This window comes from Muntiacus reevesi, chromosome 1, assembly GCF_963930625.1.
Source record: "Muntiacus reevesi chromosome 1, mMunRee1.1, whole genome shotgun sequence".
Classification (NCBI taxonomy): domain Eukaryota; kingdom Metazoa; phylum Chordata; class Mammalia; order Artiodactyla; family Cervidae; genus Muntiacus; species Muntiacus reevesi.
Genome location: NC_089249.1, coordinates 189,958,267 through 190,080,162, shown reverse-complemented (window position 1 = coordinate 190,080,162; position 121,896 = coordinate 189,958,267). Strand labels below are relative to the sequence as shown.

At 52.6% G+C, this 121,896-nt stretch overlaps 2 protein-coding genes and 1 long non-coding RNA gene across 10 annotated transcripts; 1 reads left to right on the top strand and 2 right to left on the bottom strand.

The window, feature by feature from the left end:
* Positions 1 to 440: 440 nt before the first annotated feature.
* Positions 441 to 12,169, bottom strand: ASF1B (anti-silencing function 1B histone chaperone). Its single transcript, XM_065932046.1, has 4 exons — positions 11,947 to 12,169; positions 5,024 to 5,139; positions 2,551 to 2,727; positions 441 to 1,634 (listed from the first exon to the last, which is right to left on the bottom strand). Exons 1-4 carry the CDS (start codon positions 12,053 to 12,055, stop codon positions 1,428 to 1,430), a joined length of 609 nt encoding a protein of 202 aa, XP_065788118.1. The 5' UTR covers positions 12,056 to 12,169; the 3' UTR covers positions 441 to 1,427.
* Positions 12,170 to 12,648: 479 nt separating this feature from the next.
* On the top strand, positions 12,649 to 25,280 carry LOC136165861 (uncharacterized). Of its 2 annotated transcripts, none has more exons than XR_010662836.1 (3): positions 12,649 to 12,765; positions 24,731 to 24,836; positions 24,932 to 25,280. It is a non-coding gene; the product is annotated as an uncharacterized lncRNA (long non-coding RNA). The 2 variants fall into 2 exon arrangements; XR_010662831.1 differs by having other exon boundaries at positions 24,915 to 25,280.
* Positions 25,281 to 28,216: 2,936 nt separating this feature from the next.
* Positions 28,217 to 75,918, bottom strand: ADGRL1 (adhesion G protein-coupled receptor L1). 7 transcript variants are annotated; one of them, XM_065917600.1, is made up of 23 exons: positions 75,851 to 75,918; positions 74,949 to 75,081; positions 57,450 to 57,614; positions 52,802 to 53,015; positions 47,855 to 47,964; positions 39,813 to 40,613; positions 38,481 to 38,795; positions 37,643 to 37,746; positions 37,192 to 37,377; positions 36,834 to 36,872; positions 36,505 to 36,688; positions 36,214 to 36,336; positions 35,508 to 35,722; positions 35,039 to 35,209; positions 34,407 to 34,616; positions 34,072 to 34,292; positions 33,761 to 33,827; positions 33,184 to 33,275; positions 32,399 to 32,567; positions 30,764 to 31,133; positions 30,554 to 30,682; positions 30,377 to 30,394; positions 28,217 to 29,931 (listed from the first exon to the last, which is right to left on the bottom strand). In XM_065917600.1, the coding sequence occupies exons 3-23, from the start codon at positions 57,517 to 57,519 to the stop codon at positions 29,189 to 29,191; spliced, it is 4,551 nt and encodes a 1,516-aa protein (XP_065773672.1). In that variant the 5' UTR covers positions 57,520 to 57,614; positions 74,949 to 75,081; positions 75,851 to 75,918; the 3' UTR covers positions 28,217 to 29,188. The 7 variants fall into 7 exon arrangements, with proteins under 7 accessions (XP_065773672.1, XP_065773673.1, XP_065773674.1 ...); XM_065917601.1 differs by lacking the exon at positions 75,851 to 75,918 and having other exon boundaries at positions 30,764 to 30,860; positions 31,005 to 31,133; positions 74,949 to 75,820; XM_065917602.1 differs by lacking the exons at positions 30,377 to 30,394; positions 75,851 to 75,918 and having other exon boundaries at positions 30,764 to 30,860; positions 31,005 to 31,133; positions 74,949 to 75,818.
* Positions 75,919 to 121,896: the final 45,978 nt, after the last annotated feature.

Below are 121,896 nucleotides of genomic sequence, written 5' to 3'. Positions count from 1 at the left end.
GTCCACCATAGTTTCAGGGAGAGAAGTCTGGGTTTTCCTGTGAATTATGGGGAAATGGCTCACCACTTCACCTGGGGATGTGGAGTTACAAAGTAAGTTTAAGTAAAATTTAATACAAGTATTGATATGTGGGCCCTCAGAGAGCAATGTTAATTTCTTCTGGTGGGTCAAGGTCATGACAAGTCTGAAAAAATCACTGGTTATGCTCTATCTGCAGAACAGCTGGGTTGCTTAAATTTTGACAAAGTCCCTTCCTGGACCTCAGTCTGGAATACAACTATGCCAAGACTATAAAAAGAAGTTGAGTAAGGGAGAAAGGGGCAGTCAACCTACTGGTTGAGGCAAGAGGCAGCTCCCCCCCCCCCCCCCCACAGTGCCCCCATTATGAGGATAGACAGACAAACTGCCTCCACCTACTGGAGACAAAAGCAGAAAGAGTCTAGATGAAGTGCTTTTTATTTTCAGACCAACCAAACATTTACTATAAAAACCTTTAATACACAAACTGCAATCACAACAGCATCCACGTAGCAGCGAGGGAATAGGGGTGAGGGTGAGGAGCATGGCAGGGGAAGGAAGGTTTTCAGGGTCCCTACTGCTTCCCTGGTCTGCACTGTGGCCTGAGAACATGAGGTCTTGGCAGAGTGCAGATCAAGGCAGCCAGAAGCAGAGGGGTCCTGACACCAATACTGAGACAGACCGAGAAGAGCAGGCCCCTCCAACGTGCCACTGTCTCCAAGGGGCAGCCTCCAGGGAGAGCCAGATCCAGTTGGGAGGCAAGAGGAAGGTGGCTGTGACCCAAAGGAGAGTCAACCACCTTAGCATCCTGCTGATCACCTTTTTGGGAATAGAGTTTTCCAGAGGGCTACTGAATTGAAAAGACTTAAAAAATCATTCTGGCAAAAGGACAGAAATTGTGTCCGAGTTTGGGGACTCCAGGCAGCTGGGTGGATCTGCGCAGATGGTTAGGAAGGGAAATGAATGGCAGAGCCTTTGGCCCAACAGGGTCGGAGCCTTGCCAGGCATTGACCAGAAAGCCTCAAGGCAGGCCAGGGAGGTCTGTGGGAAAAGTTTTGGGTCAGTGGCACTCCTGGGATGACGGTGGCACAATGACCCGCAGGTGGAGTTTATAGTGTGTGTAGAAGAGAGAAAGGACACTCCGAAAGAATTAAGAACTGAAGTACCAGCTTCTTTCAGGCCTGGGCAGTAGAGGGGAGATGACCCTCTGGGCCAGGGCTAGGAGAGACCAGAAGCCTCTTCCTTCCTGAGGGCCAAGCGTGACTGGCCTGGATATAGCTGATGGCCCCAAAGTCCTCCATATGCCCTTCCCGATGCTCTCCGGGAGACCTGGCTGCCCCTTCCAGATGTGCCAGGAGAGACTGGCCGTGGTCCCAGCTGGGCCCAAGTAGGGCCTTGGAGTCCCACAGTTAGATGCAGTCCATGGAGTTCTCAGGGAGGAGGCCCGGGATGCAGCCGGGGAGACCCAAGCCCTTGATGGGGGTGCAGCTGAGGGGGAGACTGCAGCCCAGGGCGGAGTCCTGGTTCTCTATGGCCTCCAGCCTGTCCATGTTGTTGTCCCAGTTGATGTGGAAGCGGGTCACCCGGGGGTTTGAGGCCAAGATGTTCCGCTGGAGCTGGGGCACGAAAAGGAACACCAACCCTCCTTAGCATGCCCTCATATTCCTCCCACAAAACCGTGCGCTCTCAGACCCCCGCCCGAAGCCCGGGAGAGCCGACTTTGCTTACTTATTCCATTACCATCAACAATATGTGTACAGCTCCGGGGAATGCCTGTATACCATGACTTAGGGCTGGGGCCTATCTAATCTTAATTTTATCATTATTATTTTCTTCTGAATATATATATTTTATTGACGTATAGGTGACTTACAATGTTTCAGGTGCACAGCAAGGGGATTCAGTTATACACATACATTATTTTTCAGATTATTTTCCATTATAGGTCATTATAAGGTATTGACTATAGTTCCCTGTGCCATATACAGTAAACCTTTGTTGCTTGTAGCATATCTATTTATTTAAAATTGGAAATCTAGTATTCTATTCATACTAAGTCAAACACGTGGAATTAAAAGGTCATAAATTTTTTTAGTTAGCCACAAATTTGTAAGTTTTCTAAAAATATATACATTACATATACTACACACACACACACACAAACATACAAAAGCTTTTCTACTACATTTGATAAAGGCTTGAGAAAGAATATATTATTGTTTTTATTTTGGCCATACTGCTGTGGCATGCAGGATCTTAGTTCCCCAACTAGGGATCGAACCCATGGCCCCTGCATTGGAAGTGCAGTCTTAACCACTGGACCGTCAGGGAAGTCCTGGGGCCTATCTAATCTTGATTCTGTGAGGCAAAGTTCTGAGAAACAAAGACCTTTCTTTCTCTTGTTCCAGCCTGGTGCTGTGAGAGCTGAGCACCACTTAATAAGTGACCTTGGCTCCCAATTCCAAGGACTCAACTACCCCCAGGTGCAAAGGACCACCTGTCTGAAGTAGGAAGTGTGGAGAAGAGCCCTACCTGAGAGAAGTCTGGTTTCAGGGGCGGGTTCTCACGCAGCTCGGGGCTGAGGTACTCATTGTTGACATAGTAGCCGACTCGGATGAACTCCTGTCCATGGTAGGTGCAGGTGATGAGGACCACGGTCACTCCCACGGCATCGGTCTCCGGGATGAGGGATGGGTTGGGGGCATCCGCCTGGGGAAACACATACTGGTCTTAAGTACTGATGGTCTCGTCTTATCTGGTAATATGATTCTCAAGCAATGTGTATTTACACGGCCAAAAGGGTGGTCTCTGCTCTGAGGAGTTTTCAGTTGAGGGGGGAAGACAGAATCCATCATACCAATGCCTGTAAAGTGCCGAATGGGCAGATGCCACCAAGGAGAGGTATACGGCGTTGAGGAGGAATGTAATAAGTGAGGGGGCTGTTGTGTAGTTGCTTAGTTGTGTCTGACTCTTTTGCAACCCCCTGGACTGTTAGCCCGCCTGGCTCCTCTGTCCATGGGATTTCCCAGGCAAGAACGCTGGAGTGGGATGCTGTTTCCTTCTCCAGGGGATCTTCCCAACCCAAGGATTGAACTCACGTCTCCTGCATTGGTAGAGGGATTCTTTACCACTGAGCCACCTGAGAAGCAAGGTGGAGAGTGGTATAAAATGAGGCTGAAGGGGTAAGCAGGTAGGTATCAGTGAGTTAAAGGCTTGGGAAAGGCTGAGGATGTTTAGCAGGAGATGGGTATGGCATTGCTCATTCCATCTGAAAATCTGACTCCGGAGGGCAGTGCAGCTGCAATAGGAAAAGAGCTAAGTGGGAGTCGGGAGACCATGCAGGGGGCTACAGAAGTCATCCTGGAGAGAGGACAGTGGTTTAGACCAGGTCTTAGAGAAGGACAGAAGTGGACAGGTTTCCGGAGGTGTTGCTAAGGACAGGACCGGCTATACAGCTGGTGCAAAAGGAGACTAACACATCAAACCATAGGGCCTCAGGCTCAAGAATTAGTTGTTTCAGCCAGTGATGGCAGAACATCACAGCAAGTGTGGGGCCCGTGTGACCGCACGGTCACATGCCCGGGAAGCCGGCCCTGCTGCGGGGTAGAGTAGATGGGGCTGGCTAGTGGGTGGAGTAGAGGTGGGGAACTAGTTAGGTGATGGGACGAGGTTGCTAAGATTGGGGCAGGAATGGCCTGGATTAGGTAAATGGATTTGAGCCCTGGCTCTTAAACTTTACTGTGCCTAAGAATCATAGGAATCTCCATTTCTGACAACCCCTGTGATGCTGGATTGTTGTTTAGTTTCTAAGTTGTATCCAATTCTTCTGTGACTCTACGGACTGTGGTCTGCCAGGCTGCTCTGTCCATGGGATTTCCCAGGCAAGATTACTGAGTGGGCTGCTGTTTCCTGCTCCAGGGGATCTTTCCCACCCAGGGATCGAACCTGCGTCTCCAGCACTGCAGATGGGTTCTTTACCCCTGAGCCACCGGGGAAGCCCGTGATGCTGGATTGGAGCCACTTACAAGCTACACTGGATCCTCATTATTCACACACTCCATATTTGAAAATTCGACTGTTCGCTCATTTATTTGTAACCCCCAAATCAACATTTGGGGGCTTTCACAGTCATTGAAGGACACGGACAGACAGCGCACAAGTGGGATCTGAGTAGCTCAGTGTGCCTGTTCCTAGTTGAGACAGAGCGAGGCAATCTCAGACTTTTTTGCCATTTCTAGGCCACAGTTTCTGCATTTTTGTTGGTAATTTTGCTGTTTAAAAAGGCCCTAAACATGGTGCTGAGTGAGGGCTGCCATGTTCCTAACAGCAAGAAGGAATGTACCTTATAGAGAAAACACATGTATTAGGTAAGCTTTGCTCAGGCATGAGTTAAGAGTCCTGTGGGCCATGCGTTCACTGTGAATAAATCCAAAATAAGGTGTCTTTAAACAGAAAAACACATAAAACAAGATTATGTATTGACCAATTGACAAAAATGTTGACTTGCAGAAACTTAACACTGTATTTTCTCTAGGGCAGGGATTCCCAACCTCCCGGATCTAATGCCTGATGATATCTGAGGTGGAGCTGATAATAGAAATAAAGGGCACAATAAATGTAATGTGCTTGAATCATCCTGAAACCATCCCCCCACCTCTCTGGGTCCATGGAAAAGTTGTCTTCCCAGAAATCAGTGCCTGGTGCCAAAAAGGTTGGGGACAGCTGCTCCAGGGGTAATGGTTTGGGATTCATTAATTCAGTGTCCACAGTAACTTTACAGAGCAGAACTCCCGTGAGTAACAAGATCAACTGTAAATTGGTGGCTCATCGTAACAGCTATGATGTAATAGAGATGGGAGATGTCTGAACTACCTTTGAGAGGTCAGACAGAGCTTGAGAGCTGAGCCAGGATCTGAACCTGAACTTGGACCAGTGAACCATCTGTGTGCTTGTGTGTCAGAGAGGAGTTTCTAGGTGTCAGGGCCCAAGGCCAAGTCTCTCTTACCTGAAAGACGAACATGTGTCTCCCTGCCGGGACAGGGCCAACCAGTACTGAGTCTAGGATTTGATCAAACTCCTCGCTCTCGGCTGAGCCAACATAAATGATCTTCCACTCCAGGTCTGCAAGGATACGGGGTGTTAGGAATGGAAATCATTTAACAGCAAGAAAGCTGGGGAAGGGCCTTCTTGCGGTAGTTTTGCATCGGTCCTTAATACATTGGTAGATCTTAATTCTCAAAGGACATCTGACATCCACTGGAGGTAACCTGCCAAGGTTTGAATCCCCATTCTTGAGAAATTCTTTAACCTCTCCATACCTCAGTTTCTGCATCTGTAAAATGGGGAAAACCTGGGAGGGTTGCTGTGAATAATAAAATCTATTAAAAAATTTTTTTAAAAAAAATTTTAATAAACAACACCTGACATCCACTGGGTACCCAGTGCCAGGCACTGCATTGCTGGTCACCAGGGCAGGCACGAAGCTCTATTTCCAGTGGGGAAATTTCTCCTGTGGGCCTAGCTTGGCCAGGTGACCTTGACTCTGCACCTCCAGGGCAACGCAGGCCTCTCAGAGCCTGAGGGTGAACCATATAGCAGAGGCTGAATTAAGGGGCATGTGATGGAGGCTCGGAGACATACTGAGGAGGGAAGAGCAGGGAGCTGGGACAGGAGGCAGCATCCTCTTTCACACACAGGGCCTGGTGCCACCGAACTGAGTAGATCCCTCGACAACTGGGGCAGGGCGGCGGGTTGCAATCTGGTCGGAGAGCCAGTCAGCAGGAGGGGGAGATGAGGTCGCTGGGGGAGCCGGCCAGTCCCCAGGTCCTCCAGATCCAACACCAAGTCACACCTGCTCTCGGACCTTCGGGTGACAGTGACTCAGTCCACAAACGTGGCACCCTAAGGCCATCCTGAACCCCAACTCTCTGGCATCCCCTTCCAGCTGGGGGACCCCCATTCCTGGCTCTCTTCTGGCCAGATAAAAGAAAAAGCGCTCCGTGAGACCCCACCCGTCAAACACAGGAAATTCCCAGGGACTGAGGGCTCTGGCAGGAGGGCCAAGTGTATCAGGGGCAAGGTCACGCTAGTACAGGGAAATCTGGCCAGGGACCTGAAACTTATTTTAGGTTCTTTGAAATTACACAACCTACAGGCTCCAGCAGCCGGGGCAGAAATTTCATAAGCTGTGATTTTCACAGGAAGCACACTGTCTTAGAAACTGCCCTGTTCCTTGGTCTAGTGTCCCACCAGAGCACCCAACTTTGGTGCCTTTTAAAGAGAATATTTATTTGCCTGCACCGGGTCTTAGTCATGGCCTGCGAACTCTTCGTTGTGGCATGTGGGATCTAGTTCCCTGACCAGGGATCGAACCTGGGCCCCCTGTATTGGGAGCTCGGAGTCTTGGCTACTGGACCACTAGGGAAGTCCTTCTAATATGACTTGGCCCTTCAGGCAGTGTGGACATCACATACCTCTAAGAGGGCTCATCCTAGGAAATGAATTGGAGTGCATTTTGCCAAAGGAACACATGTCTTCCTGAGACAGTTCCTAGCTGAAACATTATTGTTTCTGCTTTTAAAACACACATAGGTAAATTAGAAACACCTGTCATTTGAATTGACTGTTTACTCTGAGGGAGAGGGCAGCTGAATGAGGGTAGGGCTGAAAATGGATAAGGTCACCCCCATGTCTATAAGTGGTGCTACTGGTAAAGAATCTGTCTGTCAATGCAGGAGACGAAAGAGACCAGGATCTGATCCCCGGGTCGGGAAGATTCCCTGGAGAAGGAAATGACACCCCACTCCAGGATTCTTACCTGAAAATTCCATGGGCAGAAAAGCCTGGAGGGGCCCAGTCCATGAGGCCGCAAAGAGCTGGACATGACTGAGCGATTGCGCACATGTCTACAAGGGCCTGAGAAGTCTTCCCTCCGACTATTATTTCCATTTTCCCTGACGTGTTTGTGAGGAGGAGGGGGAATGGCCTCTCATAATCCTTAGACCCCTGTTCCTTAGTAATCTGATCGTGTCCTAAACCTAATTTAAACCCGTGGCAGTTTCTTTTTTAACTTTTACTTTATTTTTGGCTTTGCCACATAGCATGTGGGATCTTAGTTCCCCAACCAAGGATTGAACCCTGAGCACCCGGTATTGGAAGCTCGGCATCTCAGCCACTGGACCATCAGGAAAGCCCCAGAGCACCCAACTTTGGAGGCACAGCAATGCCGGGCCACGACTATGGAGGTCGGTCACCTGAGCTCCACGCCCTTCCGCGATACACTGGTTTCCTGTCCTTTCACAGCTGACACCCGGCCTTCTACTCAGGGACCCTGGCAGGCCTACAGGATGTGGGTGCCATTTGACTGAACTGGGCTTCAGTGAAACTCCAGTTTCTTATTTGCAGGAAGGAGTTAGTTAAGCTTACTGATTTATTTTTGCTACAAGTAGTGACACAACCGGAAATAACATGTTTTTGGATGAACAGAAAACAAGCTAGCCCTGTTCTCACCTTTCTGACACGGTTCTATCATTTGGTATCTTTCCTTCTGGCCGCCTTCCCCATCATCAGTGGAGTCACATACGTGTGTACTTAACTAATGTGTTGCATATGTGCTCAGTGGCTAAGCTGTGTCCGACCGTGGTGACCCCATGGGCTGTAGCCCTCCAGGCTCCTCTGTCCATGGGATTCTCCAGGCAAGAAAATTGCAGTGGGCTGCCACTTCCTCCTCCGGGAGATCTTCCCAATCAAGGATCAAACCTGAGTCTCCTGCATTGGCAGGAAGATTCTTCACCACTGAGCCACCTGGGAAGCCTAACTAATGTGCTGAAGGTGGATACAAAAGGGAGATTTTAATAGAATAGGCCCTGGTGTATGCGACAGGCACTCAGCTTTCAACATTGTTGGCAACGGAGTTCCCTGGTTGCCTAGTGGTTAGGATTCCTGTCTTCCACTGCTGTGGCCCGGTTGTCAGCGAAATGAGATCCCAAATTTGGCATGGAATGGCAAAAACCCCAAAACACCTGTCGGCAAAACCTAAACAAGACTGTGTGGGTGCAGACTGGAAGAGAGAAACGCAGGTGGTCAGGCAAATGGGTTGAAATGGTTCCCAGTACTCAGGTCAGAAAGAAACCAGAGAATTAACCAAGGAAGACAATACTCACTCAGGAATTAAGGAGCTGAGGGACCTCCCTAGTGGTCCAGTGGCTAACACTCCGAGCTCCCAATGCAGAAGACCCAGGTTCAATCCCTGGTCAGGGAACTAGATCCCACATGCTGCTAATAAGAGTTTGCATGTCACAACTAAAGAGATTCTGCATGCTGTGACTAAGACCCGGGGCAGTCAAATAAATAAATAAATATTAAAAAATAATAAGAGTTAAGGAGTTGATAAAATCACCTATGGAAGACAGAAGATGATTGAAACAAGGACCTACAAATTGGAATTGCCTCTTAAGCAGAGACATCCTGAAGTGACTTCACTTTTTTGAATGAGAGGTGGGGATGTCAATCACAAACAGCACAAATTCATTCCTACTGAATATGAGATAAGGTTGCACACGTATAATGTATGTCTAGCCTTCCAAGTAATTCCAAGGGCAAATGGATTCCATTGTTTTGTCTTTATGCCTTAACTTTATCATCTAACCACTGCACAAAATGCTCCTCCACTATGTATGAAAACAAAATCCAGACCAACGATATGATGAAAAACGTAAAAAAAATTATGGTAGCTGAACCAGCTGGAGAATCTGTTTCCTGCCCCCCCAAAAAACACAAACAGGACTACCCTGGTGGCACAGTAGATAAGAATCCACCTGCAGTGCAGGAGACACGGGTTCCATCCCTGGTCCAGGATGATCCCAACATGTCTCAGAGTAACTAGCTCCCTGCGCCACAACTACTGAGCCCATGTGCCACAGCGACTGAAGTTTGCTCATCCTAGAGCCCATGCTCCACAAGAGAAGCCTCCTGCAATGAGACACCCAAGTACCACAACAAAGAGTAGCCCCTGCTCGCCACAACTAGAGAAAGTCCAAGTGCAGCAATGAAGACCCATCGTAGCCAAACACACACACACAACCCCCCCCAAACAATCAAAAAACAACAAAACAACCCCAACTCCAACAACTTATCTAGTAGGCCTTTCTCTGTTTATCACTTTCCTTTTGTTCATAATATAGATGAACCTTGGCCTGACTACAACATGTTACGTGTGGGTCAGAAAATCTGGCTCTAAGACTTGTTCAGGCAGTATCTCATGAATCTCTCAACTAAACTGGGGGAAAACACACCCAATGTATTGAATATAGACCCAGGCCTTGGATGCATATATTTCTAGATGCTGCTGAGGAGGAGAGACAGAGAGAGTAAAAGGGGTTCAGAGCCCTTGAGAAATGGCTCAGACTGGGGGTTGGGTGTTCAGACCTTCAGTTGCCAGGTAATAAGGCTGACTGAGACTTTCTCCAGAATCTAAGAGACTTCTAAAGCCAGGCCTACTCCATCTGTTTGGGAGGCAGGAGAGAAATCCTCTCTGCTCTGTGGGAAGAGGCAGAGAGCAAGCTGACAGGTCAGAGTGAAGCACAGCCCTACAGGTACAACCAGAGAGTCTAGACTTCCAGTCCACAGTTGGCTTTCCAACTGGAATTCCTCTTAGCAAAAGCTTTACTGTCCAGGTATAATTAATAATAGGACCCCGTTGTCCTCTTCTGTCCTGTTTATGTCCCACTTCTAAAAGAGTGGGTGCATTCTTTTCCAGTTTATAGCAAAGATAAAGAACCGTGGACTCAGAACTCAGAGACAAGACCTAGTGTTAATAATTCTACACACCAGCTGTGTGACCTTGGAAAAGTCATTTTGTTTCCATTAAAAAATAATAACCTTGGGGACAGAAAGAACTGTTTTTAGGGATTTCCCTGGTGGTCCAGTGGTTAAGAATCCACCTGCCAAAAAAGGGGACATGGGTTTGATCCCTGGTCCGGGAAGATCTCACATGCTGTGGAGCAACTACTTCTGGGCGCTACAACTACTGAAGCCTGCTCACCTAGAGCCTGTGCCCCTCAACAAGAGAAGCCACCGCAGCAAGAAGTCCAATGCACCACAACGAAGAGCTGTCACTGCTCACCCCAACTAGAGAAAGCCTGAGCAAAGCACCCAAGATCCAGCTCAGCCAATAATAAATAAATCTTCAATAAAATACAACACAAATAAAAAACAATGACCAGCAGGTTGACTTTAGACTCTCCTGATTCTATAAACAGATTAGTAAAGTAACAGGGCAGGAGCTTTGCAGGAATGAAAGTACTAGATAATGACCATGCAACCATTTTTAAATGCCAGGAGCACAAACAGGCTGATTGAAACCTGATCTCCTGCCATCTGGGAACTATGAATCCCTTCAACTATTAGCTCCTTACATCTCCTGGCTTTAAAATTAAATCTTATTCCACAGGGTCATTCTACACTTTATTTATTTATTTACACCCCGCCTTGTTCCAGAAAGGATTTAACTGGGCATATTCTATAGTTAGTCATAAGTAGAATGACTCCTTGATTTAAAAAGGAGAGAAAGCAGGGACTGATCCAATGGCCCCACCCAAGCACACCAACATCGAGAAACTCTTCAAAGCCATGCTAGTTGGAGAAGCCCATTTGCAGGCAAACCACCCACAACCACCGAGAGGTGCTAGTTAGAACAGCCTGGTCTTCCAGATCGCTACCTCCTTAAAGGCCGTCTCTTCTCTTTTAACCACGGAGTGGAGAAGAGATCTAATGGAAGTACTTCCTCCTGAAAGTGGTGCCAAGACTCGCTGAACGACCTTAGATCTTCCGGTTTTTATAGACCTTTACTTGAAAGGTCTTTTACTCTCTGTGGCTCCCGCCTTCTCATCTGTGAGATGAGAGCCATGTCCGCCTTTTGTCACAGGGATGAATAAGCACATCTGTGAAAGCACCTTGGAAAAGATGCACAAAAGGCTGTGACCTCCCAGATTGAAGCCAAACATCACCATGGCTCGGCCTGGCACACCCACCCCACACCGCGCAAGTCGAGGTCAGGCCATCAGAAGTGTTGCAAGCTTCGCTGCAGTGGGTCAGCAGGAATCCAGCAGGCCAACAGTAGGAACCAGCTAACGTCTGCCTGGCCATGCCACTCCTCAGATCTGAGTGTGTTCATTGAAGCCCACAGTCAGGGAGGAGGAAGGAAGAGGAGCTGGGGAGACCAGATTATCCTTAAACACTGGAGCATGAAGCCAGGTCATGCCTCTCTTGAGGGAGTAGAGGGTTGGGGCCAGATTAAGGGGGGAAGTCAGGTTCTAGGGTATGTGCTTTGAGGTAGAAAACAAGGTGTGTGTGTGTGTGCAGGGGTTGGGGTTAAGTATCAACAGGTAGGAGATATTATGGGGAGACAAATGGGGCGATAAGGATGCGTGAGGTCTTGCCAGAGAGGGAGGATATTCACAGGTAAAATGGGGGAGGAAGCTGCGGTTTTCAAATGGGACATGGCAGGGGGCTAGAACTTAAGATCTCCACAGGAAAAGAGTGAGGTGGGAGTGTCTCACCACAGGGGAGAGGGGATTGGTGGGGGAGGTTGGGTGGCTGGAATGGTAGTCTGCCCATACAGAAATAGAAGATGGGGAGGCTGAGGTCTCTACATAGAAAACAGGTGCTCAGGAGGAACGTCCCAGGCGAAAGAGGGGGATGAAATGGTCTCCACTAGGGGAAAAGAGGAGTAACCATGGGGGTGGGGTGGGATAGGGGTAGTCTCCAAGCGGGGGTTGGGGCTGGTGGGCGGGCTTTGGTTCAAGGGAGATCGCGGTTGGGGGAGGGGGAGAAAGGGGTGTGTTTGGCAGGGTTGGCCTCAGGCTTGTCTGCAAAGGGAGGTCGGGGTTAGCTCAGGGGTGTGGGGCCTCCACAAGGGCCCAATCTCACCGTCTGCCAGGGCCTCATTGCACTCAAAGCTGATCTCGAACCGGAAAGGGCTGTGGAAAGGGCTCGGATTCTCCAGCACCGCCACGTTCAATACTGACACTTTAGCCATCGCCTCGTCGGGTCGCGGCTGAGGCCAGAGCTGGGGCCGAGCCCGCGGCTGGGTCCTGTTGGGTTAGAGGAGAAGCTTAGTCCAAGTCCACTCCCGCCTCCTCTGACCGCGATCTGAAGTGCGTATCTAGTCCGCGCGCCTCCTTCAAATAGCCGGCTCTCACCCTACGGCCAATCACCGTCAACGCTCCAGGAATGCGCGAGCGCTTCCTCAGCCAATCCTGGAGCGCCGGTCGGCGCGCGCCGAGACTCCTGGGACCAATCCGTGGAGCTCCATCTCAGGGATAAGCGAGGGAGGCGGGACCGTCTCTAGGCTTCTTTGGTGTCCGCGGGGAACCAATCCCCAGAGTCTCCGACTCGGATGTCAAGGGCGGGTTGGGCGGGGTCAGAGCGCCGTCCGCGATTAGCCCCGCCTTTCCGGGAGACCCTTCCAGCTGGGGGCAGCGCAGTCAACCGCCGAGTGGTGGCGCACTGCGCTCGCTTAAGCGGGAAGGAAGGGCGGCGCTGGACTTGCAGTGATTGGCAGGCAGAAATGGGGCGGAGATAAGGCAGGCTTTCTGAGAGATGATTGGCTGAATTGGCTGCGGGGGCGGGAGAAGAGAAGACTCGGCCGGGGATTCGTGGAAGTGGAGCGGAAGTCGACCGCTAAAGCTGTTGAGAAGAGTGTGAAGAGAAAGGAGCAGCGTTTGCGGCATCGGCGTCTGTCAGCAGGTGAGCGTTGCCGGAAGTTTCTCTAAGGGGCTCCTGGCCCCGCAGGCCCAGCAGCCTGGGAGTCCGTTGTGAACGTTGTGAACGTTTAACTCACCCTTGAGGGGAGACGGTGCCGCGGTAACGCGGCGCTCTGGGGCCCGGTACCCGGTCGGGCCTGGTTCGAATCAGGTTCTTACTCGAGAGCCTCTGGGGAGGTTTCAGGTGGACGGCCCTAAATGGGATTTGGAATCCGGCCTCTGCCACGCACCACCCGAGGCCTCGTTTTCTTGCTCATTGAACGGGGTCATGAAAATTTACTGGCCTGACTTATGACTACATAATACATCTAGAAACTTCTCTCCACTCCCAGGCGTAGGCGGGACCACCGTCGCCCCCTGTCTGGAAGACTCGAGGGACCTCCGCACTCCCTCGCTCCGCTTCCACCGACGGCAACAAACCTAATCTTATAATTTTCTTTAGTAACCACGTTAAAAAATAAATATATATTTTAATATGTTAAACTTAATGTAGTATAGCCACAATATCATTTCAACATGTGATCGGTATTAAAATAAACACGAACCTGAGGTATCTTTTATCTTGTTACTTAGTATTAACGATTTGAAGACCTGTGTGTTTTACACGTTACACATCTGTGATCTGGACGCTACGTTTTCACCGGAAATAGTTGAGGTTTCATAAAACTTACAGTTGAAAGGGAGATTCACATGCCCAAATGTTTCCCAGCATACGTTAAAATTTCTCATGAACCCAATCTCATGTCAGTGATAAATTGAGATATTAATTGATGAAAGTTAAGCGACGTGGAATGTTCTGTTTCACAGTGGTACTAGCCACATTCAGTTGCTTGTGATCCCCTGTGGCTTCCGATATTGGATAGCCAATACCAACTTCAGCCAAACTGACCTTCTTTTTGTTTCATAAAATCTGACATGACACCCCCCACCTCTTTTCTGGTGCCTCGTTATTCAAGTCTCTCCTCAGATGTCTTCTGGGAGAATCCAAGAGCCCCCTGAACAGCCTTCAAATTCGTAGAACGTAAGCCTGAACAGTACATTTCAAGCCGCTAGCATTTCTTATCCATCCTTTGTAGCCTCATGATGCTCAGAATATTTTCTCTTTTTTTTTTTGTATCGCCATCTCAAATTAAGTAGGATTAAAAAGATTTTTCCCCCCATTGAAACAATTTGGCTGCAGGAAAATTCCCTTTATGATTGGCTCTGGGCTCTTGGCAGTCATTGGGCATCCTTAGGAATTTTTGTGACTTGAGAAGATCAAATTTTCAAATTATTTCCAAATGTAATTCAGTTGCTTATAAATATGAAATTTGATGAAGTTGTTTTGTTTTCTAGATATTAAACAGTTATTAATTACAACTTTGTAGTTTTCTTTCTGCATCGTGGAAGTTTTTTTCCTTTATCCTCAGCCCCAACATTTTCATAGCCCCTGAAAAGTTCATCAGTCACAAGCATTATGTCTCTGTCTATAATGTCTTCTCTCTACAGCTGGCTGAGTAATCTTCAGTTGTAAACCAGATCATGTCATTACTCTGCTTAAAACCTTCAAAGGCTTATCATACTTAGGATGAAACTTAAGATCTTCACTGTGGCTTAGGAGGCCCTGCACAGTGGCCTCAACTGACCTCATCTGCCAGTCTCCCTCTTGTCACCACTCCCAAGCCCTGCTGGCTTTATTTCCTGTCTTTCAAACACACCAAACTATTCCTGCTGCATGGCTTTGCACTTGCTGTTCCCTCTGCCTGGAATGTGTTTCCTTTAGATAATTGGCTGTCTCATTCTCCTCATATATGGTTCACCTCAGGTGTCTCTCCAGGAGAAGCCTTCTTGGACCACCCTAGTTAAACTAGACTTTCATTAATCACGAAAGCCTGCTTATTAGGAGTACTTATCAGAATCTGTAGATATGTTGATTTTTTTTTTTTTTTTTTTTTTTTTGGCTCTGCTGCATGGATTGTGGGATCTCAGTTCCTTGACTGGGGATTGAACCTGGGCCACAGCAGTGAAAGCCCCAAATCCTAACCACTAGACCACCAGGGAACTCTTATCATCCCTCAGTAGATTGAAAGCTGGTTGTGGACAGTGATCCCACCTGTCTCATACAGACCTCTCAGTGTATTTCCAGAGCTTAGCATAGGACCTCACATGTGGGAAGTTTCCAGTAGATTGTTTTTAAAAAAGAATAAATCTATATAAAGGGCTTACATGATACCTGGAGTGTGAAAAGTACTTCATAAACAAGAAACATTAGCAGTGCATAGTCATCATTTTTCTTAATATTTCAGGTGTACTCACTCAAAAAAGAATAAGAAATGCTATAACAAAGTACGTTTTTACTCCTTACCCAGCTTAAGAAGTAAAACATTAGGGATGTAATTGAAAGGCCTTATATATCCCTGCCTCAAACCTGTTCTTCCCTTTTTTCACATGTAACTATAATCTTGGATTTAGTGTTTGTTTATTTTTCTGTACCTGCTTGTACATCTTTAATAGATGTCTTTAAACTATATATAGTATTGTATGTCACGTTCTACAACTTTATAGAAATGATGCTGCTACAAAGTCTGGGGAAAACCAGGCACAAGCTTCCAGAAGGCCTTTCCTGGTGAAGTCACAAGGGACTCCTGAGTTCCTACAGCAGAGTTGTGACAACAACTCTGTGTGAAATGTCTACCAGGAATGCTCAGTACCCAGGGTACTTGGGGCAGGAGGGGGCTAATCAAGTTTCAAACTTCCAGACTCCAGAAGGAAAGCAGTTGTGGACACAAACCGCATTGTACAGTTTAGGCACAACGAACCACTTGTATCATTTAGGGAGTGGTGGGCACTCTCCATTCACTTCACTCACCTCAGTCGTGTCTGACTCTTTGCGATCCTTTGGACTGTAGTCCACCAGGCTCCTCTGTCCACAGGATTCCCCAGGCAAGAATATTAGAGTGGGTTGCCATGCCCTCCTCCAAGGGATCTTCCTGGCCCAGAGATCAAACCTGCGTCTCCTGCATTGGCAGGCAGAGTTCTTTACTACTAGCACCACCTGGGAAGCCCTACAGAAGTGATAGCTGTACACAAAAGAGTTAACTGTATCAGACCTGAGACCGCTGTCCTTAGAAAGGCCTATTTGCAAGGTTGGTCCTGCCTGGTGTATAGGAATTTGGATTTCAGGAGTGTTCCCACCACTCCCTAAATGATACAAGTGGCTCGTGGTGCCTAAACTGTACGAACAATGTGGTTTGTGTCCAACACCTGCTTTCCTTCTGGAGTCTTGAAGTTTGAAACTTGATCTGCCCCAGGTACCCTGGGTACTGGGCTTTCCTGGTAGACATTTCACACGTGTTGTCACAACTCTGCTGTAGGAACTCGGGGAGTCCCTTGTGACTTCACCAGGAAAGGACTTGAACCTGGTTTTCTCCAGACTTTGCCCCATGCACCTTTGCTCTTGGCCGATTTTGCTTTGTGTCCTTTTACAGTAAGAAATCATCGCCTGGGAAATTCCCTGGCAGTCCAGTCATTAGGACTCCGTGGTTCCGTGGCAGAGGGCATGGTTTCAGTCCCTGGTCAGGGAACAAAGATCCCACATGCTGCATGGTGCAGCCAAAAACAAAAACCCAAACAAAATCATACCTTGAGTAGGCTAGATGCTAAATTCTATGAATCCTCCTCATGAATCATAGAAGCTAGGGGCTATCTTAGGGACCCCCAACGCAGTGTCATACCAGACTTAACCCCATCACGGCTGGAATTAAGGGGAGGAAGAGCAAGGGCACAACATTTAAGGAGACACTTACCCTCCAAGTCACACAAGTGTCAAACTGTACTTGCATGACTGAAGGCGAGTGCCTCCTAAAATTTTCACTCTAGACACCTAGCTTGCCTCTGGTGCCAGCCCTGCCTTCTGAAGCTTGCTTTTTTTTAGTCAAGCATAATACTTTTAAGATGTATTTGTGACACATGTATAGCTCCAGTCATTTATTTTCCCTGCTGTATCGCTCTGCTGTGTGATGTGGTAGCCATTAGCCTTGTGTGGCTATTTTTTTTCCAGTTAATCCAAATTAAATGAAAATTTAAATGAAGGGTTACTTCGCCACACTTCGTGTGTTTAATAGACACCATGGCTTGTGGCTGCCACATTAGACAACTCCAATAAAGAATGCTTGCGTGATCACAGAAAGTTGAGACAGAATTTACTTATCCATCCACCTCTTGCTTGTTATTTAAGCTGTTTCCACTTTTCTTTTTTTTTCTTAAATTTAAAAAATTTACTTATGTTTGGCTGTGCTGGGTCACGTTGCTGTGCTTGCTCTTCTCTAGCTGTGACAAGCAGGGGCTACCCTCTAGTTGCAATGCATGGGCTTCTTACTGCGGTGGCGTCTCTTGTTGCAGAGCACAGGCTCTAGGGTTCACAGGCTTCAGTAGTTTTGGCTCCTGGGCTCTAGAGGACAGGCTCAGTATTTGTGGCACGTGGACTTAGTTGCTCCTCGTCATGTGGGATCTTCCTGGACCAGGGATCCTAACCCTTGTCTCCTACATTGGCAGGTGGATTCTTTACCACAGAGCCACCAGGGAAGCCCAGTTTCCAGTCTTCTACTCTTACAAACAGCACTGTAGTGTTCATTGTTGTGCATGGCTCTTGGTGTACACATGCAGGAGTTTCCCTAGAATGCATACTTAGGAGATGATTTGCTGAGTTTGGGGACTATTCACCTTGACTAGATATTGCCAGTGTGTTCTTCAAAATGATGGATCCAGTTCTCACTCCTGCCAACAATGTTGGTGTTACTGTGTCCTTATCACACTTGCTGTTGTCAAACTTTTACATACTTGTCCTTATGATGGGTGTGAATTACTGGTTTCAGTTTGCGTTACCCTGATTAACAAAAGAAATTGAAAATTTTTCAAATTTGTTGACCATTTGCTTTCCATGAATTGCCTGTTCATATCTTTGTCCATTTTCTTGCTGGGTTGTCTTCATTTTACTGAGTGCAGGACTTCTTATAAGTGAGGTGTGCCTTTTTGTTGGTATGGTGTCTTTTTCTATTGTAAACAATGTTTATTTGGCTGCACTGGGTCTTAGTTCTCTCTAGTTGTGGCTCGCAGGCTTAGTTGCTTTGAGGCATGTGGGATATTGGGTCCCCACCTGGGGATCAAACCCAAATCCCCTGCGTTGCAAGGCAGATTCTTAACCCCTGGACTGCCAGAGAAGTTGCTCTATGGTATCTACTGATGTTCAGAATTTATTATTATTAATGTCATCATCATCATCATTATTTTAATGTTATCAGAATTATAAATCTACTTATAATTTGTGTTTTTTGTGTCTTGCTTAAGAAATCTTACTCTGAGGTCAATAAGATGTCTTACTGTATTTCTTCTGGAAGTTCTACTTTTCATATTTAGGTTAAAAAAAACTGGAATTTATTTTTGTTTATGATGTGGGGTAGGTTTAATTTTCAGATGGATAACCAGTTGTTCCAGCTTCAGCTCCATTTATTGAGTAGTCCAGTGGTTCTCAAAATATAGTCCCTTGGGGGATCCCTAAGAACCTTTTAGGGAATCCATGAGATAAACTGTTTTCATAATATTCTAAAGCATTATTTGCCTTTTTCATTTGTGCTGTGTTGTCTGTGCACTGTTGCTACAAAAGCAGCAGTTGGTAAACCTGCGGGCCGCTTCCAGGAATCAGTGCAGTGTCACTGTATTGTGTAGTGGTCATTATTGTACTCCTCACCACCTCACACACACTCAGTGTTGAAACAGTTTCACTGAAGAATGTCCTTGAAGGAGCAGTGAAAGTAGTAATTGTATTAAAGCTTAGCCCTACAGCAGGTCTGCCTAATATTCTGGGTGGTGAAATGGAGCATTTGTATAGAGTACTTCTGTTGCATGCTGGAGAAGGACCGTAAGGAGGTAATGCACTTGTCCAGTTTGAGTGGAGGTGGAACTGCCTTCTTTTTTCATGAACACCATTTTTACTGAATAATCACTAATTATTATTCAGATTAGGATATTGATCATGTATCTTCTCAGAAATGAATGAAGTGAGTTGTCACTAGGAGGAAGATTGATAGTGTGTTGTCAGTGATAATATTTGCGCTTTTAAGCAAAACAGACATTTGGGAAGCTTTTATTTATCACCATGAGCCTGATAACTTATGTATATATATGGCTGCTCTGGGTCTTAGTTGGGGCACATGGGATATTCAGTCATCATTGTGGCATGTCAGATCTTTAGTTGCGGCACGTGGGATCTAGTTCCCTGACCAGAGATTGAACCCAAGCTCTATTTGGAGCATGGAATCTTAGCCACTGGACCACCAGGGAAGTCCCCAACTTTTCAGTATTTGAAGGCTTTCCTGATGAGATCAGTGGTGATACAATTAACATATATTTTAAAAATACTGTATAGTGAAATATAACAACTCAGCATATTAATGTTTTCCTAAAGACCAATGCATGATGTTACACAATCAGTCATAAAAGATCAAAATTTGTAAAAGAGAGCAATGAGTTCCAGTGTAACAGTATGAAAAGTTTATTGATACAGTTTCATACTCTACATTGTAACTAACTTTAATACACCACCACTTGTTGAGTTTCGGTATAGTAACCAAATCGGTATAGTAACCAAGTAAAATATCCCAAATTAGTTGAAGAGGCTATAACACTCCTCCCTTTTCCAATTGTATGTCGTTGTTAGGCTAGCTTTTCTTCATATACTTCAGCCAAAACAGCATACTGCAACAGATTGATTGTGGAGACCTATGTGAGAATCCAGCTCTTTCATTACACTAGAGGGTAGGAGCGTTACAGAAATGAAAAGCAGTGCCATTCTTTTCACTACCTGTGTTTTAAAAATATACAGTTAATTTTTATTAAAATAGGTTATTTTAACATTTAAAAGATTCATTAGCTAATTTAAATATTTTAAATTTTTCTAAGTTTCAATTTTCAATTTAGTAAATATAAATAGATATAATCTCTAGTTCCATAAAGAACAGCTCATTAGGGTCCTCATTAATTTTTTTAAACTAATTTTTTAGAACAGTTTTATGTTCATGACAGATTTTTCACATCCCCTTCCGCCTCACATATGCATAGCATCCCCCACCATTAACATCTACCACCGAAGTGGTAAAATTTGTTACAATTGATGAACCTATACTGACACATCATTATCACCTAAATGTACAACTTACAGAAAGGTTCACTGTTGGTGTACATTCTATGGACTTCAACAAATGTGTGACATATATTCATCATTATAAATCATACAGAGTATCTTTACTGCCCTAAAAATCCTCTGTGCTCCTCCCAGATATCCCCCTCCCTACCATTATTTTTAAAATAAGTTTTTAAAAGAGTGAAGGGAGCTCAAGACCAGAAAATATCAGATCCCCTGGATCAATCCATCCTTTTTCTAGTGATTTGTAATCTCTGCCTAGAGCAAGTTTCCATCTAGCCACAGGTCTCTTCCCTCAGATTTTTTGTCTCTTCTCCTGCCAACACCCCATTGTGCAAAATATTAACACACTTATAACCAGTCTTGGGAAGGCTAGTTCCCCACCTAGTTCATTTGTGTTGGTTATCCTTGGCCTTTGTTCCTACATAGAAAGTAGGACACACAAATACTTTTTCCTGTTGCAAAAGTAATATATGTATAATGCAAACAGTTTTTAAAATACAGAGTTGCAAGAAAGTTAAAGTTACCTCTGTTAATATTCTGATGTTTAGCTTTATATTCTGCATATATTTTTTTACATTTATACACACACATACAGTTTCATATTTGTATATACACACTTTTTGTATATTCATGCCGTCACAACAAAAGTAAAGTCATACTTTTCTTGTTTTTATATATAGGTTTTTACCCTTAGGATTATTATGAATATATTTTCACATCATTTAGTGTTCTTCTACATTATCATTTTGAATGGCCGCATGGTGTTCTGTTTATGGATGTGCATTATTCACATAACAGTTCTCTGTGATGAAATTTTAGATTATCTAGTGTTTCACTCTTAGAAGCCTTGTTGCAGCAAAGCTTCTTGTCGCAGTCTTCATGCACTTCGGCGTTTCCTTAGGATCAGTTCCCAGGAGAGGACTAGTTAGCTTAAAGTGAGGACTTCAGTTGTGAGAAGCTGGGATCACTTGGACAGAGGCAGAGGGTGGTAGAAAACGTGGGGCAGGACAGATAGAAGAGTTGTGATTACAAGAGTTTTCATCAAGGAGAAGCCCAGTGACATAGGAAGGGATATAAGTGGGAGTGGGTCCTGTCATCGCAGCTTGTTGCCGTGACTCAGATGTTTGAAAAGGTGAGCAAGGAGCAGGATAAGCCTGAGGAGTGACTTCCCTGGGGACCCTGCGGTTCAGAACCCATCTGCCAATGTGCAGGACACAGGTTTGGTGTCTGGTCCAGGAAGATTCCATATGCCACAGGGCAGCTAAGCCCAGGCACTGCAACTACTGAAGCCCATGTGCTCTAGAGCCCATGCTCTGCAATAGAAGAAGCCACGAGAAATCCTATGTACCGCAACTAGAGCGTAGCCCCCGCTCACTGCAACTAGAGAAGGCCCATGTGCAATAACGAAAACCCAGTGCAGCCAAAAATAAAGAAGAAAGAATAATGTATCTCAGGGAACTCAAACAGGGGCTCTGTATCAACCTAGAGGGGGCAGATGGGAGGGAGGTTCAAGAGGGAGGGGACATATATATACCTGTGGCTGATCCCCTATAGTTCAAACGGTAAAGAATCTGCCTGCAATGCAGGAGACCAGGGTTCGACCCCTGGGTCAGGAAGATCCTCTGGAAAAGGGAATGGCAATCCACTCCAGTGTTCTTGCCTAGAGAATCCCATGGACAGAGAAGCCTGCGGGCTACAGTCTGTGGGATCTCAGAGTCAGACACGACTGAGTGACTAACACAACACATGGCTGATTCATGTTGAGGTTTGACAGAAAACAACAAAATTCTGTAAAGCATCTATCCTTCAATTAAAAAATAAAAGAAAAAGAATAAACCTGACAATATTGTGGGGATAAAAGGGTAGCCTCAGCCTAGCACCTCTAGACCTTCCCAAGAGTTCATGGGGGAGAGGAGGTTTTCTCAACGGCAGAGGCTCCAGTGCTTTCAGTCCTTTGGGAATCTGAGAGAATCCTCCATTGCTCTGCATCAGGGCCTTCCCTCTAGCTTAACTCACATGAGTCCACTCTGGATAGTCTTCTAACATACTGGCTACGTAGGGACCATCAGGGTGTGGCACAGTTTGTGGGCGTCTCCTCTGATGTGGGGAGCCCATATAGTCCGGCCCATAGTGTGTGCCTAGTGGGCTTGGCAGGAAGTGTGTGTGTGTGTTGGGGGTGGGGGGGGGGGTGGCTGGGCAACTGCAGTTGAGTGTAGACAACCCTAGATGCAGCCCCTGGGGTCAGAAGACCAAGATGGAGGCCTGGTCGAACTTTCTCTTATTAGCCAGGTGAATGTCGGTGTGTTCTTAAACCTTTCTGGACTTCAGCTTCTGCAGGTGTAAAATGGAGCGAAGTAAAACCTGTCTCATTGGGTGGTTGGAAGGATTAAATTGGACAGTATGCGTAAGGTGTCTACAGGGTGTGGGCACTCTGAACTGCTTCGTAATCTTACTTGAGTAAGTCATTTAATCATTCTTAACTTCAATTTCCTCATCTGATGTGTGGGGATAATAATATATATCTTATGATTATTAAGATGAAATGTAGCAAAGAGCTTTGAAAGGAGTCTCAAGTGTTACTGTTCCTGGGCACGTGCATATGGTTGCCCCCAGTATGGAAGGGTGCCAGTAACAAGCCCTGGGGGTCACAGGTTGTCAGGCACAGCAGGTTTCACTGCATGTGCGGAGGAAGGAGTCGTGTGTGCCGTGCTGGGAGAGTAAAGGGCAAAAAGGTGGAAGAACTGGCCTTGTTGTAGAATCTCATCTTATGCCAGGATTACATTTCAAAGAGCATGAGGTCAGAATCATATATAATTAAGTTTAACTATGCTTAAATCTCCCGAATTTGTTTACAGAGCATCTCTCAGTAAGTCCAGTAGAACTAGTTCTTCGTCAGCATAGAATATAGTTGGGCACCAGCTAAACTGTTGAACTTAGGTTTCAGGGCCATGCTGAGCTAACATCAGCATCACACAGAACAGTGTGTGGGAGCTGAGAGCTGCTGAGGGAGGGGTTTTAACTTATCTCAGGCCTACTCTGGGTCTGATGCTCAACTCAGCTTTATTTCTTTTAACAAATATTCATTGAGCACCTCCAGTGTGTCAGACACTGTGCTAAACAGTAGGAAACAGCAGTGAAAAGAAAAAGACCCTTATGCATTATATTCTTGGGCTTATCTTGTGGCTCAGCTGGTAAAGCATCTGCCTATAATCTTCCCTGGGTTGGGAAGATCCCTGGAGAAGGAAAAGGCTACCCACTCCAGTATTCTGGCCTGGAGAATTCCATGGGCTGTATAGTCCATGGGGTCGCAAAGAATCGGAAGTGACTTGTGCATTATATTCTAGTGTGGGAGGTGGGGAGGCAGACAATAAACAAGCAAAAAAGATAGTTTGTGAGATGGGAGACAAAGCAAGACAGGGGTTAGGAAATTCTGAAGCAACAATTGCCATTTAAATGGAGTAGCCTGGTAAGGCCTGCTGGGAAGCTCTGATTTTTATATGCCCTGCCAGGAGAATAGGTGAACCCTAGGAACAGCCGGTGCAAAGGTCCTGAGGCAGACAGGAGATTGTCTGCATGTTTGTGGATGGTGAGGACCCCAGTGTGACTGGAATGGGGGGAAGGAGGAGAGCCATGGGGATGAGATCTGATACTGGAGAGCCTTGTGGACCATTTTATTGTCCTGGCCCCTTTTTCTGGGCCAGGAGGAAGCCTTTAGAGTTTTAAGCAGAGGAGGGACAAAAATATGCTTATTGAGATCACTCTGGTTTCTGTGTTGAGAAAAGCCTGAAGAGGGACAAGGGAGCTAGTTCGTGGACTGTTACTGTGGTCCTGGTGAGAGAAAGAGGGGGCTTGGACCAAGGTAGTGAGAACTAGTTAATTCTGGGTATTTTAAAAGTTAAAGCCACTATTGCATCTGCTTCAGATTAGACGTGGGGTACGAAACAGCGAGTGAGTTCAAGGGAGGCTCCAAGGGTCTTATCTTGAGTCTTAGGATGGACTTGCTATTAATCAAGGTGAAGCTGGTAGGAGGAACTGGAGCAGGTGTGTGTGTGTGAGTGTGTGTGTAGTTGGGTTCAGGACACATTACATTTGAGATCTTACTAGACACCCAGGGGAAGATGTGGAGTGGTTCATTGGATGTAAATGAATCTAGAGCTCGAGATAGAAGTTCAGGTTGGAGCTCTACATTTGGAAGTCATCAGTATAATAGATAGTACATCTGACCTTGAGCAATGCAGGAGTTTGGGGTTGTGCAATCCAAAATCCATGTGTAACTTTTTTTTTTCTGGCTGCTCTACACAGCATGTTCCCCAACCAGGGATTGAACCCTTGTCCCTTGCAGTGGAAACACAGAGTCTTAACCACTGGACTGCCAGGGAAGTCCCTCCATGTATAACTTTTGTTTCCCCCAGAACTTCACTACTAATAGCCTACTGTTGACTGCAAGCCTTACCAATAACATAAATAGTAAATTAATACATATTTTGTGTGTTATATGTATTATATCCTGTATTCTTACAGTAAAGTAAGCTATAGAAAAGAAACTATTACAATCATAAGGAAGAGAAAATGCATTTATAATACTGTACTATATTTATCAATACCATAAGTTTACCTCATCTGTCTACAAGATGAACTGTCTCTCGGTACCTATATCAATGTTTTCTTATATAATACAAAAAACTGTAGATGTTATACATATTCCTAACACTGGACATCAAAAATGAAATTAGGTAACTGTGAAAAAGAAATTCATTTTTACTTACAGGTATAATGCTTCACACATTGGTAATGAAGAAGCAGTAATGATTGCTTTATGGGAGCCTTGTGTGGTCTGTGGTGCCCATGTATGGTCTGTAAGTCTGGAAGTTTTGGTAAGTTTTAACTTCAACTTTTTATAATCAATATGTATATATTTTATGATTGTTGTTTAGTCACTAAATCACGTCCAGCTGTTTTGTGACTGCAGGGACTGTAGACTGCCATGCTCCTCTGTCCAGGTGATTTCCCAGGCAAGAATACTGGACTAGGTTACCATTTCCTTCTCCAAGGGATCTTCCAACCCAAGGATTGACCCAGGGTCTTCTGCATTGGCTGATGGTTTCTTTACTACTGAGTCACCTGGAAAGCCTGCATTTTATAGTAATAAATGATAAAATAGTATCTATATATATTTTATGCATTTATGACATACCTTTCTTAATTTTAATATTTCTAGGCTATACCTTTTACCAATTGTTGCGAATCTCCAAAAATGTTTCCAATGTACTTATTTAAAAAAAAAAATCCTCATCTGAGTGGACCTGTGTGGTGGTGTGTTGCTCAACGGTCAACTATATTTAAAACCATGAAATGGGATGAGATCTTCCAGGGAGTGAGTGTAGGTAGAGGTCCAAGGCTGGACCCTTGGGCCTGTCAGCATTAAGAAGTCAGGAGATGAGAGGGAGCCAGAGTGGAGACTGGGGAAGGAGTAGCTGGGGAGGGGAATGGCAGGGGGCGGCACCCCAGATGCCTGTGTTGAGGACAGACGGGCATGGAGAAGAGGCCCTTGTGCTGTTTGGTCATTTCCGTCTCTGAACACTGGCTGCTATATTTGAGAAAGTGAAATACACATGATGCCATTCCACTATGCTGTCACGATAAAAAATGCACCACTCCAGTAATGTGTGGGAGTCTAGGAATGGCAGCTGGAATCACACATGGCACAGTGTATGGTTCCTGGGCTTGGCCTGTGGACAGAGGTCCGGGCCAAGAAGGGCTTGGCTGAGACATAGCGTGTGGCACCGTGGCCTAGCCCAGAGGCTGGGATGTGCACCCAGGTGCTAGAAGCCTGTTTCCCTACCTGTAAGATGGAGCACTGGTACCCTCCACCCAGAGCACTTATGAGGCTTGAGAAAAATTGCACCTGAATTGCCCAGCTAGGCCCTTGAGCCTACCAAGTGCTGGGAACATGGATGGCTCTGACTCCCCAGGCCTCTGCCATGAGTTCTGAACAGCAGTGCAGGCTCCTCTCTGTCACAGCCTCAGGGATGCTGTGAAGAGCCGCTCCAGTGCCTGTCACCACACCCCCAACGCGCCCCCCCCACCGCAGTGAGTCATGCCACTCTTGTCATTCCAAGAAATCTTAATTTCTTTATTGATTTTTGACTCAACAATTTTTTTTTTAACTTTTTGTTTTTTTCTGAAACGTTCTTGTTGTTATGAGCCTTTTGTTTTGTTCTCGTTAAATGCACTCGACCCAAAATTGGTTTGGCATATCGAAAAGGAGACCAGGAGGGACTGGGGTCATGGGAGAAGAGGGGAGGGGGCCCGAATGGACAGAGAGAAACTGAGGGTGAGAGAAGAGGAACACGGAGACAGTGAGAAAGACACAGGGGAAGAGGTGGAGACACTGAGAGAAAGGAAGGCAAAGAAAACCAAACCCGCCCCCCCCAAAAGAAACCCAAAACACCAAACCCGGAGAAAAATAATTAACAAGATTTCAAAGCAAATGAATTCAGGAGCCCAAGGAAGGGAGTAGGAGAGGAAACCAAGACCCTTCCTCCTCTATACTGTCCCAGCTGGGGTGGGGGCATCAAGGCACCAGGTCTGGCAGGGGTGGGGGGACACCTGGGCGCTCAGGGTGGCCTCGTGCTGGGCTGCAGTGTCTGGACCTACCGACCAGAGGGCCCTGCCACACAGCTCTGAGGCCTGGGAACCCACCTTGGGGATTCTGGCTGGAATGGGAACCCCGGGGCCCGCTGCACCCTCTCTCCCCTTGATTGTCAGAGTCTGGAGAGATAAACGGAGGACTGGGCAGGGGAGAGGAAGCGGGACGCCTTGCTTGCCTCCAGTCCCCTGGGACCTCTCCCCCCAGCCTCCCCCCCCCCCCCCACCTCTTCCAGACCTCTCTGCTGGTGCCAGAGGCAGTCTGACTCTCTAGCCTGGCCGATGCTTGGGCCAGGCCCACCCTTCCACCTACCCTTGTCTCCCAGCAGCTCTCTAGTCCCCAGAGAGGAGTTCTGGCCTAATGAAGTCAAGGAAAGTCGTGGAGCGGCCCCATACCTTCCTCACGGAGCCACCGGGGCAAGACTGTTCCCATCCTTCCCCTCCCCGTTCAGACCTGCCCATAGTCTGGTGAAAGGGGTCAACCCTCCCAGAAAACAGATGGAACCCAGCCTTATCTTCTCCCCACACCTGTGCCCCGGCATGGGACAGACCACCTTCTTTGGTCTGGCCCCTTCTCCCCTAACTGATGGGGGCCAGCCAGCCCCAGCTCCTCAGGAGAAGGGAGGGGCTTTCTAGCAGCAAAAAGGGTCCCTCCAGCCACCCCTCCACCCCTTTTCCCCAGTTCCTCCCTAGAGTCCCTCCCCCTGAACCCAAAGAAGTTCATGGCAGCAGCAGGCTGAGACCCAAAGATGTTTGAAAACTCATGGCACTTGTGAGAAAAGAGGGACAAAAGAGATGAGGGGTCAGAGCAAAGGTGGAGGGCTACCCCTGGGGAAATGGCAATGACAGGGCTGGGCTATGGCAATGGGACTATGCTACCCCCAAAGAGGTGGGGGGGGGTGCTGGGAAGGCCAGGGAGACAGACTGGAGAGGGGGCAGGGAGAGGTCCTCAGGAGACACCCCAGCCGGGCCCTAGTACCTGGCTTGCCTCTCCTGCAGGAGGGTGGGGGCAGGCAAGGTGATCTCTCGCTTCGGCCTCCCCACCCCGTGAGAGACGACCACCTCACCACTCCCAGTTCTTCCTTCTCAGTCCTACCCGCCCCCAGCAAACACTGCTGCCCTCATTTTCCTTCCCCTGTCAACTTCTCTAGGCAGGAAATCAGCCCCTTCTTCCCAGGCCCAGAGTCCCAGAAGCAATATACAAGAAGCAGGAACTCAAAAGGGACAGCGCAGCCATCTCGGCAGAAGCATCTTTGGGCGTGAGGGTGCCTCCCCGGGCCACAGGGATGGGCGGGGGAGACAGGCCGAGCCCTGGGGCAGGCAGTGAGGTACACGCCCCAGGAGGGCTGACTGATGCCAGGGAGAGGCAGAACGGGGAGAGGCGACAGAACCAGGTGTCAGGGGAAGGGAACGGGTTCTTTGTTTCGATGTTGCTTCTAGATTGTTTGTCTCTGGATTGTAAAAAGCTGCTCTGGTGGCCCGCCCACCCCGGCTGGAGGATGCACACGTACATGGAGAAGTCCTGGCTGCCAGGGCCCAGCGGCGCAGCTCTGCTCCGGAGAAATCCCGGGCTGGCCGGGCCGCAGGCTCCCGGTGGCTTCAAGTGATGAGATTTTCTTTCTTTCTTTTTTTGTCTTTTTTTTCCTTTTCCATTTCATTGAAATATTTACAGCAATGGGGGAAGAGGAGGAGGAGGAAAGGGGGGGTAAGAGGGCCCCCTAGGGAAAGATCCAAGCCCAGGACCCACTCCCCAGGGAGCTCCAGACCCAAAATCTGCTCCCCAGATAGCCGAGCCCACAGGACTGGGAACTGCTCAAATATGGCCACCCCTGTGGGCTGGGGGCCCTGCGGGGAGTTGTGCTTCATCAGGAGTCGCCCCAAGGGAGGGGGTCATTGGGTGCACTCAGGGAGGGCTGAGGGGGCAGGCTTGCCGGGAAAGCGGGGACAAAGCAGAGAGAAGGAGCTTCAGAGAAAGTTCCACCTGTAAACCACCAGCCACAACTGCCCGTTCCTCTCGCCCTGGGGCTTTCTCCCCCTCCGAGGGCTCTCTCCCAGGCCAGAGGCCCCAGTCTCTGAGGAGGAGCATGGAACTGGAGTGCAGAGGAACCTGTCCATCTGTCCTGCGCCCACTGCTCCATCTGGGTGCAGCCGGCAGCACTTCCGGCTGCAAAGAGAGGAGCAGCTGCCAGGCTTCATCCAGCAGGGCCTTTGGCCCAGGGCAAGCAGAACCCTCATTTCCCTCCAGGGAGCAGGAAGGGTAGGGGGGCGGGGGAAGTCAAGGGTGGGTTGCACCCTTCCAATGTCTCCTTCCTCACTCCCCTGGGGACCTCTTGGCTCCTCACTGCACTTCCCCCGAATTGAGCTGGTGCACATGGCTGGTGGGAAACCCTGTCTGTGAACCCTGCACCTCGGGCCCCCACAGCGGAGCCCCCAAGGGGCCTGGAGGGCCCACGGCCAAGGGGCGCCTGGAGAGAGTGGCCCATCGGCCACTGTCTCCATCTGTCTCCCGCTCCCACCAGAGCCCCACCCAGGGGCCCCTCCCTGGCCCGGGCCACCAGCCCCCGGTCCGTGAGGTCCCTCAGAGACTGGTAACCAGTTGCATCTGCCCGTCCCCGTCGGGCCCTGGCCCCTCAAGGCCCGGGGCCGCCAGGTAGCCCTCGTGGCTGGGCCGCCGCACCTGGTAGTAGCCCTGCAGGGGATTCCGGGCCACCAGGGCCGGCGGGCGCGAGGTGTAGTAGATTTCCGGGGGGCCGGGGGGTGCGGGTGGGGGTGGGGGCAGAGCCTCACTGGGCCCCTCGGGGCTGCTGTCCGGGTAGGAGGGCGAGTCCCGCAGGTTGGCCCCGCTGGCGTAGAGGGAGTCCCGGCCTGGAGGCGAGGAGAGGGGCCGGCTGGTGGCTCCGTCCTCCGCCGTGCAGCTCTCCGACTCGTCCAGATCGCTCTGGTACAGCACCGACTGGGCCCGGGGCAGCAGCAGTGGCTCCTCCAGGGCCTTGTAGAGAAGTTCGATCTCGGCCCGGTCAGCGCCCCCGGGCCCGCCGGCCTCTTCCTCCCCGCCGCCCCCCGGCACTGGCGGCACAGGCGGCTCCGGTGGTGGGGGGCCCTTGGCCCCGCCGCTGCCCCCCCGCAGGTTGTTGTGCACCAGCTCCGAGATGATCATCTTCTCGAAGGCAGCGGCGTCGGCCAGGTTCCGGCCTCGAGGGGGCTCAGGGGCCCCATCCCCCGGAGGGAAATCCCCGCTTCGCAAGGAGTAGCTGTTGTTGAAGTTGCCGTTGAGGGGCAGCGTGTCCATGCCGCAGGCTTCCCGGCCTCCCAAGGGGTGCTCTGCAGGCAGGAGGGAGCAGCTCAGGAGGGGACCTGGGCAGTGGACGGGATGTGGGCCGCGTGGGAGGTGGGTGTCTGCCTTCCCCTGGCTTTTCCTGGGGTCTGGGGTCTTCTATTCCCTCTCTCCCTCACTGGCAGTGGGGATACTAGCTCAGCAGAAGGTGAGTGGGGGTGGATGTGGGGACCGATTTCCCCAGGGTCCCCTCCCACCTGGGGGCTTGGAGACTCAGCAGTATGAGCCTGGGTGGCCAGGCCCCTTTCCCATGATCTCCATCACCTTCACTCCCCACCAAATGCAACATCATCCAGCCAGCTGCCAAGCCAGAGACTCCTGTCTGTGTGTGGGGGGGCACCCCAGTTCTTCTAAGATGGGGTCACCAGAGGGGGCCACTGTCGCATTCCCCTCCCACCCTTGGAAACGTCACCAGGAAACGGTCACACTTACTGGGTTCCCGGTAGCTCCCTGAAGGTGCCAGCCAGGAAGGAATAGAGAGAAGATGAGAGCAGGCTCAGAATGCTGGGTCTAGACTCTGTCCAGTTGGGGAGGCACGAGGGTGACCCCCGTAGAGACCCTCCGCACCCCCAGACCTGACACCCTCTCCCGGCACCAGCATGCGCTCACCTGGGGAGTTGAAGACTGGGGGCGAGGAGGGGTTGAAGCCCACCGACTCGGCAATGAGGGTGTTGTAGGGGCTGGTGCCCCCACGGGGCTGCAGCACAGGGTTGGTCAGCAGATGGTTCCCCATGGTACCTGCCCAGGAGGGAAGAGGTCACGAGGCAGCTGGGAGAACCTCAAAGGGAGCGCAGGTGGGGCTCAGGAGTGCTCCCTCACCTCGGTTCAGGGTAGGGGTGCTGTTGATGTCGCCTGCCATGAAGGAGGATTCTGTCTGCTTCCTCACGGTGTCGTTCCACATCCTCCGGATTCGGCTCTGGGGACGTAACCCAGACGTGAGGGGCCCTTGGGCCGCCCGCCCTCCCCGGGCCTGATGGGCACCACCAGGGACCTGGGCAGAGAACTGCCCCGCCCCCTTGGGTTGGCCCTCAGCGCCGGGGCGCCGGCCCTGCCTGCGTACCTGGGTCCCTGTGTAGTAGCGGGTGTTGCTCCGCATCGCTGAGGTCTTGAGTGAGCCGTGCGCGCCCCCGGGCGGGGAGCGGATGCAGCAGTAGGAGTGACGCAGGCACTTGCTGTACTCCTTATGCACCTGTGGGGGAGGGGGTGAGGACGACAGGCAGTTGGCAGTAGGTGCCCCAGCCTTGGCAGTCCCGAGACCAGGCTCCTGGTGGGCATCAGAAACCCCGCCGTCTCCTCCTGCCCCCAGCGGTCAGCCTAGCAGGCTCTCTTCTCACTCAGGCCCGTCCTCCTTTCTCCACCTTCACCATTAAGTCCTCCTCTGTTCATTCGCTCAGCACATCTTCAAGGAGCATCTTCTATATGCCAAGTGTGGTTTAGGCCCCGAGGACAGATGCAAATCAGAACCAAAGCCCTACTTCTCAGAGCTGGTATCTTCCAGCAGAGAGAGACTGAACACATCTACAACATCAGTTCGTTACGTAGAATGTCTGCTCAGAGAACCATGGCCGGGGGTTAGGCGGGTGCTGGCGGCAGGGGTGGGGGTGGTGATGTCCAACAGACGGGGGAGCGGGGGGACTCACTAAGGAGACATTTTGGCAAGGACCTGAAAGAAACAAGGCAGTGGGCCCCGCAGATATCTGGGGAGGGGCAGGGGACAAGCCTTGAGGAAGGTCCACGTCTAAGTGTCTGAGGGAACAGAAGACACAGCATGGCTGGAGGAAAGGGAAGCAAAGGGGGAGCCCAGGTTGGACCCTGTGGGCCGGCAGGAGAGCTCTGTAAGCTTGTCACTGTTGCTGTGTGTCCAGTGAGGACCTTTGATCAGAGCGGGAACACAGCTGACCTTGCAGCCAAGACCAGTGATCCCTGCCTTCTTCACTCCCCGTGTTGCCTTACCCACCTCACTGTCCTCCGAGATCAACAACGGCCTGACTGGGGCTCCCCACTCCTTCAAGATGAAGTCTAACACTCCTTGGCCCCGTTCCCCTGGCTTCCGTCTTGAGTCTACAGCCTGTATGCTCTTCTCCACATTCCTCTGCTTCTGTTACCTCTTTAAAGATTCAGACTTTAACACCCTTTATTTAAAAAGGAAACTTCCTGTCACCACAAAACTCACGGTTTACCCTGCGACTATTAAAGTAGGAAATGTTCTGTCTGGGTGGCACCCAGGCACACCTCCACACGCTTAATCTACACCCCAAGCTAAGTCCCTGCCCTGAGCTCTCCTGACTTTCCACATCTGTCTTGCTTTCTCATTCCTCTGGGCTCCTGTATCTTGCTGTCTTCCAGAACCCTCCTCACCCCCGGCTAGAACCTGCCTGAGCCTGTGCTTCCCTCCAGGCAGACACAGGTCCCGCTGCAGAAGGCAGGCCCCTGGCCCCCTTCCCTGGAACTCACCTTCTTCTGTAAGGCGCAGTGAAAGACGAAGATGAAGACCCCCTGGAAGGCATTGAAGGTGGTGAAGAGATAGGCCATGACCACCGATTCCTTGTTGATGAAGAGGAGGCCGAAAGCCCATGTGAGGCCCAGCAGGAAGAGCAGCGCAATGGCCCCCAGGGCCCAAGATCTGGGGGGGTGGGGAGGAGACAGGACGTCAGAGTCCCCGCCATGCCCTGCTGCGTGTCCCTATTCCAGCAAGCCTGGACACTGCCCTGGCGTAAGCGGGCCTGCCCAGCGACCCTCATCAGCCCAGCTAGGCCTAGGGGGCATGTGGAGGTTGGGGGGACGGTCAGGGTTCTCTGAATAGCCGGTCATTCTCCTGCATCCTTCATCCTCTTGGCCACACTTCCAAACCTTTAATCTATCTTCTGTTGCCTATTTGTCTTTAAGTTACCCTGAAACGGACTCGCGTATTTTTTTCGGCCACCTTAAACGACTTGTGGGATCTTTAGTTCCCCAGCCAGGGACTGAACCCACACCCTCGGCAGTGAAAGCACCGAATCCTGACCACTGGACCTCCAGGGGACTCCCTGGACTTGCTTTGTGAGCTCAGTCTCACCCTATGCAATGATGGCCATGTTTTCTAATACTCATTACACAGATACATAAACAACATAGTAAAACACCACCTTTGTCCTTAGAAAGCAACACCAGAGGTGAGAACACCACCTTTCAGGAAAACCTAGGAGAGGCTGGGCCCAGCTCAGAGGTGCCAGGGCAGGGGTGTGGGGAGGGGTGCTCACTTAATGTTGTCGAGGCGACTGGAGTCAGGCTTGAGCACAGACGAGCTCCGGACCATCTTGTGCAGAGTCACCATGAGGAACACCAGGTTCACCTGGAGGCGGGCAAGGGGAAGGCTGGCCCGCAGTCCCTCTGCCTCCGAGCAGCGGCTCCTGACCACATCTCAGCTCCCACCCCCTGCTTCAGGGTCCCCTCTGCTGCTGTGTGTGCTCCGTTATGTCCAACTTTTTTGCGACCCCATGGACTATACCGCCCAGGCTCCTCTGTCCATGGGATTTCCCAAGAAAGAATCCTGCAATGGGTTGCCATTTCCGGCCCCTCGGTGCCTGACAACTGGGGCAACTTAATGTGGCTCTTGGAGCTGGGGGGACAGGGCCCAGGGCCTGACACAGCGGGAGCTCACACCACAGCTCCTAGACAGACAAGCCTCAGTGCTGGAGCTTTACAGATGCAAGCTGCTCTTTTAGCCTCAGTTGGCTGCTCAGTTTTCAAGGGCTTGGGGAGAATGGGGGTCTGGGGGTCAGAGCTGGTCTGGATGAAGGACAGACTCAACGCTGGGGATACTGCCTTCCAACTCACCACAATGACAAAGGAGACGGGCCCAATGAAGCTCCAGATGAAGTAATTGTCCACTCGGAGCCAACAACTGTAAAGGAAGCAGAGCCGGGAAGGGAGGGGTGGGGATGGGGGGCGGAAAGTGAGGCGGGCGGGGGGTGGGGGGTGGGCGGTGCGCCCTTCCCTCCCTCTGACTCCCAGGGCCCAGGGACTCTAATGACTGGGGCCCCAGAGCTCAGGAGAAGGGAGGCCAGTGCCCTGAGGGTCCTGGCCCCAGGGAAGCTGCTGAGCAGGGAACCAGCAAGGAGGAGAGACTGGGTGGAGGGGGCACTCACGCCTTCTCGGTGCCGTAGCTGCGGTAGTCGATGGCGGCCGCGATGCCCACCACCAGGGCAGGGAAGCAGTACCCGCCCAGGTAGTAGTACTTGGTGCGGGAGTACTCGCTCTCAAACACCTCCACCAGCAGCAGGTAGAGGTGCACACCCTCCAGGCACAGCCAGGAGAAGGCGGCCAGGAAGAAGTAGTGCAGCAGGCCCGCGAAAATGGGGCAGGCGATCTGGGGGCAGGGGTGGGGAGGCAACACAGGTGAGGGGCTGCCCTGGCCGCCGACCAGCCAGTGAGCATCACCTCCCTGCCGCCCCTTCCACTCCTGCCCCAGAGTCCCACCCACCTCATACTGAGTCTTGTCTATCCCAACGAGGAACAGCAGCTCTGCCAGGAAAAGGTTGATGCAGAGGTTCTTGTGGATAGTGTTCCGGTCGGTCTGCAGTCCCCGCAGGAAGCAGAAGGTGGAGATGCAGATGGCCAGGCAGACCAGGGAGATGACGATGCCCACCCAAGTGATGACCGACAGCAGCAGCTCATTGATGCGGCCCTGGTACTGGGGGAGGAGCAGGGTGCATGCTGAGCACCTCCGGCCTTGCACACACGGACCAGGCCAGGGGCCACGAGCTGCAGCCCACTGGGCCTTCTGCCACCTACCTGGCCTTCCACCCCACCCCGGTCAACTAGCCAGGCCCCCACCCCTCTACAGATGGCATGCTCACTTCCCATTCTCTGGCAGGCTTGTGGCGAGATGACAAAGGTTGACACCAACTTGCTTCTCCAGCGGGCCTTGGGAGAAGGTGGAACTTGGACTAGGGAGAGCCAGATATGTGGCCTCCTGCCCTGGGCAAGACTCGGGCCCCCCATGCCCATGAAGGTGGCCTTCCCTGGCACCACCCAAGCAGTGCTCTCTGAGGCCATGCAAGGCTGGGCCAGCAAGCAGGCCCACCAAGAGGAGCGGGACGCCAGCCAGCTTACGATCTCGCGGTGCGCCATGAGCACGGCGAAGTTGGTGAGGTGGCTGCAGGCACACGTGGTATGGGTCTTGTTGGACTCCACCAAGCGGCAGCCCTGGGTTGACCAGTAGCCCAGCATGGAGCGCTCTGAGTAGTTCCAGAAGGAGCAGTTAGCGTTGAAGTGGTTCTTGGCCTGTTGTGGGGTGGGGGCCGGGGGGTCAGAGCTGGGAGTCCAGCCCTAGCCCTCACACCCCACCATGGAGACAAGCAGGAGAGACACGCCTGGGGCTTCCGGCTCCAGGTCACAGCCTGAGATCTCTGGGGACAGATGGCCCGAGCTGCTAAGGTGGGGGCCGGGGGGCTGCTTCTCCAGGGAGGGGTTGTAACTTGCTCTCGGGGTGAGCGAACACACTGTAGGGGGTATGGAGCCGCAGCCTGGGAAAGCGGAGGGTGCTGGGACACTCACGGAAGGACAGGGCATCTCAGCTCACCTCCAGGTGGGCCACAGTGAAGATGACAGGGTCCATGAGGAAGACTCGGCTGGACTCCTTGTTGATGGATGCCGCGATGACCTGCGAGTTCACCACCAGAGAGGCGCCCCCTGGGCCCCCCGAGCCTGCTTCGCCCGCCAGCTTCACCGTGGCGTTCTCGGTGGACAGGAAGAGGCCCAGGTTGTTGTAGAGAATGAAGACAACCTTGACCACTCCTAGGTAGGACAGGCCCAGCAGGTGTGCTGTCAGCTCCTGGCCGGTGCCGCCCTCCAGGTGCACTGGCCGCTGGGACCTCTGAAGTCAGGCTGCCGCCCAGGCAAGTGGGCTCTGGGAGCCCTTCCGCGGGACCACTGCTCAGTTGCAGGCAGTTCCCAATGGCAAGGTAGTGGTCCAGGACACACCTCACCCACCTCTCACTTTCTGAGCAAATCCCTAACCTCTCCTGGCCTTAATCTGAAATGGCACAACCTGCCCTAAGCTCTGAGGATCAACTGCTGTCACACAGGATTGACCTCTCCAATCTGAGGTTCTGTGGGGTTTTGTGGGGTTCCCCTGAATCCCTCGAAATGTTACACTAGCTTGAACGAAGGACACCTCTGTGTGTTGCTATGGGCTCCAACCTCTTATCAGAGTCTTCAGCCTGATCAGAGTTAAGAACTTCCCCGTGAGAGGAGCTGGGGTGCTGGCTCAGGGTTGGGACACTGACCGTTGCGGCTGTTCTGCTTGATGGTGTTGGCAGACAGCTGGATTGAGTTCTCGCTCGGGTACTCCTGGGGGAACACCAGCTCCTGCACTTGGCCCTCAGTGTTCAGGACTGTGACCTCGAGGACTGTGGGGACACGGGGTGGCAGGGCACACAAGGTTGGGGTCTGTCCACAGTCCAGAGGTCCGGGCAAGGTTGAGGCCCAGGGTAGCCCAGGGGTGTCCAGGAGGAACAGGGACCCACCCCATTCAAGTTCTGCACCCCAACTTGCCCCAGCGTGACAGCAGCACTCACCCACGTTCTGCTTGGCGGCCAGAAAGCGGGCCGGCTCCCTGACGTTGTCCGCCAGCAGGAAGGCGCCCTCCTCCAGGACGTCCAGCAGCATGGTGGCCGTGTGCACCTGCTCGGTGGCGTTCATGTCCTTCCAGGACTCGAGGGCCTCTGGCCGCAGGAGGTTGTCCACCGTCTCCACCACAGCCTGCAAGTGTGGCGGGGCAATGCTGCGACTTCCCCGTCCCTCAGTCCCTCCAGCTGGGTTCTGCACCCCCTTCTCCGAACCTCTATCCCCCGGTGCCACCTGGGGCCGGCCCCACTCATTCAGGAGACAAGCCCCCAGGCCTCACCTTGATGTAGTCCTTGCAAGTTCTCTCCCGCTTGTGCATCTGAGGGAAGAAGGAGGTGGTGTGAGGGCTGGTCTCCCAGCCTCTCTCCTCGAACCCTGACACTCACGTCTGGGCACCAGAGAGATTCCTCTTCTGTCTCTGCCACTGACCTGGGGCTAGCCCATGAGCAAGAACCATTCCTAAGGGAGCCCCCATGCCCCCAGGACCATCCAGGAAGGAGTCCTGGCCGGCCTGGGCTCTGTCCTGCCTTCTCCTCTCCTGGCCGTGGGTGGCCGCCCGGCTCTGCAGTGCCAGGCTGGGTGCCTCCCAAGTTCCCAGGGCAGTGCCCTTGCCCCACAGCCCCTGCCACCGGGCCCACCTTGTTATAGTTCTTGCCGGCTGACTCGCGCTCAATGGGCCGCAGTGCCTGAAGCTGGGCGTCCAGAATGTCCAGCAGTTGCTCCATCAGCTTCACAGAGGAGGACACATCACCCGCGTAGATGGAGCCCCGGGTGTGGCGGGCCAGCTCGCTGGCAATGTTGGCTGCGTTCTCCCCGCTCTTGATCTGCGGGAGGCAGGAGGGGGGGCCCCCAGCCTTGTCAGGGGGCTTCTCTCTCCACACAGCTGGTCTGCTCAGCCCCGCTCAGCCCTCTCTGTGGCCCCTTCTCTCTGCCTGCCCTGGTCCACCCCCTCTTGTCTGTTCCCTCTGGAGGCTAGGGGTGGACCTTGGCCTGTCTCCCCAGGAGTTCCACCACCCCTGCTGTGCCCGGGCACCAGGGCCAGCAGGGTAAGCACGTGTGCCCATCTGGGGGCGGGGTGGCTGCTGGTACCTTCTGGGCCACCTGGTTGACCCAGGGGGAGGTGCAGTTGCTGAGGTCAGGGCCCCGGGGATTCCAGAGCCCCAGGGCTGGTAGACACTGGAAGGAGGCAATTCCTGTAGGGACAGACACACAGGAACAGAGGAGGGAGCCATGGGGAGGGAGAGGAAGACGGGCCAGAGCAGGGAGAAAGGAGATGGCAGAGAGACGGGGGCGAGCAGGTGAGGGGAGAGATGAGGGGACACGGAAGACCGGACATGAAACAGGCCAGACAGTCAAAGAGAGGTGTCACTCTGAGGTGACATGAGCCACCCACTTCCCCTAAACCCGCCCTCTCGACTTCTCTTCCAGCTTGGCCTACCACAAAGCTGGAGCCTTCCAGTCAAGCCTACCTGGGAAGCCCCACCACACCTCCCGCAAAGTCTCTCCAACCCTTTGCTCGGATCCCTGGAGCCTGGTCCTGGCCCTGCCTTCTCTGGTGCATCAGCTGCTGTGTCCTGCCCCCAGCCCCTCCTGGGCCTGTGTCCCTTTCGGTCTGAGGCCAGGACTCAGGTTACCTCCCAGGGGCTCCCTGCAGGGTCCATCCTGGGCTTTGCATGGCAGCTGCTTAGACTTGCAGGAGGGAACAGGGGTGGGGCAGGGGGCACTAACTGAGTTGTGATTGAGCCCTGGGGACACAGCTGCAGACATGAAGCACGGCCCCTGCATACGGCCCACTGGGCAGGGAAGGTAGACGGGTAAGTGCATCCAAGCTGAGCTGGGGCATGTCCCCTGTCCCCTCCCTGGCCAGGTCAGCAGTGGTCATTCCCTAAGCCAGCTGCAGCAGAGGTCACCTGGGCTTGGCACTCACCTCGAGTCCCCTTGGGGCAGGGCCTCTCCACCAGCATACCCTGCTGGGTGGCCGGCCACTGGACCCGCCGCACCTCTCGAGGTTCACAAAAGAGTTCTGGGGACACGTGCAGATTAGGGGCGGGGGGCCGCCGGGTGCTGGGGGCCGGGGCGGTGGCTGGAGGTAGGTCAGGTCCCAGCTGATTGATGGCACCCACAGGGTGTGTGGTGAGGGGTGCCCGGCGGAGTGGGGTGGTGGCTGCGGGCGAGGCCGTGCTGGTCAGGGGTGTGGGCCGGGCTGTGGTGGTTGTGCTGAGGGGTGGGGAAGTGGCTGGGCCTGGAAGGGAGAGAGGATACGAGATAGGGTTACCCCCAGGGTTGATCTCTCAACTAGGCTAGGAGATCTCCCCTACCCCCTCTCTGCCCAGAGGTCCCGCATACCCCTAGGACTATAAAGCATCAGAAGGTGGCAGAAATCCACTCATTTGTACTCTGAGGTCTGAGAGCAACGGCGGAGGACAAGCCAGGAAGGTGTTGAAGGCTCCCATCCTCATGCTCCTCTTACTCTGGGCTCTGACCTGGCCACATCCCTTCCCTCTGGGGACCTCAACTCCCCCTTTTTGATTCATGGGGACTCTTCTGGAGCTGTGGGGCTGCGCAGAGCTGGTTCAGGGTAGCCGAAGGGTTAGAATGAGACTGCGGAGGGGTCCCCAACCCTAGTCAATATCAGTTCAGCTTTGCTATTTTACTGGTACTCCCACCCAAGACTGGGGTTGAAAGGGCTCCAGGGCTCAAAACGCCCTTAGGAGACTCAGTGGAGCTTGGCTTTTAGCCAAGCCCAGAGTCCTTGATCTAGCTTCTCAAATAAGCAAGCTAGCTAATCTCATATCCACCGAGGGCTTCTGTATGTGAAAGTCGCTCAGTTGTGTCCAACTCTTTGAGACTTCCACAGACTGCAGCCTGCCAGGCTCCTCTGTCCATGGAATTCTCCAGGCCAGGATATTGGAGTGGGTAGCCATTCCCTTCTCCAGGGGGCCTTCCTGACCTGGGGATGGAACCCAGGTCTCCCACACTGCAGGCGCATTCTTTACCATCTGAGTCACCGGGGAAGCCCACCCAGCGCTTGGGTTTCCTCATCTGTAAATGAGGCAACAGTAAGCCCTGGCTCTCAGACTGCAGGATCAGAGCAGCTAACTGCAAAGTGCTGAAAACAGCCTGTCACGTTGCTATGTCTGTGACCTCCAGGGTTCCCCTGAACGCACCTCCAGGTCCTCTAGGAGCTCAGGGTGAACCCCCCTCCGCTGTGAGACCCAGGGGCAGGGGGTGTTGGGGTGTGAACTCGAGCTGTCCTCACCTGCACTAGGGTCGGGTGGCCCAAACTCCAGGCTATAGCGCACCACAAAGTAGTTGTTCCAGACATACAGCTGGTTGTCGCGAGGGTTATAGTCGACAGAGGAGACGAACTGGTAGGGGTTGGGAAAGGCCAGGCTCACGGGCTCCTCACGGTTGGCGTTGGTGTTGAAGGCGTAGTCCACGCGGTTGCCGGCCGCCTCGCTGTCGTCGTCCACGTACACCGAGCGCAGCACGTACAGGACGCCGCACACCATGAAGGCGTTGGACGCGGAGCGCTTGTCGTAGCCCGTCTCCCACGTGCCCTCGAAGCGCAGCGTGTAGGGGTTGAGCTGGCTCACCACCAGCCGCCCGTTGTTGCCCTCAGTGGCGTAGATGACCCACAGCCCGTTCTCATCCACTGCCAGGTCGATGTCGGTCTTGCCCCCCCAGCGGTAGGGCGAGGTGTCGTGGTAATTGGCCGTGTTGATGACCGTCTCCCCGCTCTTGATGCGCGTGCGCAGGTCGTACTTGACGATGTTGCGCGTGCGCTCCTTGTTGTAGAAGACGGCGCCATCGTAGACCACGAAGCCCGTGCCGTCTACGCGGTTGGGCAGGCGATAGGTGGTGGTGTGGCGCGCCGCCACGTAGTCCTCCCACGAGGCGTACTCGGTCAGCGTGTCCGTGCGGTAAGGGATCCACGGCATGACATAGATGCGGTCACCCGCCTGCAGTGGGTCCTTGCACCATGCGCCAGACTGGTGCTCCGACTCGTGGGTTGAGGTGGGCTCCAGAACCTTCTGCAGGGTCCCTGGGCACACGAAGACTGGGTCGGGCGGGGAGGGGCAGGGAGGACACGGGGAGAGGAGGAGCAGGGGGGGCGGGGGGTGGCGAGGGAAGGGGAGAGAGAGAGGCGAGTTGGTCACGCGGCCAGCGGGGGGAGCCAGGCTGTCCCCTCCTGCTGCTGCAGTCACGGTTGCTTGGTAGGGCTGGTGATGGGAAGGGGGTTTCTGGGCTGGGACCCCTGCCCCGCCCAGCTGCCCCTCTCCCTGGAGATGTCAACCCTGGAGGCCATTAAGAGCAGGGTTAGTGGGGGTTGGGGGGGGAGGAGGTGCCCCTCTTTCCTTCCCTGGCTGCTAGAGACCCCACAGGCTGGGGATATGAGGTTTGGCAAGAGCCATCCCAGAGTCAGTCTCCTGTGCCTTTAGTGGGGGATGGAGAGATTTCCTCATTGCAGCCACTGGCAGCTTTGAGGTTCCAGGGACTCAGGGCCCTGTCCCTTCGCCATCATTTGCACTCCTATGGAAGAGCTAGGGTCAAGGGTCCCATCTTTCACCAACCACACCAGGACACAGATAAATATATATATAATTTTTTTTTCCTTTTTTTAAAAAAACTCCATTTTCTTCCTCCTGCAAAAACTGCAAGGTAGAGTGATGTTTCCGTACCCACTGTGGGTGGGTGTCAGGAGCGCACTCCTATTCCAGGGTTAGAGAGGCACCCAAGGTTCCTGACGCAGCCTGTGACAATCCCCCACCCAGCACCCAGGAAATCAGGAGCTGAGGAAGGGTTTTCAGAAAAGTCCAGCCCCTCCTGAGGGGTGCCCCACCCTGCCCCCAGCCGGCAGGGTCTCTCTTGGGGTTTATTGAGCAGCAGACACTGATACTGGTGCACAGGGGTGGTGGGGCGAGGGCAGAGAGGGAGGGGACTCCCGGGAGAGTTGGGGAGGGAGGAGGAGAGCTGTGTGGAGGGAAGAGAGACAAGTGGTGGTGTGGGGGCGCTCGGCGAGGTCCTGGCTCCAAGGGAGGCACGCTGGAGAGCACCTGGGAAGAAAGAGTTAGCGCTGGCGAGGAGAGAGGGGGTGAGCAGAGAATTCACTCCAAGGCCCAGGCCCGACTGAGGGTCCCTTGGGGGGGCAGTCCCAGGTCCAGCTCAGAGGGGGCCAGGGAGGGAACCAGGTGCTAGGATAAAGACCCAGCCCGCCCCCAACAGGCCCCCCACCTCCCCTTCCCGGACCCGATTTACCTGCAACCATCCCCGGCTCGGGAGGAGGGACCAAGGCAGCGCTGATGTCAGAAAGGTGGGGGGCCCCCGCCCCACCCCCCCATTCCCTGAAAAGGAGGAAAACCTCAACTGCATCTCGTTGGCCACCAACGGCCTGCCCACCCTTGCCCAGTCACGACCCAGCGCCACCTACTCCTGGGCTCCCCTTACTGACCCGGTGGGAGTCTGGACTGGCACAAACAGTGTGGCCAGGCTCCCTTCCTTCTCCTCCCATAGTGGTAAGGCCCTTCCAACCAGGATGGCTGGGGGCCTCCCTCTCAGCTCCCTACTAGCAGAACCTGAGGACCGGCCAGGGTGAGAGTTTGTAGTGAATTCTCTGCTCCTGCTTGGCCTGTCACCAAAGCAGCCGGCCCGAGGGGACAAGAGAGGGCTTGGACTTGGTGCTGGCTTGGGGTGGGGAGTGGCCCCAGTGGACAGAAGGGCTTGACCAGGAACCATTCCTCATTCCCCCAATTCCAGCCTCATTCTTCAGCAGGCTTAGGTGGGTGGCTGGGGATTCCAGCCCTCCCTCCACAGTATCAGGGACATTTTGATCCAGGGGTCTTGGGTCACAAAGCAGCCAGGTGCATGCCCTGCTTTAGGGGGGGAGGGAAGCCTGGGGCTCCAGCACTGTGTTCCCAGTGTCCTGAGGGGTTAGCCTGCACCTTCTGTCCAGCCCACTGGCCTCTGCCCTTTTCTCCTGGGCCTGGATCTTCCCTCTCCCCAAGCTGGGCCCCCCAGCCAGCTCTGTGATATCTGAGCAGATGTGTTTGTGTGTGGGGGGCGGGTGGGGGTGGGCAGTGGGAGGTCTCAGAGCCCAGCCTGGTGGGCAGGGCATGGAGAAGGAAAACGTGGTTAGAGGTTACCCTGGGGGAAGGGGGAGAAGATGAGGAAGGGCCTGCTTGGGGCCTTTGCCAGCAAGGACCCTGACCCAGCACCAAGTTCCCAAAGCCTTCTCTGCCCTCCAGCCTCCTCCCACCCATCCCTTGAAGAGAAAAGATCCCAGGTTGCGTGTCCGACCACCACCGGGCCTGCAAGAAGAGTGTCTGGTGCTGGGCGGAAAGACTCCAGGAAAGAGAGAGGGAGAGAGTGGTGGGGTGCAGTGAGGGGCAGGGCGGTGGGCTGGTGGCCCAGGCCTCTATGAGATGGGGGAAGGGACAAGGGGGAGGGGAGCAGCTCGGAGGGACCCCGCCCTGCCTCCCTCAAAGGGGACGCTCCACTGACCACCGTAATTTCAAGGCCAACATGATCCTGAAAGGTCATCTCTCCCCTCCTCGCCTCAGAGCTGTCCATTTCCCACGACTTTCAGGGGAGGCAGTGACCCTCCCCGATAGCCAAGCCCGGCCCAGCCACCCTCCCTGCCCGCCGTGGAGTCCTCTCCTCCACTGCTGAAGGAAGAAATTACGGTGCTCATGGAAGCCCCCAGACCCAGCCTGTGCCTCCCCCGCCCCCCTCTCTCTGGTCCTCTAACCACAACAGCCCAGAAGAAACCCTGACTGCAGCTTCGCAAGTATTTCAGAACCAAAGGAAAAAAAAAACAAAAAACGCTCCCCCGCCCCTCGCTCCCCCAACCGTGAGGCCCACCCCCCCACCCGCTCGGCCCCCCAGTGATCTGGCAGGCGCCCTCCCCGGGCTGGGGGCAACTCACACCCCTCTCCCCAGGGGCTGGCCCCCACCACCCCCCGCTGGTGGAGGATGGGGGTGGGGGTGGGGAAAACTGGTGCTCCGTGCTCCGAAACAGCTCTGGGCCTTGGAAACGCCAAACCAGAAGGAACTTAAACCACCAGGAGCCAGAGAGAGAAAAAGAGAGAGAGAGAGAGAAAGAGAGAGAGGAGGAGGAGAAGGAGGAGGTAATCTGCTCCCCAAAAGGAAAACAAAGGTGTCCCCTCCCTCCCTCCTCCCCTGAACCAGACACAAAAGTTGGGGCAGGAAGAAAAAAGAAGACAGACGGCTCCCCCGTGCCCTCTGCCCCCAGTCGGGAGCCAGGGAAGAGGGTCCCTCCCTCCCCACCCACCCTGGATGCTTATAGACTTCTCCTGAAGGAGGCAAAAGAAGTATGAGAGAAGGTCAGGTTCCCCCCACCCCTGCAAGGGCCAGGGACTAGAAAGGAGGGACAGGGAGAGAGAGACAGAGTGAGAGGAGAGAGAGAGAGAGAGACAGGCAGAGAGAGCAGAAGGTCCTGCCCGAGCTCAGAGAAGCTCCCTTGGGTGTCTGGAGGTTGGGATTGCCCAGTCGCACCAGGGCTGGCCCCACCGCGGAGTGGGGGGGCACCGGGGTGGGGGGGAGCGACTGGACCAAGTTGGGGGGTGGGGGGGTAGAAGAAGGGGCTGGAAGGGAGGGCAGGTCACATAAGTGTGGTACAGGTAAAACAAAGTCTGAGTTAGGGGTTAGCATTGGTAACAGTGCGTTTACCTTTCTGCTCCACTTCTACTTTAAGCATCGGAAGAGAGAGAGAAAACAAATTGAAAAAAAAATGTGCAAGAAAAAAAGAGAAAAAAAAAAAAAGATTAAATTGCTTTCGTTTCTTTTCTGGCAACACGCCCCCTTTTTCTTTCTTTTCCTCACTCCTGGTTCCCCAACCCCGAAGGTAGCATCAGCCCCCGCCCCCACGTCCTTTCCTCCTAGGGAGGATGTCGGGGAGACAGTCACAGGGAGGAGGGAGACACACGGGAGGACGGAGACCGAGAGAGACACGGGGTGGGGCGGGGTAGGCAGACGGACAGAGCCCTCAGGCTGGAAGGGGCACCCTCAGTGCAGCAAGGCTGGGGAGGGGGAGCCCCAGCTGAGAGGCAGCTCCCCCGGGGGGGCACCAGGAAGGGATGGTGGGGGGTGGAGGATCCCCTTGGTCCCCTCCAGCCCTGTCTGCTGCCCTCCTGCTAGAACTGGGGGCCCAGGAGGGCATTCAGTGCCTCCCTCAGCCTGGGAGCACCACAGAGAAAACACGCAGAACGCCCTCCCCTTCTGTGCTGGCCTTAAAGAGTCCAGCTGAGTTTTCCCAAAACCCTCGGAACCCCACCCCCACCCCGGAAGCCAACACAGAGAGAGGGTGGCAGCGTCGGACACAGAATGATGGAGAGGCCTCCAAGAGCCCCGTGGGGGAGACGCAGGCAGAGAGGGAAGAGGCTAGGGTGGGGGGGACATCACAGACGGGGCAGGACAGCAGGTGGGGGCACAGACACGCTCCCCCACTCCCCCGGGGGCAAGCCCGAGGCTCAGTTTCTCTGCCCAGCTCCCCCCTGGGGGCCCAGGAGCTGGGAGCTCCCCAGCCTGTGGCTGGGATGGGCAGGCGGGCAGCACCTGGGGAGGAAGGGGGCACGGGTTAGACTGTGCTCAGCTGCAAGGCAAATCCAGCGTTAGTCGGGCCTGTCAGGTTCGTGTGCCAGGGGAGGGGGTGCCCCACACACCCACGGCTCCCACCCCCGACCAGCACTGGGGTCACCCCAGCCTCTGAAGCCCATGGCAAGAGGGGCTGCCCAGGCTGTGCCCCCTCCAGGCTTTGGGCCCCCCCCGGCCCCTTAGGAACCTCTGACCAGGGCCTCACTCTCCTGCCACCTGTCTGTCGGGAGGGGCAGTGTCTGACTCCCTTCCCAGCGCCTCACCCAGGGCCTGGTACACAGGAGGTGCTCAGAGAAAGAAAGGTCTGGGGATGAGTGAGTGCCAGGCCTCCCTGTTCAGTGGCCTGGCTTCCATCACCCTTGGAATGCCAGCCCTCTTCTGGGACCAGGAGTTAGCCCAGCCCCCCAGATACAGCCTCCATATCAGTGACTGTGAGTGTGAGTGTGAGAGAGTGTGTATGTGCATGCACACCCAAGTGTGTGTGCCTCTGCCTCTCCCAGGGCTCAGGGTAGCTCTCTCCCATCAGACTGGGGGCTGCCCGTTCCCTGAGTCCTCCTGGTCTCTGTGGGTCATGCCCTCCCAACCCACACTGAGAGGTTCAGCTCCAGGAAGTCTCTACACCTCTTCCCTGCTTCTTTACCTGCATGGTATCCACTCATTTGGTTTTTTTTTTTTTTTTTCCCACTTGCTTTTGGATGCCACTTGGACCAGGAGACTTTTCCCCCCCTGCTTTTTATCTTGCTGGTCTCAGGAGAAACTGGGTTTGTCATCTGGTGTTAGTTTTATTTTTGACTACCTATAGCAATAATAATTGATAAAAATCATGGTGAGTGGTCAGAAGAAAAGCAACGATTACTAAGTGCTCAGCGCTTATTAGGTGACAGGAACCGTGCTAAGCACCCCTCTGGCAGCGTTTCAAGAATCCTGTCTATAGATGAGCAAACAGGTTTAATGAAGTGAGGCAACACGACTGACAAAATGGGTGCAGTTTCCTTCACATCTACGGCTGGGGGTGCACAAAGAGCTTTTACCCATGCTCTCCACGGTCCTGGCAGCATCTCAGAGGTGTTTGATCCCCTCCCACCATCACAGAGGAAGGTATAGGCTCAACTGGATTGAAAGGGCACCCAAACCATTACTGAGCACATCCTGAACCAGGCTTGGGTCTGGGCACTGGGGAGGGGTTTGAAGATGAGTTCTCTGCCCTGTGGGGGGAGTTTACATCCAGCACTTTGCCACCACACGTGGGCTCTGTGGCGGGCCCTGGGCTGGGTGCCTTGCACACATGACCTCCTGGACTCTCGCCTCCTTCTGCAGCAGCCCAGAGGAATTTAAGTCTTTTGCTCCAGTTTCCGAGCCAGAAAACCCAAGGGCCGGGGTTGAACCTCGAACCCATTCTAGATTTTTCCACTGTGCTGTGCTCCCCAACTCCTGTCCCCCTTCCCCTGCTGGCCCAGCCCACAGGGGATGGGCAGTGTCCCCAGTGCTGTGGGGAGGCTTCAAGGATCAGATGGGCGTCCCCCTCAGGCGATGACTGGAGGCCTCGGGCGCTGAAAGGAAAGGGTAAGGAGTAAAAGAAGAAAGCTATGGAAGCACATGAGGCTCCTATCTCCCCCAGCACGTCTGTGGTCACCTGCGAGGAGAAATCAAAGGTTGGGGGTTGGGGGGAAGGCTGGGGTGGGAGGGGAGAGGAGGGAGAGTCACAGGGCCTCCTGCTCCCCCGCCCCTGCCCCCCACACTGAAAACACCCTGGCGGCCCTGCCTCCTCCCCCCCTCTGCCCAGAGGGCCCTACCTCCAGGTTGACTACGTGAAGCTGGGGGTGGAGAGGAGGGAATGGATGATGGGGAAGGGGGGGGGAAGCATGAGGGCTGGAAAGAAGGGCCATGTTAAGGGTGGGGTGCTGAGGAGGAGAGACCCTGTCCATGGTTTTCTTCCTTTGGTCAGGTGCAAGAATGGCAGGCCCCTGGCTCCCCAGATCACCTTCCTCAGGATGCTTGGGTGCCACCCTCAGTCCAACATGGCAGCACTTCCTGTGCATACAGGAAGTACTAGCATGCTAATAAGCAAACCAACCAAGAGTTAGGAATCTGTGGAAGACGTCCCTAGCCCTTCACGTGAGATCTGTTGCCAGGCCTCAGAGGGTGACCTGCCTCTCTATGGGTATAATGTCCAGCTTCCAGGATTGGGAAGGGGCAGGAGTGGGGGCCTGTGAGGAGTGAGAAGGATGAGAGAAAGGAGAGGGCGCTGAGAGGAAGTGGGGTTAGAGGGAAGAGCATGTGTGTAATAGGTGGTCAGGAAGGGAAGGGATGCGGGAAGAGCGGGGGAAGAGGAATTAGATGGCAGTGAGATCAATGCCCGGGGAGAGGAGAGATAAGTGTGCCTTGAAGTGTATAAATAAGCCAAGGGCAGGTGAAGAAGCAAGGTGAGCAGGCCAGAGTAAAAAGAGTTGGAGGAGGTGGATGGGGACAGAGTCAAGGGTGGGGGTGGGGTGGGGCAGACAGCAGTGTGGACAAGGGTGTCTGTGAGGGAGGGAGTGGGTCCAGCCATCCCTTGTGTTCCTGGCCCCAAGTGGGCCTTTGTGTGTGTGTGTGTGTGTGTGTGTGTGTGAGTGTGTTCAAGGTGTCTCCTCCTCACTTGCTTCTGGGAGAGGGAAGGGCCCGTGTCGCATGAGGAACAAGATGACTCACTGTAGGGGACACAGTCGTACTGCACCTCCAGGTACTTGTAGGTCCCGGGGCAGGGGTCCGGAAAGGCGTCGGAGCCAGCGACCACCACACACTGGGTGCGGTTGTTACACCTGTGGAGGAGAGATGGGGGGGTTGGGAAAAGACGAGCCTGGAACTGGGCAGGGGAGGCCCAGGGTCGGGAGAGGAATGGACATCTCCACATTGGGAGGGAACCATGAAGACCATGCCAAGGGCCTTATGTGGGTGTTGTTTTCTGTTTCCTGTCTGCTCTCTCCTTCCAGATAGGATTCTTCTATTTTCAGGCCTGGCACAGCAGGAAGCTCAGGGCTATGCCAGAGGGGTTACTCCATAAATTGTTTTTCCAGTCACCCTTCATCACTTTCATCCTGAGTGTCACCTGTGCCATTATGTCTTTTTTCCCCCCCATAAATTGACCATAACATTTGTCGTTTATTCAATAAGATGTGAAGCCATACATATAAGGTGGTATCTTTGTGAACATGCTACTGATGGAATGCTCAGTGTTTGCCACCTCATAACACATCTTGATATGTCCCACCTTTTGGACAGAGCTGCCATGAGGCTCTGCAGCCAGAGAGGGGCAGAGTTGTCCCTTTATGCTGAAACCATCCTCAGTTCCCCATGTGGAACTCCCCCAAGTCCCTGTCAACTTCTCAGGAGTCTGGCTACCATGTAATGGGAAGTCTACTTAGCAACAACAAAAAGATGTTTCTTCTCTGCTGTCTATACCCACGGTCAAGGTCTCCATTTCCTGGAGCAGGCCGAGTCTTGAATGGGCAGGACAGCGACTTGACTGTGGGTGTGTAAGAAGTGGTTTGGTTCGGGGGCTTCCTGAACACAGGTATGGGGCAGAGGGGGCTCCTGTGTCTTCACTTCAGTCCTGCTCTTAACCAATGAGTGCTTAACTCATGAGCATCTCCTCATACCCCCACCGCTCAACTCCTTTTTTCAAAAATATAACACTGATGGGAGGTGGGAGGGAGGTTCAAGAGGGAGGGGACATATGTATACTTATGGCTGATGCATGTTGATGTATGGCAGAAACCAACACAATACTGTAAAGCAATTATCCTTCAATTAAAAATAAATAAATTAAAAAACATATATAACACTGAGCTCAGATGGTTAAACAGAGACTTCGTTACCTATAAACCAAAGAACTAGTTCTATTCCCCAAAGAACTGAAAGCAGGTGCATTCATCTACTGCAACCCTGAAGGTATATTTGTGTACAAACGCTTGTGTATGAATGTTCACAGCAGCATGATTCACATAATCACCAAAAGGTAGAGACAACCCACTGACGAATGAGTGGATAAACGGAACACAGCTAATCCACACAATGGAGTATTATTCAGCCATAAAAAAGGAGGGAAGCTCTAATACTACACCATGGATGAGCCTTGAAAATATCACGCTCAGTGAAAGAAGCCAGCCCCAGAGGCCACGTGTGTTTCACAGTTCTATTTATATGAAATGTCCAAAACAGGCAAATCCAGAGACAGAAAGTAGATGAGTGGTTGCCAGGGACTCAGGGGAGGGGAGAGGGATGGGGAATGACTGCTCAGGGTGACGGAGTTTCCTTTTGAGGTGATGAAAATGTTCTGGAACTTGACAGAGGCAGAGACTGCACAATATCGTGAATGTAATTAACACCACTGAACTATTCACTTTAAAATGGTGAATCTTTTGTTATGTGGATTTCGCCTCCATGAAAACAAAAAGAGAAACATAGAAATGCTGGCCTTCCTGGAAAAACCGCATGTCCAGCCTCCCCTGCTGGGAAGTGCCTGTGACTGAGTTCTAACCTGGGAGGTGAAAGTGGGTATGATGTAGCCTTTAAGGGATTGGCCCCAGGGTGGAAGTGGGGGGCAGGGTTTCAGTACTAAGACAGAAGCAGATGCTGAGGGTCTTTTCAATTCTGATTCTGTTTGTGAGCTAAGTCACTTCAGTCATGTCGAACTCTTTACAATTCTGTGGACTGTAACCCACCAGGTTCCCCTGTCCATGGGACTCTCCAGGCAAGACTACTGGAGTGGGTCGCCATGCCCTCCTCAAGGGGATTTTCCCAACCCAGGGATAGAAACTGCATCTCTTACATCTCCTGCATTGGCAGGCAGGTTCTTTACCTCTAGCCTCACCTGGGAAGCCGATCCTGTTTAGGTCACTGTACTTACTCTGGGGTGTCTCTGTCAGAGTCACAGAGCTGGACCCTGAACTAATGTAGAGTCTCCACGTGTGAAGACGGTGGGGCGGTGGCCTCATCACGTTCCCTCGGCCCCAGTGACTGCACTACTGCGTCCCCCACTCCCCTGCCCCAGAACTGAGACCCCATGAGTGTTGGAAACTAGGCGAGTTTCTGTGAAAGCAACTTGGGGAGATGGCGGAAAAAACCACAGACCCTGAGGCTGGTCTGAGTGAAGCGGGCAGGGAGAATCTGGAGAGGCGGTGGGTAGGAGAAAAGGGAGGCTGGACTGGGACGGTCCATGCAGGGGCGTTGGGAAATGGAAATTAGGGAAGAGGGAGAAGATCACTGCAGGGAAATAGTTTTTTTTTTTTTTTTTTTTTTGCCATGAGTGCACGGCATGTGGACCTTATTTCTCTGTGCTAAGCTGTGTCTTATTCTATGTGACCCTAGGTACTATAGTCTACCAGGCTCCTCTGTCCATGGGGATTCTCCAGGCAAGAATACTGGAGAGGGCAGCCATTCCCCTCTACAGGGATCTTCCCGACCCAGAGACTGAACCCAGGTCTCCTGCATTGCCGGCAGATTCTTTACCGTCTGAGGTACCAGGGAAGTCCCCAAAGAATACTGGAGTGGGTTGCTGTGTCCTCCTCCAGGGGGTCTTCCCAACCCAGGGATTGAACCCGTGTCTCTTATGTCTCCTGCATTGGCTGGTGGGTTCTTTACACACTAGCACCACCTGGGAAGCCCCTGACCAGGGGTCAAACCCATGCCCCGTGCAGTGGAAGCTCAGAGCCTTAACCACTGGACCACCAGGGAAATCTCGAGAGTAGATGTTTGAGAAAGAAATGGTGGAAGGGAGAGACTGAAGTGATTCCGGTCCGGCCCACCTACCTGAGCCACCTGACCACGCCCATTCGCCCCAAGCTCTCAGAGAGTTTCTGATGACCCCATCCAGCGAGGTATTCTAGAATCCCCGAGGAGCTGTGGAGCTGGCCCCAGGCCTCCTTCCCTTTTCTAGCTTTCTGCTCAGGGTCCTGGAGTGAACCCTGCTCTCTCTCAGGCATTTGGCAAAAACTCAGTGAGCGCCTGTGGTGTAGCTGGCTGTGGACACGGTGGTGACAGACAGCACGCCTTTTCCCTGTGGGGCTGACAGCCCGGGGAGGGCAGACACAAGCGAGACATGATAAAGAGGCAATGTAGCCAATGGAACTGTGGGCAGAAGTCAGGATTAGGAGAGAGAGAAACGGGGAAGGGGCTGGCAAGTGGGGTGGGGGCACTGTGATTTTAGAGTGTGGCCAGGTTGACCTCATTAACAGGCTAGTCAGGCCAAAAAAAAAAAAAAAAATCCCTGAATGGGGGGGGACTTCTCTGGCGGTCCAGTGGTTAAGACTCTGTGCTTTTAATGCAGAGGGGCGTGGGTTCAATTCCTTGTCGAGTAAATAAGATCCCACGTGCTAGTAGCAGGGTGCAGCAGAAAACATAATTCAAATGAAAGAACCTGAGTAAGGGCAGGGAGGAGTCACATGGGTTTTGGGGAAGAGCATTCCAGACAGGGGGAACAGCCAGCACAAAAGGTCCCGAGGCCCTAGCAGAATATGGGTGATGAGTGTAAGGAGTGGCCAGGTAACTGAAACCCAGTGAGGAGGAGCATGGAGAAGGTGAGGACTAGAGAGGACGCTGCGGAGTGTCCAGGGAGGCTTTTGCTCTGAATGAGGTGGGCACCAAGGAGGGATCTGATTGGAGGGCAGGACCTGACTCAAGTGCTCATAAGCGCTCTCTGGCTGCTATGGTGGGAACAGACTATAGCAGGCAGGCAAGAGAAGGCAACGAGAGGAGGCAGAGGATGCTGTAAGCAGCCTTGGGGGGGTTGGTGCGGAAGCAGCAATCAATCTGGGTTTAAAAAAAAAATTTTTTTTTTAATTTGGCTGCACTGGGTCTTCATTGCTGTGTGCTAGCTTTCTCTAGTTGCGGCGATGGGTGCTACTCTCTAGTTGTGGGGCTCAGGCTTCTCATTGCGGTGGCTTCTCTTGTTACAGAGCACAGGCTCTAGGCGCACGGGCTTCAGTAGTTGTGGCACACGGCATTAATTGCACCATGGCATGCGGGATCTTCCCGGACCAGGGATCGAACCCATGTCCCCTGCATTGGCAGGCAGATTCTTAACCACTGGACCACCAGGGAAGTCCTAAATCTGCATAAAGTCTGAAGGAAGAGCTGACTAGCTCCAGGTGGTCTGGCTTGAGTGTGTAGCTTTGTACACCTCCCCCCGCCAAGTCAAACACACACTTACAGAAAGGAACAGTCTTCATACTCACTCACTCCCTCACATTCTCACACACCTCTCTGACACAAGCACATAACCTTCTGCCGTCCGTGTTCAGATGTCACCTCCTCAGGGAAGCCCTCTGGGCTATCCCTCGGCTCCTCTGACACCTCCCCCTGTCCTGCCATGGCGCTTACTTGCAAGCCCCCACTAATCTTGGGGTGAGCATCTGGAGGTCATGGGCTTTTGGCAAAGGGTGGAGCTTGGGGAAGTGACAGGCTGGCGGAGGGTGGGCTGGGTCTTACTGGCTGTTTGCGTGGCACCTGGGCCTTAGTAGTTGCTCAGGAAACGTGATGAATGCCTACAAGGAAGGGTGAAGGGGAAAGGGTATGCTGGCCATGGGGCGCGCAGAGGACAGGCACCTTATTTGGGGACCCTCGGGACTGCTGCCACCCCTTTCTCCTGGAGACCCTCACCTCTGGGACATGATCTTGAAGGCGTCCGGCAGGTAACACTGCACGTTCTCCATCTGGAAAGGGTCGGCGTCGCAGATCTTGTCATCTGTGCGCCCATAGTTGGCGTTCTCCACCATGATGACATCACTGCCCGGGCACCGCAGCTCGATGGGGTAGCCTTCACATGCCAGCTCCCGGCGCATCAGCCCAAATGGGAGCCCAGCCCGGCTCAGGCCTGCAGGGAGAAGGGGGAGGCAGTCGGTCACCACTAGGCCCAGGAGGGGTGGGATGGACCCCCACTGAAGAGGCTCCACCTCCAGCTTGACTGTATAGGGCTGCAGGCTATATGAACCTCAGTTTACTCATCTGTGAAATGGGCTGCTCGGTGTGCCCACTTGTGTAGTAAGGCCATTAGCCCAGCCCAAGAAGAGTCTGGCTCCTGGGAGGTGCCCTGTGAGTCCTTGTAGTGTCCTTTGTGAGAAGAGTGTCTTTACTTGGGGGCCTGGAGCCATGCCAGGGTAGCCTGTGTGAACTGTTAATGGATTAAATCAGGTCTTCCCCCCCTCCACCAATTCATATGCTGAAATCAGGCCCTAACCCCAAATATCTTTGGGGTCCCCCAAATAGAACAGCAGTCCCCAACCTTTTTGGCACCAGGGACTGGTTTCATGGAAGACAATTTTTTCCATGGACAGGGGTACGGGGAGGATTGTTTGGGGATGTTTCTCATAAGGAGCGTGCAACCTAGACCTTTTGAATACACAGTTCACAGTAGGGTTCATGCTCCTATGAGAATATTGATGCCACTGCTGATCTGACAGGAGGTGGAGCTCAGGTGGTAATGCAAATGATGGGGAGCAGCTGTAAATACAGATAAAGCTTCACTTGCTGGTCCACCTCTCACCTCCTGCTCTGCAGCCTGATTCCAAATAGACCATGGACAACTACTGGTCTGCGGCCCAGAAGCTAGGGACCCCTGCCTTAGAATACGAGCAGATTTAGAGATAGCATCTTTACAGAGGTACTCAAGTTAAAATGAGGCCACTAAGGTGGGCCCGAATCCAATATGAATGCCGAAGAATTGAAGCTTTCAGACTGGTGTTGGAGAAGACTCTTGTGAGTTCCTTGGACAGCAAGGAGATCAAACCAGTCAATCCTAAAGAAAATAAATCCTGAATACTCATTGGAAGGACTGAGGTTGAAGCTGAAGCTCCAATACTTTGGCCACCTGATGCGAAGAGCTGACTCACTGGAAGAGTCCCTGATGCTAGGAAAGATTGAAGACAGGAGGAGAAGGGGTTGACAGAGGATGCCATGGTTGGATGGCATCACCAACTCGACGGACATGAGTGTGAGCAAACTCTGGGAGATGGTGAAGGACAGGGAAGCCTGGTATGCTTCAGTCCATTGGGTCACAAAGAGTTGGACGTGACTGAGCTACTGAATAACAACAAATCCAATATGGTGTTCTTATAAAAAGAGGCAATTTGGGCCCAGAGGCACACAAAGAGGGAAAGATGATGTGGAGACACAGGGAGGAAAACGATGACCATCTATGAGCCAAGGAGAAGGGCCTGGAATAGAGCCCGGTGGCCTTCACAAGGAACCAACTTTGCCGACCCCTTGATCTTGGACATCTAGCCTCTAGAACTGGGAGGGAATACCCCTCAGTCTGTGGTACTTGGTCAGGACGGTCCTAGCAAACTATTAATAGTTAGTTCACTAACAATGAGGTTTCAGGTAGGCCTTTTGGATTATGCATCAGTTGACCTCTGGAGGGGCTGGAGATTGAGGCCAGCCATGTCTATGTGACTGAGCCTCAGTAAAGACTCTGGACACCAAGGCTCAGAAGAGCTTCCCCAGTTAGCAGTATAACATGCGTGGTGTGGCTCATCATTGCCGTGAGAGTTCCTGCTGTCTGCAACTGCCCTGGGAGGGAGCCACCAGAAACCCCCATGCACAGAACTTTTCCTGATGTTGCCCCATGCCCCTCTTCTCTTGGCTGATTTTCATCTGTGTCAGTTCACTGTAGTCAGCTATGTTGTTGTTTAGTTACTACGTCATGTCCGAATCTTTCGTGACCCGATGGACTGTAGCCTGCCAAACTCCCCTGTTCGTGGGATTTCTCAGGCAAGAATACTGGAGTGGGCTGTCATTTCCTTCTCCAGGGGATCTTCCCAACCAAGGAATCGATCCTGGGTCTCCCGCACTGGCAGGAGGAATCTTTACCATCTGAGCCACCAGTAATCAACTATAACCGCAAGGGACGGTCTTCCCTTGTGGCTCAGTGGCAAAGTCTGGCGGGCTACAGTCCATGGGGTCCCCAAAGAGTCAGACACGACTGAGTGAGTAAACAACAATAATGGTGTTTGTGAATTTCATGAATCCTTCAGGCAAATCATCAAAGCTGAGAGTGGCCTGGGGCACTTCTCTAACTTCGCACCACCCCCATGCAGAGAGCAGGGAGGGTGTAGAAGGGAATGTCCTCAATGTTCTGGAAGAAACCACAGAGCCTGGCTTTGCTACTTCCCAGCTGACAGGCCAGGTGGGTCCTTTGGGCCAGGGTTTCTCCCGGTGTGGCCCCGGGCATATCTGCATTGTGTTCGGAATGCAGATTCTGAGTGCCCCCAGACCCCGGCCTGCTGATCCCGAATCTCGGGGGTGAATGGGTACACCCACCCGTGATTCTCATGCACACTCTCGCTTGGTCAGCTGCTTCTGGCGCCTCTCCAGGCCTCAGTTTTCGGACCTGTAAAATGGGCAAACCACAGCCCAGGGCTGTACCGGGAGGCTTCTGTGCTAAAAGATGTTCCTGAAGCAGGTGCTGTGGACAGTGAGGGCATCCCAGGGAGGGGGCCCCTGGCTTTCACTTGGGACACTTCCTAGGGTTGCCATGACAATGGAAGAACCTGTCACAGGCATGCCTGGCTCTGGGAGGGGTTGCATTGTCACACGTCAGCTCCCTTCCTATGCCTTTCAGGGACTGCAAGCTGGGACTCAGGAGCCAGGTCTGGGGTTTAGATCCCAGCGCAGCCACTCCTTGGCTGGTGGTTTCATGTAGTCACTGACCACCCCTGGGCCCTTACTTCCTTCTCTAGGGAGTCGACCACGCCTACCCCACGGGCCTCTGCTGAGGGGGTGCAATGGAACTGGTCTGCAGTGAGCAGACAGGCCCCTGATTACTACTGTCAGGAGGATGATTAAGGCAGCTCGTCTCTGTGGGACAGAGTGGGCTCAGCATCATCCACGCCTGCCAGGGCAGCCACCTTCTTGCACACCGGTCCCAGCCAGGCCTATGCCAGGGGTCCGAGGGAAGCAGGGATGCACAGAGTGGTCCCGAGCCGCCAACGTGGAGACTATCACTGGCGGATAAAGAGAAAGTTCCACTGCACGTTGGCAGCAGAGACAGACGGGCCCCCTTTGCTGCGATCTAGTCCCTCTGATGCCAGCTGGGGGCCCAACGGGGTTGGCAGCCAGGCCCTCGGGGTTTTTTGGGGTGAGTTGAATCCCACTTGGGGAAAAGTTTTACATGTGTTCCTCCAGCACCATCTGCTCCCACGTCTAATTTTAGTCCTTCCTGGGCCTGGGAAGGAGGCTGGGGGTGGAGGGCTGGCTCAGATGGCTCAGATGGGTCTGGGGGTGGAAGCAGCCCTGCCCGGCCCAGCTGGGGCTGTGGGGCAGGACCTGGACGGGTAGAGAACGCGGGTGCTGCGGGAGCGGAGGGCGCCAGCTGGCCGGAGCACTGCTAAGGCCTGGTGGCACGGCTGAACGACGCCCCCTCTACCTTTGAGGTTCTCTGTGTGAGGGAGCGCTGGGGAGCAGGGCCCACCACCAGCGGCCTCCAGACAGGGCTGGGAAGGGTGGGGCAGGGGGCACCCCCAGGGCGAGGGCGAGGCCGGCAGGCCTCCCCTCTCTGCCTCTCATCCCGCTCTGCCCTTGCCCCCGCCTGAGCCCACTGTGGGGACAGTAATTGAGTAATCGGGCGAGGGTGGGCGGGCAGGCTCCGGGCACTAATTGTGGCGTGTGCGGGATCCCGGGGCCGGCATAGGGCCGAGCTGGATAATTAGTTGTTTTTAAATAAACGTCAGCGGGCATGCTTTAATTAAGCCTTCTTCCCAGCGAGAGCCTCGGAGATGTAATCACAGAGAGACGCATACACACACAAGAGACAGAAGGGCATCGCCTCACCAGAAAGGCCGGTCCTGGTCCTGGAGGCCACAGCCCAAATCCCAGGCTCTAGGACCGCGGGTGGGACGAGCCCTGGAGCTCTGGGCTGCGGGGTGAGGGGCTGATTCGGGGACCCCTTGAATCAGGTTGTGTGATCACCAAGCCTTCATCTGCTCCAATTCTGCCAGACTGAGGCTGGGTGGGGGCCTGATTCTCTAACAAGGGATCAGGTGGTTGTGGCTGTTGAGTCACTAAGTCATGTCCCACTCTTTTAGCACCCTATGGACCGGAGCCTACCAGGCTCCTCTGTTCATGGGATTCTCCAGGCAAAAAGTGGGTTCCCATGCCCTCCTCCAGGGGAATCTTCCCAACCCAGGGATCGAACCCAGGTCTCCTGCATTGGCAGGCAGGTTATTTACCACTCAGTCACCAGGGGAGCCCTGGTCGGGGGTATTTCAGGGTGTCCTCCCCCCTCCCCTGCCTCGGCCCCCTCAACACCTACCTTGGGTGGCTGAGGTGACGAGGATGGCTGTGACACAGAGACTCCAGAGCGCAGCGGCCAGGCGGGCCATGGTGGCAGCCGGGGGTGCGTGCTCGGCTCTCAGTGGGCTGTGCAGGGGGCCCCGCCCCGCATCACCGGGTGGGCACCGCGGCCTGGTCCACCAGCCTGTGGAGGACAGGGAGAGTGAGGCAGGGGGCAGGGGCGGGCCGAGGAGGAGGGCAGGTCCCCTCTCTTTCTGCAGGTGCCCGAGGGCCTCTAGCCCGCCCTCCGAGAGGGTTGGGTCAATGAACCTCCCTCAAGCCAGCACCCCTGGGCCAGAGGCTGACCCCTCCAAGGCCTCTGGCTCATGTTGCACACCCCCCATCCCAACAGGCGGACCCACCCATTTGGGCACCTTGGATCTCCCAGAAACGCCTCCTGGGGTCTGCCAGCCCCCCTTCCCCAGGTGGCTGGGGTAATTCTTCGGGCAGTGCCAGCTAAGAAGAGCCCACCTGCACCCAGGCAGGCCCCAGACCCTCCATCCCAGGGGAGAACCCTCTGGAAGCCTCTTGAAATCGAGACCCTGCCAGTTTGTCTCCCCTAGCCCAGCTTCCTCATCCAGCACGGCATCCAGGGTGGGGGACCCAGGCGTCTTGGCCCGGGCCTGCAGCCTCCCGGTCTTGGGCAGGAGTCCAGGGCTCCACCCCCAGCCCCTTGGCTTCCTGTCTCTCTGGCTCTGGAAGCTAATTAGAATCCAGCTGGCTGGCGCCATAGATCAGGGACCAGGGACAACTAAGTCCCCTCTTTCCTCTCGGGGGGACCCTCAGGGTGAGTTGGAGACAGGCAGGCGGGGTGAGGGGCGGGTGCAGCCCCTGGGGGAGCTGGGGAAGCTGGAGGAGGGGTGGGAGTTGTGTGTCCTCCCATGCTAGGCCTCCCCTTCCCCGGGCACAGCCGCTTTGAGGGCACAGAGCCGGGTTCTGACCACTTTTTCTCCCTTCCAGCCTCTCCTCTTCTCAGTGCTTCTGTCTCCCCTGGGACACACCCAAGATGGGACACCCAGATCTCCACGTCTGGTCCTTTGCTTCATCTACATCCTGGTTCTCCAAGCATGACCCTGGTCCAGGGGCACCAGCCTGGACACGAACTTGCTAGAAATGCACCTTCTCTGAGGAGGGTCAGCACCCATGTTTCTTTTTTTTTTTTTTAATAGTTTCCTTTTTATTTATTTGGCTGCATTCTTAGTTGTGGTTCATCAGCTCAGTAGTTGCAGGGCATGGGTGTAGTTGCTTTGTGGCATGTGCGATCTTAGTTCCCCGACCAGGGATCGAATCTGCACCCCCTGCATTGCAAGGCTGATTATTAATCACTAGACCACTAGGCAGGTTCCAGCACCCCATGTTTTAACCGACTCTCATTCCCTGATAGCTCAGTTGGTAAAGAATTCACCTGCAATGCGGGAGACCTGGGTTCGATCCCTGGGTCGGGAAGATCCGCTGGAGAAGGGAAAGGCTACCCATTGCAGTATTCTGGCCTGGAGAATTCCAGGGACTGCAGAGTTCATGGGGTCGCAAAGAGTTGGACATGACTGAGCACCTTTCACTTCACTTCTAGTGCGCAAACCCTTGGTCTGTCCTCTACTCCCGTCCCCCGAGTCTGTCCTATGGGCTCAACACCAGGGACAAGCTCATACTTTCCAAGCCTCTTATTTATAGTTTGGAATCTCACAAGAGAGCCCTGACGACTGGTTCCTCCCCACCCCCCACCCCCACAACCGAAAGCCTATCGACCAGCCCAGTAAGCTCCCTGACCCCCACTCCTGCCTCCTGGTCTTCCTCAAGGAGCCCAGACCCCACCCCAGGGCCTTGGCACTAGTCACTTCCTCCAGGTGAATCTTCTGCCTGCCAGTTATTCACCGGCTTCTTCCCCTGCTCCCTGGCCTCCTTTAGACCTTGGTTCAAATGTAACTATTTCTCTTTTTTAATGGATGTGCCCCTCCACCGGCAGAGATCACTGCACTGTTTTGGTCCTGCTTCCACAACAGGCCTGAATGTTGAACAGTTGTTGTTCAGTTGCTCAGTCACGTCCAACTCTTTTGTGACCCCATGGACTATAGCCTGCCAGGCTCCTCTGTCCATGGGATTTCCCAGGCAAGATTACTGGAGTAGGTTGCCGTTCCCTTCTCCACGTTGAATCAGTCTCAGAACCTGAACCTAGAAATCCTCCTCAATTACAACTCCTCTGCTCCCCTCCCCTTCATAAGCTCCTCCACCAAGTTCCATGGGCTCTGCCTCCCTCCAAAGTACCTTGTCAATCTGCCCACTTCCCAGGGCCCAAGCCACCATCCTGCTGCCCCCAGAGGCTTGTCCTGGCCTCCTGCTCTTCCCAGCCTCGCTGCCTCCACTCGGCACTAAGGCCATCATTTAATGATGTAAATCTGAGTATTAACCTCCCCTCTGCTCTCCCTGGGGTCTCTGCTCCTCACCAGGACCTAGGGGCTGCGGGTGATCTGGTGCCACCACATTCTCCAATCCAACCCTCCTCCCGGTCCTAGGAGCTCCAGCTTCCTTCCGGCCTGAGCCCTTGTCTGGGCTGCTCCTCTGCCTGGAGCACTCTCCCAGCACCCCCATCACCTGCTGCAGCTTCTCATCATTCAGGGCTTAACCTCAAGGTCACCCCAGCAGAGCAACCTACCCTGACCGCCCCAACCACTCCTGCTAACCTCGCTCGCCATCCTTTAGCCCTGTTTTTATTTTATTTTTATTTATTTTGGTCACACTGCGCAGCTTGTGGGATCTTAGTTCCCTGGCCAGGGATCGAACCCTTGACTCCTGCAGTGGAAGCGCAGTCTTAACCACTGGACCACCAGGGAAGGCCCTGAAATCACCTTTTTGTATAAGCAGGTCTATTGTCAGCCTTCCCCACTAGACCATGAGCCAGTTGAGGGCAGGGACTCAGCACAGCTTCCCAAGAAATAAAGATTTGGGCAGCTGACTCATGGGGCAGGATGTCCCTCCAGGCCTGTCTCCTCTCATGAAAAATGGAAAGTAATTTCCCAGCGCAACTCCCCCACCCCAACCCCCAGGACCCTCCCCAGCTCCCAGCGTTCAACAAACTCTCCCCACTTCCTCAGCCCACAACCATCTCTCTCATCCCACAACCCTGTCCAGATGTGGCCCTGGATGGTTTCATTTTGCAGCATTCTACAATTTTACATGGTCCAGGGCGGCGGAGGGTGGCATCACCTCATTCCCACCCCCATCTTCTACCTTCCAGACTCGGGGTGGAGTGGGGAACTGATGCTAGGCTGATGAATGCTCCCCTCCCTGACTCTCCCCTAGGGAGTTTAACTGGTCAGCATTCTCCCTCTGGCTCCCTTAGGAGATTAAACCAGTTAGCGTCTGGTTAACGCTGAAGAGGCTGCCGGATGCCAGGCTCTGGGTACGGCCGGCTAACATGAGTCTGGGGTCCGACTCTGTCATTTCACGCCCCCAGGCCCTGAGTGGGCCCTCCCCACCCCCCCAGTTCCCCTGGCACCATGCTTCTGCAGGGTTCTTGTAAGGACCACAGCCTGCACACACAGTAAGCCGGCACAGGCCCATCAGAGGATGCTGTCCCAGAGCAGGAGGGTCAGGACTCAGGAAGCATCCAGGAAGGAGCTGGCTCTTCTCCTCCTCCAGGCTGTCTCCGCTCCCGGGAACCCCAGGACCTCAGCCCTCTTCCTTTTCCACACCCCACTCGGGGATTCCACTGGCATCATGCCTTAGACACCATCCGGACCCGTGACGACTGCCGCCTCTGAATCCCAGCCCCATTCCTCTCCTCACATCTACACTTCTGTCTGGATCTCCAGCGCACCTTGAGCCTGACCTGGCCCGACCAAACTCCCCATTTCAGGGCATGGTCTCCCCTGGCACCATCCTCCCAGGGCCTTGGGTCAGAATCCCAGGAGTCAAAATCTGGGCTTTCCCCTTCCCTCACCCCCACAGCCAGTTCAGGAGTCAGTCCGGGGTCTGCATCTCCAGAACAGCCCAGCGTCTGTCTGTCCATTCTCGGCATCTGTCCTCCAGATCTGGGCATTCCTATTTTCACCAAAGAGCCCTGATCCCTTCCCTGCTGCCCTCCAGCATCTCCACTCCCACATCCCTGGCTCCCCCTGGCAGCCAGAGGGGCTTTTTAAAAGACTGTGGTAACACACACACACACACACACACACACCCTGTTGTCTAGTTGCTTAGTTGTGTCCGACTCTTTGCAACCTCATGGACTGCAGCCCGCCAGGCTCCTCTGTCCTTGGGATTCTCCAGGCAAGAGTACTGGAGTGGGTTGCCATGCCCTTCTCCAGGGGGTCTTCCTGACCCAGGGATCGGAGCTGGGTCTCCTGCACTGCAGGCGGATTCTTCCCCATCTGAGCCCCCAGAAGCTTGGTACCTGCTAGTCAAGAATTCCGTCTCCCCGCTCCCCTATGGTCCTGGCAACCACTCATCTGCTCTCTGTGTCTACGGATCTGCCTGTTTTGAGCATCGCGTACACGTGGAATCAGATAATCAGTGGCCTTTTAAAGTGTCTGGTTTCTTTCACTCCGCAAGATGTTTTTGAGGTTCACCTATGTGGAAGAGTGTGTCAGTTGAGTTCCTACTTCTGGCTGAGTAATATTCCATTGTATGAATGGACCACATTTCTTCATCCACTTGGATAAAAAAAATTTTTTAACTGGAATATAGTTATTTACAGGGTTATGTTAGTTTCGGGTATACAGCAAAGTGAATCCATTATACATATACATATATCCATTTTTTGAAAAGATGCTTTTCTTGTATACACCGCTACAGAGTATTGATACAGTTTCCTGTGCTATACAGTAGGTCCTTATTAGTTACCTATTTTAATAGTAGTCTGTATGTACCAAATTTTTTTTTGTTTTTGGCCGTGCCATGTGCCTTGCAGCATCTTAGTTCTTTGACCAGGGATTGAACCTGCTCCCTAGGCAGTGAATGGAGAAGGCAATGGCAACCCACTCCAGTATTCTTGCCTGGGAAATCCAATCAACAGAGGACCCTGGGGGGTTACAGTTCATAGGATCGCAAACAGTTGGACAAGACAGAGCAGCTAACACCTAGGCAGTGAAAGTGTGAAGTCCTAACCACTGGATGACCAGGGAATTTCCTATCCATTCATCACTGATGGATACTTAGGCTGTTTTCACAGAGAGGATGTTTTCTTTCAATTTATTTATTTCTAATGGAAAGATAATTGCTTTGTAATATTGGGTTAGTTTCTGCCATACATCAACAGGGATCAGCCATAGGGATACATACATCCCCTCCCTCTCCAGCTTCCCTCCCACCTCTCACGCCATCCTAACCCTCTAAGTTGTCACAGAGCGCCGATCGGAGCTCCCTGAGTCACATGGCTAATGCCCACTGGCTACCTATCTTACATACAGTAGTGCGTATGTTTCTATGTTACTGTCTTCACTCATCCCACCCTGTCCTTCCATCCCTCCCAAGAGGGGACTTTTTAAAGACAATCTTGGGGCCTCCCTGGCTGTCCAGTGCTTAGGACTTGGTGCTTTCACTGCCGTGGCCCGGGTTCAATCCCTGGTTGGGGAACCAGGATCTCACAAGATACGTGGCACAGCCCAAAAGAAAAAAAAAAAAAAGAATCTCAACACACTGCTCCCCCGCTTAAATCCTTGCCAGGGCTCCCCCTCCACGTCCTGTGAGACCACACTCCTGCCCCTTCCCTGCTCCTCTGGCCACGCTGGTTCCCACCACGCAGTCCTGGCCGGTGTCCCTCAGATCTCAGCTCACGTCCCCTCCTCAGAGGTGCAGCTGGGCCCCCACCACCCTGCACCATGGCCTCTGGGAGTCAGTGCCTGCCTGTCCCATCCCCACCGTCCCGAAACCTCCCACGACTCCGTTTTTCTCGCAGTAAAACGGGGCTGCTGCTTAGGGGAGCGGCAGAGCACGATGAATTCACACCCAGGGAACACGCAGGGCCACACCTGGTGTGCAGTGAGTACAAGGCGTCCCTGCTGCGCTGTCGCCCCCACACCCACCGATCACGCCACTGCCCGTGACTTGACCTGTCCACTGGTGGATTTCCTTTGTACTCCTCCCCCGCCCCCAAGACGGGAAGCTCCCGAGGCTATCTCCTGGCACTTAGATGTGCAGTACTAGTTGTTGTTCAGTTGCTCAGTTGTGTACGATTTTTTGCGACCCCATGGACTGCAGCCCGCCAGGCTCCTCTGTCCATGGGATTCTCCAGGCAAGAATACTGGAGTGGGTTGCCATTTCCTTCTCCAGGGGCTCTTCCTGGACCAGGGATCGAACCCGCATCTCCTGCATTGTTAGGCGGACTCTACCACTGAGCTATCAGGGAAACCCAGATATATACTAGGTTCACAAACAAATATTTACCAATGAACACAGGAATGGTGCTGGGGACGGCTAGACAGGGCATCTGCCCTGTGACCTAGGGGCCAAGCCTGACCCACACGGACTGGGCATCCTTGCCTCAGGGGCACATAAAGTGTTCCCCATGGGCTGCTGCTGCTCCCGGAACCTCCACCCCTGGAGCAGCTCCCCCACGAAGCCCCAGGCATCCCCGGGGCTGTCCCCACCTGGGGGTTGGAGCGGGGGGAGCTGGGCACTGCAGTTCTGTCCCCTCTCTTCCTGGCCTGACTGCATACCCACTCGACCCTGGGCAGTTTCTCCTGCCACGGTGCTCACCTAAGTGAGGAAGTGAGGTTAGACATGGTGAGGTGGGAACCGCCTGGGAGATCCAGGCCTGACCAGCCATGAGGCCTTGGGGTGGATGGAATTGTATTCCCCCCAGAAAAGATACGCTGGCGCCCTATCCGCCGGCATCTCAGAATGGGACCTTATTTGAGATAAAGATGTAATCAAGTTAAAATGAGTGAGGTCATTAGGATGGGGTGTGTGTGTGTGTGTGTGTGCTCAGCCATGTCTGACTCTTTGTGACCCCATGGGCTGCAGCACACCAGGTTTCTCTGTCCATGGAATTTCCCAGGCAAGAATACTGGAGTGGGTTTCTCTGTCCATGGAATTTCCCAGGCAAGAATACTGGAGTGGACTGTCATTTCCTTCTCCAGGGGATCTTCCCAACCCAGAGATCAAACCCTCATCTCTTGCTTCTTCCGCTTTGGCAGGTGGATTCTTTACCACTGAACCACCTGGGAAGCCCCAGTAGGGGGGACCCTGATCCAATCAGACTGCTGTCCTCATAAAAAGGACATGGACACAGACCCACAGGCACCCAAGGAGACCACCACGTGAAGACAGAGGCAGAGATCAGTGTGATGCGCCTTCCAGCGAGGGACTGCTGGCAAACCACCAGAAGCTGGGGGGGGAGGTTCTTTCTCTGTGCCCCTGGAAGGAACTAACCCAATGCTTCAATCTTGGACTTCTGGTGTCTATATCTGGGAGACAATCCATTTCTTTTAAAGCCACCCAGCCTGGGGTATTTGCCACAGCAGCCCCAGCAAACTCACACAGGGCGTCAGGGCAGGAGGGGTGGTGGTATGCAGGCAGAGATGGGAGATGGGCCCTGAGCCTCACAACTTCAGGAAAACCTTTCTGCTATAGGGTGTAGAGGTCGGCTAGGACCCCCCATTTGCCAGAACCACTCACAATGGCCAGGGGCAGCGGCTGACAGCTCCGTATCCCATTCCGAGCACTTCTCGCCTGTATCTCATTTAATCCTCATAAGAACTTAGTAAGGATGGGAGCGCATACCCACATTTTATAGGAGAAGAAAGTGAGATCCCAAGGGCACCTGAGTGGCAACGGGGCTTGGAACCCCAGGCTGATCACGGGGAGCTGGGGAGACCAAGGGGCCCTCAAGAGGCCTCTCGTCTGGGCCCCCGCTGCTTCTGTAGGCCTGAGCAGCTTCAGAAGTGGGCATGCCCATAGGGGTCAGGTGAGCCCACACCTGCGTCTGTCCCCACTTTGAGCCTCAGGGAACTTGAATGTTTGGGAAATTTGAGTTTCCCAATTTAACCCATGGGAAACAGGGCTCGCCACCCTCACGTTGAGAGGGGGGACTGGGCCCCAGGTGTGTTAGACCCCCAGGTCGTGTGGGCTGCCCACTGACCCCACACCTGCCTCTGCTTTTGCCTGAGCCCCACTTCAGTCTCAAGTCAAGGGGCAAAAGCAGGGGCGTCCTGGGGGCGGGTGATGCGGCCCAGGCTCTGTCCTCGGGTGCCCTGGGATGGGGCAGGGGAGGGCGACAGGAGGAGAACCGGCTGCTGGTGGAGAGGGGGCGCCGCGAAGCTGCCCTAGAGTGCGGTTGCCATGGCAACCCGCTGTGCTTGAGTGGGTGGGAGTCTGAATGCCTGAAGGGGGGGTACCACCAGCAGGATTTCGGCCCCCTGAGAACAAGTCTCCTTCGTCTTGCTCCCTCCTCAACAGCCTTGAGGCCTCCCCAAACCCAGCAGCCGGAGAGCCCAGCTCCATGGGCCCGCCTCCTCCAGGGAACCCTCGGGCATGGCACAGTGCATAAGTGGCAGGCCCTGGGATGAGGCCAGGGACTTGGCTCCTGGGTCTGAACCTGCTGTGTGCTATGTGCTCTCAGGCCAGCCTCCTGGCCTCTCTGAGCCCATTTCCCCATCCCAACTCTGGGACTAACAGACTGCCATCACAGAGATGGAGCCAGCGCCAGAGAGTGTCCGGCACATAACCTCCTTCGGGAAGGGACCTGTGGGCTCCGGGGTTGGGGTCAGGCCAGCGTCCCCACTGAACCCTCAGCTCCACCCCCTCATCTTCCAACATCTCAGCAGAAAGCAGCCTGAGTCCTCCGAGGTGCTCAAGAACCTCTCCTCCTCCCATCCCCACAGCGGCTCCTGCGTCTCCTCCTTCAGCATCTGCTCACTCTGTCCTCACGCCTTGGTCCCCTCCCTGGTCCAGCCCGGCCCCCTCCCCCTTCTCTCCTGCTCTCCACCCTCGCAGCCCAGCCTATTCCCCCTACAGCTGCCAGAGGGCGCCTGTGAGCACCTGAATCCCCACAGGGTCCCTCTCGGCTCAGAACCCTCCGTGGCTCCCACCACACTCAGAACAAATGGCAAAGTCCTTCTCCAGCCACAGGGCCCTGTGCGCTCGGCCCATCGTCCCTACCCGCACCTCCGTCCACCTTTCCTCCTCCCTCGCTAGCACCAGGGGCAGCACCCTCTCAGGGCCTTTGCTCGGGCTGGTCCCTCCTCCCCAGGGAGGTGCGAAGCTCCTCCCTTGCCTTGTTCAGGTCTTTACACAGACGCTGCCAGCCCTGGGAGGTCCTGCCAGCCCCACACTCCTGCATCCTGCCCTCCCCGGCACTCATCCCTATCATGCCCGCCATGCGTTTTACTTATTTGCTTATTATCTCTCTCCCACTAGACGTCGGCGCCACAGGGTGGGGTTCGTCTGCCTACAAATTTTAAAAGGTCACTCTGGCAGCCTAGTGGCAGGGGTGGGACCATTCAAAGCCTCCCCTTCTCCGTGGATGCCTCCTCCCTGGTCTCCACATCTATCTGCCACTCCCGCCCCTTCTGATCTCCATCCTGCGCCCAGAGTGCTCTTGGCAAAATGAAAACTCCACCATCACTCGCTGCCTACAGCCCTCCATGGCTCCCTATTGCCTCAGAGGCTACCACATGGCATTTCAGACCTGGATTTCCTCCTACCTTTTCACCACCTTCTCTGCTCTGGCCTGTTCTTTCCTCACCCCCTACATCTCTCACCCACATACCCAGAGGACTCCTGCCTGCTGTGCCCTCTTCCTCCAAAAGGCTCTGCCCCCCAGGACTGTGTTGGTACCCACACTGGCGGTACACTGGGCCTTCACATTTTGCTCCCCTAATTGGACTTGGGCTCTGCAGTTTAAAGTCCATTTATCCCATCAAGGAACATTCCATCATGGGTTGGCCAGGTTCTCTGCCGCATGCCCAGTTCTGGTGAGGAGAGTGTTCTCGTTAATTCATTTAATGAACAAAGATGAAACAGACCCTTGGAAGAGGTCATCCATTCAGGGGGTAGTTACCTCGTTTCCAACCAGTCACAAGTGCTTTGGAGGAAAATAGACTAGTAGCAGAGAAAGATTGGGGGGTGGGGGGGCGGTGGGGAATATGTATCAATGCAAACATAGATGGGGTGGTCACGGAACACCTGGCCACGTAGGTAACAATTTGGCAAAGGTCATGAGGAGGTGAACCACCGAAGTACTGAAGAAAGAATATCCAGGCCATGGGAAGAGTACACGCAAAAGCCCTGAGGCAGGAATGTGCTAGAGCGCAGCTCTGGTCCAGAGAGAAAGGGGACAGTGGGAAGGGGTGAGGGCAGGGGAAGGGGGCAGAGCGAGCAGGGTCTGCGGGAGTGAGGTGGGCGGAGTGGAGTTTTTTTTTTTTTTTTTTTTAATATTTAGCTTATTTGGCTAGGCCAGGTCTTAGTTGCGGCATGTGGGATCTTTAGTTGAGGATATGAACGCTGAGTTGTGGCATATGGGGTCTAGTTCCCTGACCAGGGATCGAACCCAGGCCTCCAGCATCGGGAGTGTGGAGTCCCAGCCACTGGACCACCAGGGAAGGCCCACCCTGAGACCGAGTGGGGACAGGACGGGCCCGGACTCGGGCGAGGGGCGATGAGACCCTGTATGTGTGTGGGGGTGAGGATGAGAGCAGAAGGTGCTTCCCGCTCGCCCTCTTCTTTTGGCTAGGTCCACCCTGCTGTCTGAACTGGAAACCTGCAGTTTCCCCGCCCCCTCCTTTCCTTCTGCCTTCTAATTGGTCATCTACTAAGTCATGTTAACTCTGTCTCGAAAGCCCTGCACAGGTCCCTCTCTAAGGTCTCAAGGCCCCATCCCAAGCCTTCATGTTGACAGCTGTGGGGGCCTCCGACCCACACTGGCGTCGCCCCCACCTCCCCCCGGCCTGGGCTCCCTTCCTGCCTGCCCTCCACAGCTCTCACCTATGAAGCGGCCAGAAGGAGCGCATGCTAAACATTCTAACCCTGTTTCATTGGCCTTGACCCCTTCCCAGGCCTCCTCAGCCCTGTGCACAAGTAGAAACATAAATTCAAAAGTCCTTTGGCCCCCAGGACCTGCGTCCTGTCTCCCTGCCGGGCCAGGGAATGTCCTTCCTTCTCCCCTCTGAGCTGCCAGCCTTCTTTCTGACCTCAGGGCGGGTCCCTTCCTTTCACGAACTCTCCCTGACTCCCCTCCACTTTATCCCTCCTTCCCTTCCAGGCCTCGGCTGGGAAGCCCCCTCCACCAGGAAGCTCTTCCTTACAGGCCGTCCGGCCACTTCTTGGATGCTCATCTCCACAGCGCGTTGGTACCACGGCGACCAGAGACCCATTTCCGCCCCAAGGTGCTCCCTGACCAGTCACAAGCCTCACGTACATTCCAGGTCCTGTAGCTGCTATCTAGTCACTCAGCTGTGCCTAAGTCTTTGCGACCGCATGGACTGTAGTCTGCCAGGATCCTCTGTCCCTGGAATTCTCCAGGCAAGAACACTGGAGTGGGTTGCCATGCCCTCCTCCAGGTCATCTTCCCAACCCAGGGATCGAACCCTGGTCTCCTGCACGGCAGGTGGATTCTTTCCTGCTGAGCCACCGGGGAAGCCCCCAGGTACTGCAGAGCAGTGCTGAAAACGGCCACGGGAGCCAGGGCCTGTGGCAGAAGACATGGAAGAGGCTCTGGGGCCTCTGCTACCACCAAGCTGGCAGTGAAGGGGCAGAGACCAGAGGGCGGGGGAGATGGTGCTCAGCGGGGCAAGAGGGAAGAGGCTCCCGGTCTCAGGGTCCTCGGTTTAAGTCCCAGCTGTGCCCACTTTAGGCTGTGTGACGATGTAACTCCCCCCGCCCCCACCACGGTCCCTCCGCTGCATTCTGCCTCTTCCCTGGGGAAACGGGACGCAAGTCTCACAATGGTGGTTGTGGGCTTAGAAATAATATTCAGCAATTCTACATGACTCTTTTATTTTATTTATTTGCCACACTGCACAGCCTGTGAGACCTTAGCTTCCCCGACCAGGGATCCAATCTGGGAACATGGCAGTGAAAGCCTGAATCTTAACCACAGGACCACAATGGAAGTCCCTACACGTCTCTTAAAAGAGGCACCTACTATGCGTGAGGCACTGATCGAGGTGTGGAGAGACAGCTGTGAATGAGCCAGACATAAAACACACTAAAAAAAAGTCAGTCCTGTGATGTACTAGTGGTGTGTGTGTGTCTGTGTGTGTGTTCTGCAACGTTAAATTCAGTGATGGAGAAAGGCCAGACATGTCAGTAAAGCTCTGGAAAGGTGAGGAAGGAGCCACAGAGGTGCCCAGGGAGGAGAAGAGCATTCCAGGCAGCAAGCACGGCTTGTGCAAAGGCCCTGGGGCTGTTCAGGGGGGGCCAGTGTGTTTGACAACCAGTGAGAGAGTGGGCACAGGGGAATGGCAGGGGGTGTGGGCACGGAGGTGAAAGGGACAAACAACACCAGACTCGTCCCTCTGCTGATGAGGGTGCATTCAAGGGCACCCTGACCTCCATCACCAGGGGCAAGAAAGGGTGGGTGGTTCTGCCAGGGTGGGAGTTGACCACCTATGGACTGGGCACTGTCCCTGGCCAATGAGCTTGGCTGCTTTCAAAGGATTAAGAAAAAGCAGCAGCAGAAGTTTATGCAACAGAGCTGGTAAGCCCACCAATGTCTCCAACACTGGCTGCCTGGGTCTTCACAGAGGGAGTCTGCAGACCCTTGATCTAGAGCAGTGGTACTCACCTGGGAGGGCCCATGATTTTGCCCCCCACCCAAGCTGTTTGGCAAAATCTGGAGGCCTTTTTAGGTGTCACAACTCGGGGGTGGGGGGGTGCTCCTGGATACCAGGGCGTAGAGGGTGGAGGCGAAGGATGCTGAAAAGTCCAGGCCTCCTCCCAAAGAATGAATGACACAGCCCCAATGTCAGGAACGCCATGGCTGGGAGACCCTGCCCTGGGCCCCAAGCCTGTCTGCCTCACCTACCTGACCCCAGATAGGACCACCCACCTGGCTTCCTGGTCTGCCTGGTATTTTTAGCTTGGGAGGAAAGGCCCTGGCTGTTTTTAGTTTTGGGAAGCGGGGTAACAAGGCTATTTTTAGCTTGAGCATCTAATTATTGCAACTTTTATCTTCCCCAAATTTTGGATTTGGGGGAGGATGGTGTGGGAGGGGGTGGCGCAGTAGTAAAGAGCCTGGCTGCCTATGCAGGAGACGCAAGAGATGCGGGTTCAATCCCCAGGTCGGGAAGATCCCCTGGAGGAGGGCATGACAACCCATTCCAGTATCCTTGCCTGGAAAACCCCATGGACAGAGGAGCATGGCGGGCCACAGTCCATGAGGTCGCAAAGGACCAGACATGACTGAGCGACTGAGCACTGAGCTGAGGTGGGCAGCGGATGGGGCTTTTGCTTGGCTGATTTCCTAGGATCTGAAACAAGGGTGGGGGGTCCCATCATCCTATGAGAGTCAGAGTCAGTGTCCCCCTGGATCAAAGCTGCTCAGGCCTTGACCGTGACACTCCTACCCCCAGCAAGGGTGGGGGCCCCCCATGACCCTCTGGGCTCTAAACCCTATATGCACACTGCCCCATGCCTGCCCACAGGGACACCCTCACACACTGGGCACCCCTGAGACCCTCTCAGGGAGCTGCCTCACAAGTGGGTATATGGGACAGGTGCCAAGCTGGCCTGGTCTGGGCCCTGGTGGGTAGCCCTGGCTTCCCCAAGAGGGTCTACAGCGACCCCTCAATGTGCAAAGCCAGGGAAGGGGAGTCCCTTGGGGCCTCTGTCCTTTGAGAGGCGCCCCCCTCCTCCATTCACTCAGCTAAGAGTTCTTGAGTGCCTACTGTGGGCCCGGCCTGAGTATAGGCACCTGGCATCCAAAAGCACACTAGGAACAAATTCCCCAAGAGCTTGGGTCCTGGTCGGGGAAGACAGACAATAAACCAACGAACACAATAAATCAGTAAATTACAGAATGTGCGAAAAGTCATCCTTGTTAGGGAAAAGTCAGGAGGCGGGTGGGAGGCTGAAATTTTAAACAGGTTGCATGGGGTAAATAAAGGTTACTGAGAGGGGACATCCGTTGTGGGTGAGGGAGCAAAAGCTTTGCATGTGTTAGGGGAGGGGCCCAGGCGAAGGAGCCGCCAGTGCAAAGGGCCTGTGGTTGAACTGCATGCTTAGGAGCAGTGAGGAGGGGAGGCGAGGTGGAAGGGGTGACAGGGAAGATCACGAAGGTCTGGACCCTGGGACACCCCATGCTCGGGGTGCCAAGATGAAGGGGCTGCCCCTCCCCAGCTGGGACTCTGGGCGTTCTGGATGGGGAGATATATGCCTTTTCCCCAACTCTTATGACAGGAGCCCCTTGACTGAAATTGCTCGCGTCACTAGACTGTGAGCTCCCTGAGGACAGGACTGGGGTACTGTTCCCCTGGAGTCCCCAGCACAGCGCTGAGTGAAAAAGACACTTGGCAAATATTCACGGGTTTCATGAAGAGGTCGGCCCAGCTTTGCTCCCAGGAGACACACATGCACACACTTGCAGGTGCACACAAGACGCAGACAGCCCTTGACACATGGAAACACACACACATCCCCTCTGCAAAACTCACAAACACGAGCATCCAGGAGACAGTTATGAACACGGGACCAGCCTGTCGGACACGTGGCCACATGCAGGCTCGTCCAGGTTACCATCCTAATCACAGCACAGGTACCACAGGTCACAGCAGCCTGGATTCTCAGGGTGGTGGGACCTGCTCCCAGGCCTCTGTTCCGCAGCCCCCCCTCCCAGCTGGGACCCCGCTTTCTCTTTCATCAGGGTGGCTGAGCCCAGGGCTGGGAGGGGCGCTGGTGCAGTCAGGTACAGTTCCGGACCCAGGGAACCCCCATCTCAGGAGCATCATCCCCCTCCTCACCTCCCTGGAGGGTCTGGAGGAGGGGAACTGTCTGGCGTCTGGAAATTGAATCCTTGCGAGGAGCCCACACAGAAATCAGAGCCTTCTGTGTGTCCTTGGTCACACGTCTGGGTCTGGCTGGAGAGGCAGGAGGGGGCAGTGACTGACAACTTCAGCTCCCCGTGGCCAGCAGGGGCTGGGACGGGGACAGCGGGGAGACCGCTCCTCCTGTTCTCCATCAGGGGCACCCCCTCTGGGGCCAGGCAGCACAGCCTCCTGGGGTTGGCACCCCCACCCCAATGCCCAGGCTGGGGCTGAAGCACCACGCTCTCTCCTGTCAGCCCCCCACACGCAGGTGATGCCCGAGCCAGGACCAGACAGCTTGATGCAAACAGACTCCAGAGGGGCCATGGCCCCCCCAGCTCTCCCTCTATGGCCCGCCTCCCAGGAGAAAGGGCTCTCCAGGGCAGGCTGGGAATAGAAACCAGGCTGCCAGTCTCCTGCCTTCCACCTCCTCCCTGCAGGCCCCACGGCCCAGGTGCGGCTGGTCCCCAGCTCCCTGCCCTCCCCCAAGCCTGGGCATCCGCTCCACGCCCAAGGGCAACAACCAGGGGCTTGGGACGGGCACCCCAAGGAGAGCAGGAGTGACAATCATGGGGTGAGCTGAGACCCTGAGGGAGTTCCCTGAGGCAGAGGAGGAAGAAGGTGGCAAGGCCAGTGGGGAGGCCGGGCACTCACATGTGAGCACACACGTATGTGGCTTGGTGCATGGGGGCCCTTGCTGCCAGCCAGGGATCGAATTAGTTCCCTTTTCCGCTTTCCAGATGATTTTTCATCTCTGTAATTAATGGGCAAGTCAGTTCTGAACGGCATGGCAGGCAAATTACTAGTTAGGAAAATCACGGATAATTTTCTCGATATGATAATGAAGGTTGTATTCCTTCTCTTATTCTCCCTGTTTTCATCCTACTTTTAAGTAATAAAATCGGCATTAGAATTTGGGGGTGGGGGAATGGGGAGGAAGGAGAAGTCACCTGCCCCCACAGCTGGGGCCTGACCCAGGCCCCGTGGAGAGTGCCGAGTCCCTGGCCACCAGGCAGATGGAGGGAATGAGACGGGGGGCCCTCCGTGGGACACCCTGATGACCCATTCAGGGTGCCAGGCCTAGGAGACCAGGTGGAGGGCGGGCAGCTCCCAGGCTGTTAGGCCCGGGGGTGAAGGAGTTGGGGTCTGGGGTCAGGTTACAGGTTCCCGCCCGGCCCTTGGGTGCTTGGAGTGGGGACCAGGGATCACCCTCCTGTCGCCCAAGCAGGATTGAGATCCACCAGCCCTGAGCAGACATCTACTCTCAAGCGTCCCCCATATCTGTCCCCCATACTGTCCAAACCCCTCTCATCGGTGACTCCTGTAGCAGCGAAGAGAACAGGGCAAGCCGAGAGGGAGAGAGAGGCAGAGAAAAAGAGAGAGGCGGAAAGGCAACCAGCCATCTTGGCAGCCATCTTGAACCCCTCCCCCCGCTCCCCACATGTTGGGATGTGTGCAGAGGAACCCCGGCCCCGGGTCCTGCAGGAGCCAGGAGGAAAGGGGGCCCCGTCTCAAGGCTGCGATGGAGGGACACCCACTCAGCCTGCCATGGCTGTGTGCGCGCGCGGGGGGCGGGGGTGGAGAGGTGGGGGAGGGAGGAGCGGACCGCGAGGAAGGGACTGTGAGGGGCTGGGCAGGGATGGGGCTGGGTGCTGACCGAGACTGGAAGGTTAGGGCCGGAGGTGTGTGTGAGGGCTGTGTGCTGGCGGGGGGCGGTGTGCCTGTGGGGCCACTTTTTGGCCACGACGGGAGCACACACACACAGCGCTGCCCAGGCTCTTCTGGCACCGACTCCCGTCCCAAGCAGATGGAAAGATGACAATTGAAACCCCAAGCTCTACTCGGCGAACACCTGGGAGAGTGGGAGCGCTGGTCCTCAAAGCCCGAATCCGGGTGGATGAAACCCAACAGCTTCCCAGGCTTAACCGGGTACCGCGGAGGGAAGATGCTGTCGACGGACACAGCTCACCAGACACCCAGACAGACCCCTCCCCATCCCCCGCGCCTCTGCCTCCCAGAGAAAAACAACCCCCCAGCCCGGCTTCGTGGGGTGCCAGCCCCCGACACGGCTCCTCCGGGAGCTGGGGCCGGCGCGCGGCGCGCACACGCACCCTCTCCGCTCACACCCAGACACCTACACAAACAGGGCGCCAAGCACCCGCGCGCACACGCACCGGGGACACGCAGGCACTGCCGCGCCGCTTCCCCACAAAGGCTGGCGCGCGCGCGGGCACACGCAGCCACGCGCGGGCACACTTGCGGTCCCCTCCCCCCACGGGCACCCCGCGGCCGCGCATCCGCACCCCCGACAGTCCACGGGGGCTGCCCCTCCCGGCCCCCTCACCGGTGGGGTGAGGTGCAGGCCGCCCTCCATCCCCCTCGCGCTCAGGTGCTGTGACCCGCGGCTCCAGCATCCCCTCCCCCTTCCTGGCCCGGACAGGCCCGGGCTCCCATCCTCCCTACCTCGGCCCCTACACCTGGCCCAGGTACGGCGTCCCCCTCGCCCGGGGTCCTCAGACACTCACCTGTCCAGCGCCGCTCCGGGGTCGGCCTTGCGTGTCTCTCCTGCGGCTCCGCGAACCCAGGACCCCCGCCCGGCACATCTCCCGGAGCCGGGATAGGGGGAAATCGGGCGAGGGGTGGCGGGGCCCAGAACCGCTGTCACCAACCAAAAATTTAAAAAAAAAAAAAAAAAAGAAGAAGCGATTACACAGCTCCAAAGGCGGCCCCCTCGCGGCGGCAGAGACTCGGGGCTGGGGGCGAGCGTCCGCGCCCCTCCCGGGGAGGGAGGCGGCGGAGGCGGCGGGGCGGGGGCGGCGTCAGAGCTCCGGGGGCTGGGGCGAGGCGGAGCCCCCCGAGGCGGCGCCAACAGCTGCCCGCATCTTCCCCGCAGCTCCGCGGCCCCGACGGAGGCGGCACGTGTGCGCCCAGGCGACTTCCCAGCCCCCTCCGACGGCGGTAGCCGAGGGGTTAACGGGGCAGCTAGGAAGCCCCAGCAGCCCCCCGCCGCCCGGCGGCGCCGCTCCGGGGCCCACGCGGCCCCATTCGCCGGGGCCTCCTCGGCAGACGGCGGGGCGGGGGCGCCGCAGCGCCGACAACTCCCGCGCCGACGGCTCGGGCTCCCCGCAGTGGCCACGGGGGGCTCGGGTAGGGGGCGGGCGGCGCGGAGCTTGTTGGGGGGTGGCGCGGTTGTAGGCGGGCGCGGCGGCGTCGCGCCCCCGGGGTGGCCGGATGGGGGGGCGCCGGGCCGGGCCCGTGGGCACCGCAGGACGCGCGGACCGAGCGGGCGCCGGGCACCAGCAATGACAAGCCGCCTGCTCGCCCCTCTCCCCGGCGCACCCGCTCCGGGAGGGGGGCGGCGGGCACGCGCAAAACCCGGCCCGGAGCCGCCGCCCGAGACCGGCCGCTGCAACCTGCCCAAGCGCACCGGAGGCCGGTCCGAAAACCCGGGATGGACTTTCCTCCCCTTCGACCCCCCACCTCTAGCCCTTATGGAAAAACCGGGAGAGGGAAGGAGATATGCTGGATCCCCGCTTTGGAACGGGAAGTGGGGGAGGGGAGACAGGCTCGAGGAAGACCTGGAGCGGATTTTGCAGGTAGTGGAGTAAAGGCGCTTTGCCCGGTGAGGGGAGAAATGGGAGCGATCTGGAAGGGGTCTGCAAAACCCGGGTTGGATTAGACAGAGATGGGAGGAACGAAGGCAACTGCGACAGGGCCAAATGCACCCCGGGCACGCAAATTTCGGGCCGGATTCTTCCTCGGGAGACGGAGTAATGCGTCATGCCTAATGCAGTGGAAACAAGTAAGACCTGGCCTAGAGTTCCCAGACCTGGGCTCGCAGGGGGCTCCGGGAGGGGGCTATTTAGTGGCTGAGGCGGCGTGGACTGCCCTCGTCTTCCTGGCAGCGACGTGCAAGAAGGAGGGGCAAAGGGAGGGCTGGACTCGGGCACGAAAGGATCTGGAGCGCCGGCTGCACGAAGCAGGCAGGTAAAAGCGGTTTCTGGATCCAGGGACGATGCGAAGGGAATGCAATGAGGAGGCCGCTACCCTGGGAGACCAGACCTACAATATAAGGCAAGGGAGGACCGCAAAGCCAGGACTGGAGTATACGGGATGGGACAAGACCCTAGCTAAAGATCTGTGGCAACTGGTCACGGACTGGCAACTGAGCGGGTCGCACCGGAGAGGGTGGGTGTTTGGGGGAGGTTAATATCTATAAACGCCTCAAAGGTCTTGCTTTGGGTGGTGGTGGGGAGGCGACAAGAGAAAAAATTGAATTTTAGGTTTTTGGCAAGAGCAAAAACTCGATATGGATTTCCGCAGCTGAGCAACTATACTGCAGCTGGTGGACTTGAAGTAGGACAAGGAACCAGCGGGTTCCTAGGCATCTGGCCGAGTGAGGCCTGGGGCCGGCTTCATGCTGAAGCTGCAGAAGGGAGCCCCTCACCCCATCTCCCTGGCTGGGGAAAGCAGTCCGACTTGGCATGAATCCCTGGAGCCAGAGCTGTGACTGCCAAGGCCCACAGTGGGGGCTATAAAACCGGGCCCCAGGCCAAAAATAGGCACTTTGGCAGAATAGACAGCTCAGTGCAGGGTGGGGGCTGAGGAAAAACTAGAGGGGGGCGGGTACTGGAAAGTCCTGAGAGGTAAGATCCGGTGAGGATCTCGGGAGAGCGGACCTGGAAGCCTGGCGTTTTATGAAGGATGGGTGCAAGGGGAAGACTGATGGATGGGAAGGAGCAAATCCCTGGTTTGGATCCTCGGGGAAGGGAATCATCCAGTGGAGGTCTAATTAGCACACCGGCCAGAGCCTACAAAGTCCGGGCTGAATCTCAGGTAGACAGAGAGCGGGCAATAGTGGGGACAGTGGGGCAGACAAGTCCGGACCTGGATTATAGAGGAAGGGGATGTGCTGAGGATGAGGAAGATGGCAAACCCTGGTCTCCATCTCCAGGGAAGAGAATGCATTGCCATTCCAACTTGGCTCTGCAGAATGGATGAGGAATTGGGAAACAGCGTGGAAGTAGCAGTGGAAAGGGTTGGGGTGATAAATAGACAAAACTTGGGGCAGGCTTGGAGGGGAACTATAAAAATCTAAGAAACCCTAAGAGGAACATCTGCAAATGAATGAACCCGTCCTCTAAGAATCCCTTCCCAGAAGCCTGAATTTAGGGAAAAGCAGAGACTCCCCAGGTGGTACAGTGGTAAAGAACCCACCTGCCAGTGCAGGAGATGCTAGAGATGAGAGTTGGATCCCTGGGTTGGGAAGATACCCTGGAGAAGGGAATGACAACCCACTCCAGTATTCTTGCCTGGAAAATTCCATGGACACAGTCTACAGTCCATGGGGTCGCAGAGCCGAACAGGACTGAGTCACTGAGCACGCAGAGAAGCCAGACTTCCATGCTGACCGGGTAACCAGGGGCTACCTCTATGGCCACCACCCTCCACCTGCTTCTGTGGGCGACCATCATTTCAGGACTGGGCAGGGATTCTCATAGCCTGGAGCTGGGGCCAGATCCAGCCGGCAGACTTCAGGGGTGAAGACAGTAGGCGGGCTGACTTCATTCTGCCTTCACACCCAGGGTTCCGTGGCTGTAGACCTTGGGCCTTAAATATGGACTGCCAGGGCTATCGGCTGGATCTAAGGGACCAAATATGTATGAAGTGGAGGTTGGTGGCTGCGGAGAGGGTTCCATCCATCTATGGTTGGTGCAGTACCAGGATGGGAGAATGGGGGAGGTTCGACTTCTCCACGCGTCAGTTTCCCACTTTGAAATATCTCCGCAGCACCTGGTAGGATCCATGAAAGGCTTTAGGGGTGCTGAGGAGAGGGGGTGGTACCACAGGGGGCAACCAGGAACCCTCCTCCCACATCCACACAACCAGCTTTCTATAAACCTGGCAGGATTGAAAGGGGGGAAAACGTGCAGCTCAGGGAAGGCTGAGCATCTCCAGAGCCCCGTGGCTCCTAGTCCTCCCACCACCCCGCCGTCCAGCCCTGAGTAGCCCACCCACCTGCTCTATGGAGGGACCCTCGGAACCAATGAATGAGCCTGGGGGACGGTACTAACTTGCGTTCTTCAGTCGCTATGAGAAGCGGTGTCTTTAATTTATACGAGGGAGAGGAGTACCATGCTTTAAGGAACCCCCGACACAGTTTGGAAAAATCCTGGCCAGGACCCCCCTCCCCCAAACCCTCCTCTTTCCCCCCAAAGCCCGTGGTCAGCAGAGCGCCCCGTGTTGTGGCCGGGATCGGTTTCACTAGCCTCCATTCTATCGCGGTTTTTAGGCCTCGCGGGTGAGGGGCTCAAGAGGCGAAGGATGAGTAAAGGCTGGGGGCGCGAAAGAGCCCCAGCGCTTCTCCCCGAAGACCCTCGGCTGCGCAGCCGCAGTGGAGGCCGCGCCAGCAGCCGGGCTCCAGAAACTAACGCGTCCGCGCGCGCGCAGTCTCGCCCCAGCTCCCGGCGCCCAGCAACGCGCGTGTCCGTACCCGCGCCCAGGACGCCCTACTCCCAAGGCGCTTCTCTCTTTGCGCATTCTAACTGTGCCTCGGGATTCTCACGCTCAGCGTGACCCGCGTCTTGGATACCCAACGTCCTGTGCATCCGGCGCCTGGACATCCACTTTTCTCTGTACCCTGTGCCAGAAAACCCTCATACCCAGGTGGCCCGCGCCTAGGACACCCCACGTACGGATCCCCCGGCGTCTTGGAGACCCTACATTCTGCTTATCTAGCACTTGGGGCACCCTGACCTCAGACGTGGATAGCTCTGCTCACCTATGCCCTCTACCCTCCTCCTGTGTCCACGTGTGTAGAGCTCCAGTGCTGACCGACTTGGGTGCTGCGTTCCTCCACCTTCCTCTGTCCCCGATCCTCTGAGTCCTCTGCCTCAGAGCTGGCGCCCTCAGTCGTGGGTGTCCTGTTTCTTCGTGTTCCTTAGGTCCCTGTGCCGGAGGTGCGGAAATGGGGTGGAGGGGAGCAGACCCTTAGAACCCATGCAAGGGCGGTGCAGGGGTTGGGGTTGGTAATGAAACACATTCCTGGTCTCAGGAAAAATGCTCAGACCTCCACTGCCCACCAGGTACCCCCAGCCCAGATTTACCTAGAGCCCACTCGGCCAGCATGTACGACCTTGAGCGGCTTCTCATGCAGTTAGTGTATTCATTCCTTCCATTTACTCCTCAAACACAGAGGATCCCTTACAGTCTTTAGTGGCTGGTGGCTAGATGTTGAGAACACCCTAGTGTCTTGCCAGTAAGACTGGAGTTCCTCTCAGGGGCATCCCTGTTCAGTGGGTAATGCAGGCACAGAAAGCATAATGGAAATAGCCCTGGAAAGTGAGCAGGGTGCTAGGGGAATGGATGGTGAACTGTCCAAGCCTTGACGGGTGGGTGGGATGGAGTTCTGTGTGCCCCTGGCTCTCCTGGAGGCTTCCCATACCCCCACCTGGGGCACTGCCAGAGCCCCATCCTGTCCCATGTATCTCCGCTCAAGTGAAAAGGCAGGTAAAGAGGTCTCAGAATTGAGCTGGGAGGATATTGTGTGGGTGGGGATTAATTCCAACTGCTGTCATTGTGGGGGCAAGGCAATGCATTCAGTCAACAAGCATGTGTTGAGCACCTACTGTGCACCCTGCATTTTGCTAGCTGCTGGCAACACAGCAGTGAATAAGGCAGACAAGCTTCTCTGTTCTTGGGGCTGACATTCCAATCAGAAAGACAGATGGAGAAATCAGACAATTAAAAGGTATAGGATGTTAGAGGATGATCAGTGCTATGGAAGAAAGTTAAGGAAGACACAGAACATGGTGATGGCTGCAGTTTTAGATAGAGGAGGTCAGGGAAGAGCTCACTAAGAAGGTGGTATTTGGATAAAGACTTAAAAGGAGTCCTGGGGAGATTGGGGGTGGTGGGGAAGGGGGTTCCAGGCAGAGAGAACAGCCCGTGTAAAGGTCCTGAGGTGGAAACATGCTGGGTGTTCAAAGGATCAATGAGAGGGCCTGTGTGACTGGAGGGAGGGAGTGAGGGCAAAAGGAGAGAGAGGTGAGGGTAGGGAGGTAATGGGCTAGATCGTGCTGGCCTGATGTGCTTCAGGGAGAATTGGTTTTTAATCGGAGTCAACTGGGAGCAATGGAAGGTTCTAGGTAGAGGAGGGTTTCCCCCTGACTTATATGTTCTCAGGAACCCTCTGGCTGTGGGAAGATTTGAGAGGGAGCCAGGAGACTGGGGAGATGGATTCCACAGTCAATCCAGGTGATGGAGAGGTGATGGAGGCCTGGAACAGGGTGCTTGGGAGAAAGGGTCGGATTTGAGGCACAGCCTGGGGACGGAGTCAATAGGACACCTTAGTCTTTGCATCTCCCTCCCCCAGCAGAACTTCTCAAATGTCACCTCTGGATCACACTGCGAACGCTTCACCTTCCCCACTCCCAAGAAGCAAGCGCCCAGGAAGCCACCCAGGTCCAGTCTGAACAACAGCGGGCAGGCAGCAATGGTGGTCCATTCCCAGTAAGGCACCAACTGGGAGGGGAGGACAGTTGGGGTGCACTTCCCACCCCGACCGCTAGGGGCCGCTGCCCCGCTGCTCTGCGGCCGCCAGGTGAGGAAGCCCCGCCTCTTCCCCAGCAGGTGCTCTGGAGGCTTGGGCGAGAGGGCAGGGGGCCGGGGTAAAGAGCGCAGGGCTGGGGGAGGAGTTGGGAGTGGGGCGAGGGGACGAAATGGGGGTGAAGGGAGAGAGCTGAGCGAGTCCCACGTGGAGGATGCTGAAAGAGGGGAGGGAAAAACTGCCACGGCGAGGTTGGAGGAGTCAGGTGAGGAACCGGAGATGGTTGACGGTGCTTGGGAGAAAGGAGGGGCGAGGAGGGAGAGTTGAGGTGTCTGGCGGGGAGAGGAGTTGGGGAGGGGGGGAAACTGAGGGCATAGAGCAAAGTTGAGGGAGGGAAGGCAGGTGAGCAGGTGAGGAGTCAGCGATGGTCCTGGAGGTGAGGCGGACGTGACTGGGGGACATTTGGAAAGTGCGTGGGGACCGCTGGGATGGTTAAGGGGTGGACCTGGTCTGTGGGAGATGAAGGACCCCAGAGAAGGTGCCTGGCACTTCGCCGGTGGTGGGTGGTACGGACTCTGGGGGAGCGGGGAGGAGGATAGTTTCTCAGATCTTGACCCCATGGGTCAGAGATGGGGGAGATGCTTCTAAGGAGTGAGGTGTGCAGGCCAGGCTCCACTCAGGAGCACAGTTTGCTTCTGCAATCTGCCACTAGGGCTCTGCTTCATACCCTGTACCCCCATGGCCAGGATTCATGGTGCATTGAGCTGGGTGGTAAGCAGATGAATGAGGCAGAGGCAGTTCTGGTTGACTGGAAACCAGCAAGATATCCACGGATGTGTGGTGTGGAAGACAGGGGCTGTGGGAGAGTTCAGGCCAGAGGCCCTCCCTAGCCAGGGGGCTCAGAGAAGTTTGCCCTGGGGAAGTGACTTGTAAGCAGACAGCAAGAATCCATCAGCTGAACATAGAAGACCCTGATGGTCTAGGCAGAGAGGAGATTCTGAGGACCTTGCCAAGAAAAATGCCAGCAGAGCGAGGCTGCAGTAGAGCCATAGAAAGGGGAAAAAAGTGACGCCTGACCTTGCACCGGCCAGGGACAGGGCCCTCAATGCCAGATGCTGACACGGGAACAAAAAACAGAAATGGGGCAGGTGTGAGGCAGTGAGGAGGGAGGGTGACAGCTGTGGGGAGCTGGAGATGCACCCCCTTTTAAGCCAGCAGCCGCTTGCTACTCCTCAACTTCAGCTGAGAGCTACCACGTGGGAAGCCAGGCTGTTGGAATTGCTGGTATGGATTCTTCAAGAGAAGCTAGAAGTCAGGTGTTTTGTGTAAAATTCCCTGAGCTTTAATTCTCTCAGACCGATCTACTAATTGCTATCAATTGCTGTGACCCAGCAATTCCATTCCTGGGTTTATTACCAATGGGAATGCGAGCTTCTGCCACCGAAAGACATACATACATACATGAATGTTCACAGCAGCTTCCTTCATCATCGCCAGATACTGGCCACTGGCCATGTGAACATTGACTGGCAAATGGGAAATTAATTGGAGTATATTCGTTTGGAATATATATTTGGAGTATATTCAATGGAATACAATACAGTGATGAAAAAGAAGAATGTATGAACACACACACAGCCCTGTGCGTGTTGTCCACAGGACACAAATAGGATGCAATGCATGATGACATTCGAATCACTCAAGGATAGATAGAAGTAATCTGTGGAGCTGGGGAGCCCAGGGCTTCCTAACCATGGACCATTGACATTTGGGGCTGGCTGATTCTTTGCTGCATGTGGCCTATCCTGTGCATTGGAGGATGTTGAAAAGTGTCCGCGTCTTCTCCCCCACCAGATGCCAATAGCATTTGCCTAGTTGTGCCCTCCCTTGTTGGGGGGGCACAATCAGCTTTAGGTGAGGGTCACTGGGAAAGTGATATAGATTTATTTATTTTATGTTTTGGCTGTGGTGGGTCTTCGCTGCTGCTCACGGGCTTTCTCTAGTTGTGGCGGGAGCGGCAGCTACTCTTCATTGCCGTGTGCGGGCTTCTCATTGCCGTGGCTTCCCCTGTGGTGGAGCACAAGCTCTAGGCATGCAGGCCTCAGTAGCCACAGTGAGTGGGCTCACTATTTGTGGCACACTCAGCATGTGGGATCTTCCCGGCCCAGAGATCGAACCAGTGTCCTTTGCATTGCAAGGCAGATTCTTAACCACTGGACCACCAGGGAAGCCTGCGACAGTGATCTTTTGAAGTAAGACAATGATTAAAAATTGGCCTTGGAGAGCTCCCAAGGGAATGGAATATTCTCTATCTTGAGCTATGGTGATGATAAAGGTGGAACATATTTTTAAAATACACAGTGCTGTATTTTAGGAAGCATGTGCTTCAGGATAACAGAGTGAACCCTACAACATGGATGACCCTCCAAAACATGATGCTGAGAGAGAGAAGCCAGACACGAAAGGCCACAGGTTACGTGACTCCATTTATATAAAAAGTCCAGAAGAAGCAAATCCAGAGAGACAGAAAGCAGATGAGTGGTTGCTGGGGGCAGGGGTGAAGGGAGTGGGTAATGAAGAGTGGCTGCTAATGGGTCTGGGGTTTCCTTTGGAGTGATGGGAATGTTCTGGAATTAGATAGTGGCACAACACTACAAAAATACACTTAATTGTTCACTTGGAAATGGTTTATCTTGTGTCAATTTTATCTTAAAAACAAAATTTTTAAAAAAATATTTTTGATGTGGACCATTTTTAAAGTCTTTATTGAATTGGTTACAACATTGTTTCTGTTTTATGTTTTGGTTTTTTGGCCCCAAGGCATGTGGGATCTTAACTCCCCAACCAGGGATTGAACTCACACCCCCTGCATTGGAAGGCGAAGCCATGACCACTGGACTGCCAAAGAAGTCCCAGAATTTTTTTTTTTTAATAGAGTTAACTCAAACAAGGTGAACAGGACTGGTGCCTGGACCAGCTTGGCCACTTTGCGATGGAGGGAGGGGATAGCGGGAAAGTGAGGTGATAGACAGCCTCTGTCTAGAGAAAGTGTGAAGCAAAGCGGGAACTGTGGGCCTTCTTGGAAAAGGGAGGGCTGAAGCAAAAAGTATGTCTTGGCTCAGGGGAGCGCTCTCTCTTAACCCAACCTGTCAGCCCTGGAAAGAAATCGCAGGCAGGTCAGAGGCCAGCCTGCGAGCTGTTGAAGGGAATACAGAGTTCTGACGGGTGGAAGAGAAATGACAACCGCCCAGCCCAGCCTGACGCCACCGAGGGACGATAAACACCCCCACGGTGCTTGCAGGGGGGCCATGGGGATGTTCTCTGAGAGCTGAAAGGGGGCAATAGGGGCTCACAGAGGAGCAGGCTTCTTGAGAGCTTGGCCTGCTCTGGAAACAGAAATCCATGGGGGACACCGGACCTATATGATTCCCTCCCACCTGCCCCCTGCCCTGTTGGGGGATGGGAAGGGGAGAACCACCCACCGTGAGCAATCAGAGACCAGGGGCCAGGGGATGGGCTTCCAGGATCTTGAGTCTCCACTGGCTTCAAAAAATTGAACGAGGGACTTCCCTGATGACCCAGTGGCTAAGACTTCATGCTCCCAGTTCAGGGGACCCGGGTTCACATCCTGCTCAGGGAACTAGATCCCACATGCCACAACTAAAATGAGTTTGTATGCCTCAACTAAGACCCAAAGCAGCCAAATAAATAAATAAAAATAAATATTAAAAACAAATTGAATGAGTGAAGAGAGAAAGCAAGCTAAGGGCTCCAGGAAGCTGAGGGTCCTGGCTGGTAGGGGCCAATGGTGACTCCCACAAAATATGAACACCTGGAACCTGGGACTGTCACCTTATTTGGAAACAGTGCCCTTGCAGATGTAATTAAGACTCTTTCGATGGATGAGATCATCCTGGATTAGGATGAGTCCTAAATCTAAAGACAAGTGTCCTCAGAAGAGGAGAAGGGGTGAAGACAGAGGCAGAGATTGGAGTGATGTGGCCACAAGCCCAGAGCCACCAGAAGCTGGAAGAGGCCAGGAAGGATCCTCCCTTAGAACCTTTAGAGGGAGCACCACCCAGCTGACACCTTGAGGTCAACTTTGGACTTCAGAACGGTGAGGGCATAAATCCCTTGTTTTAAGTCACTCTGTTTATGGTCCTTTGTTACAGCAGTCCTAGGGAACTATAATAATAGAGGCCCTGATAGTCAATTCTCTGAACATTTACAAAGCCCCTCGACGGGATCATGGTACAGTGGAGAAAGCAAACACAGGAATGGATCACTCCTGTATATGCATATATATAAGGGTTTCCCCAACTCAATGGACATAAGTTTGAGCAAACTCCGGGAGATGGTGAAGGGCAGGGAAGACTGGCGTGCTGCAGTTCATGGGGTCACAAAGAGTCAGACACGACAACAGGGCTTCCCAGATGGCACAGTGGTAAAGGATCCGCCTGCCAATGCAGGAGATGCTGGTTCTATCCCTGGATCGGGAAGATCCCCTGGAGAAGGAAATGGCAACTCAGACCAGTATTCTTACCTAGAGTATTCTGTAGATAAGAGGAGCCTGGTGGGCTGTAGTCCATGGAGTCACAAAGAGTTGGACATGACTGAGTACACATGCATAGATAGATAGATAGACAGACAGACAGATAGATAGATAGATAGATACAGGGCCATGCCATGAGACTTTCGGGATCTTACTTCCCCGACCAAGGATTCAACCTAGGGTCACTGCCTAGGTTGTGAGCATGCTAAATCCTAACCACTGGACCGCAAGCAAATTCCTGGGGTCAGTGTGGAGGAATGGACATCCTGTGGGGCAGAGGACTGTCTAGGAACTCTATAGCAGGGGTGATATCACACAGCTGGTGATAACACACTCCACTACCTATAGGAGACAGCAGGTAATACAAATAGGCTGAGCAGTCAAGAAGGCGTCTGCATGAGCAATGGCACAGGTGACCTTCACTTCAGAGTCAAGGGGCAATCAGGAGTGGTGAGGACTGTGACACAGAATAGTAATAACTGCTAGTGTTTATTAGCACTAAGTTCTTTCCTTACACAGTATTAACTCATTTATTTTCTCATCAACTCCAGAGTCAGGTGTTATCCCCATTTACCAGATGGCTTATTTGAGGCATAGAGGCTATAGGACTGGAAACTCGTGGTATATTCACACTGGGTAATTTGAGCAGAGTTAAATGATGGGACAGCATTACACAGCATGGACAATGTACCACAGGAACCACCAGGAATAATGCCACGCCTTGGACTAGGACAAGTGGGAACTATTAGCACCCCTAGGTCTGAGGGGCCAGGGGAGTGAGCGGTTGCTATGAACTGGAGACACTACAGGCTGTGTGGATGAGGGGGACTTGTGACCTCCAACAGGGATGCCAGCGGCCCTCAGAAGCCACAGGGGCTGAACTGGGGAACAAATATCTCCCTCACTTCCCCTCCCCTCACTGGCTGAATCCAACCTGAGCCAGAGGACCCAGGAGCCCGTTGGTGTGGTCCACACAGCCCAGACTCCCAAGACACTAAGTTAGGTGGAGAAGCCAGGAGAATTGTTCTAAGAGAGGAAAGCGAAAGATTCCCTAGCAGTCAGCCGAGTGACTCTGGGTCCGGAATTCCCTTAAACTCCTCACCATGTGAGAACTGGCAATCCTGTGCTGTCTCCTGGGGGGTGGGGGCCGGCCTTACTGAGCACTGCCTCTGAGTTTCACAGAGGCTGTGTCTTTTGATGGAAAGCCAGGAATACAGATTTTTATGCAACAATCACCAGGTATTTAAGAGCTGGTAACTTATTACCATTTTACAAACCCTGCATGGGCAAAACAAATCGAAGGTGTGGGCTGGATTGGGCTCTGGGTGTCAAGCCCCTGGTTCAGAAGGTGAAAGCAGAGCGTGCAGCATACCCAACTGTGGAAACTGGGAGCTTCAGAGAGGCAGCCGCGCCAAGCATCACGGGTGAGATGGGGACCACGGATCAGCCAGCTGGTTTGACTAGAAAGGGCCTGGGGCTCAGGGCAGGTGCTCAGGTGCAGGATGTTAGGGTGAAACTGAATAGGTGTTTTGGGGGTCTAGATTGGGAGGGGCCACTGGAGTCACACTAACAGGTTTCAGCTTTGAAGGAGAGAAGCCACGGGTGGCTTTTAAACAGCCGAATGACTCAGTCATCCTCGGGTCTCTTCACCCCGAGGCTGGCTGTGGATCAGGCTTTCTTTGGGGGTGGAAGGACCATAGCTCCACAGATGAGAGAAAGAAATAAAAGAGCCTCCTCCTTTGAGTGTGCTTACAGCTTGGCGAGGAGGGCAGATGCGTAAATAATAACCTCAAAACATGATGCGCGGGGGTAATGAGTTAGCCCACGTCTGTGGATATTTGATCAACTGCTCTGTGTTCTGCACTGGGGATGAAGGGACAGGATGTGGTACTGCCTTCAAAGAAAGGGGCAGTGGATGGGGGAGGAAATAAAGGGAAAGGAAATTTTCAGGTGGTGATAAGAAAATGTAAAACAGCAGAAGGTGATCAGGGAAGGCAGCCCACCAGTCCAGGCGGCAGGGCAGGCAGTGGGCAGGGAGACAGGGTGTCCTGGGTGGGTCCCCTGGGGCCCAGCAGCCTGGCCGCCTCCTCCCAGAGTTGCCCCCATCACACCTGAGAACAAACCCAGGGCTGACATGGATTCCTGACTTGGAGCCCGAGCAGGGGGAGAGAGGGGAGAAAAAACACCCATCTGTTCCTCCTCTGATGAAACGCGATTCTTCACCCAGTGCTTAAAACCCCGCGCTTCTCCCATTTCCTCTCGGCAGCCACGTGACGTGATATAAATCGCTGAAAATGGGTTTTCCCAGCCGGTTGCTGTGTTGTTTTAATAATGGTTCATTTTCTGCCCTGGGGAAAAAATATTCCGTGGAGAACTTGGGAGCTGGGGGCTCATTTTGTCTGTGTGTGTATGTGTGTGTGCACATGCACACACTTGTGCCTAGCGTTCCCTTAGAGAAGATTCCAGAATATCACTGGGACACCAAGTTACCTGTCTAATTGAGTGATGCCCAGCACATCCCCCTCACCTGGACAAAGGAATTCCTTCAGAAACCTGGTCATGTTCACCTGCTATGTGTGTGCTATATCTGAGCTAGATGCAAGGGTCACAGTGGTCTCCCAGGCCTGGCCTCCCTAGGCCAGCATTCTGGAAGTGGGGAGATTGACATTTAAAAATAACTGTAAATTATTGTAAAAAAAAATTGTAATAGTTTAAAATAATTGGACTTCCCTGGTGGCACAGTAGATAAGAATCTGCCTGCCAATGCAGGGGACTGGGTTTAATCCCTGGCCCAGGAAGATCCCACATGCTGCAGAGCAACGAAGCCCAAACACAGCAGCTATTGAGCTTGTGCTTCCCTAGTGCTCAGACAGTAAAGAATCTGCCTGCAATGCAGGAGACCCAGGTTCGATCCCTGGGTGGGAAGGTCCCCTGGAGAAGGGAATGGCAACCCACTCCAGTATTCTCGCCCGGAGAATCCCATGGCCAGAGGAGCCTGGCGGGCTACAGTCTATGTTGCAGAGTCGGACATGACTGAGCAACTAACACACACACACACATACTAGACCCTGGGAGCCACAACCACTGAAGTTGGCACACCCCAGAGCTCGTGCTCTGTGACAAGAGAAGCCACGGCAGTGAGAAGCCTGCGTACCACAGCTGGAGGGTAGCCCTGGCTTGGCGCAACGAAGAAAAGCCCGAGCATAGCAGTGAAGACCCAGCACAGCCAAAGATAAATAAAAGATAATAATTGTGTAAAACTGTGTGATTACAACCATGGAAACTCTTCAGGAGAGAGTTGGTGGTGTGATGGAGTGGATAGCACCCACTATAGGGACTTTGGGCATCACTACCACCCCATCCATGAAGGAAGAGACCCTCAAGCTGAAACTTGGAGGATAGAGTTGCAAGAGGAAATGCCATCCAGGTCGGGGGAGACTTCCTGGACAAGCATCTTAAAGCTTGAAAGAGTATGGTGCAGGCTCAGATCCAGGAGAAAAGTCATGGGTCCAGTGTAGGCGAGGGCTGAGTGGGTGATGGGGAGCAGTGTGTATCAGTGGGCAGAGACTTGGGGACTTTCTCCCTGTTTCTGGGTAGAGAGGGTTTCTCCATGAGATGCAGCCATGACACTCTTGTGCATATTCAACCTTTAGTTTCATGGCCCGTCCTTGTTTTGCCTATTTGAGAAGAGCAGTTCTGGGAGGCCATGTGGATTGTCAAGGTCACTGCCTCATCTTCCCCATCCCCAATCCTGTAGTGGGTTGAAGGGTGGCCCCTCTCCTAAAGGTATGTCCATATTCCTACTGCCAGAACCTGTAGATGTGACCTTATTTGGAAAGAAACTCACTGTGGATATCACTAAATTAAGAATCTTGACTTCTCTAGGGGATCTTCCCAACCCAGGGATTGAACTTGGGTCTCCTGCATTGCAGGTGGATTCTCTGCCATCTGAGCCACCAGGGAAACCTATACTAAGTGAAGAGAAAGACAAATATCATATGATATCACTTATATGCAGAATCAAAAAAATTATACAAATGAACTTATTTTTACAAAACAGACTCACACACTTAGAGAACAAACTATAGTTATCAGAGGAGAAGAGGGCAGGGAGATAGGGAATAGATTGGGAGTTTTGGATTGACATGTACACACTGCTATATTTAAAATAGATAACCAACAAGGACCGACTGTATGGAAAAAAAAAAAAAAAGAATCTTAAGATGAGATCAAACTGGATTAGAATGAGCTTTAAATCTATTGACCAGAGTCCTTACATTTTGTTTGTTTCCTTTTATGACGGCACCTCACAGCGTGCAGAACTTCCCTGAACCCATGTCCCCTGCATCAGAAACATGGAGCCTTAACCACCAGAACACCAGGGAATTCCTGACCAGCATCTTTAGAAGAGGAAGGAATTCTCACAAACACAGTGGAAGAGGCCACATGAAGATGGAGGCAGAAGTTGGAGTGATGCAGTCACATAGCAAGGGACATCTGGAAACACCAGACGCTGGGTGAGGCCAAGAATGGACTCTCCCCAAAAGGCTGCCTTGACTTTGGCCTGATGATACTGCTTATGAATTTCTGACCTCCATAACTGTGAGAAAACAAATTTCTATAGGTTTTCTGGTTTGGTTTCGCTCTATTTTATTTATTTAGCTGCATCAGGTCTCAGCTGTGGGTCACAGGACCTTCACTGTGTCATGCAGGATCTTTTGTTGTGGGGCACGTGTGGCATTGGGCCTAGCAGTTAAAGCGTTTGGGCTTCAGTAGTTGCAGCACGCAGGCTTAGTTGCCCCGTAGCATGTGGGATTTTAGTACCCCAACTGGGGATTGAACTCCCATCCATCCCCTACATTGCAAGGCAGATTCTTAACCACTGGGCCACCAGGGAGTCCTGGGTTTGCCTTGTTTTTGTTTTCTGTGGCATTTAAGCCTCCCAGATCGTGACTATTTGTTACAGCAGCCACCAGAAACGAGCACTTCTCTGTCCACGGGATTCTGCAGGCAAGAATACAGGAGCAGGCTGCCATGCCCTCCTCCAAGGGATCTTCCAGACCCCGGGATCAACCCTGCATCTCTTACATCTCCTGCATTGGCAGGTGGATGCTTTAACAGTAATGCCACCTGGGAAGCCCAAATACATTCACTGTCCCCAGCAAACCATTCCAAGAGCTGTCTCCTCCCCAGCTCCGGGTCCTCCCCCTCTAATCCCCTCTCCTCTCCTTCCTGCTCCAGTTGGCTTTTTGTCCCTGCCCAGCTGAGGAAAGGGCTCCATCCTGCTGAATTCAAGGGTGTTTTCTCAGCCTCCAAGATGCTATGCTTCCCGAGTCCTGCTTCCGCTTCCCTGGCTGCCCCTGCTCATTGCCTTCTGCGATTCCTCCTCATCCCTTGTCCTTAATGTTGGAGAGAGAGCCATGGGGCTTGCCGTCTGTCTTCCTGTGTCTACTTCCAGTCAGCTCCCTGGGGATCTTGACCAGCCTTGAGGAGTTAAATGCTGCTTATATCTAACAATGGTATCTTCCAATGGCACCTCCAGCTTGGGCCTCTCCACTGACCTTCAGCTGCCTCCTTGGGTGTCTGATGATGCCCAGGTATCACGTCTGAAACTGAGCTCATTTTAGAAAAATTATTATTTATTTGTGTGTCTTGGGCCACTCTGGGCCTTTGTTGCTGCACATGGGCTTTCTCTAGTTGCAGCAAGTGGGGGCTAATCTCTAGTTGTGGTGCACGGGCTTCAGTAGCTGTGGCTCCCCAGCTCTAGAGTAAGGGCTCAGCAGTTATGGGGCATGGGCTTAGTTGCTCCACAGCATGTGGAACCTTCCCAGACCAGTAATCAAACCCATGTCCCCTGCATTTGAAGGTGGGTTCTTAACCACTGGGCCACTAGTGAAGTCCTGAAAGAGTACTCTTGATCCCTCCACTAGCCCCAAACCTGCACCTCTCCTATTTTCCTCATCTCAGTTAATGGCAGCACCACTGTTCTCCATTATGTAATGGGTGGAATACTGCCCCCAAATAATGTGCTGAAGAATTGATGCTTTTGAATTGTGGTGCTGGAGAAAACTCTTGAGGGTCCCTTGGACAGCAAGGAGATCAAATCAGTCAATCCTAAAGGAAATCAACCCTGGATATTCACTGGAAGGACTGATGCTGAAGCTCCAATACTTTGGCCACCTGACGTGAAGAGCTGACTCATTGGAAAAGGCCCTGATGCTGGGAAAGATTGAGGGCGCGAGGAGAAGGGGCTGACAGAGGATGCCGTGGTTGGATGGTATCACCGACTCAATGGACATGAGTTTGAGTAAACTCCGGGAGATGGTGAAGGACAGGGAAGTCTGATATGCTGCAGTCCATGGGGTCACAAAGAGTCGGACACAACTTAGCGACTGAAGGACAATGCATCCCAATTCACGTTCAGCTGGAACCTCAGAATGTGACCTTATTTGGAAATAAGGTCTTTGCATATGTCGTTAGCCAAAGATCTTGAGATGGTATGTATTGGACCTAGTGAAAGTGTTAGACGCTGTTGTGTCTGACTCTTTTCATCCCTATAGACTGTAGCCCATCAGGTTCCTGTCCATGGAATTCTCCAGGCTAGAATATTGGAGTGGGTAACCATTCCCTCCTCCAGGGGATCTTCCCAATCCAGGGATCGAACCCAGGTCTCTTGCATTGCAGGCAGATTCTCTACTGTCTGAGCCACCTTGGGTGGGCTCTAAATCCAATGATGAGGCATCGTTCTAAGAGGAGGCAAAGACACACAAAGAAAAAGATGGAGGTAGAGACTGGGGTGATGCAGCTGCAAGCCCAGGAAAGCCAAGGATGGCTGGCAGCCACCAAAAGCCGGGAGCTAGGCAAGGAAGGATTCTCCCCTAGAGCCTTCAGAGGGATAATAGTCCTGCTCACACCTTGAACTCATATTTCTAGCCTCCAGAACTGTAAGACAATACAGTCCTGTTATCTTAAACCAACAAGTTTGTGGTCGTTTGTTATAGCAGCCCTAGGAAGCAAACATAGCTGTGTTCTCCACGATGAGCTCTGAGACCCCTTGATTTGAGCACAACTGATTTACCTGGAAGGCGACTGCAGGAAGCAGTGGTGGGGAGGTGGGGGGGAGACAGGGGAGGGAGGGCACCCAGCAAAGAGTGGATGGATGGGGACTTCCCTGGTGGTCCAGTGGTTAAGAATCAGCCTTCCAATGCAGGGCATGTGGGTTTGATCCCTGGTTGGGGGATTAAGATCCCACCTACCAAAGGGCAACTATGCTTGCATGCTGCAACTAAGACCCCACCCAATCATTTTAAATAAATAAATGTGTATTTGTTTGTTTGTTTGAAAGAGTGTGGGGCTTCCCAGGTGGCCCAGTGGTTAAGAATCTGCCCTGTAATGCAGCCGACACCAGGTTCCTTCCTGGTCTTGGAAGACCCCACATGCTAAGGGGCAACTATGACGGTGTGCCGCAACTCCTGAGCCGATGTGAGCAACTACTGAAGGCTGTGTGCCCTATAGCCTGTGCTCCGTAAGACAAGCCACCACAATGAGAAGCCCGGGCGTTGCAACCAGAGACTACCCTTGCCAGCTGCAACTAGAGAAAGCCCTCGAGCAGCAATGAAGAGCCTGTGAGCTGCAACGAAGACCCAGCGCAGCCAAAAATAAATAAATTTTTTACATTATTTTTTATTGAAGAATAATTGCTTTACAGAATTTTGCTGTTTCTGTCAAACCTCAACATGAATCAGCCATAGGTATACATATATCCCCTCCCTTTTGAAGCTCCCTCCCATCTCCCTCCCCATCCCACCCCTAAAAATAAATTTTCAAAAAGAGCGTATTCATGAGCAGGTCATACCGGAACACTTAGGACTTAATTCTCCCCCCTCCCCGGAGACCTTAATTCTCCCTCCCCTCCTCGGAGGCGCCTGCACCTCAGAATCATCTCATTGAGGGTTGAGGAAGCCGGGGTGTGTTCTGGGGTTGAAGGATGCTCGCAGGGGAACGGATTCTCTGGAATGTCTGGTTGCTCCCAGGCAGGTCTGTGCTGCCTCTGCAGCCAGAGAGAGCCGCCAGGCCAAGTTGCAGGTGCTGGTCATGTCTTATGGAGCCACTGGACCGATGTGCACAGTGTGATCTGTATGTAAATACCTCCCATCAACCCGCACTCTTGTGTGACTCCTTCTCCTGGAGTGTGGATGGGGCTCTATGACTTGTTTTTAACCAACAGAATGTGGCAAAGGCGGGAATTCCCTGGTGGTTCAGTGGTTAAGACTTTGCCTTCCAATGTAGGGAGTGCAGGTTTGATCCCTGATTGGGGACCTAAGCTCCCACATCCCTTGCGGCCAAAATCAAAACATAAAAGAGGAGGAGTATTGTAACCAATTCAATAAAGACTTGAAAAATGGTACATATTTTTTTAAAAAATCTTAAAAAAAAAAAAAAAAGAATGTGGCAAAGGTGATGGGATATCCCTTCCAAGACTAGGTTACAAAAACTCAGTGACTTCCGTTTGGGGTATCTTCTCACTCTCTCGTGCTCATTCTGAGGAAAGCCAGCTATCATGTTGTGAGCTGCTCTGTGGAAAGGCCCACACTGCGAGGAGCTGAAGGAGGCCTCCAACCAACAGCCAGTGAGGGACTGACTCCTGCCAACAAAGAGGGAGCTTGGACGTGGATCCTCCCTGTAAGAACGCCGCGGCAAGACAAAGAGCGCCGGAGTGTTAAGAGGCTTTTATTGGACAATCGCTCCGAATCAGAGCTGCCATCCGCGAGCAGAGGGAAAGCGTAAGAAGGCAACCTGTGGGAAAGGGACGACACTTATATACCCTGGCGGATGCGGATGTGGCGGGACCTTTCCATATATGGTTAGAATCGGGCTCTAGGGTGCTGATTGGACTTTTCTGTCTCGTGTCAGTTTTTGATTGGCCGGAGTCTTGGCGCCTTTGCGTCCATCATTCTGCCTGGCAACGGGCTGTTGATTGGTGGATGTCTTATCTGGGACTTTCCGGCGGGGGGGGGGGGGGGGGGGGCTTCTCCATGACTTTTCACTCCCCAGTCAGTCCTTCGGAGAGACCATGGCCACAGCCGCCATCTTAGTTGCATCTGTGTGAGAGACGCAGAGCGACCCACCTGAGCCACACCTGGATTTCTGAGCCGCATAAACTGTCAAATAATAAGTGCATGCTGTTTTAGGCCACTAGGTTTTGGGATAATTTGTTCTGTGGTGATGCTGAGTGCCACAGGGACATGGGGGAAGGCACAGAAACAGTGACTGGTGAGACTCGCCTGGTGGTCCAGTGGTTAAGGCTTGGCGTTCCCAAAGCAACCCCTAGCTGAGGAACTAGATCCCATGTGCTCCAACTAAAGAGCCCGCAGGAGGCAACAAAGATCCTGTATGTTGCAACTAAGACCCGGAACAGCCAAATAAATTTTTTTTCTAAGATAGAAAAAGCATCATTAAAAAAACAAACAACAGGGCTCTCTGGGTGACTCAGTAGTAAAGAACCTGCCTGCCAATGCAGGAGACATGGGTTTGATCCCTGATCTGGGAAGATCCCACATGCTGCAGAGCAATTAAGCCTGTGCACCACATCTATTGAGGTTATGCTCTAGAGCCATGGAGTCACAACTACTGAAGCCCATGTGCCCTAGAGCCTGTACTTCACAACAAGAGAAGCCACAGCAATGAGAAGCCCACACACTGTAACTAGAGAAAAAGCCCATGCAACAACAAAGACCCAGCAGAGTCAAAAACAAATAAATATTTAAAAAACAAAACAGTAACTGGTAAGTCATCCACTTGATCACTCTAGTCTTCCCCTTCTCTCACATCTTACATCCAGTCCATTCGCAAGCCCTGTCAATTCAAACTCCAAAATCTTGAATGCATAGACATTTCCCCACTTGCACTGCCACTAGCTCATGTCAAGCTAGCCTTGTCTTTTACTTTCATCGCAGCAGCAGTCCCTCCTCCCTATCAGTCTCCATCCAGCTGATTCTCTACTGCTAAGAGGCTTTTGTATCATAAATCAGACCCTGGCATACAGCAGGTGCTCGGTAATGATGGAGTAAAGTGTCAAGTCAGGCCAGACTGGATCTCGCATCACCCCCGGTCAGCCCCTTTCCCTTCCTGTACCTGCATAAGGAAGAAAATGATATAAGGGAGGAGTTCTTAGTCCACTGGTGCTGACCGTGTGGCCCCTGGCGGGCAGCTTGCTGGCCTCACATCTTTCTCCATGCACACACTCTGCCAGTGCTGCCCACTCAGGTGTGGAACCAACACTCATTACGCACTTACTGTGCATCTAACTTCTGAGTATCTGACAAGTATGATCTCATTTAATCCTTGAAGTGAGTGAGAACAAAGCTGGAGGCGTTAAACGTCTTGTTTTCAGACTATATTTCAAAGCAACAGTAATCAAAACAGTATAGTATTGGCATAAAAAAGACACATAGACCAGTAGGATGGAATCAAGAGGCCTATAAGTAAACCCATATATATCTGGTCAACTAATATTTGACAAAGGAGCTAAGAAGACTCAATAGAGAAAAGGTAGTCCCTTCAATAAATGGTTCTGGGAAAACTGGATATTCACATGTGAAAGAATGAAACCAGATCCTTTTCTTACATCACTGGTAAAATGAACTCAAATGGATTAAAGGTTTAATCCATCATATACACAGTACTGTATATAAAATAGATAAATAATAAGGACCTACTGTATAGCACAGGGAACTACTTGATACTCTGTAATAACCTATATGGGAAAAGAATCTAAAATAGAGGGGATATATGTGTATGTATAACTGATTCACTTTGCTATATACCTGAAACTAACACAGAATTGTAAAATAGTTATGTGTGTGTGGGCTGTGCTCAATTGCTCAGTTAGGTTCACTTTTTGCAACCCTATGAACTATAGCCCACCAGGTTCCTCTTGTCCATGGGATTTTCTGGGCAAGAATACTGGGGTGGGTTGTCATGTTCTCCTCCAGGGGATCTCCCCACCCAGGAATTGAACCCACATCTCTTGAATTGCTGGTGGATTCTTTGCCACTGAGCCACCAGGGAAGCCCTAAAGCCATTATACTTCAATTTTTAAAAAAGACATAATCCTTGAAATGGTCCGACCAGGTAGGATTGCCACTATTCCCCATTTTACAGTCAGAGAAATTAAGGCACAGAGCAACAAAGTCACTCATTTACAATTGATTCAGCCAGTCCCACGTTGGACTGGGATTTGAACCCAGGCAGTTTTAAAAGCAGCACTGGGGTCTTCACTGAGATTCAGCTTGTGTCGCACATGTAAATTCTCTTGCTTTTGACCAGATGGACATTACTGAGTGCCTGTGCACCTAAAGGGAGTTACACCCCTTTGTTTTACCAGAAGATGGTTCTGTCATGCTGGGCTGCATCAATGAAAGGCCATTTCTTGCTCTCAGGGAGGTTCTTGACTTGCTGGAGAAACAAGGACATCAATAGCCTTAAATTCTCAGTAATGACAGCAGCCACCTAACCCTGCCCTGAGGGCACTTGGAATGCATTAATTCTACCTGGGGAGATTCTGGAAGGCTGGAAGGGCTTCACAGTATGTGAAGTGATGCCATGTCCATGGACAGAGGACCCCTGTTGTCCACCTTTATGCCTTGGGACTGCAGGGAGTGCTAAGCATACAAAAGCCAGGAGTGGGCAAAAGATTTGCTCCAAGTAATTGAGCTGAAAGGCTTCCCTGGAGGCTCTGACAGTAACGAATCTGCCCGAAATGCAGGAGACCCTGGTTTGATCCCTGGGTCAGGAAGATCCCTTAGAGAAGGGCATCGCTACCCACTCCAGTATTCTTGCCTGGAGAATTCCATGGACATAGGAACCTGGAGGGCTACAGTTCATGGGGTCACAAAGAGTCAGACATGACTGAGCCACTAACACTTTCACGGAGCTGAAGCCACCACGAGAAGCTTGTGCACTGCAACAAAGAGTAGCTCCCACTCGCCACAACTAGAGAAAACTCATGTGCAGCAACGAAGGCCCAGTACAGCCATAAATAAATAAATAGCAAAAAATGTTTAAAAAGAAATATATCATCTCACAGTTCTGGAGGTCAGAACCCTGAAATCAAGGTGTCAGCAGGGCCCTGCTCTCTCTGAGGTCTCTAGGGGAGGATCTCTCCATGTCTCTCCCAGCTTCTAGTGGTTGTCAGCCATCCTCGGCGTTCCTTGGCTTGTAGACACATCACTCCAGTCCGTCTCCATCACCATGTAGCATTCTCCTGTTGTGTGGGCTGTGTCTCTTTCCTTAGAAGAAATGTATAATATAATCCAGTCATTGGAATAAGGTCCCACCCTACTCCAGTATGACATCATTTTAACTAAACACATCTGCAACAACCTTCTTTCCAAATCAGGTTACATTCGGAGGTACTGGGAGTTAGGACTTTAACGTGTATTTTTTTTTGGAGGGGGGACACAATTTACCTTGTAACACTCTCCCTCCCTTATAGGCTGTTTTTTGTCACCTCTTTCTGGGCTGCAAGGGGCCCAGTTAAATGCATACAATTTCCCCCCCCCCCTTTTTTTTAATGTTGCAGTGCCTGTGCCTCAATCTATATTTTGTTAACATAAAAATGTTAATAAATAGCGACCCTATCCCTGGTGGCTCAGTGGTAAAGAATCTGCCTGCCAATGCAGGAGACCAGGTTCAATCCCTAGGTCGGGAAGATCCCCTGGAGGAGGAAATGGCAACCCACTCCAGTATTCTTGCCTGGAAAACCCCATGGACAGAGGAGCCTGGCAGGCTACAGTCCATGGGGTTGCAAAGAGTCAGATATGACTTAGTGACTAAACAACAAACCCCTACCCTGAGTATTTTTGGAGATCCAGAAAAATTTAGTGTCATTATATGGGAATACATTGGGCTGCAAATATAAAAATACCTGAACAGCAGTGGCTTAAACAAAAAGTTGCTTTTTTCTCACCAGACAATTTGGAGTTTGGCGCTGCTGGAAACCAACAGCTAGCACCACTTAGGTTCCCATGGTCACCTAGATATACCTCTAGATCAGTTGTGTGATCTTCACCCCAGCTCATTGCTGTTGTTAATTCCCATTTTATATATAAGGCAATGGAGGCTGATAAAATATGCTCATTCTTCCCTGAACCCCTCAGCCAACTTTGGCTTGGGTTTCATTGACTAAAAATGTGTCACTCAGCCACACTTATGGCCAATGAGAAGCAAGGGAGGCTGGGTGTGAAGCATAGAACAGGGAATCTGCTAACCAATCAGAGCAAATACTCTGTTAACACAGGAAGAAATCAAGATGTTGGAGGCAATAAAAGGTATCTCTCATAATTCTCCCTGCTTCTAGATCTAGAATTATATATTATATATAATATTATATGATATACAACTACATATATATGATATACAATTACAGATATAATACACCATTACATTGTGCACTAAGTATTAATACTAGGTATTGTTTGTAGACTCACTGCAAAAAATAGTAATAGCGCTTATTTCATGGAATCCTCAACATCTGTGAAGTACATGTTATTATCATCCCATTTTACAGATGAGAAGACTGAGTCTCAGACAGGTTCAGTAGAACCTCTTTTATTCATTTAACAAACAAGTATTGAGCATCTATTAGATACCAGGTCATTTGGGTACTGAGAATAGAGCAGTGAATAATACAAAGACTGCCCCCTGAAGAAGTATTCCTCAGGAGGGCATACAGTCTAGTTGGGGGCAGGGCAGGGAGGGAAGGAGACAGGGTACTCAAAATTAATAGAAACAAAATGAGTTTTGGGAATACCACCTAGTGTGGGCCACGCACTGTTCTGAAAGTTTTCCATCTGCTAAGTCACTTATTCACCCAACAGTTGTATGAGACCGGTTTTATTACTATCCCCATTTTAAAAATGAGGGGATTGAAGCTCAGAGAAGTTAAGTAACATGCCCAAGGTCACACAGCCAATAACTGTGAAGCCAGGGCCCTTGGGTTGCAGAGCCTAAGCTCGGGTAAGTAATATAATGTCAGGTGGTGATAAAACGAGTGATGGCAAACAACCTGGTGATGGCTTGGGAAGGTCCTTCTGAGGAGGTGGCAGACTAGCACAGATGTGAATAAAGGCAGGAGGGAGCTGTGGGGACATCTAGAAGGAACACCCAGTGGGAAGCCTAGAGGTAGGAGCATGCTGGGTGTGTTTGGGGTTTAGTGAGGGGCCAGTGTAAGGGCTTCCCAAGTGACTCTAGTGGTAAAGGACCTGCCTGCCAATGCAGGAGATGTAAGAGACTTGAGTTTGATCCCTGGGTCAGGAAGATCCCCTGGAGGAGGACATGGCAACCCACCCCTGTATTCTTGCCTGGGGAATCCTCACGGACAGAGAAGCCTGGTGGGCTATAGTCCATAGGTTCACAAAGAATCGGACACCACTGAAGCGTCTTAGCACACACGAGGGGCCAGTGTGGCTCTGGCAACAGGCCTAGGGATTCTTCTACCCAGTTTGCACGTATGACCTTTAAGCATCATAAAAGTCTCATGACATAGGTTTTCAAAGCTACCCTCGTTTGACAGATGGGGACACTTGAGGCTCTGAATGGTTAACCAACCTGCCAGGGGGGAAATAGAGGCAGAAAGAGGTGAGGCCTGGATCTGAACCTAGGCAGTCAGATCCCACTGCCCGACCCTATGGGAAACAGTAGGGAGCAAGTGCCAGCAGGCTGGGAGGGCTGCCTGGAGGAGGTGGATGTCACCAGGACCTAGAGGGACTTGAGGAGTAGGGAGTAGGGTAGGGAAGGTGCTGCATGGAGCATAGCAATGGAATCCATCCCTGGGGGCAGTTCTTCGAGGGCAGATTTCCATCACGGACCCAGACTCCAGTTCCCCCCAGGCAGGATCTGCTTAAAGAAAAGGCAGAGATGTGAGCTTCATTAGTGCCTCAGAAACCCCAGGAGCCCCTGGGAGGAGGGGAGGGGGACAGAGGAAGAGAGGGGGATGAAAAGGGCCGGAGAAGGGAGCCATTCTAATTTTGGCACACCTCGCAGGGGGCACAGGGCCACTGAAAAGGAAGCAGCTGGGGTTGGCTGGGCAGGCCCCCGTCATTGTTCCAGCTGGATCCGCTGTCTGGGCTTCAAATGCAAAACCAGAGTAAGGGGGGTGGGAGGGGGCGCCCGTGGCCTTTGCTCCTCCTTTAACAGACCAAAGGACCCTGGCGGCTTAGCTCTTTTTCCTAATTTAAAGATATTTTCAGGCGTTTGGGAGCTCCCCTATGGTGAAGCAGGAAGGTTGGAAGAGGGGGAAGGGGGCTTGAAACTCTCACCGTGGTCGCCACGGAGGATGGGGAGTAGGCCAGGAGCCGGGGGATGGCGGGGTTGGGGGAGGGCACTAAGGGTGGGACCCTTGGGAGGGGTGAGGCGGTCCATATTGTGACTTTGGCTCTCTTCTGCCGCAGTTTCCCCTCTCTGGCACCTCGGCATGCCTCTCCAGAAGGTAGGATGGATGTACCCAAACCTCTTTCCTGCTAATGAAAGGGGGCTCTTTGGGGTGAACCCTGGAGGCCTTGAGTTGGGGAACACTGCGGGTATTGCCCCATGCCAGTCCCTGGGCAGGGCAGGATGTCCAGAGAGAGACAGATGGAGGAGGTTGTTCCCTCTTAGTTTGCCACCCCTGGTGCCAGGACAAGAAGAGGGTTAGGAGACAGGCCAATGGGGTGCAGCCACCTCCATGAAGGAGGGGGGCTCCTAGGCTCGAGTCTTGGCGGGGGGGGCATTGCTTAGGAACCAGCAATGAGCCAGCGGGGGGCCTGGGCTGGAGGGCGGGGAGGAGCCCGCGACAGCTTGGGGTGGGGGTGGCCCTCCCCTGCGGTCCAGGCGCCCCTCACTGCCTCCTCCCGTTTTCTTTCGCTCCCTCCTTCCCTCGCCCCTCCCTCTCCAGCTCACCTCCCTTCCCGGCCCCCTGCCCTCCCCGCTGCTCACGTCTCCCCAGCCTCTCTCCCACCCCCGTCTGCGGCTCGCTCTCCTGTCACTCTCGGGGCCACCTCCTCGGGCTGCCTTTCTTTCCCCTCCTTCCGGTTCCCAGCCATCCTCACCCCGCGCAGCACCGCCCTCCCCGCGCCCGTCCCCGGCCCGCGTCCCTGCTCCCGCCTCCCCTTCGTTCTCCCAGCCCCTTTCCTCCCGCGTTCTCCCCCTCTCTCCTCCCTTCCTTCATCTCTTCCCACTTTCCCCAGCAGGAGAGGGGGCCGCACTCCCCGCTCCTGCCGCCCCCTCCCCGGGCCGGCGGGCTCGGCTCCGCGCCCTCCCCTCCGCCGGGGCCGCCGCCATCTTGCAGGATGCCGGGGAGGAGCGCGTGCAGTCGAAACAATACATCTTTTATGAAGCGCCTCCTGCCCCCGGCCTGGAACTCTTACATTAACGCGGCATTGATTTCCCTCGGAATGGAGGGGCCTCGGCATGCCCCCCACCACCACCCGGAGGCTTGGGCTCTTAAGGGGCAGCCCCCGCAGGTGGGCTCGCTCAGCCGTGGGGGGCGCCGGGGACCCGGCAGCCAGCCTTGGGCGTTGGTTCCTAGAAGAAGGGGTTTGGGGCTTCTGGCTTTCTAGTAACTCCTGAACTGAAGGAGTCCCTCGTCGGCATTGGCATTGGCCGGAAAGGGCTCTGGAGACCCTGGGTTGCGCCTGGGACCCGCTTCCTGCTGCCACGCCGTCTGGGGCACGTGCCCCGCTCCCAGAACCCGCCGTGGCGCCTCCTCCCCTCCCGGCCCAGTTTTCTTCCCCGCTTCTCGTCCATCTTGCTACCTCACTCCCATCCTTTCCGTTTGCTGCCTCCCTCAGCCTCTCTCGTCCTCTCCCCGTACCACCCCCCTCCGTGCGGACTGCCCCCTCCCCCCACACCCCCTTCCCTGCGTGCTAATGACCGCGAAGCCGGCAGCTCCCCGGCTGTTTCCGGGGGAGTCGAGTATGCAGCCAGGGGAGATGCTGGAGCTGTTGGGGGTTGGAGTGGGGGGAGAAGAATTATACACATAAATCTAGGATAATGACGTTGGTGCTAATGGGCTGGCAGCCGCAGCGCCCAACCTCCCCCTCCCCACAAGGATCAGGCGGGACTTGCAGGGTCTCTGAGGACCCATGGCCCCTGTCAGCTCTGAAGGGGCTACACTGAGTGTACGGGGTCCAGACTAGTTTGAATCACCTCTGATGCGTCTGGTCACTGGATCTCCGTTCAATTTGCAGCTTGCCGCTTACCAGCCCTGCAGTCCAGGGACAAGTAGGGTTCAACTTAAGGACAGGTAGATTTTCTGGGTCTGAGGCCCCCTCCTCGACCCCACCAGCACCCTGGATCCCCACCTCTGGGTCTCCTGAGGTCCCTCCACCCACAACCTGACATCTTTCATATAATTGACAAGTCAGGCTTGAATTTTCTTCCATGTTCCCCATTTCTGAGCTTTGTGACCTTGGACAAGTCACTTGACCTCTCTGAGATTCTGTTCCCTCCAAGTTGTGGATGATAATATGCATATGTGCTAACTCACTTCAGTAGTGTCTGACTCTTTGCAACCCTATGGACCGTAGCCTGCCAGGCTCCTCTGTCCATAATAACCATCTTCAAATAGAACCTGAATTCACTTACTTCTTCCCATTTCTGTGGCCCACACCCTTGTCCTGTCACTGTCAGGATTACTTGGTTTATCACAGTTGCCTGTGCCTTGAACTTCCTGCTTCAACCCTCTCTCCTGTCAGGACTGAATATTCAGGACGCTGCAGTCCATCCCCACAGCGCTTAGATTCAATCCGAATCCTTCACTCAACCTCTTCTGGATCCCTCTCCCTTTTCTTACTCCACTTCAGCCGTGCTGAACCTTTGTGCTAGCTGTCCCCCCACCTCTGGAAGCACTGTTCCCCCTGGATTTTACATGGCTGGTTCCACTTTCATTGTCAACCACCAGCTCTATCTCACCTCCATGGAATCTTCCCCACCACCCCCAGTTGCTCTCCGCCCCCCACTTTTCCAGCACCCTCCACCCCTGATACGGCCTTGCTTTTGTATGTTCTTGTGTACTGTGTGCCTCACCACTTGCCCCAGGAACACAGACTCTTTTTAGCCCTTGACTCTTGTTCTCATTGTGTCCAACAATTTCTGACGCCTGTTCGATTTTCGGATATGTGTTGAATAAGTGAGTTAAATAAATAAGAATGTTGTGACTATTTAAGGGTATGACTGATGTAAACAAGAAATCCTGGGTTCTTGTCCCAGCGGGGCCTGTTGATTTTGGGCTTCCCTGGTGGCTCAGATGGTAAAGAATCTGCCTGCAATGCAGGGGACCCAGGTTCTATTCCTGGGTAAGGAAGATCCCCTGAGGAAGGAAATGGCAACCTGCTCTAGTGTTCTTGCCTGGAGAATTCCACAAACAGGGGAGCCTGGCGGGTTACAGTCCATGGGGTCCCAAAGAGTGGGACACAACTGAGCAACGAACACTTTCACTTTTCACTTCACTGATGTAAAGTCCTTGACATGTGACAGGTATCCAGTAAACCAGGGCACCTGCTTTCTTCAGGATGATGGAACTGGGAAAGGATAATCTTGTTCTTGTCGTTACTCCCAGCCCAAAACCTGGGGAGAAAATTCGGAGTAGGACATGTTCTCCCAGAAGGAAGAAATTTGCAGGAGGAGGAGGGGATGACAGAGGATGAGATAGTTGCATGGCATCACCGACTTGATGAACCTGAGTTTGAGCATGCTCTGGGAGTTGGTGTTGGACAGGGAAGCCTGGTGTGCTGCACCCCATGGGGTCACAAAGAGTCGGACGCTGAGAGACTGAACTGAACTGAACTGATATCTGACCAAGGACTCATATTCAGAATATATAAAGAGTACCTACAAATCAAGAAAACCAAACTGATGGAAAAGTTGAAATGACAGTTATTAAAATGGCCAAAGAGCTTTTGGGGAAATGCTTAGTGTCATTGATCATCACAGAAATGTAAATAAAACCATAATGAAATACCACACTCAACCAGAATGGCTAAAATGAAAAACTGCTAATGCTAAGTGTTGTTGACAATGTGGAGAAGCTAGAACCTTGATGCATTCTTGGTGGGAATGTGAAACGCTCTAACCTTTGCAAAACTAGCACTATCTCCTAAAACTACACATAACACCTGCCTTGCCACCCACCAGTTCTACTCCTGGGTATTTACCCAACAGACATGTGAACTTGTGTTTCCCAAAAGACATACAAGAGTGTTCATAGCAACTTTATTCACAGTAACCAATTATTGCAAACAATTCAAATATTCATCAACAGTAGAGCAAGTAAACAGTAATCCTTACAACAAAATACTACACAACAACAACAACAGAACAGGCTAATAACACCAGAGATTGAACATAACATGAAAGACACAAGACATGGAAGAGGACACACGCTATGGTTCCACTTACATGGAGTTCAAGCACAAGTAAAACTAACCTGTGATGATAGAGTCAGAATGGGGAATACTGACTTCCAGAAAAGGGTGTGAGGGAACTTTCTGGAAGAATGGACCTAACCTCTCTTGAGCTGGATGGTATATACACACAAAAAATTCATCAAGCTGAAACAAAATCTGATCACTTTACGTTATGCAAATTATACCTCATTCAAAGGGAAGAAAAGGAAAAGAGGGAAACAAAAGAAAAAGTCCCCTGGAGCTATAAGTGACCTATATGCTGAGTGAATCCTGACACTTCCCTCCTCAGACGTTTCACAACAGTCTTCGGTGCAGACAAAAGTTGGAAATTTTAAGCAGCTGCCCCAGATTCAGGAAGGAGGGCCAAGGGTGGGCATGCCTCTCCCCGCCACGTCCTAGGACTTGGACTTCTAGTTTCCACTGGCCCTGGAGAGTAAGTGGTCCAGTCTCAGAGCAAAAGAAAGCTCTTAAAGTTTCTCTTCTACCCCTCAACTTCTCCAGCCCAAGCTGTGGGTCCAAGCAATGTTGCTGTACCAGAAACTGCTAGTGATTCTGGTTGCTATGGCAATGGGGCCACAAGGCCCTCAGGAACCATTGCTTCATCTCATCGCACTGGGGTGAGGGGGCGCTTTTCCCCCATAAAAGTGAAATGAGAATCAGGAAAGGGGAAGCCCTCTTCCTCTGATCTTGAAAAAGATGCTTCCCCCTAGCAGTTTTGCCCCAAACCCCTCCCTGATTTGGAGAGAAAGGTCTGAGTGGAACTCAGTGGTTAAGAAGGGAGATGGAGGGGACTTCCTGTTGGTCCAAGGGCTAAGATTCCAAGCTCCCAATGCAAGGGGCCTGGGTTTGATTCCTGGTCAGGGAGCTAGGTCCCACGTGACTCAACCAAATATCCCGCATGCTGCAATGAAGATCAAAGGTCCCAAGTGCTGCAACTAAGACCCAGTGCAGCCAAATAAATACACACATTTTTTTTTTAAAGGAGAGGGACGGGTACACATGCTCCCTGGATTATACTAGCCACCCACCCCCACCTGCCACAAGCTCCAAGAAAAGCCCAAGAAAATATAGTCTTTCTCCAGTTCTGACATTCTTCTATTTGTTCTTTTGTTCTTTTCCATGGGAGTTATGGGGTGGTGGGTAGAAATAGCACTGTGTTTGGTAAAGGAAGGTCAAGGGTCCAGCAGCCTCACTGTGGGGCCTCAGCTCATTCTTTCACCTTCCTATTTCCACTTTCACAAAACTGAATCTCTAAATCCTACTTTATAGTGTTATTGTGAGACTTAAGTGGATTAACACGGGAAAAGCGATTAAACAACTTGTAGCACACAACTGTCACTCAATACGTCTATTACTGTTTTTATGTTCCCGGTCCTTTTATGTGTAATGATGTAGGTAACTCTCACAGTGACTTTGTGGCAGAGTCATGATTATACCCATTTCATGGATTAGGGAACTAAGGTTTGAGCACTTTTGGAAATGAGTGCATTCCCCAGACCCTCAGTAATCCTGGACCCTTGAACCACCCAAGCTGACAGCTCTAAAATGGACCCATGGCACCCCACCGAGGGTTCAGAGAAGGGCTACCTGCCCTCTGCCTCCTTCTCACTTTCTGTATGTTAAGAGTCACAGCTGCTTCAGGACGTGTGTCTGAATGGCTTCCTGATCCTGTCCCTCTTTTATATTCCAGAGGGGATATGAGGTAGGATAAATTAGTTCCCATGTGGCCATCAAGACCCACTTTCAGGACTCCCCTGGTGGTCCAGTGGCTAAGACTCCAGGTTCACAATGCAGAGGGCCTGGGTTCGATCCCTGGTCAGGGAACTATATCCCACATGGCTCAACTAATTCATATGACACAGCTAAAATATCCTGCATGCCTCAACTAAAGATGCCATGTGCTGCAACTAAGACCCGGCACAGCCAAATTAAAAAAAAAAAAGACCCACTTTCATTCCCCTCCATCCAGCTTGGGATACTGGAATGGATCGAAGTCTCCCTGGTCCTCTGGCTTCCAGTGGATTCAGGAGGTACCCAGTAGGTGATGGTGAATGGGAGAGGCGAGGGGACAGCTCTAAGCCTGTCCTGCAAACTGGTCACTCCCCTGACCAGAAACCACTGCTCCCAGGGGTGATAATGGTTTCCCAACCTCACAGGACCCCAGGTTGCGTGAAGGAATTTTTTCCTACAGCTTCCTTACCTTTTTTTTTTTTAGCTACACCATGAGGCCTACAGGATCTTTGTTTCCCAAGCAGGGATTGAACCCGTGCCCCCTGCAGTGGAAGCTTGGAGCCCTAACCACTGGACCGCCAGGGAGGGCCTTTCCTTAATCTTTATAACAGACCTCAAGTCACATCCCTAAATTTCAGAGTCTGCTTTCCTTGCAGTTGTTGTCCAGTCACTAAGTCATGTCCCACTCTTTTCGACCCCATGGACTGTAGCACGTCAGGCTTTCCTGTCCTTCCCGTGGGGACCCTAACCAAAGAGGCTTCTTCCTCTTGAACTTTCCTCTTACCTATATTTAGGGAGAATTTTAAAATATTTGGCTTTTTTCTAATTACAGGCAGGAAACACACTCAGTGTATACCAGAAGACAATAAATTCTGCCCTTACTTCTGGCCTTGAGGAAATCACTGTTGATCTTTAGGTGTTTATCCTTCTAATCTCTCAGGGCAGGATTTTGGGTCAGGCAGAGCTGGGACTTGTCCCAGCCTGACCACTCACTGTATGCTGGGTAACTTTGGGGAAGTTTCTTCACTTTTCTGAGCTTCCATTTCCTTCTGTATAAATGGCATTATTATAGTACCCGTTTCATTCAATTGCAGGGAGGTACAAATGCCCCGGAGCTGATCAATGTCAGCTCTTGTTACTTACATCAATGTTATAGGTAGTTTTTCAAATCCCTATTAGGCTTTCAGTAAATAACAGGATCCTAGCCCTCCTTTTTGCTGGTGGAAACAAGTTCTGATCTTGTTCAGTAGCCGTCCTCAAACCTCATGAGGTTGTTCCTCGGCTGCCATGCTTTTTGAGATTTTGTGTCTATATTTGTAGTTTTCACACTGGCCTCCTCAAAAATTCAAGTTAACATTTAAGTGACAAGCACCATGCTAGACACTTGAAAGATACACCTTTCAGTAACCCTTATGATAACCCATTTTACAAAAGAAGGAATCCAGGCACAGGCAAGATTTCCGCCCATCTCTTGCCTTCATCACTGTTGGTTTGTCCACCTTGATTAGTTCCCTTTGCTCATTTAACATAACCAACTATTATGGTAGTTATTGTGTCTAAACTATGAGTAAATAGGCTATAAGTCAGGGCCACAACCATGAGTCCAATTCAACTCCACACAAAGATAATGACCACTCACCCCATGCTGGTCCTTATGCTTCTCAAGATAAGATTAATGGGATCCCCATCTTCCTGGAGCTTATAGACCTTCTGGGTTATGTGCTTTGGCTGGTAGTATGTGCCTACTTACTTTTCCCTTTCATCTGGATGCTCAGTTGACTTCTAAGTGGCTACAGGTGCCATAGAAATGACTGGGGACAATATGGTGGTGTTACTGGTGTCATCTTGTCTAGCAGTCTGAGCAGGTCAGGGGATGGGGAGAAAGTAAAAGAAGCTGTAGTTCACAAGGGTGGGGCCCAAGCTTTGGTTCCCAAAGGCCTGGATTTGAATCCCAGATACATCATTTACTTTTTAAAAAAAAATTGATTATTTTTATTTTTGGTTGCACTAGGTGTTTGCTGCTTTGTGGGCTTTCTCTAGTTGCCTCAAGTGGGGGCCACTCTCTGTTGTGGTGCTCTGGCTTCTCGTTGCAGCAGTTTCCCTTGTTGTGGAGCACAGCTCTAGGCGCATGGACTTCAGTAGCTGCAGCTCGCAGGCTCAGGAGTTGTGGCTCGAGGGCTCTAGAGCGCGGGCTCAGAAACTGTTGTGCACCAGCTTGGTTGCCCTGCGCGGAGTATGGGGTCTTCCCGGACCAAGGATAGAACCCGTGTCCCCTGCAGTGACAGATGGATTCTTAATCACCGGACCACCAGGGAGTTCAGTTCAGTTGCTCGGTCATGTCCGACTCTCTGCGACCCCATGGACTGCAGCACGCCAGGCCTCCCTGTCCGTCACCAACTCCCGGAGCTTACTCAAACTCATGTCCATCGAGTCGGTGATGCCATCCAACCATCTCATCCTCTGACCAGAGAAGTCTTTATCATTTACTGGTGATGTGACCTTGGACAAGCTCCTTCACTTTTCTGTGCCCCGTCTGAGAAGTAGATATTGTGTTAGCGACTGCTCCCAGATTGTGGTCAGAACTGAGAAGCTAACTAAAGCTTTTGACAGGTAGCGGCACACAGCAAGCACCCAATAAACGATAGTGACTATTCCAGTGATTTCCTCCAGACTACCCCAGGAGCATACCTGGATGGAAGACCCAGATTCGGAACCGGAGGGCTAGTGTGGAGGAGTGAGGAGGGAGCCGGGACTCCAGCCCTCTCTTTGGGGGCTGCTTGAGTACTTGGCTGAGGGTGGGGTGATACTCTGGCCCAACCCCTGCAAGCCTGTTAATTACCTCTCAGGGTCATGGGTCTTAACGAGCCCCTCCAGGGGATCTTGGCCCAGCTCTCTGTATATTGATCTCATCTAATCTCTCAGCAGGTGGGCGGGTCTCTAAATCCTGCTTAACTCTCCTTTCCTGCCCTTTCTGGGCTGGGAGGCCCCAGGCAGGGTTTAGCTTGCAGGAATGAGCCTGGGAAGCTTTGAGGTGGGGGGCAGGGGGTCTTCTCGGCCCCCTGTAACAGAGGAGGGGCAGTGTGGTATGTGTGTGTGTGTGTGTGTGTATGTGCATATATATATGAATCCCCCTGGGAAGGGCAGATGGGCACTTCTTTCCCTCTGCCTGCCAGCATGCCAGGACACTGCCCGTTTCTCTCCCCATCTGGGAATCCACCGATGTGGCTACAAAGCCCAGGTGAAGGGCCCTTCCTGGTCAGGCTGGCCAAGGCCTCCCACCGTCCCCACAGGAGCTGGATGAGGATTTCAGAGCTGGCAAGCTGCATCGCTCTGGTGCCTCCTTGAAGCCAAAGCTGCCGGAGGAAGCCTCCTGGCCCAGGAGCTGCCTGGCTGGGCTCTGTTGGTGTAATCAGGCCACATCCGTGGAGGGCGCCTGGACTTTCACTAGCATAGCTGGTGCTTTTCGAGCCCTTGGGTGATGTTAACCTTTTGGGGCTGCTACCTGGATGCTTAGGAGGCCTCAGTTCCCACTTTGAAAGGGAGCTCCGGTTGGATGATGGGAAAACCAGTACCTCTTGCATGATTGCTGCTTTCAGGGGCTGGGTTGAGGGGGAAGTCTGTGAGAGGCTGGTGGAACACGTGGGGGACTAGTGGGGGACACAGGGTTAGCCTCAGAGAAGCAGGCTGGTGACATTTTTAGAATGTTAATTAATTAATTTTGTTGTTTGGCTGTGCTGGGTCTTTGTTACACAGACTTTCTCTAGTTAGGGTGAGTGGGGGCTACTCTCTAGCTGTAGCGCTCGGCTTTCTCATTGCTGTGGCTTCTCGCTACAGAGCTTGGGCTCTAGGGTGTGTGGGCTCCCGTAATTGGGGCTTAAGGGCTTAGTTGCTCCTCAGCACGTGGGATCTCCCCAAACCAGGGATTGTACTCGCATCCCCTACGTTGGCAGGTGGATTCTTAACCACTGGACCACTAGGGAAGTCCCTGGTGACATTTTTACAAGCTCTGTAGACAGAGCAGCCTGGGCTTGAATTCTGCTTCCATCCCTTTCTGGGGGCAGACACTGGGTGACTTTGCCTCTGAGAGCTTGTTTCATCACCTGTGATCTGTCACTTGCTCTCTTTGGGTTGAGAACTGAGTGAGTGAAAGGACTCAGTTCCAAGTGAATCAAGAGAAAAGGATGTCAGTCGGCAGATACATGAAGGACAATGCGGGGGTATGGTAGACTGCTGTCTCTGGGAGGTTCAGGGCTGCAGGCTGGAGCTGACAGGAGCACTTGGCCCTGCCCAGGTAGCATGGATGGTGTGGGGGTGGCATGCATCTCTGTGGGGTTGGGGGGTGCCTGTTGGCCCAGGCAGGCTCCAGCTCACCTTTCCCACCCCAGAATACATGATGGAACTCTGTGGTCTTGTCCAGGCTCAGGATCAGGCACAAGTATGCCCTGACCTGGACCTCAGTGATGGGACATCCCTGGGACACACCTGGAGCGTACCTTCCAGGCTTCCGGCCACTAGTCCATCTTGATCCTGCTCAACCAGTGTCAGAAGGACAACAGGCATCTGAATGGGATCACTTTTCCTGCTGAAACACAAAACTGGGGACACGGACAGGGTGCTCACTACGGGCCAGGCGCTTCACACTCATTATGGACTCACAACAACCAGTGCTGCTGGCCAAGAATGGTGCTTCCTGCCCATCTTGTGGGTGAGGTCATGTGACTAGTTCTAACCAATGAGCTGCGAGTAGAACTGACACATTATTCCTAAGCTCTAGCATCTAACTGCCTGTGCAGGAACTTGCAAAGCTCTTATTTCCTTCTGGTGTGACAGCCAGAAATGTTCCAGAATGTTCCAGAATGTGAATGCTCCACCAATGACTATGATGTGCAAAGCCTCCCCTCAATGATCCAAAACAGACATGAAACATGAGTGAGAAATAAACTGTGATTTTTCAGCCACTGAGACATTGGTTTTTTTTGTTTCTGCAGCCAAGCCTAGTCTTGCCTAATGGTTTGACATTACACCCCCATTTTACAGGTAAGAAAACTGAGGCAAAGTTTAAGTGACTTGCCCTCAGTCATGCAGCTGGTAAGTGACGCAGTCAGAGACAGCGTCTTGGCAACCTGCCTCCAGGACCTCTGCTCTGATTTCTAAACTGTCTCTCTGGGTGAGATGCAGTCATCCTGGGGACCAGGAATGTATGGAAAGTTCATAAACCACAGTGGATTCTGGGTGGAGTTGTTTCCTCCTATCCTCTGATTGTTTGGGGATTTTCATTTCTTGCTCTCATGAGCACTGGCTCTCCTGGAAGGTTTGCCTCTATCACATCCTCTGGGGGAGACACAGGAGGCTGTGTAAAAGGACAGGGAACTCTCCCCTCCCCAGTCCTCACTCAGAAAATTTAATTCACTTGGTGTAAACTTGACCTGGGAGCCCAATTCTTCCAGCCCTAGCAGACTTCCACTTCATTCCCCACCTCCTACACCCTCATTGTGGGAGCCCCAACCCTTCCTCCTGCTACCTGTATGAGCTGGTGATCAAGTATTATGGGGAGGAAATTTCCAAGGCCAGAGAGCAGAGCTCTGAGCTGAGGTTTTAGAAATGTCCTTTCACCTCTTCACCCAGCCTGCTTCCCTTTCTCTTCCAGGGCCTGCGGGGTCCTCCTGAAGCCCCCAGAGAACCAGAACCATGCCCCCACCTGCCCTCAGAGATTCCCAGGGATACCTAGCCAGGCAGGGCTCAGGACACCTCAATGCAAACCTCAGCAACTCCTGCCCTGACCAGTTAACTCAATACTTACTCTACATTAAATACCAATTGGGCCAATTTTCTGCTGTAATTAAAACCTCAGCAGATGTGCTCCCTGCTCATCAGTGATGAGTTTATTAACGTCCAGCTCTGAAGGAATGTGGGGCAGAGAGAAAAACAGAATGGGGCTTGCTCTAGGACTGGGAGAGTGGATGCTGGGAGAGGCTGAGTTTGAAACTGTTCAGTCTCCTTATTTGGCTCCAGGCAGGGGGCAGGCACCCATGTTACGAAAGTGTCTGCATCTCTGGGTTTTCAGTTTCCACAGTGGAAACTTGAAAACATCTGCCCTGCCCCCCTTATCTGCTGCGAACCTGGGCCTGCTGTATATAACTGATCCTTTTTTGAAAATCACATTTTCTTGACTACTGGCAAACAGTGTGTCTGGAACCTGTAAACACAGCCCCTTATAGCTCAGCAATCTGGGCTTGTTTGTTATGTAGCATAACCTAGGCTGTCCTGACTACTATATATTATATCTCCACTAACAGATAGTGAAACTAAGGTCCAGTTTGCTTACTAATATAGGAGAGACCAAGATAGTTCTTGCCAAGGGAGCCCAGATCCTGGAGACAGACTTCTGAGGTGGATAAGAGAAGCAGGCCAGGCTAGTCCTCAGTTCTGCTCAAGGTGAGTAGCCCATGACTGCTAGTGGGTTGAAAGCTCACTGTCTAGTACACTCATGGCAGCTCAAGCAATCAGCTCCTTCTGATTATCAGAGAACACCTGCACAGTGGAGCACAATTCAGCCCCAAGAAGTCACTCTACTTTTTTTTTTTTTTTGTAATTAGGAGATTTTATTTTTTAGAGCAGTTTTACATTTGTAGGACAACTGGACGAATAGTGCAGACAGTTTACATATCTCTCCTGCCAATTTCTCCTATTATTAACATCTTGCATTGCTGTGGTCCACTTATTGCAACTGATGAACCAATATTGATTACTAACTAAAGTCCACAGTTTACATTAGGGTTCACTCTTGGGGTTACACATTTCATGCAAGATGTCACAGATCCACCATGAAAGCTTCATGCAGAATAGTTTCACTGCCCTGAAAACCCTCCTGTGCTCCACCTACTCATTCCTCCCAACTCCACCAGAACTCCTGGCAACACGTTTCTTTGGACTGCCTTTATAGTTTTGCCTTTTCCATAATGTCATATAGTTGGAATCAGAGTCTGCAGCCTTTTTAGACTGGCTGCTTTCACTCATCAATACATTTAAGTTTCCTCCACGTGCTCTGGTAGCTCATTTCTTTTGACCAATGAATATGGCTCCATTCTTTACTTTTAAACATCTCCTTCATCCCCAGGGCTCTACTTTGTTGCCCAGTGTTTGCTGCTTTTGTAGGGAAGACCCAATTTAAGAGACACCTGGGGAGGAAAAACCTCATGGAATAAGGAGGCTGTCTTGGACATCTGGACTGTGGTCCGATCCCCACCATGGCTCAGGATCACTTCCAACTTCTTGCTCTGAATCCTTCTCATCACCACCTCCATGTTTCACCCTTTTGAGGTGTGCTGAGAGTTAGACTGTGAAGAAAGCTGAGCGCCAAAGAATTGATGCTTTTGAACTGTGGTGTTGGAGAAGACTCTTGAGAGTCCCTTGGACTGCAAGGAGATCCAACCAGTCCATCCTAAAGGAGATCAGTCCTGGGTGTTCATTGGAAGGACTGATGTTGAAGCTGAAACTCCAATACTTTGGCCACCTCATGCGAAGAGTCGACTCATTGGAAAAGACCCTGATGCTGGGAGGGATTGGGGGCAGGAGGAGAAGGGGATGACAGAGGATGAGATGGCTGTGTGGCATCACCAACTCAATGGACATGAGTCTGAGTAAACTCCGGGAGTTGGTGATGGACAGGGAGGCCTGGCGTGCTACGATTCATGGGGTTGCAAAGAGTCAGACACGAGTGAGAGACTGAACTGAACTGAACTGAACTGGGGTGTCTGCTAGCAACTCTGCACCTCTGGTAACTACACATCTAAAACTCCACTGTCAACAGGGTTATAGAATGCAGTGTACAATTAAGAGGCATTCATGCAAGATTGGTGAGACAGGAGAGAAACAGGAGCCATTCCTGCTCTGGTCCATGGCAAGCAGCAACTCAGGGCTTGCAAATGACAGTTGTGAGGTTTCTTCTGGGCATTATCCTGCAAACACCCGCTTTGGTGTTCAGGCTGGTAGTTGAAAAAGTTGGCTTGAAACTCGACATTCAAAAAACTAAGATCATGGCATCTGGTCCCATCACTTCATGGCAAATAGAAGGGGAAAAAGTGGAAACAGTGACAGAATTCATTTTCTTGGGTTCCAAAAACACTACTGACAGTGACTGCAGTCATGAAATTAAAAGACGCTTGCTCTTTGGAAGAAAAGCTATGACAAACCTAGACAGCATATGAAAAAGCAGAGCTATCACTTTTCGACAAAGATCCGTATAATCAAAGCTATGGTTTTTCCAGTAGTCATGCACGGATGTGAGAGCTGGACCATAAAGTAGGCTGAGTGCTGAAGAACGGACGCTTTTGAATTGTGGTGCTGGAGAAGACTCTTGAGAGTCGCTTGGACTGCTAGGAGATCAAACCAGTCAACCCTCAAGGAAACCAACCCTGAATATTCACTGGAATGGCTGTTCCTGAAGCTGAAGCTCCAATATTTTGGCTGCCTGATGTGAAGAGACAACTCAATGGAAAAGACCCTGATGCTGGGAAAGATTGAAGTCAGGAGGAGAAGGAGGCAACAGAGAATGAGATGCTTAGAGATTAGATGTTTAGCATCACCAACTCAATGGACATGAATTTGAGCAAACTCTGGGAGATAGTGGAGGACAGAGGAGCCTGTCTCTTCTTGTATAAGAATATTTGTCATTGGATTTAGAGCCTCCCCAGATAATCCAAGATAATGACCTCATCTCGAATCCTTAACTTAATACATCTGCAGAGATCCCTTTTCTTTTCTTATTTTTGGCTGTGCCATGAAGCATGTTGGATCTTAGTTCCCCGCAGGGATCAATCCCACGCACCCTGCAGTGGAAGCACCAAGTCCTAGCTACTGGACCACCGTGGAATTTCTGCAAAGATCCTTTTTCAAAATATGATCACTTCATAGAGTCCAGGCATTAGCACATGGGTGTATCTTTTGGGGGCCACCATTCAACATACTATTATTATCTCCATTTTACAGGTGAGAAAACGGAGATGGACAGAGCCCAAGCATCTGGCTGAACCTCATACAGCCTGCAAGAAGGGAGGGAGTAGGCAAACTCAGGAAGTCAGTTCCAAAACCTGGACTCACAAACACCATTCCTGTCAAAGAGAAAGCAGAACTAAATTCCTGCTTTAATGGATTTTCAGTTCTGGTGGAGAAGGTGAAAACAAATAAGCAGATAAGTGGATATATAACACAGCGTCAGGGAGAACTGTGAAGAGAAATCAGGCAGAGTAAAGAGCATGAAAAAGAGGCTCTCTTTTTTTTTTCTTTTTTTTTTTTTAAAAGAGGCTCTCTTTTGAGCTTCTGTGGTCAGGAAAGCCTTCCTGGAGGAGGTGGCAAGAGAGAAAACCTGAACGAAGCATCAGAGGATGCCACACAGCTATGTGGGTGGAAGGTGATTCAGAGAGACTAAAAAGCAATGAAGGAACCCAGAATGGGCCTGTCTCCATCTCCTCTGTGTCCCCAACACCAACTGCAGGGTCTGGCACTCAGAGAGCAGTGGGCAAAATGTTTGTTGTTTGAATAAATAAAAGTATAAAGGCCTTTCCACAGACCCGAATATCATTTCTTTAACTACTATTAATAGAAAACGTGCAAGCATGCTCTGTCATGTCTATTTTATAGAATAGAGATGTGGTGGGGAGGTGATGAAACAAAGTAAAAAGCCCATTGTGTGTGTATTCAGTCGTTTCCGACTCTTTCGTGATCCCATGAACTGTCGCCCGCCAGGCTCCTCTGTCCATGGGGTTTCCCAGGCAAGCATACTGGAGTGGGATGCCATTTCCTCCTCCAGGGGATCTTCCCGACCCAGGGATCGAAACCGCACCTCCTTCGTCTCCTGCATTGGCAGGCAGATTCTTTACCACTGAGCCACGAGGGAAGTCCAGCCATTGAGCACTTGAATCATGGTTAGCATGACTGAGAGACTGAATGTTTAATTTTGTTTACTTCAAATGGATTTAAGTATAAATAGCCACAGGTGGCTAGAGGCTACCATCTTGGACAGTACAGCATTTGACCAGAGGTTTGCAAGTTAAGGCCCCAGGCCAAATCCAGTGGGCCACTTGGTTTTGTTTTTTTATTTTTTTGGCCACATCCAGTGGCACATGGGATTTTAGCTCCCTGACAAGGAACTGAACCTGTGTTTCTCACAGTGGAAGCATGGTGTCCTAACCACTGGATTTCCAGGGAAGCTCCCCACTTGGCTTTGTAAATAAAGCTTTATTGACACACAGAGATGCCCATTCCTTTACTTGTTGTCTATGGCACCATAAAAGGGCAGAGTTGAGTCATTGCTATAGAGAGCGTGTAGCTGCCAAAGCTGAAAATATTTACTCTCTGATATTTTACAGAAAAAATTTCCCCACCCCTGTTCTAGACTCTCACTCTCATCGAGTGAGTCAGCTCTACGATTGAGCAAAAGCTTCCTTCTCTGAGCCTCAGTTTTCTCATCATTAAAGTGGGTGCATGGTTCCTACCTATTACACCAACTTGATGAGCAGTTAAAACTGGATGCTGGACTTCCCTGGTGGTCCAGTGGTTAATACTTTGTACTACCAATGCAGGGGGACAGGTCTGATCCCTGGTCGAGGAACTGAGATCCCACATGCCAGGCAGCCATAATAATAATAATAAAGTTTAAAAAAACTGGATGCTGTGACCAAAGGGGCTTTGAGAGAAATCTGTGTGTGTGTGCTCACTTGTGTCCGACTCCTGTGACCCCACAGACTGTAGCCCACCAGGCTCCTCTATCCGTGGAATTTTCCAGGCAAGAATATTGAATTTTTTTTTTACTGAAAAAATACTGATTTTTTTTTTTAACTGAAAATACTTAAGAATTTTCCAGGCAAGAAGGAAGTGGGAAGCCATTTCCTTCTCCAAGGATCTTCCTGACCCAGGGATTCAGCCTCCTATGTCTCCTGCATTGCAGGTGGATTCTCTACCTGCTGAACCATTGAGAGAGATATAGCCAGAGTAGGTGCCCCAGGCTGGGGTTGTAGCATCCAAACCTTCTCGCTCTCTCCCTCTTGAGCCTCTAAATATTTTTTTTTCCTCCACTGCTCCACACAACATGTGGGATCTTAGTTCTCTGACTAGGGATCAAGCCCACACCCCCTACAGTGGGAGCGCAGAGTATTAACCACTGGGCTGCCAGGGAAATCCCTAGCCTCTATCTTTCCTTCTGTTCTCTCTTCTCTCCCTTGCTTCTCCCCTCCTCTCTGCCACTTTCTCGCCTCAGACACGGGGATGTGAGAAAGTTCCGGCAGAAATTGCAATCTCCTCTCCTCTCATGTGGCTCCTAGATAAGACAGTAAAAATCCGATTTTCAGCAATTTGCTTCATTTGTGAGCTCTCCCGCGTCTCCCTTTCTCCCCCTGACACCAGCTTAGCAAAATTGCCTGGGCGGAGTGGATATTTTTAACCACTTAGTAGTCAGGGGAGGTTCATAAAAAGTTTTGTGAGAAACTGGCCCTGATCTGTGCAGCTGGCTGCTGGCTGAGAGCTTACAGCATTGGTGGAGAGGAATTCAAGGAAGGAATAAGGGCAGGGTGAAAGGAAATAATCAGGCAAGAAGCAGTACAGGGAGGGAACAACATTATCAGAAGAAGAGATAGGAGAGTGAATAAGCTGTGGGGAGGGGGTCTGCCAGATGGGAGCTCTGGCTGGAGAGGAAGCCAGGCTGGGGACCAGTCTTCTTGTCTCGAAACAAGAGATACCAAAGCATCTTCCCCAGAAGTTTGAGAAGGAACATCTCTTTCCCTAAAACAGAGGTGATGATGGTGGGGGGAAATCAATGACCATTGACTGAGCACCTACTATGTGCCTGGCACATGCTAGGTGCTATATGTGTATTCCCTTATTGAATCTTTGTAATACTCAAAGGAAGCAGTCCATTTTGTAAGTATTAATTAAGGCAAATGTTAGGCTGCTGTAACAACAAGGTCCCCAAACACAGGTACTCTTCACTGCCCAAAAGTCTACTATTTGCAAAATGCAAATCTCTGTCACTATCTGAACTGTCCATCCAGACTCTTGCCATCTGAACTCAGGAGCTGAATGGACATGGAGAGCAGGGTCAATGTTGTTGTTTAGTCGCTAAGTCCAATCTGAATCTTTGCGACCCCATGGACTGTAGTCTGGCAGTCTCCTCTGTCCATGGGGTTTCCCAGGCAAAAATGCTAGAGTGGGTTGCCATTTTCTTCTCCAGGGGATCTTCTCAATCCAGAGATCAAACCAATGTCTCCTGCATTGGCAGGTGAATCCTTTACTGCTGAGCAACCAGGGAAGCCTGAGGGCAACATTATTATGACTTAAAGGGTACACAAGTTTATTTCTGACTCACATAATAGTCATAACTGGTGCATGGTTTGTATTGGAAAGACAACCACTCTCCCTAGAGCTATAGGCTGTCTTCAAGGATAGCAGAGATGGCAGGTGCCTTAGTCTGTTTGGGCAGCTATAACAGAATCCTACAGACTGGGTGGCTTATAAACAACAGACATTTATTTACCCCAGTTGAAAGTCCAAGATCAAGGTCCCGGCAGATTTGGTGTCTGGTGAGGGCCTGCTTCATAGATGGCTGTTTTCTCCCCATGTCCTCACTTGGTGGAAGAGGCCAGGAGCTTTCCGGGGTCTTCTTCATAAGGGCACTAATCCCATTCATGAGGGCTTCACCCTCATGACTTAATCACCTCCCCAAAGCCCCCAATTCCTAATACCATCACACTGGTGATTTGGTTTCAACCTCTCAGTTGGAGGGGCTATAGCAGTAGGCTTCCTATATTCTGTCTATAGCATTAGGCTTCCTAAATGTTTTGTCCCTGCATAACAAAGGCCATGCATTTCCCCACCTCTCATATCTCAATCATCACCAGTTGCCCACTTGCCAAGGAAGTTCCACATAGTTTAGATTCTATTACCAAATTCTGTATTAGTTACAATATCATTTTGGATACTTCCTTGATGGTTCGGTGGCTGAGACCATCCCTTACTCCCAATGCAGGGGGCCTGGGTTTGATCCCTGGTCAGGGAACTAGACTCCACATGCCACAGTTAAAAGATCCCCCATGCTGCAACAAAGATTGAAGATTCCATGTGCCAAAACTAAGACTGGGTGCAGTCAAATAAATAAAATATTTTTTAAAACAAACAAAAAAAATTTTGGCTGTTAGAACAGAAACCCAACATTACAGTGGCTCAAAAAGAGATAGGTCTATTGAGCATTCACTTATTAACCTAGGTATAAATGACCAGGGCTAGAAGAGTTGGTAACATTGTGGTAGCCGCCCAGGCTCTTTCTGTTTTCTATTCTACTACCTCTAAAGTGGGACAAGATGATCCCTCATTACATCCACCCTCCAGCCAATGGGACAGGAGAAGGTCAGGAGGAGGCTCCTCTGCTCCCCTTCAAGGGCACTGCCCAGAAGGTGCACTCATTGCCAGTTGCTCACATGCCGTTGGTCAGAATGAAGTCACATTGTCATAGCTTCAAGGAAGGCTGGGAAATGTTGTCTTTTTCTTGGATGGCTGTGCACCTAGCTTAAAAAATGGGATTGTTCTATTAATACAAATACAGAGTCTTCCTTGATGGTCCAGTGGCTAAGAACCCACCTGCCAATGCAGGGGACACAGGTTCAATCCCTGGTCTGGGAAGAGTCCACATGCCCGAGCATCACAACTACTGAAGCCCAAGGGCCTAAAGCCCACGCTCTGCAACAAGAGAAGCCACCTCAATGAGAAATCCGGGCACTGCAATGAAGAGTAGCCCCCGCTCACTGCAACCAGAGAAAGCCTGAGAGCAGCAACAGAGACCCAGTGCAGCGACTTTCCTGATGGTCCAGTGCCTGAGAAACCACGCTTCCAGTGCAGGGGGGTGGGTTTGATCCCTGGTCAGGGAACTAGACCCCACAGGCTGCAGCTAAGAGTTTGCGTGCTGCAGCTAAAGATCTCACAATCAAGATGTAGTGCAGCCAAATAAATAAATAATAATTAAAAAAAAAAGACAGGAAAGTGGAGGGGGGATGGGGAGTGACTGAACAAAGAGCGTGGAGTTTCCATTGAGAGTGATGAAAAAGTTCTGGAACTAGACAATAGTGATGGTTGTATACAACATTGTGAATATACTTCATGTACTAAAATTTGCCTATGGGTATTTTATCACAATGAAAAATAATTTCTTACCAAAAAAACAAGGAAAAAGGAATATTAGGAAACAGTCTACGCCTCAAACTGAAACCTGAATGAAGAGAGAGTAAGCCCTGCAAATGCCAGCAAAAGCATGTGCAAAGGCCCTCACTGGGTGTGTTTGCGAAATATCAAGGGGGCTGGAGTGAAGTCAGGGAGGATAGTGGCAAGAGATGAGAGCAGGGATGTGACAGGGGCTTATTGGTCATGGGGAGGAGCGCATAATTTTTTCTAAGAGTGATGAGAAACCAATGGAGGGTTTTGCGCAAAAGAATGACCAGGTCCAATTTAGGGTTTAAAGCAACAACTCATGCTGCAAAACCTTAGGGTGCTCTTGGCCCCCAGTGGGCTCAGGTTTTGCCAATTCCAGGCTTCCTAGGTAGAAATTAGGGCATTCTCTTGGCTCTCTGATCTATTCTTTCTTCCCCTCTGTAAGCTTTCTGCTTCTCCATCCTCTATAAGGATCAGTGGGTAGGAGCTTGGGCTTGAATCTCAGCTCCAGCACTCAGGAGCTCTGTAATCCTGTGTTATGGACTGAATGTGCTTCCTCCACCATTCATATGTTAAAGCAGTGTTCCTCAAACCCTGGGCCATGAACCAGTACTTCCCCTGGTGACCTGACGTCCTCTGATTGGGGAGGCGGGGGAGACAGACAAGAGACAAGGCAGACAATGAGTAAACATCTTTGGCTGTATCTCAAGGTGGTGAGTGCAATACTGAAAAACCAAGGCTGTGATAGGGGTTGGTAATGGTTGTAAGTCAGTGGTAGGGGAGTTGTGTGTAACAGGGAAGACTGCCCCGGGCAGGGGACAGGTGAGGGGACACTTGGAGGAGGTGAGGGAGAAGGCAGGCAGATATCTGGGAGAGGCTGATCCAGGCAGAGGGAACAGCCTCTACAAAGGCCCTGAGGCAGCAGTGTGCCTGATGAGTTTGTGACGGGAGGGAGGGAGAGAGGGGAGGAGGTGGAGGGAGATGAGGGCAGGGAGGCGATGGGGGCA

What these genes read in the sequence shown, in the direction of transcription:
- ASF1B (XM_065932046.1), bottom strand. Translation starts at nt 12,055, where the DNA reads ATGGCTAAAGTGTCAGTATTGAACGTGGCGGTGCTGGAGAATCCGAGC. An exon ending in CAATGAGGCCCTGGCAGACG is followed by an intron (nt 5,140 to 11,946) that starts GTGAGATTGGGC and finishes GTATCCTTGCAG; the next exon opens with ACCTGGAGTGGAAGATCATT. An exon ending in TGAAACCAGACTTCTCTCAG is followed by an intron (nt 1,635 to 2,550) that starts GTAGGGCTCTTC and finishes TTCGTGCCCCAG; the next exon opens with CTCCAGCGGAACATCTTGGC.
- ADGRL1 (XM_065917600.1), bottom strand. Translation starts at nt 57,519, where the DNA reads ATGGCCCGCCTGGCCGCTGCGCTCTGGAGTCTCTGTGTCACAGCCATC. An exon ending in GCCACCCGACCCTAGTGCAG is followed by an intron (nt 38,796 to 39,812) that starts GTGAGGACAGCT and finishes TCTCCCTTCCAG; the next exon opens with GCCCAGCCACTTCCCCACCC. An exon ending in CCGGCAAGAACTATAACAAG is followed by an intron (nt 36,873 to 37,191) that starts GTGGGCCCGGTG and finishes TTCTTCCCTCAG; the next exon opens with ATGCACAAGCGGGAGAGAAC.